Below are 144,179 nucleotides of genomic sequence, written 5' to 3'. Positions count from 1 at the left end.
ACGAGGATCTGCCACAGACGTGGATCTGCTGACTGCGCACGCCGCCTTCAGTCGCTCTGTTTATCCTCCACAACGGGCTTATCTGACGAAGACTCTGCTCCCAATCTTATCTCACCGCGTTCTACCAAACAAACACATTCAAAACAGCACTGCCTCTGCCCATACCTGGGTTTAAGACGACGCCACAAGTGCGTTTAAGACAACGTCACAAGAGCGTTTTACCGTGTTTAACCAGTCGACTAGTAAATAGGCTACAGTTTCTGTGCTACAGTCTATACACACTTTGGGTTGCACTATTGGCAAAAATATCAGCTATTTTGCAGATAAATAATGAGTTTTGATATGAGTAGTACTGTACATGATGAGTACACACAGTTCTGCAGAGGGCATTATATTACCTAAGTCATTGCAGATTCACGATATAGTAGAAATGATGTACATGAAGAAACTAATTACCGTATTTTCTGGAGTAGAAGTCGCACCAGCCGAAAAATACACAATAGAGAAGAAAAAAACAAATATAAGTCGCACTGGAGTATAAGTCGTATTTTTAGTGAAATTAATTTGATAAAATCCAAGACTAAGAACAGACATTTAATCTTGAAATGCACTTTGAAGTATAAGTCACACCTCGGCCAAAACTATGAAAAAAGGTGCAACTTATAGTCCGGAAAATACGGTACTTCATATTCTGAAATGTTCTTGTTATTTATCATCTACTACTGACTTAATTTTCCTTCTTTTATGTCAGGTACGAGCGAAATATTTAGAACATTTGTAGATATTTGTTATTCTCTACACAATCTTTCACGTTTAGTTCAGTTTAGTGCTTTGAGAGACGAACGTTTCATTATTGACTTGATACCGTACTTATCGCTTTACAAAAACCCTCATTTTCCACGGCAGATTCTACCCCCCCCTCGCCCCGTGTCCCCCCCCCCCCCGCTGGGATGGTGCCCGCCGCCTGATCCACCCCCCCATCGGTGTGGTCCTGATAGCCCGGCGAGGAGCGTGAAATCGGGCTTGAATCGGTCGCTGGATCAGAGCGTGTTTGTGTTACAGACGTTAGCGGCTTTGATGGAGTACGGCGCAGGTTTCTTTCAGGTTCTCAGATGACCCACGCCCGCATTTGAAGGCTGGAGGTCTTTGGAACAAGAGGAAAAAAGAAAATGATTTAATGATTCGTCGGTCGGTGAGGATTGATGTTTGATGCAGCGGTTGGTTTAAAAGTACTTTGTTCTTTTCAACGTTTAATCATTGTTTGTCGTTATTATTTTTTTGAACTATTACGGAGTATTTTTGCTCATTTAAGCTATCGATTTGATTAAACTCACAACTTTTAAACTAGCAGCTACTGTCCTCGAGCCCTCTGCCTCTAATGTGTCTCTAAAAGTCAGAAATCAGGGTTTAATCACTTCAAATTGTTTCTTATAATGTTCATTTTTGTACACTGAGTCCTAACATTACAGGACACATCTGAAGCAATAAATAATGATAATATCTTAAGATAAAGAGCGATGTGGTGTTTGTATTTAGGGAGTTTTGCCTGGATGTTCCACAGAAGGCATTCAACTTGAAAATAATCACGTACAAGGCGCTAAAGTACAGCTGTATGGTATATTTCAGCTATAAAAATACACGTCATTGAGTCATTTTTGATGATATACTGTGGAACATAACAGACAAAACATTAGCATCTCACAGGACACATGCAGATGACGGATCCAGAGAATGTACCGACACATTTCAGCCGTCGAAGCTCCATTTTCCCTTCTTTCGCCGCGTCACGTTTTTTTTTTTTTTACCAGTCCTGATTTTGCACTACTTCTGCTCACAAAAGATAATTACGGTGCGAGCGGAGAGACGGCGGACCACAATTATGACTGCGGCGGGTTCCCTCCCTGCAATTATGTCAAACGCACGTCAGAACGGGACAAAGACGGAAGGATTATGTCTTAGAGTTTCCTTGTATTGACCAAGAGCGGCTGAAGAGCTAAACGCCAACGACGCGCTCGCAAAACAAGGGTTTGAATGGATCTTAGGACGACATGTCTTAAATAACGTTCTACTTTTCTGTCGTTCTAGATTTGGCCTTAAATGTTTTTTACCTGTTAAAATGTAGCGAAACCATCATTTAAAAATCAAACATCTGTAAATTGTGAGACTACAAATGTAAGATATTCCGTGCCATACAATAACCACACCTTAATAAAGCAGAAATACAGACTTAAATCACAATAATACAGTATTTATGGTATTCAAACCACCGTTTAAAGGTGAATACATGTTGTTTATGAGGTGTCTATTGAGTGAATTCAAACAATCTTGATTTAACTTCTGCCACAGTGGAAAACTCACTCTTAAAAGATTATATACTTTAGAATTGACGTAGGAGGTATTTTAAAATGATTTGTATGTTTTCTGAGTTGATTTTTATTCAATTTATAATGCACAAATATTGAACCTTATAATTATTTGCTGTATTATTTCCTGAATTATTTGCTGTATTATTTCCTTTATTATTGGTTTGAATATTTGATGGATTATTTGATGGATTATTTGATGGATTATTGGATTGAATATTTGCTGGAATATTTGCCGGTAATTTGCTGGATTATTTCCTGGATTATTCTCCGAAATATTTGCTGGATTATTCGCTGTATTATTTGCTCCATTATTTTCTGTATTTGCCGAATTATTTGTTGGATTATTTGCCGAACATTTGCTCCAAGTCGTTTTTGCTCCAAGTCGTTTCAAGTGAAAACACCACATCTTTGGGACGAATAATTTCCCTGTTGCTCATTTATTCTGACAGAAAAGACGTTGAAATTTGTGCCAGTTTTTGTTGCATATCGATGGGAGATATTATTCATAAACCACATCAACACATTTGCAATCTCACGGTTAAACAACAAAACATAGATTCTGACGTATTGTGAGCGCATCCTGTTGTGTCTATTGACTTTTTGAACATATTTTCCCTTCTCACATGTTCTGCTGCTGGATTTCCTCTTCGTTACACATCCTCTTCCTCATCGCTTCACAAAAAATAATGCATGAATAAAAAAGCTATATTTAGACGAGGTGGACTTGAAGTGAAGCCTGTGTTGGAGCAGAATAAATAAATAAATAAATACATGTTTTCAGTGTTGCTCGGCCACAGTGGCAGAAGCCGTAATTAAGAGTCCCCGTTCGGACTGTTTCCATGGAGAGTTGCTGGGAGACCGTTACCGAGGGCTGGGTAAATAATATGAACAACTACAGGATTAAACAGTCACGGATTCTGATATGTGGTCATCATGACAAAGTGAAGCAACTTTAAATGATTCTTGATTTGAATCTTGAATCTTCGAGGCTAGTGCAAAAGCTCTAGTTTGTTACATTCTAGAATTCCTGTGCATTTTGTTCCAGCTTCCTGTTTACAGCAGGACATATACTGCAATAAGCATTTGATTTTCTACTTAGAAATTCAGCATGTTCGTTGTAAATCTTCCTATTCACAGCTCCAAAGTGACGTGGCACGCTCGTTGCTGCTGCCATCTTGAGGATGAAAACCGCGTGTTCACTGTGGGCTGTGAACAAAACAAAGGATTCCACATCTGTGACATCCCAAAGACCCCGTTTGTCCAGAAATGTGTTACTGTGGTCAAGAGGGACCGATGCACTCCAGACGGAGCTGTTTGTTTCAGGTTGTTAGCGACCGGCTAATGCTAGTTTACATATTATTGCACTGCTATGCTAATAAACGTTAGCCTGCTTGTAGACAGTTTTAACAAGCCTCATGTCAATCTGTCCGGTTGTAATATTTCAGAATGAGACACAAAGTACGTGCTCTTGAAAGCTGTGAGGGCGTGTCTGGTGCAGAGGGCGTGTCCGGTGCAGAGGGCGTGTCCAGTGCAGAGGGCGTGTCCGGTGCAGAGGGCGTGTCCCCGGTGCAGAGGGCGTGTCCCCGGTGCAGAGGGCGTGTCCGGTGCAGAGGGCGTGTCCGGTGAAGAAGGCGTGTCCGGTGCAGAGGGCGTGTCCGGTGCAGAGGGCGTGTCCGGTGCAGAGGGCGTGTCCGGTGCCGAGGGCGTGTCCGGTGCAGAGGGCGTGTCCGGTGCCGAGGGCGTGTCCGGTGCAGAGGGCGTGTCCGGCGCCGAGGGCGTGTCCGGTGCAGAGGGCGTGTCTGGTGCAGAGGGCGTGTCCGGTGCAGAGGGCTTGTCCGGTGCAGAGGGCGTGTCCGGCGCCGAGGGCGTGTCCGGCGCCGAGGGCGTGTCCGGTGCAGAGGGCGTGTCTGGTGCAGAGGGCGTGTCCGGTGCAGAGGGCTTGTCCGGTGCAGAGGGCGTGTCCGGTGCAGAGGGCGTGTGCACGAGGAAAAGCAGACGATGGGTTCGTCGTGGCGAGTCGTCTCTGCGTTTAAGTGTCGGAGACTCAAAGCGCTCGAAGCTCGGAACGTCTGTCTTCTTGAAGTATCAAAACCCTTTTCATTTTCACTTTTATGCACAGTTTTTTGTGGCTTTCAAACATCAGAGCGAGACAACGGCGTGTGCAGAACGTCTTCAGAACGAACACAACAAATAAGTCACGTGACTAAAACACATGGATAGACATTTACATTTGGTCAAACCCTTGTGAAGTCATTGTTCAGTGTGTAAACCATTTTAAACCATTTACTTTGGGATAGTAAATATTTTTGCCCATTCAAGATAAAATGTTTTTAAAAGCCATAAAAAAACCTCTTGCTTTTCCCACACTATTGTCCACGGACTTAAAAATCGCGTCTGATGAACTCTGATTACAAATACTAACGTCCTTGATTAGAGGTGTGTTTTGAATTGTAATCGCTATGGCAACGGCGTCACTGTGAAACCCGATGAGTTTAAACAGAGTTGGAGACAAGGTCAGTCTGGTGGAGTTTGTGTGGTGCTGTTTAGCGTCTATTGCAGATGTTCGGACCTGGTTTATGGTTCACGTCTCTGTAAATACAGGGCCTGTCCACGTGAAACAAACACTGGCACAAAGCCCGACATCTTCTCTTTATCGACATGAACTAAAGTGAGATCGCTTTCTCATAATAACATCAGAAAGTGGCGCCGTTCTTGCACACTAAAGACTGTCGTCAGCTAAAAGGACATTCGATTCTATTTAATTTATTTTTGTAACGCCTAAAATCTCAACAACAGTTTCCTCTGAGGGCGACAGTGAAAAGCAGATTAAACAATGTCTGTGGTGGCGAGGGACGATGTTCCAGAGTCCTCTGTCCTTAGACCCTCCTTCTGTCCTTAGGCCCTCCTTCTGTCCTTAGACCCTCCTTCTGTCCTTAGACCCTCCTTCTGTCCTTAGACCCGCCTTCTGTCCTTAGACCCTCCTTCTGTCCTTAGACCCGCCTTCTGTCCTTAGACCCTCCTTCTGTCCTTAGGCCCTCCTTCTGTCCTTAGACCTGCCTTCTGTCCTTAGACCCTCCTTCCTCCTTCTGTCCTTAGACCCGCCTTCTGTCCTTAGACCCTCCTTCCTCCTTCTGTCCTTAGACCCTCCTTCTGTCGTTAGACCCTTCTTCTGTCCTTAGACCCTCCTTCTGTCCTTAGACCCTCCTTCTGTCCTTAGACCCCTCTTCTGTCCTTAGACCCTCCGTCTGTCCTTAGACCCTCCTTCCCCCTTCTGTCCTTAGACCCTCCTTCTGTCCTTAGACCCTCCTTTTGTCCTTAGACCCTCCTTCTGTCCTTAGACCCTCCTTCCTCCTTCTGTCCTTAGACCCTCCTTCTGTCCTTAGACCCTCCTTCTGTCCTTAGACCCTCCTTCCTCCTTCTGTCCTTAGACCCTCCTTCTGTCCTTAGACCCTCCTTCTGTCCTTAGGCCCTCCTTCTGTCCTTAGACCCTCCTTCTGCCCTTAGACCCTCCTTCTGTCCTTAGACCCTCCTTCTGTCCTTAGACCCTCCTTCTGTCCTTAGACCCTCCTTCTGTCCTTAGACCCTCCTTCTGTCCTTAGACCCTTCTTCTTGGCCAGGAAAAACTACACAAAAAAACTCCTTGCGGAAAAAGTAGAAACCTGGAGGAGTTCCAGAGTGAAGGAGAGATCTGACTCCTACAGACGGACGGAGAGAGACTGGAGCTGGACCCACTCAGGAGGAGAACCAGTTTTTCAGGAGGAGAAGTAGTTTTTCAGGAGGAGAACCAGTTCTTCAGGAGGAGAACCAGTTCTTCAGGAGGAGAAACAGTTCTTCAGGAGGAGAACCAGTTCTTCAGGAGGAGAACCAGTTCATCAAGAGGAGAACCAGTTCTTCAGCAGGAGAACCAGTTCTTCAGCAGGAGAACCAGTTCTTCAGCAGGAGAACCAGTTCTTCCAGACATTAATAACCCTATAAGGTTGTGGAGATTTACATACTATAAGATTTACTTGCACAAATACAACGCAAAAGGACGACAACCCGGTTCATTATTATTTTTTAAACGTTATTATTTTATTTATTCTTTTGAATATGGTTTAGCGTGAAACACATACTAACTACAGTAGGTGTTAATGTAACACCTGGATATCAACCGCCATAAAAAAAAAACAAAGAAGAAGAAGAAGAAGAAGAAGAAGAAGAAGAAGAAGAAGAAGAAGAAGAAGAAGAAGAAGAAGAAGAAGAAGAAGAAGAAGAAGAAGAAGAAGAAGAAGAAGAAGAAGAAGAAGAAGAAGAAGAAGAAGAAGAAGAAAAAGAAAAAGAAAAAGAAAAAGAAGAAGAGGAAGTCGTGTCTTCAGATCTGACCAAATGTTCTCCACTTGTCACAGTCTTACATCCTGAGCTCAGTATTAGCGCTGCACAGCCTGGCACAGTTTCATTTGGCAAAAGGTTCCTCCTCGCGCTTTGGCAAAAGGTTCCTCCTCGCGCTTTGGCAAAAGGTTCCTCCTCTCGTGCACCACAGATCTCGAGCCCGTCCCACTGCTGACAAGAGCCCGTCCCCGCTGGCTCTGCACATTTGCGATATCGGCCGTGCGCTATTGGACACGTTAGAAATAATAACTGCTGAAGGAATAAAAGAATCAACTCTATTATATGCGACGCTCCGTTAATGTCAGGAACTGCACGATCAACCGTTGCGAGCGTTGCGACTCTTGCTGTGTCCTCGGGCAAGACCTTTGTGTTACTGTGATGCTCCGAAAAGCCACAGGCACAAAATGGCACCCGCAATTATAAAAGCTCAAGCAGTTTCTTTCATAATGTCGGTAAATGTCGTCCGTGCAGCTTCACAACAGAGCTTTGGATTTTTTGACACAGAATCGTTAATGAACCTAAAGTTTAACCAGTGTAGTTATGTATTTTAAGATGTTAAATATAAATACTTATGCGGTCTAAGTTAAGCTGCGTTGGGTTTGGTTTGCACTTGGATTGGAGACTTTTGGTAGTACCAGGCGCCACAGTGAGGCAGCAGAGACTCTAGTGCCAACCTCGTGTCCTTGGGCAAGACTCTTCACCCGCGTCTCTGATCGGAGGCGCTTGCTTCTGTCCGTCCGCCCCGGGGCAGCTGTGACTTGTCTTGATCACTTGCCAGTCTCACGGTCCTGGACACAGACCCCAAAGTGTGTCAAACAAACCAAAGTTACATAATCGTTTGTAGCAGATAGAGATGTAAAAATGATTAGGTTCATTGATAATCGTGATTATTCAGGTCACAATATCATCTTGAGAAGCAAAAAATAAGAATCATAAGAATTTTAGAAGCAAAATCAAGCACTTTTTGTTCAATCTATCGTCCAAAACATAGATTTACGTGTAAATAACTTGTTTTCTCTGGCTGATTCAATCATATTTAACTTTATTTTTGAGTACAATTTCATAAATGCCGGTCACAAACTTGAGGAACAGTGACACGTCAGAACCACGGGAAGGAAAGAACCTTCAGGATTTCACTGTCGTTCAGTCACAAAAATCGTTAAATCGTGATGTTTTTTCTCACAATAATCGTCACACTAAATCGTGATATTGTGACATCGCTAGCAGCCGGCACGTATCATTCAGGCCAAAATAAATACATGTAGATTCACAGTTTAGTGTTTTCCTTATTGCTTGTGCAGATATCTGTGCCAGTCCTCTGTGATTGGCTAATGCGCCTGTCCGTCACGCCTAATGGAAATCGGGGAGACAGAATAATGGTTCCAGATCTGAACGTTTTATCTTATTATCGTTACATTTACATTCATTTAAAAGTATTCAGTGTGATAAATGTACAGTATTTATGATCCCCAGCAGCTCATCAGATCATCCACTGCTCTTTTCTTTACTTTTTATCTCATTTTTCCTTCTTTTTTATGATTTTAATGCATGTTTTCCTGTTTGAAGCACTTTAAATTGCCCTGTGTATGAACTGCGCTCTACAAATAAACTCGCCCGGTGCATCTCCATTCACGTTTTATTGCCGACAGCGTTCGGGGTCTGTTCTATTGCCCCGCGGTGCAGATTGTGCCGCGTACATTATTACTGTTTGCAAACTCACTAATGGCTGCGATTACGTCCACTCCCCGTTTGTTGAAAGTCCGAGCCGCGCGCTGAACTTCAGAGACTTCCACCGCTAAAGGTTAGAGTGAAATTCAATCCGCTGCGTAACGATCCCGACGGTCCCGAAATGTGCAAATTAGGGGGTGATGTGATTGACAGCGAATGGGCCGCGCGGAGTGAGTAAAGTTATTTTTGCAGGTATGACTCAAGTGTTTCCACTGTGTAGCACTTCCATTATTCAATCTATATTTGAATCATGCAGGGAACTGACTTTTAGAGAGGTGTCGTGTGCCATAACAGCTATATAACGTATTTCCTGCACTATGAGGCGTTGGTTTTAGAGAAGATGAAAGGCTTTTAAGTGCGCCTTATTTTGCAAAATATACGGTATTTCCCCTAAATGCAACCCAACAGACTAGGACGGACTGCAATTATTTATTAATTTATTGATGTATTGATTTATTGATGTATTGATCTGTTTCAGATGTTTAGGATTCAGATCAGTGGATTGGTTTAGTCCGAAATTGTAGCTAATTAAATGTCTGCGTTGTGTCTTTGTCCCAGTACATTTGACAGGGTTTGGTCCCCTCTAAGTCCTGGTTTAGTCCTGGTTTAGTCCAGGTTTAGTCCAGGTTTAGTTCTGGTTTAGTGCTGGTTTAGTGCTGGTTTAGTGCTGGTTTAGTCCTGGTTTAGTCCTGGTTTAGTCCTGGTTTAGTCCTGGTTTAGCCCTGGTTTAGTCCAGGTTTAGTCCAGGTTTAGTCCTGGTTTCGTCCTGGTTTTGTCCAGGTGTGGTCCAGGTTTAGTCCTGGTTTAGTCCCAGTTCAGCCGTAGTTTCGAGTGTGAACGCTGCCTTTTTGATCAGCCGCAAACTAATTTTCTTCCCAAAAAACTTGAATGAACAGAAAACAAAAAAAGGCAAAGAAAGAGTTTAATTAGTCTGAAAACGACCCTTGAATCCTGTTTGTGGAATTCCCCATGAAGAATTGCATTGACAGAAAGAAAGTAAACTGGAGGCAACACGTCAAAACCGGACTAAACAATCCACAGAAAGTGCAGCTCCAGTGTCGAGTGCTCAGAAAAATCAATGACTTTTCAACAGTTTGGAGACACATCCCGGAGCCCAGTGCAGCGCTGCAGGAGGCGTGATGGACTCTGCCGAGCTCCGCCGGGGCCCGAGCTCCGCCGGGGCCCGAGCTCCGCCGCTCCGCCGGGGCCCGAGCTCCGCCGGGGCCCGAGCTCCGCCGTGCACCACTCAAGTTTTTTGGGAAGAAAATTAGTTTGCGGCTGATCGATGATGTTGCAAAAAAAAGCAGCGTTCATACTCGAAACTGAGACTGAACTGGGACTAAACCAGGACTAAACCAGGACTAAACCAGGACCAAACCAGGACTAAACCAGGACTAAACCAGGACTAAACCAGGACTAAACCAGGACTAAACCAGGACTAACTTAGGGCTAAACCAGGACTAAAACAAGACTAAACCAGGGCTAAACCAGGTCTAAACCAGATCTAAACCAGGACTAAACCAGGTCTAAACCAGGACTAAACCAGGACTAAACCAGGACTAAAACAAGACTAAACCAGGACCAAACCAGGACTAAATTAGGGCTAAACCAGGACTAAAACAAGACTAAACCAGGACTAAACCAGGACTAAACCAGGTCTAAACCAGGACTAAACCAGGACTAAACCAGGATCAAACCAGGACTAAACCAGAACTAAATTAGTGCTAAACCAGGACTAAAACAAGATTAAACCAGGTCTAAACCAGCTCTAAACCAGGGCTAAACCAGGGCTAAACCAGGACTAAACCAGGACTAAACCAGGACTAAACCAGGACCAAACCAGGACTAAACCAGGACTAAACCAGGACTAAATTAGGGCTAAACCAGGACTAAAACAAGACTAAACCAGGACTAAACCAGGACTAAACCAGGGCTAAACCAGGACTAAACCAGGACTAAACCAGGACCAAACCAGGACTAAACCAGGACTAAACCAGGACTAAATTAGGGCTAAACCAGGACTAAAACAAGACTAAACCAGGGCTAAACCAGGTCTAAACCAGATCTAAACCAGGACTAAACCAGGACTAAAACAAGACTAAACCAGGACCAAACCAGGACTAAATTAGGGCTAAACCAGGACTAAAACAAGACTAAACCAGGGCTAAACCAGGACTAAACCAGGTCTAAACCAGGACCAAACCAGGACTAAACCAGGACTGAATTAGGGCTGAACCAGGACTAAAACAAGACTAAACCAGGGCTAAACCAGGACTAAACCAGGTCTAAACCAGGTCTAAACCAGGACCAAACCAGGACTAAACCAGGACTAAATTAGGGCTGAACCAGGACTAAAACAAGACTAAACCAGGGCTAAACCAGGTCTAAACCAGATCTAAACCAGGACTAAACCAGGGCTAAACCAGGACTAAACCAGGACTAAAACAAGACTAAATCAGGACCAAACCAGGACTAAATTAGGGCTAAACCAGGACTAAAACAAGACTAAACCAGGGCTAAACCAGGACTAAACCAGGTCTAAACCAGGTCTAAACCAGATCTAAACCAGGACTAAACCGGGCCGGGCTAAACCAGGACTAAACCTGGGCTAAACCAGGACTAAACCAGGACTAAAACAAGACTAAACCAGGACCAAACCAGGACTAAATTAGGGCTAAACCAGGACTAAAACAAGACTAAACCAGGGCTAAACCAGGACTAAACCAGGTCTAAACCAGGACCAAACCAGGACTAAACCAGGACTGAATTAGGGCTGAACCAGGACTAAAACAAGACTAAACCAGGGCTAAACCAGGACTAAACCAGGTCTAAACCAGGTCTAAACCAGGACCAAACCAGGACTAAACCAGGACTAAACCAGGACTAAATTAGGGCTGAACCAGGACTAAAACAAGACTAAACCAGGGCTAAACCAGGTCTAAACCAGATCTAAACCAGGACTAAACCAGGGCTAAACCAGGACTAAACCAGGACTAAACCAGGACTAAAACAAGACTAAATCAGGACCAAACCAGGACTAAATTAGGGCTAAACCAGGACTAAAACAAGACTAAACCAGGGCTAAACCAGGACTAAACCAGGTCTAAACCAGGTCTAAACCAGATCTAAACCAGGACTAAACCGGGCCGGGCTAAACCAGGACTAAACCAGGACTAAACCAGGACTAAACCAGGGCTAAACCAGGTCTAAACCAGGACTAAACCAGGTCTAAACCAGGTCTAAACCAGGTCTAACCCAAACAAAGAACTCTTTAAATCATCATCTACATTTTTCCAGATCTTAAATTCTGAAAACAGAATATATTTCAGTAATAAATACTTCTCTCATGTGTGTTGTTAGTCACCACATGTTTATGAGGCGAGCTGCACATTCTAGAGACTCATGATTGGCTGTAAAGTTGTTTTGTATGTTTTCCCGCATATCTCAGTATGCAGTACTGCACTGGAGAACTAAACAACAGAAATACTGACTGTATACAACATGTGCTTGTTCACAAACTATAAAAGTACTGCATAATAAGATTTAGTATAGTATATAGGTATAGTATATATGTCTACTAAACATGTTTGACAATAACCTCGACCCATTTAAGCCCAGTGAACACAAACCTTATGTAGTAGAGGTAACATTATGTATACTTTTGAGTGTATTCAGGTAAAATATTGATGGTAGAAAAAGGAGGTGAAATGGGGGAAAACATGTAAACGTGATTATTTCCTCCAGTAAACGTGTTTTTCGAGGTGCACTGTGACTTTTACTGTTGGCCTACATGAGTCAGCTCTGTGGAGAGGTGACCCCGCTCATAGTCAGGGTTGTTTAATGAAGAGGAGGCCAGCAGAAACCTGAAAAGTCCCACAGTGCACCTTTAAGTGATGCTCGAGCTCTTCGTTCGACACTTGTAGCTATGACTCAACAGAACATCGTCACATTTTTAGGCCTCTTGTTTATTTCTGCACTAGAGCCAGAGTCTGTTGCCGTGGGTGATATTTCTGGCCTCTTTGTGGACCGTGACGGAGCTGGTCATAACTGGATTCGGCGCTCAGGTCTAAATGGCCATCACCTGAGCTGAACTCTGCCTCCGTCGCCCCGTTTCTGCTCCAGATTCGCCAGGAATTAGACTGCACCCGTCCAGGAAATACGTTGAACCACATCACTGACTTAATCCTTGAGTTGTTCGTATTCATACATAAAGTGTTGATCATTTTGGATGCTGCTGATGTCATTATCTGTGTTTGCTCTGCTCAGATGCTGTGGAGCTGAGGAACCACACGTGGGGCCGCACTGACATCTTGTGGTGGTTCAGGGAAGCGCACCAATGGAGAGCAATTTATTTAACTATTATACGTGTGGTTTAAATATTCAAGTTTGATATGATAATGAGACTAAAGATGTGTCAACAGATATTTGTTTAGCTATTTTGCATTTTAGACATTATTGATGAGTTCAGTCTTTATATTTTCCACATTAAGCATCATTTTTGGTTTAAACTGTTAGAAAACGTGCTTCTCGCTCGTAAACTGTTTCTGCGTTTTGGATAGATTTTTGTGCGTTGATGGTTGATTGAGGAATATATTTATATCTTCAAATAAAAATATCATTGAGAACTCAGTCGAGTAATCTGACCGGTAAGTACGATTATCAAGTAATAATTGTCTCCGTTATGACTTGTGCTGTGTTGTTTTATGTTCCAAGTCATCTTTTATACATTTTATATATTTATACACACATTTTATTTGGTGAAACCCATGGCAAATGTCCACATCTGAGGACAGTAAAGTTTCCGTACGTTATAAAGCTCCTGTCTCTGTCCTTTTTCCTCAATTTTTCTTCACAAACTGACATTTAACTGCTGTAAAACTATGAAACATTTACCACAAGGGTTCTATCCCACCAAACAAAGTAATCATCACAAATATGTATTAATCTGTAGGTGTATTAACGCTCACCTCCCCACAGATCTGACCTGTAACTTGGCCTGGTTGCGTCGAGATGAGCAGATGAGACGAGGCGTGAGTCGTGCGCGCTCAGTGCTCAGATCTGACCATCACGTTCACCGCCGTCCACAAGATATCCACAGTTCCACAGACGGTTTGTGACGGGTTTATCTCACGGACAAACAAATGTCGGACACAAAATGACTGACTGTGCTGGTTTTGTCTCCTGCGTCCTTCATTATATTTCAAATAAGTAAATGAAATAAAAATGTGATGTGCAGGCTGCTTTAAATATGTTCTTATGGTATGGAGAACATACATAGGTTACAAAATGATAGAAATGTAAAATAGTTAATGTGAGCACTTTGGGATTCATAAAAATATAAATTGAAGGGATAATTACTGTATTTTCCGGACTATAAGTCTAATCTTTTTACATAGTTTTTGGCCGGGTGCAACAGAGCGACTTATATGTGATATTATTCATTATTTTCAACATTGACAACCACAAGAGGGCGCTGTAGGTTCTAAGCGACGCAGAAGAAGAATCTGCACTTCCTCTTCCTCTGGAGTTTGTGGAGTTGTTTAGAAGTGACACAGAGGAAGAAGAATTCAGTGGATTTAGTGATTTGGGGTAAAACTGATGCTTTGGTAAACTTGTTAGCATGTTCTTTATGCTATAGTTATCTGAATAACTGTTCATATGTTACGTTAACATACCAGACATGGGTTTGATTCGTGGACTTAAAACAGTTCCGAAGATCCCAGAGCTCCACCTGTGATGTACCAAGTCCAGGAAATATACTAAACAAGATTCATCAACATGGAGCTAAAGGGAACAATGTTAAATGATTGGTACAAGGGTTAGAAGAGAATAAAAGTAAATAATATGTGTCTTCTTTTTTTCTTAAAGTATTTATAGTCTTACAGAACTGATGAATCAACTTCTCTGTATCAGTGTCACTGTGAGTTTAGCTTCAGTCTGGAGTCGACAAGTATTAAACTTTATTCTAAATACTTTCACTTTTAGGACCTACGGCCATTGTCCCTGTTCTTCCTGTATTTGTTGCATGTGGAAAATATCAACTCCAAGACGGAAAAATAAATCAGTTTTCATAAATAAGTCGGCGAGTATCAGAGGAGGACCTCCCCAGTCTTGTGCTGAGTCAGATCTGAACAGCTGCAGGGTTTTGGACACATCTCAAACTCGCTCAGGGACTCGGCGTCTGCAAGTTTCCAAACACTCGTCTGTTTTGCTTTTTCTCCAGGCAAAAAACTGTCTTTTAAAGCTTATGTTGTACACAAGATAGTGCTACTCTACGCTGACACGTTTTGACTACTCTGTGGAGGCATTCACTAGGTCTAAACGTGGAACTAATTGGCGATCGTGAAGGAAATTTGACCTGGGAAAAAGGTCACGATCGGACGAACGCGAGCAGTTTGCGCTTTTTTTGGGGAATTTTGTTCTGGACCGGCCACTTGTCCAACTCACGACAAGTTTAAACATACAATCCTATCCAAATATTTGAATAGATCCATGGATTAAACCTAAAATTTAGCCGATACTAGACAGGACCAAACCAAGTCTACATCAGGAATTAACAAGATTCAAACCAGGACTAAAGAGGAGCAGGAATGCATCTAGATTAGTTCTTTCTTTGTTCAAACCTCACAAAAAGTAAGTATTTATCTGTTATAAGTGGTGCTCTGAACATGGTCAGAGTCCATATCTGGACGTCGCTGGTTTAGTTAAGAGCTTGTGGCAGTTAGTTTTTCCCTGGATTATCACAAATGCATCGTTTTTCAAGAATTGAAAAACCTTTATGAGATGGCGCACTGGTTTTTTGTGCATTCCAGCCTACTCGGTTCCCTGTGAGAGTGTTTTTTCAAAGGCTGGTGAGGTTGTCAGTAAAAAAGAAGCAGTCTCAAGCCAAGCACATTAGAAAAAATCTTGTCTTTAAATAAAAATGAATAGCCCAGTCCCACCACGTGTCCCCCACAAGCACCATGTCCCCTCGCCACCACTGTTGTACTGAAGGGGAAACCAAATATATTAACTTTACTATATTGTATTACCAACTATACACCTCACTATATTGAATTACCAACTATATTCATTTTACGAGACTGTATTAAACAATATTTTTATATATTATGAAGAATTCCTTACACGCACATGCAAACACATATTCCATTGTTCCTCTAAGACACTCTCTGATAAGACCTGTGCCGGAGGAAGCGGCAGACGAGCACGAGGACATCTGTGTGCGATAGAACGGCGAGTGGAAGAATACTGAGGGAGGCGTCACCCTTCACATTACGTCCTATATCGAAATGTTTTAAATGTACGAGCAGAGCAGGGAAAGCGGTGCGTCCGGAGTGCCCGTTAAGTCGGCGATCACATTCGATAGGGACGGATGGTAAGCGCTCTGTTATTTCTGTATTAGAATTGTACTGACAGGGATTAAACATTTAATTCATTCTAACTATTTTGATTCTTGCCCTTTCTTTCATAAACGAGCACGCCGACAGTACATCCACAAACAACATATGAATGTGATGTTTCTGGATACACTATAAACCATAAACACAGCTATAAATTAGTTGCTGATTATATCTAATAGCGCAAGAACCTTGTGTCAAACATACAAAGTATCTGTACATTAAGGTATGTATACATTCCTAATGCTTCTTTATATTTACACAAGATGATTCAAATTGGAAACACGTCTTTATGATTTTATATCTGAAAGGCTGAATATTAGATTATAGAATAAATGTTCATTAAGGTATTTCTTACAGATCCAACCAAAGAGTAACTCGAGTCACGTGACCAAGAAGTCCCGTTTTGTGGAGATGACGTCATTGCTCCATTTAGAGTGTTGCTTCATTCACACGGTCCAATTATGTCAATGTGTAATGATCCCCTCATATTGTAGGGTTTTTTGCATAATATACACTCATTTTGCAACAGTGATCAATGAGTCAAGTTCTGATACAGACTTTAAACTAAAGCTCCATCAGGATTATCTGAAGCAGCGTCTGGATGAGGAGAACAAGCACAAATGAATTGCCTCATAATCCGTGGCAGTGCCTGGATCTGCGAAAGATCAAAATTAATAATTGTTTTGGGTTGGAGATGGTTTAACGTTAAAAAGTTTGTCAATTTAAATAAAGCTTAATTTCCCTTATCACAACGTTGTGGTCAATGAAATCTTGAAATAGTTAAATACTTTTATAAATCTAAGCAATGCAGATGTGTGGCTGACTCAGTGACGTACCCGCCTTGGGAGCAGGGGTATATGAGATCAAAGCCTGATCAGGCCTAGTTATAGAACCTTGTGGCATCATCTGTTGTTATGGATGAATATGCATCATCGGGTAGATCATTCATGTATTGTGTATTGGCGTTATTTTCTCAATAAAATTGGTTATTATTTAGTCTGTGACACTGTTGTCTATCTTGCATGCATTAATTTTTTTTTACCAGAAGATGGCGTAGTGGAGCGAATGAAACACCTTGGAGGCATCTACTCATGTATCGATACAATTGGCTAAAGCCTCAAATGGTTCATGGAGCTTCATTTGGCCGTCACTATCTGGAGACAGGAACAGAGACAGGAGCAGCCTGAGCTCTCACAGGTGTGGAGAGTTGGCCAGATGAGGAGGCGTGGCCAACCGGCAGAGTGGAGAGACACCAGCAGACAAGAGACGAGCAAACTGTGACACCTGTTATCTAATTTAACCTGTGATCTTTCCACTGCACCAAACCCTGTGTCGACACTTCCTCAAACACAGAAGACGTTTCAGCTCAAGAGGTCGACAAACGAGCGGCTCAGAAAAGACTGGACCCTCACAAATGCAGTGACTGTGGTGAGTACAGCCGTTGTCATGGACACAACATGAATGGGCACAAGAAAGTCACTAAAGTATTTAGAGAAAGGCATGCTGCCCTTTAGTGTAAAACCATGAAATACTAAATCAAACTGCTTTCGGTTTAGTTTAAACCTCCACAAACATGTTCTGAAATGAATCTTGTATTGGGTTAAGACTTCAGTGTCAGGACATTCTCAAACATGCACTGGTACACCAGCGCCCCCTGCAGGTGTCCTCTGTGTAAAGAGCTGTTCCACACTAAACCAGGGCTCAAAGTGAACATGTTAGTCTCAGAGATGGTCTCTCAGTTCAAACGGGAAGCAGGAAGTTGGTCTGAGTCCAGACCTGGAGAAGTGTCCTGTGATTACTGCACCAGTCCCAAACTGAAGGCTCTGAAGTCCTGCCTGGTCTGTCTGTTCTCGTACTGTGGGAAGCACCTTCAGCCTCATCTGAGCGTGCCCGGGCTGAGGAGCCACCAGCTGACCCAGCCTGTGGAGAACATAGAGGAGAGGATGTGTCCCCAACACCACAAACCTCTGGAGCTCTTCTGCTGCACTGACCACAGCTGCGTCTGTACCATGTGCACTGCTTTAGAGCACCAGTCTCATAAGTTTGTGTCTCTGAAGGAAGAGTTCTGCAGCAGACTCAAGAGCAGAGCAGTAACATGGTGGAGCAGAGGAGACTGAAGATCCAGGAGGTCCAGAGCTCAGTGCAGCTCAGTCGGAGAGCAGTCGACACAGAGACAGCCACAGGGCTGCAGGACTTCACCGCTCTGAGAGTCTGTTCAGAGGAGCCGAGAGCGCTTCATGCAAGAGATCCAGGAGAGACAGAGACCGATCCAGAAACAGGCTGAAGCCCTGGTCCTACAGCTGCAGCAGGAGATCTGTGAGCTGGAGCAGAGAAGCACTGAGGCAGAGCAGCGCCAACTCTCTGAAGACCACCTGCACTGCACTAAACTGACGCCCCCTACAGGCCTGAAGGACTGGACCAGTGTGACACTGGAGACAGACGTATGAGGGAACTGCAGCCTGAGCTCTGTCTGAGCTGGAGGAGAGTCTAAAGGAGACTTTAACTACAGCCAAACTGAAGCCCTTCAAACAGTTTGCTGTGGATCTCACTCTGGATCCAGACACTGCTAATATCAATCTTTGTCAAGAGATTTGAAGCAGGTTCATCACATGAATGAGAGAATCTTTACAAACAGTCCTCAGAATTTTTTACGGCAGAGTTTTTCTTCAGGCAAGTTCTATTTTGAGGTTCAAGTTGAAAGGAAGACTATGTGGACTTTAGGAGTGGCCAAAGAGTACGTAGAAAGACCAAAAAAAATCCACAGATCTCATCTCCTTCACTGGCTGCTGCTTCAAAGAGAAACTATTTCCATTCTTGAATCCTTGTTATAACTCTGAAGGTATAAACTCTGCTCCTCTGGTGCTCACCACAGTGGAGACGCTGGTGTTCAGGTATCATCAGTGTTAAGGTTCTTTTAGCAGAATGTTGCTATGAAGTGAAGACTTGAACATTGTTGTAAAGCTGTATGAAAATGCCTTGTGTTTATCAAAAGTTCAATGATGGACTTTAAGCAAGCTGCTTTTGCTCATAATCTCGAATGTGTAATATATATTATACATTTTATTTATTAGTGAAATAAAGTGATTTTTTTTTTGACAAAGTTGTTGGTGCTTGCAGCAATAAAACATAATTGTGTATTATAACTAGTAGTGAATACTTTAATTTGTTAAGTCTCAGTTTTTAAGTTGGATAAAGCAGCCTGTTGGAGCTAGAACCATCAGGAGGAGCGACATGACTAACTGGATGAGCATGAATAAGAATAAAATCTGCAATAATGAACTTAGAAACAGAAAGTGACTCAAGGCCTTCACTTACTTCCTCAAACGCACAAGCTGCTCAGAAAGGACCAAAGCACTCAGGACTGTGGTGAGTTCAGCCCTCATGACCACAATAAGTCTCAAAAGTTGCATTTCTTGATATTCTATTTTTCGACTTTTCAAATGCATGGAACTCAGTCTATAAATGTTAAGTTGTGTTTCATGGTTTATTACTGACGGGGGGGCTTTCCTTTCTTTCTCTTGGATTAGGTCCTGTGACTTTAAGGACCTGGTTTGTTCTGGTTTAGTCTGGTTAGTAGTAACTTGAGTGTAAAGTAACGGTATTAACCGACTGTGACAGAATGAAAATGATTGGACTGTGTAGTAACATGACCTTGTACCATTTCCTCCACAAAGAAAATATTCAGTTTTATTCTGCATAAAAGCTGCTAACCCTTTTATAGTTTAGATCTGCACAAACACGTTCTGAAATGCATGATGCTTGTCTGCCCGAACTCGAATAAAATGGAGGTTGCGAGAACGCCCGTCGCAACAGCGCCGACTAGTTCAAAAAAGAAAAAACATGAAACTCTTAATCTTTGGCCCAGGCACATGAAACTTGGGACAGTGATAGAGCTACCTTTTGACCTTTTGACAAGTAAAACGCACCTGGCAGCATCGCTCAATGATAAACAGGAAGTCAGCCATGTCGAATCAAAGTGGCACTACCACGCTTGACTCTTTTCTTTCATAATTGTACTTATCCTAGGTTTTTGTGTCCGATTGAGCTCAAAACACCTTTTGCATCTAAAGACATTGAAATTTAATAAATATTCAAAAGCATGTTGATATTCTTTACGGTCTTTGCGTAACAAGCCCTCAAAAGGCTTAATTTCCTGTTTTTTCAAGGACGAGTCACGCCTATTGGAAATGATCTACGAGGCTCATTTCACTCACTAATGCGTTTTTATGGTCTGATTGGAAATAAATACCCATGTAACAAATTTACTCTATAGCGCCCCCTACCCATTGTGTGAAAAACTCAACATTGTCTGATTTCATGGATTATATTCTCTTCGAGACGCCATGAAAAAAGTGCATTGCAGATATTTTATTTTCACAATTGGCCAGCAGGGGTGCAATGAATGCCTTCACTTCCTCTTATTTTGATGGGACATTTCCTCTCATGTCTTAGCATTAACATTAGCGTTATAATTATTATTCTTTAGGCTTTATTATTTCTGCCACGACCCCCTGAACATCAATGAAAATTCACGGGTCACCAAGGCTCTCTTTCTCCCTGCTCAGGTCTGCGTTCAGCACAAACTACAATTTGAATCGCAAACTACGCAACTATCAACGGTGAATTACTGAGCTTCATTTGGCAAAACGCAGCAGAAAACATGGCCGGTCGGGAAGGCGGTCGCGCGGGAGGCGAGAGCCATCATCGCCGCTACCGCAGCTTTAATTGTTTTATCTCTATTAAACCAGGTGAACATTTAGACCTGGAGTGAACATTTCCTTCTGACCCCTCGGTTCAGCATCGTTGTCAGATTTGTATTTGCTCAGCAAATACAAAAAATATTAAAACTAAAGCACTGCAATTTTTTCTGTGTTTTAGTTTTAATATTTTCCTGTATTTTTATATCTTTAATCTTCTGTTTACTGGGTTTGTAACGACATAGGAAGCGTTGCATAATTTCCTTATGTGCACATGTATATATGTATGAGCTCATGGCACATGCTTTTGCGTCACGATAAGATCTGTAAATATCACCATATGGGCCACAGTGGGTAACATACTTACCACGAGAGTCCCAAGGTTTGAGTTTAGTTTCAAAAAATCATTCAATAGTAGTTTGTGAAAAGTTTTTTTTTAAATAAAAAGAAAACACTTCGTCATCTTCACAAAAAATGTATTTAAATCCACAAAATGTATGTGAGAAGAACACAATTTTCCAACCGTTTAAAGCTGATGTGCACTACTTTTATCTTTTAGACAATTATTTAGCTTTTTCCCTCAGATTGATGGTAAAAGTGGCACTGACCTGGAAAAAGCAGTTAAAAAATACCATATTAACGCACCAAATTCAATTAGAAATTGGGAAAAGTTCTCTAAAGTATTAATATCATGCAAAAAACGATTTACATATGGAGAAACTGCATCTTTAAAGGTGAAAAGTTCAGTCACTGTCAAAACTCCTGTAAACTCACTCCATTCTCCTTTCTGCCTTTGTAAAAATGCTGATATGAAGAAAATCCAATCAACTAAAAAAATGTGGGCAAATGATGAACTTCACAAAAATGGTCAATATAAACTATAACAAAACTGATCTTGCCTTTCGTAAAATGTGTCAAACGCAGTGTAACGTTAATGAAACATCAAAAAACACAGGTAACAGCGCACACGAAATCTCTTTTATTGCTATCATTCATATTCATACACCAATAAACATGCATAGTGGTACAATGTATTTACACGAGGTCCGTCAAACCAAAAGCCTATGCAATATTAATCGTATTAACATGGTACTACAATTTATAAATACATTTCACATGAAGAGTACTCTATAATCCCGGGAATTGTGAGGCATTACGTACGCACGCGGCCTCGAGTCACCGGTCCTTCCTCCGGTGTCCGAACATTGTGCTCGACCACATCCGGGGTCCGAACATCGTGCTCGACCACATCCGGCGGTCCGAACATCGTGCTCGACCATATCCGGGGTCCGAACATCGTGCTCGACCACATCCGGGGTCTGAACATGGCGCTCGACCACATCCGGGGTCCGAACATTGTGCTTGACCACATCCGGCGGTCCGAACATCGTGCTCGACCACATCCGGGGTCTGAACATCGTGCTCGACCACATCCGGGGTCCGAACATGGCGCTCGACCACATCCGGGGTCCGAACATCGTGCTCGACCGCATCCGGTGTCCGAACATCGTGCTCGACCGCATCCTTGGTCCGAATATCGTGCCCGACCGTGCTTGACCACATACGGGGTCCGAACAAGGCGCTCGACCACATACGGGGTCCGAACATGGCGCTCGACCACATCCGTCCCGGTTCACACATATTGACGCCGATAATGTTCATTTTTCGCGTCAAAACGTTCACAATTCCCATCGAAAAAGCACATCTCGTTTGCTAGCTCTTACACACTAGGAACAATAATATCCACAATACGGCCGCGGTCCTACATTATGAACAAAAAGAATAAAAGTCGGTGCGTGTTCATCGACGTACATCGCTTACTCTGAGGCGAACGCAAAGTCACTCATTCATCCCTGTAAATAAATACTTACAATATCTCAAACGCTCGGCGATGTCGCGTCGAAAACCTAGAGAAACAAAAAGCTACACTTGTAATCATGCACAAGGGTTTGAACTTAGCTCGTAACGTCAGGCAAGAAGAACAATCGGGGAGTGGCGAAGGGTGGAGGTCGGCATTGAAGCGAAACGGCGGCAAATCCACGCTGCAACGATTCGGATGAGCCCAAATGAACGGCGAAATTCGATGCAGCGACACCGGATACGGCGATAAATAAACATGCATTTGCGACGTCGAACTGAACCCCGTGTTCTCTGCGCGGGCGAACAAGATGGCCGCATGCTAGCTGCGAGTGCTAAGTCGGATGATAAACACAATGGAGTTACGTTGCAGAAAATCAAACACTGAAAGGGAGCGGTGTGGGGGTCGAGAGAAGGAGGGAGAAAGAGCAAAATGAAGGTTGTATCTTTGGTTTTTTTCGAAAGAAGCGTAGCCTGCCTTTCCTCCCGTTCGGATCATAAACACATCGCATGACGAAATCCCGATGAAATTTGCCGGCCTCGTGCGATTCGTCTCGTTCGTATTCAAATCACACTGGAACATCTAAAGCCTGTTTACGACTAGAGAAAGCACGGTGGAGACATCAGACCAGCGGCGTTGCAGGACGTAGAAATATGACTAAAATACTGATAAGAAGTACACATACCTGATCATACAAGCCATACCATTTTACAACCTCAAGCGGTGACGGATATTTGAACTCATATCGTCTCATTTCCAAGGCATAATATGTGAGATTTGAGGTGTGTATTTGTTTCAACACCAAATGCGGACGGCTCGTTTGGGATCCAGTGTCGTGTCGAGGCAATGGCTGTGTCTGAATGTCCTGCCTGGCCCGTAACCCCCCCCCGTTCACTACGTAGCCCGACTTGGCAGAAGTGCACTCATTGACAGAGCGGTTCAGACTCTCAAACTCACTACATTCTCTTCCGGCAGGTTTACTCAGTATGTTGTGTGGGAAGTGAAATGCTAAGATAACCAGCTAACGTTAGCAGCTTTACACGGGTTTATTTACGAGCGATTTGTGTGTAATCACGGGTCAGCAGTGCTCTGATGGAACAGCTCTTCCATACGCTTTCATTTTGTCGCATTGTGTTAAGACCTGTTGCTGTCCGCTGTTTTTTGCCGTTGCATTGTGGGGAATTATGAGTGCACTACTTTTTCACCTCCTGGACATTCACTGAAAATGGCATGACCACAATTTAGTGCCCTTTGTAGGGAAAGGTGTACACATTCGGACACAGCCATCTCCCGGAAACCCAGAAAGGTAGGACCTCTCTAGGTTTGGAGTGTGGAGTCTCCTCTGGATACACTTTCGGGTACTCTGGTTTCCCTCATCAACCTAAAATATGACTAAGATATGATTATCTGTGTATATTCTTCACTGTTTCTCCGGTCACCACCCGATCCGCAGTTTGAGCCGTACAATCACCTGTCAATCTCGTGCTCGGGGAGATGAAACCGGAGACCGGACTCGCCGCTCCGTAAAGTACTGGCAAAGTGTGAATTGCTAGCCAGGCAAAGGTAGGAAGGCCTGACCCAAACCTCGCTCGGCATCTGAAGGTCGGCCCTCAGGCGCTGCACTTTGGCCGCTTACTCTTCTACTCTTCCTGACGGTTCAAATGCAGAGGGAAAAACATTTCTACAAAGATAATAACGTAACTCTTTACCGACTGGAATGGTATCAGCGTCCAACGAGTTTGAATCAAATCTCTAGCATTTTACACCTTGGAAATTATACACGGTTTTGCTAATACTGTACCGTTGGCTCTATTCCCAGCTGCTTGGATAGAAGGCCACTACATTTACGATGTCACAGAGTCAGACGTTGGTGCAAAGACATTACACGGTTGAATGAATGAATGTAAAATACTAAAACAGATTTTAGGTGAAGAGATTTCTTAAACACAGCTCTTTATGGCTCTAGTAGTTTGTCTTTTCGCACCTTTTCGTCTCTCTTCTCTCCCCTTAATGTCCGTCCATAATTTTTGTCCCAATCCACTGTAGGCTCGGGACCTGCGGGCATCCAGAAGTAAATGAAGTTGTAAAATATCAATGAACCATTCATCACGGGGCAATATCGAAGAGGAGTGGGCATTTGTTCTGCCCAGACGGTACTAGCGTTTCCTGTCACAGAGCGCCGAATTACCAATCCGTCTTCACCGAAAGAAAAGAGAGCGTCTGTGAAAATAAATACTGTAGGCGTTTTATGTCCCGGAGCCGTGTTTGCCGTCTCGACTTCACACGGAATGAACTGAATCTTTCGCATTAAATTGTTCAGTGTCCTTTCAAGTTCATGTCAAATGTTTGAAGTAGAGCACATTAATATATATTCAACATGATCCTGAAATAACCCAGTGTGCGTATGCAACAATTAAAGCACATGATGGGCCGATCGAAAATATATTAATGTACGGACACGGCCCTTTTTACCTTTTTAAACAGGATCAAAAACATACCTGGAGATGTTTTTTGCTTCGTTCACACCAGATCCTCTCCCTCTAAGCACTCAGAAAACACTGCCGTAACGTTGGAAGACTCCTGTGCAGTTTTAGGTCAGTATTACGTTACTGATTTCAAATCAGTCTCTCTACAACTGCGTATATTAGCATGTCGGTCACATTGCTACATGGCTGCTTAGTCTGTTTTTCATGCCTGTCAGCAGAGGGAGCTCTAACGTAAATCTGAGCGATAGAATCCAGGTCTCTTGCTTTTAATGGGTGTTTATAAAATCTAGGCAATATTTTATGTTCAGAAACATAAAATACAAACGTCAAAGAGACTAATAGCATGCTAATGAGCCATGAAAGCCAAAATGATGCATAATATAGTCACTTTAAGTTATGAAATGCAGTCTAAAGTTGAATCTGGTGCATGTATTAACTACCTACACTAATGTTTTGAATAATAATTGATCAGATAACTTCCTTGGCAGATTTTACGCTTGAGCTGTCTTCACTGTCATGCCCAAGGACAACAAATAGTATAATTACAGGCAAGGATCAAACTATCAACACTCTGGGCAAACGCTTAAGAGCCACGAATAAATTATTGTCTAACTAGAAAAAATCGTATAATCTTATATCAATAGCAACATGTGAAAAGAGCAGTGACTGTTCATGAGTATATTACACCGTGGAACGTTCAGCTTATGCGTTAATGATGTAGTAAGGTCGTACTTGTCCACGCTCCCGAAGAACACTTACTGTACATACATACAGCGTAATACACTGCTGCTCGACAAACCGCGGCGCCCCCTTGTGGAGAACCGGAGAAGCTGCTAAAAGTACAGGTAGTATGTCCAGTAGAGCAGGTTGACCATGACAAACGAGAGCGGGAAAGTGATCCGGGAGTAGTTGTCTATGTGGTGGGGGTTCTCCACGGTGCAGCAGTTTAAGGAGCGGAGGAGTTTGCGGAGGGTCGCCAGGGCGGTGATGCACCAGTGGGTGCGTTTGGGCTGGGCGGGCCCGGGCTTGGGCTCGCTGCCGGAGGGAGACGAGGGCGTGATCGTCAGTTCGGTGGAGGAGGGGGGCGGGGCGGACGCGGCAGCCTGCTCTTTGGCGGCCCGTCGTTTGGCGCGGCTGAGGGCGGCGGAGTGGGTGGAGATGGTGGTGACGATGCCGTTGATCTCGTCGTCCAGGTCATGCAGGTGGTGGCTGTACTGTGAACGCAAAAGAACAGAAAGCAGGCATTAGTAAAAAAAAAAAAAAAAAAAAAAGGTATTCGGCGGTAGCTACTGTATATGATGCAGTATTGTCTTGAATACGATAAACGGTGAACATTGACCAATACAGGAAAACATTCGTATCATACTCGCTACTGACGACTCACCATTGTGTAGATAACCAATAATAACCAATGTCATGCCGAAGAACTCTTTTCATTAGGGATGGGCAGATAAACACAAAATATTGAACTATGATGATAATTTATGGAGACTTGCTTTGCTAAAAATGTGTTGCTAGGCAGAGAGATCCGAGGCACGCTGGTCAGAAGAGTTACAAGTCCTTTATTCTTACAAGAGATGCCGGCGTGTTTCAACCATGACGGTCTTCATAACTTTTCATCATATTTTAATGTTTGTATTGATCTGCTCATCACTAATGAAAAAAGTCCTTTGGCATGACATTGGTTATCTACATAATGATGATTTGTCAGTTGGGAGTATGATACAAATCTTTTCTTTTACGAGACATTTTTAACAAGACTCCATAAATTCTGAGCGTTTGTATTCATCCTCAAGGAGCACAGGGCGGTTTTCACTGCTTTTTTTTGTGGCTCGATAAAGTTTGCAATTTTCATTCGACGCTGCTACTCTTCCAACCACAGCTGTCCTGGGGCGGCTTGATAGAAATGTGGCGGCATATCTTTGCCAACGACCCCTTTGACCACCGCCAACCGCTCAAGCAAAAGTGGGCTGAGAGTTTCCTGTGTCACATCTAAATTCAGTACTTTCTGTGAGTGTTACGAGGACCAGCAAATGAAAAATATACTGGTTCATGAGCTCTGTGGCATTTTGTTGTTGTCTCTTTGATTGATTTGTGTTGTTGCCGTTGGGTTATGACTGTATCATCTCGCCTCACCTTCCGTTCGCCTGCCAATTAAATATGGCATTTACGTCTTCCCAGGACGATGTCAGTCACACGACGCTGTGCAAAAGCCTTACCATGAGCATGTGCGAGTCGGTGCTGGTGAGCGTGCAGAAGTGGGCCACCGCGTACTCGATCAGAGCCCCGAAGATGAAGCTGAAGCAGATGCCCAGGTACACGTCGATGGCCTTTATGAAGCAGTTGGCGTTGGGCAGCGAAGTCCGGGCGCCCATCATAAGAGTGGTCATGGTCAGCACCGTAGTCACACCTTGAAAAAACAGAGGGAAACGGAGGGTTGGGTGGACGTTGCTTTGCGTTGACCATCTCCGTCCTGCTTCCTCTGCTCATCCGACCTAAACCTTTTTGACACTTCTTTCCCTTCCAGGACCAAACGCACCGAACCTCAGGGGCAAAGTCTTCTCCAGCGGCGCCTTCGGGAACTCAGCATGTCTGTGACTACACCGACCTACTGTTTAGAACTGGTTTCGATTGAATGCGTGGTTTTACGTGTAGTTGACGACGTTATTCGTTAACTTGGGTTCGGGAGCAGGACCACGCTTCAGCCCCTTACTTCTCCAGCGACCACACCTCCACTCTTTAACCACGCCTCTAATTACCTAGAAGGCCTATATATGCACAGTCCAATCTCAGCATCTCTTGTCATCTCTGCTCTCTCGACCCCGCCCTCCCTCCCCACGTCTCTATCATCTCCACCATATCACATCACCATCTAAGGAGGGGGGGTTCTGAATCGGCTGGGCTGATTACCCAAGACAGAGCCTCCATCCTGAGTCTGTACCCAGCCAACTCTCGTCGCTCCATCATCGCTCCATCATCAATCCATCATCAATCCTTCATCACTATTATCAATAAACATTCTTTCGTATTCCAATGTTGTGGCGTGGTCCTTGCTAGTGAATGCGTCTTTGAGCGTCTACAACAGTTACCATATTACCACGAAGTTACATAATTATTCTCTAGTCTTATTCTGTAACAAAATGCCCGCCCTGTAGTTTGGACGTGTTCTGAAACGCATGGGATTCTTGTAACAGTTTAGCGGTTTATATTTCAGTCTTCTCTCAAATGTTAATGCTCCTGGAAAGGGTTGAGACGTGAACTATGAACATAATCCTACAATTAAAAACAGCCTAATTTGCACTGGCTAAATCCTTTTAAACAGAGGGGACAACTTTGGAACAGAAGAATTGGTTTAACTGTAGATGCCTAGGGGCTTTGCTTTTGGATTTTCCAGCAGAGATGATGGTCCCTTTATCCCTGTGCTGTTTCTGCTCCATGAAAGCACAAATGCAAGGAGTCATGAGCATTAGGCAGCTACAGCGCACACTCCCAACGATCCCGGTGCAGATTCTGTTGATTTAATGAGCAATGTAATGAGCTAACGCGATTTCTCCGCAGTCTGCCAGAGCGGTTATTCCAAAACATTTTAGTATCTCCACACAACAAGAAAAGCATTAGAGGTGCTTTCTTTTTTTAATGAGGAGTGAAGCAGAAGTAACATGAGAGCTGACATAGTTATCTGAATAACTGTTCATATGTTACGTTAACATACCAGACACTTACCACAGTTCTGTCTGTGCCTCATGTAGCTGAAGGTGTTAGCGTTAGCATACGTCATGTAGCTGAAGGTGTTAGCGTTAGCATACGTCATGTAGCTGAAGGTGTTAGCGTTAGCATACGTACACCTATTCACCATGTTCTCTCATCTGTTATTATTTTAAACTGCATTTCAAGATGAAAAGTCTGTTCTTGGTCTTGGATTTTCTCAAATACATTTCCCTCAAAAATGCGACTTATACTCCAGTGCGACTTATATATGTTTTTTTTCTTCTCTGCATTTTTTGGCTACAGTACATGAATGGAGAAGTCAATCATGTATGAAATATTGAAAATTATTGTAAATGACAATACTGTGCTATGTTCTCCTGCCAGCATTTAAGTACAATATGTATCGTAGAAGTAGAAGTAATCTTTTTCCACGACGGACCATTACGTATCATAGACTTTAAATCTGCCATACGTAGTCTATGGTATCGATATATATGAAGTACCTATACAGATACGCGCCGGGACAGAGGAGAGGGAGATCCAGAAGGAGACCCAGGACAGCACCACCAACAGGCTGGAGGGAACGTAGGTCTCCAGGATGAAGTACAGGATGCTCCTCTTCAGCTCGAAGTGGAAGACCAGCCTTGGATAATTCCCTGGAACAGGAAATCTCACATTAAAACAAATAAAAATCAATTGTCAGCCCCTGGAACTAAGGCGTATAGTTGTGTTGAAGTGGAAAACTACAATGATCCTTTGTTCTGTCAGCTGCAGCACGGTATTTGAACATGACTGATGCAGCGAGCGGCTTCTCGTGTCTGAAACAACCGTGTGGAAAGACGAATCCCGTGGTCATGGAGAAGCAGAAACTAATGTACGAACACTGGAACAAAACAGTTTGACACCGCAGAAGCTTTTTGACAAAATGTAATTGCGAATGTGTACTGTAATTGGAAAATATGTAGCATTTACAGTGAGCGTCCCCCAGAATATTGAAATTTAAATATGTATTCATTGTAGTGCAAAAATGTATGTATAATTCAAAAATATATACTTAGCAATTGCTTGAAAAAACAAATACAGGCTTTTATTTATCAAAATCACTGCATAGTTTTCAATAGCAGGACTCACAATGTGCGTGTTTACTTCTAAAATATTGTTTTATTAAATTTACTCAACTAGAAATGTTGTTTTACTTGAGTTTTTGATTATTTTTCCTCCTGTAAAGCGACTATGACCTAAATTGAGTTCCTTCTTGCACCACTTGATCACTTTTTACACCTACCATCACATTAAAAAGACTTGAATGTTACTTGCCCGTCTCATAAACGGCCTCGGACACAGAGGTGTAGTGGTCTTCCACGGTGTACTGGGCCAGCTGCAGAGTGTCCAGCCCACTCACAGACTCGTTCCCTCTGGTCCAGTAGAACATCACGTCGTTAATGTTGTAGCCCCCTTTGAAAACACAACCGGATACGTCACTATAATAAGATAAGATATTCCTTTATTGTCCCACATGGGTAATGTACAGCCTGTGTATTTCTGCTCAAATATTAAGGCTCAGTGTGTTCAGTCCTTGTTTAGTCCTGGTCCTGTCCTGGTTTGGAACTGGTCTAGTCTAATTTAGCCTGTGGTTTGTGATTTATAGTATTTAGTCCTGGTCCTGTCCTGGTTTGGAACTGGTCTAGTCTAATTTAGCCCGTGGTTTGTGATTTATAGTATTTAGTCCTGGTCCTGTGCTGGTCTACTCAACGTGTTTGTCGTTAATTTGTCCTGGTTTCCTATTTTTCCCGCTTAATTAGTCCCGGTTTTGTTCTGCTTTGCTCGTGATTTAATCCTGGTTTAGTCCTGTTCAAGTCCTCCTGGTTTTGTTACTTATTACTTATGATTTTGCACTGTTCTTTTGCAGGTTTAACATTGATCTAGAACTGATTTGTTTGCAGTTCAGTCGTTGTTTAGACCTGATTTTGACCCGGCATTTTACAGATCTCGTGTTCTCTCAGTCCTGCTCGAGCTCCTCTCCTCCTTTCATCATTACACAGTGACATTCAGTCATGTACAGTACGATGAGCATTTATTGGAATCAAAAGGTCGAATGATTCTTTGTAGGGATTACATCTACCCGTATCATACAGCAGCACAGATTCTAAATGTCATGTCTATATTCTGCACGATTACCAACACTTATACTGTTACATTACATGAGATCCTTTCATATGTAAAGATAATGAGGGAGAAGCTTCATTAAACAGCGATGATATTTTACACATAAAACCAGTAGAGTGCGCTGACTTTTATAGATGAGCAGCAGACTTGAGGTGTTTATGAATATTTGTGAGTAACATTTTGATGCAAAAGTGGAAAAAAAACACAAAAAACGTGATTGGAAAAGTCAGTCTTGAACCCTGCTCTCCGACGTGAATGGAAAACACCAAACAATGAACATTTAGAGGACGTTACTGCAAATAAACGTGTAGCACAACATTTCCAGACTCACTGACTGTCACTTATAGCTGCAGTTTTCCCAGGACAGGAAAAACAAACACATAATCCCATCGTGATAATCAATATATCGACTTATCAATCAATGATCGTTCAATAAATGTTGGACGGAATCCTCTTTTTGGGCTCTATAATTATGGTCTGCGCTCACACTTCAATATACAGTATCATAATTGGGACTGAACCAGGACTCAACACAAAACTAAACCTGGACTAGATCAGGTTTGGATAAGGACTAGATCAGAACCAAACCAAGTCCACATTGGGACTAAAATGGTTGTGACACATCCTTATTTGCACTTATAGGGAACATTATTGTCCTATTTTTTGTTGTATACAATAAGATTTAAGGTCAAATATAGTAACTTCTGCTATTTACTATATATAGAGCAGCTTTTGAAATATATTGTACATTTAAAAAAGGTTTTATTGGGATAATTCTGCTTTAAAATAGCAAAAACTAGCACTTCAAATGTGTTATTGTGACAGGGGGGGTGTTTATGTGAATGATTGTTTTAATTTTTTTTAAATGCAATCTTTAATCAAATATTGACATTGCAAGAACAGTCACAAGTCAAAGTAAAACCACATAAGCTTTGTATCTGCCATAGAACTGCAAGTTTACATGTCCAAAAAGGTGTGATGTTGAATGGATAACAATTAAAAAAGCATATAATTCTAATGATGGTTTTACCGCGACAAATAGTCAAGCTCAAATTCATCTATATTCTTCCATTCACACGTAACACACTGGAAATATCCAAACACTGAAATTACACTGGTCTGTGTAAATACAACTCTGCATAATATCTTTAACGAGGCCATAAATGCTACACAAGTTATTGACCTCTAATGCCTCTTATGCCTCGTAATTGGGATCAAACATCAATATATTTCAAATACTGCTGTTGTTTTCGACGGCGAGGGTAAACATGCAACATTGATTATTGTAGTAAAGCTTCATTTGCTGTTGTAGTGGTTCCGTGAACAGCTGGGAGCACTAAAACGCAGGCTGTTTAAGGCTGCAGCTCATCGTGGGAGGTCAATTATCCCCAATGCACATGTCAATGCAAGAAAACACTGAAAAGAAGACAGACATTTTAAATTCTGCCATAAAATGCAAATGTAAAGGACTGATTTTGTTCACAATTGTCCTGGTTTGAGCCCAGTTTGGTCCAGATGTAGATTTGTTCTGGTTTGTCCTGGTCTAGTCCAGTATTAGTTTCTGATTTAGACCCAGTTAAGTCTGAAATTGGATGTGTTGTGGTGGCAGTTCATGCAGTGCACAAAGAGCAAGCTTCAAGTTGGCGTGTAAAATTAAAAAAATGTAGATTGTAGTTTCATTTCACTGCTCACAGAAACACTGAACTAATTTATTCATTATGGCCATTGCTGTCTGCGTTAGCTTATTTAAGAAAGTGAAAAGAGCACTTAATATACCAAACTGCAGCAAAAATATAACGGTTCATTGCCTTTAAATTAGGGCTTCACAAAATGTATGCATCAAAATACTGACTAACGCTACAGTGATACTGCAACTAAATATATCACAGTAACAAACTTTTTTTATAGGGGAAAAAAAGGTTATTCAGCCTGGATTTAGTCTTTGTTTTGTCTCATTTAAGCTTAAAATCAGTACATTTTTATATGACTGTGTTAAACGTAGATTCAAGTATTTCCCAATATCCTTTAGCCCTAATTTGAATACACATTCACTTCGATCAATTTATCAGTATTTGAAATGAGGGTCGTTGAAATAAAATACAGATAATAATGACATTCAGTCAGCTAAATTGTGTCACCAAAGAAAAGGGAAAGGAAACGTATCCATTGGGCAAAGTCTGCAGCACGACAGAATAATCCTGCATATTGCACCGGCCCTGAGAGAGGCAGTAACCCAAATATCACCAGGACAAACAGCCCAGCAAATGTGTCAAAATGTGTTATTGTGGCTCACAGAGAACGTGCTGCTGCGAAGAAACCTATAAATACACACCTAAATACACATACACACCTAAATACACACCTAAATACACATACACACCTACAAACACACTTAAATACACGTACACACCTACAAATACACACCTAAATACACATACACACCTACAAATACACACCTAAATACACATACACACCTACAAACACACTTAAATACACGTACACACCTACAAATACACACCTAAATACACATACACACCTACAGATACACACCTAAATACAAATACACACCTAAATACACGGCTAAATACACATACACACCTACAAATACACACCTAAATACACATACACACCTACAAATACACACCTAAATACAAATACACACCTAAATACACGGCTAAATACACGTACACACCTACAAATACACACCTAAATACAAATACACACCTAAACACACGGCTAAATACACGTACACACATACATACCTAAAGACACCTACACCTACACACCTAAATACACGTACACACCTACACATACACACCTAAATACACCTATACATACACATACACCTACACCTACACCTACACATACACATACACACACGTATAGTATCTGGACTTTCAAGTATTTGAGGAAAATGCTTTCTTAATATAATTGATTTTAAGATATGTTAAACGTTTACTAGAAGAATTTGACTAGTTATATAAAAGTAGTAGTGATTAGTATTATATGGGCAATACCTGTTTTTTTATTTATGTATTTAGTTTTTCATCTGGTACCAAGTAATATTATGGAGTAATAAAAGTATTGCAATATTGGTCTGACCCATGAGTTTCATATTAAAGTTTCATTGGAACTACTTTAAAGAAAATGACCTTGGCCATCATTGTTTTCTCTTCACCGCAGCTTAAACTAATATCATAAATATATATAGCTACAAAAAACATAAAACATAAACAATGCATTACAAAAACGAACTAAAACTATCAAAAACTTCTGTCAGTATCAGTATTTGGTATCAATCCACTCATCTCTTGTGTTTTTCTCTAGAACTATTTGTGCAAACACATTGGAAACGTCCTAAAATTCATGTGGCGCTTTTTATTTGTGATAAGTGTGTGTATGTGTATTGTGTTACAGCTCCGGGTGGCGCTATAACCCAAGACAAAATGTATTTCAAGAACAATAGACTTTATCAACTTAACTTAGTAGAAGAAGTAGTTGTACTAAAACTGCACTCGTTTGCACGTTTTGTTATTGTCGCAGAAGTATCAGCTGTAGAAGTACTTTTTTTTCTCACCACTCTTAATGCTCTTTTCAATTACTGTGCCATACTTTAACTTCAATACTCGTGTCTAAAAGCAGCAGATATAATGAGCAAACGCTGCAATAACAAAGCAAATTGCTGCATTTAGCCGAGTCATCTGCAGGGGGAGCAAGAGAACCAGGGAAGTGTGTGAAATGTAAGAGTGGGATATACCTCTGTAATTTGTCTGTTTAATTTGATCATCCCCGTCGACCCCGTAATGACCCAAGACCGGTGGTGAGTTTGAGCATTTCAAACGGGAAAGACTCATTCAAATAGACGACTTTACAGCTCCAAAACAGCACTGGACAATGGAAGAGGGACAACACGGACACTAATCCACTCAACATTAACCAAAGCTAAATCAGGACGACAACACGGTTTAGCAGGTTCTAACACTCCTCGACAGGGACTAAGAGTCACTATTTATCCTTTTGTTTAGTCCTATTTTGATTCAGGTTCAGCCCAAGGTTTAGTCTCACTTTAGTCTCAGTTTTGATGTGATGAATGTGGAAGTGAGAACCTAAATTAGATCATAACCAGGTCAAAACTAGGTCTGAACCAGGTCTCAACCAGGTCTCAAACTAGGTCTCAACCAGGTCTCAAACTAGGTCTCAACTAGGTCTGAACCAGGTCTCAAACTAGGTCTCAACTAGGTCTCAAACTAGGTCCCAACCAGGTCTCAAACTAGGTCTCAACTAGGTCTCAAACTAGGTCCCAACCAGGTCTCAAACTAGGTCTCAACCAGGTCTGAACCAGGTCTCAAACTAGGTCTCAACCAGGTCTGAACCAGGTCTCAAATTAGGTCGCAACCAGGTCTGAACCAGGTCTCAAACTAGGTCTCAACCAGGTCTCAAACTAGGTTTCAACTAGGTCTCAAACTAGGTCTCAACCAGGACTCAAACTAGGTCTCAACTAGGTCTCAAACTAGGTCCCAACCAGGTCTGAACCAGGTCTGAACCAGGTCTCAAACTAGGTCTCAACCAGGTCTGAACCAGGTCTCAAACTAGGTCTCAACCAGGTCTGAACCAGGTCTCAAATTAGGTCGCAATCAGGTCTGAACCAGGTCTCAAACTATGTCTCAACCAGGTCTGAACTAGGTCTCAAACTAGGTCTCAACCAGGTCTGAACCAGGTCTCAAACTAGGTCTCAACCAGGTCTCAAACTAGGTCTCAACTAGGTCTGAACCAGGTCTCAAACTAGGTCTCAACTAGGTCTCAAACTAGGTCCCAACCAGGTCTCAAACTAGGTCTCAACCAGGTCTGAACCAGGTCTCAAACTAGGTCTAAACCAGGTCTGAACCAAGTCTCAAATTAGGTCGCAACCAGGTCTGAACCAGGTCTCAAACTAGGTCTCAACCAGGTCTCAAACTAGGTTTCAACTAGGTCTCAACTAGGTCTGAACCAGGTCTCAAACTAGGTCTCAACTAGGTCTCAAACTAGGTCCCAACCAGGTCTGAACCAGGTCTCAAACTAGGTCTCAACCAGGTCTGAACCAGGTCTCAAACTAGGTCGCAACCAGGTCTGAACCAGGTCTCAAACTATGTCTCAACCAGGTCTGAACTAGGTCTCAAACTAGGTCTCAACCAGGTCTGAACCAGGTCTCAAACTAGGTCTCAACCAGGTCTGAACCAGGTCTCAAATTAGGTCGCAATCAGGTCTGAACCAGGTCTCAAACTATGTCTCAACCAGGTCTGAACTAGGTCTCAAACTAGGTCTCAACCAGGTCTGAACCAGGTCTCAAACTAGGTCTCAACCAGGTCTCAAACTAGGTCTCAACTAGGTCTGAACCAGGTCTCAAACTAGGTCTCAACTAGGTCTCAAACTAGGTCCCAACCAGGTCTCAAACTAGGTCTCAACCAGGTCTGAACCAGGTCTCAAACTAGGTCTCAACCAGGTCTGAACCAAGTCTCAAATTAGGTCGCAACCAGGTCTGAACCAGGTCTCAAACTAGGTCTCAACCAGGTCTCAAACTACGTTTCAACTAGGTCTCAACTAGGTCTGAACCAGGTCTCAAACTAGGTCTCAACTAGGTCTCAAACTAGGTCCCAACCAGGTCTGAACCAGGTCTCAAACTAGGTCTCAACCAGGTCTGAACCAGGTCTCAAACTAGGTCGCAACCAGGTCTGAACCAGGTCTCAAACTATGTCTCAACCAGGTCTGAACTAGGTCTCAAACTAGGTCTCAACCAGGTCCGAACCAGGTCTCAAAGAAGGTTTCAAACTAGGTCTCAAACAGGATTACATTGCAGACTTAAAAAGGCGGTATGGACGATTTTTCGGCGATTTGAGAACGCAGGCGGAAGTGCACATGCCACTCCCCCGTGCGGACTGATACAACACACACGTGCGTTTGTTTATTAGCGCAACGGAGCGCATCGCATCTCTCGTCTACCGTAGATTTCTGTCCACTTCTGCGTCAGCTCGAACTGTCTTTCTCCGTCTTCATTTTGCCCCGTACACTGAGGGAACTATATTATGATAGATCCATGCGCTTAGGCACGCGGAAACGTGGGGACGAGCCTGACGCGGCTGGAGGTGAGCGGTAGGTGCGTTTTATGATTGATACGTGGCAGGACAAATGATTTATCCACGCCACGAGGAAATATGATGAAAAAATTTGCTGAAAAAAATCATCCATACCACCTTTAACTTGCACCAAGATCGAAACCAGCGGTGGACGGAAACTGGACCAAACCAGTATAGGGTGTACCACAAGTGAAAGCCGCTGCATCACAGTTTGAGAAACACTACAGTTGGTTTCTCTCTAGGTGACACGGTTGCTATATCATGAAAACTCCTGGAGCCCCTTTAAAGCCTGTAGGAATGAGAGTGACACGATCTGTAACAACACAAAGATCATTCGGATCATCCTGCGGGAAACGTTTGACTTTTCTCTGACATAAAAAAAAGACTCACAACAAACATAACATGAGCCAGTAGCTTTAGTACAAAAGGGAAGTTTTACACTTGCGTCTTTATCGTTATTGCACAAAGTTACAAAACATTACATGATAGGATTTTTTTTTTTCATTTTTTCACTTCCAACTGAGCTGAACGTTTCAAGCAGCAGCAGTTATAGCTGGTAGTAGTAGTACAAGTACATGCAGTAGTTTAGTGGTGTTTCTGTGTTTTTAACGTGAACGTACATGATACACACGCTGTAAACACGCTGGACGGTTGCCATGGGCCCCAGTGGTCCTCCATCCAAATACTAACCAGGCCCATCCCTGATTAGCTTTTGAGATCTGACACGATCGGGCACGACACACTCGGCTTGCGATCTCCTGGTCTTACGAGTCGGCTCTGCTTTGGACCGGCCCGGTGATGAGGAGCTGGGACATATAGACTACAGAGGCTACAGAGGCTACAGAGGCTAGAGAGGCTAGAGAGGCTAGAGAGGCTAGAGAGGCTAGAGAGGCTAGAGAGGCTAGAGAGGCTAGAGAGGCTAGAGAGGCTAGAGAGGCTAGAGAGGCTAGAGAGGCTAGAGAGGCTACAGAGGCTACAGAGGCTACAGAGGCTAGAGAGGCTAGAGAGGCTACAGATGCTACAGAGGCTACAGAGGCTACAGAGGCTACAGAGGCTACAAAGGCTACAGACACTACAGAGGCTACAGAGGCTACAGCTAATGGGTCTAGGCTCAGTGAAGGAGGTGGGGGACAGAAGGGTCCTGGCTAAACTCACATCTATGCTGGACCATGAGTGTCGCCCCCTGCAGGACACTCTGTCCACTCTGGAGAGCAGCTTCAGTGAGAGACTGATCCACCCTCGCTGTGTGAACGAAAGGTTTCACAGGTCTTTCCTCCTGCTGCTGTCAGACTTTATAACAAACACTGTCAGCCCTGAACACGTGTAACTGTCATACCCATGTGCAATACTGAAATAATCATGTGCAATACTGTCATACCCATGTGCAATACTAAAATAAGCATGTGCAATGCTGAAATAAGCATATGCAATACTAAAATAAGCATGTGCAATACTAAAATAAGCATGTGCAATACTGTCATACCCATGTGCAATACTAAAATAAGCATGAGCAATACTGAAATAAGCATGTGCAATACTGTGACATACTATCAATCATCCCTGATGCAAAATGTTCTGTCCATATAACAGCTGTAAATAAGAGTGTTGTTATTATTATTATTAAGATTATAAGAGTGTTTTCCAAGTTATCTGTTTTTATTATTATATTTCTGTTCCTAATTGGGGTTGCAACACTGGAATTTCCCCCATTGTGGCAGGTTATATTATCTTATCTTATCCACCTGAGCCTGAGGTGCAGTGCAAACTAAGGAAACTAAGGAAAGGCTGAGGCTGCATGACGGGGCAGTTGAAATGTGGAAGGTGCGTCGTGTTGCCCGGTCTCCTTCCCCTGCCGCCGCCCCCCAAGCAAAACCCACCACCCGGAAGGAAATCCCCGACAGGAAATAACTGACCCTCCAACGTTTTGGGGATCGAGGTTTAGGGCTAACGACGAAAACGGCAACGATTATACTATTTTCAACAGTGAAAGACGGCAGAGAGTGACTTGGCTGTTGTCCTCCAGGAGTAACTTTGTGCTATTTGTAGTTTAAAAACCACCTTGCATGTCTTTCCTGCTCACACTGTCCTGTCCAATAAAACTTAAAATAAAATAACATAAAGAAATACAAAGGACTACAGATGTAAATGACAAAACACTTAATTTATGCCAATTTCTTTCAACTTTGAACAAAGACGTCTCATGGTCATGGAGGACAGAGAAAAGTACTTTGGAAACGTGACTAAACTGACTAAACAATAAACTCTCGTTTTTGATTGATAGTTAGATAGAATTTCTTGTTTTCAGCTTCGACATTGTATCTCACTATAATTATACGCCCGCAGTGTACGAAATAAACTCTCAAAGGCCTCATAACTATCCGCACTGTCAGAACTCACTGAATATTTCACATCGACAGATCGAGGCGGCCGGGCTTTCCATAAACAACCGTCGTCAGCGTTCACTTTTGCATTAAAAAGAAGATGACTCGCTGCACTTACTGTACAAGTTTATACTTAAGGGGTGAAGAACGGGTCAGACCTGCCGCAGTGGACAAAGCGGTGTCAAAAGCTGCAGCATTAACAGGTTTTCATATCTTAACGTTGAGCTGGTGGAGAGGAATCTGTTTTTTAGCTGTCAAAATGCTGATGTTTTAATCTGGTTCATGGTTAAATTCGCTGTTATTTCTCCCCAAGTTCTGTCAACATAAAACAACTTTGCATAAACAGTTTTTTTTACATTATTCAGACTCACAGGCATTAGTATAGTTATGAAATCCTAAAGCCACAAAATGGTGGAAAATTTGAGACTGTACGGTAACTGGAGCCACAATATATATCGAATTTTGGATCATATTTTGAATGTTGTTTTGAAGATATGCAAAATGTGGTAGATTGTTTATAGTTTAAGAATAATATGAATAGATGATAGTAAATATGTGTAAGCTAATTTGGTCTTTGGTCTTCCTCTAGGCCATATTTACTTACTTCTTCTATACGTCTCCAAAACATCCAGCACTTGGACAGCTCCGCTCAAAGGCAGAACATTCGATCAAACAGTGGCGTAGAAGAAATCAAACTTTTTCTGAATCTAGTTGAGCGAAAAGCACATACTGTACATCTGTCCTCTCCGCGAACGTATAAAGCACTTCCGACAGCTCTTTAAAGAAACAAACACGTCTACATTTCTGCTAAAATAAGCCTGTACGTTCGTTTACACCGCCATGTTCGTTTTGGCTTATTTGGCGTCACTTTTTGGCAGGAGGGGGGCGCTACACGAGGCGGATTCTTGCGAGTTTCAGTACCGATTGAAGCCTCCTCGTACGTCTGACACGCTTTAATTGGTTCCTTTGGTTCTCCACGCGGCCGACATCACTCCATTAGCTGTTTTTCATCGCGTCGAACAAGGTCACGCTTCTGATGTCGCAACGCTTCGCAGCGACTCAAACCACCACAGGCTCTCTCAGCTAATGATCCAGAAATGATACGACACACAACAACACGAACAACACCACCCCAGACGCCGACAGCATCCAATCAGCTGGCAGCATCTCGTATAGAAGCACATGTATAGCAGCGGCATGATCGCAGGCTTCAGTTGTACACGATTAACCAAAGATAACAAGGTCAGCGAGCTAAAAAAACAAGGGGCTTATGATCTTAAATGGTTCTCAGACTTGCACAGCTAATTCAGTTTTCCAATGACGACGCAGCGATGGCCTAATTGTTTTTAAGTGTCTATTTGCGCAGCAGCGGTAAACACATTGAAATTAAGCGAATTAAGGAAACACAAACCCTCGGGTTCAATAAGTGGCTCGTGTCCTTCTGCGTTCTGCCTAATCTTCCTTGAATGTCAATATAGTTTTAAGTACTGAAAGAGTTGAATCAAAGTCAATACTGTGTAAAAAAATTATATTGAAAATAATAATTGTTGAGAGAAAAGGAAGGGCATCTGTTTTAAATCCTGTAAAAATAAAAATAATTAGATTTGATTTGCTTTGTCTTTTATTTTTTATTAGTTTATTTATGTTATATTGTTTTATGTGTTTGTAGACTTTGTGTTGGTAAAATGTGCTATACAAATCAAGTTGGATTGGATTATTGACCATATTTATAATAATTACTGTATTTTCCGGATTAATAGTCACACCTTTTTACATAGTTTTGGCCGGGGTGCGACTTATACTTATATTTATACTTATATACTTATACTCTGGAGCGACTTATATGTGATATTATTTTTTGTATTCACACTTGCAGCTGCATTTCATACTCCAGTGCGACTTATATATGTTTTTTTTCTTCTCTATTATGCATTTTTTGGCTGGTGCGACTTATACTTCAGAAAATACGGTAAACCGGAAATATCCCCCTTTTTGCCCAATGATGCAAATACATCAGCTGTCCATGTTTCGCTTCAGAATGAACTGAAATAACCCTGTTATCTCTGCGCCACTGTCTGCTCAGAAACAATCTGTGTGTTTGCAGAAAGCCCAGTCCCTCGTGAGCGCATAAATGCAGGTTTAGTTCTGTGGTTGCAGGAGACTCCGGTCTATGAGCGTCCAAGTCTGTTCAGGTGCAGATGATTATAGAGCAAAAAGAACCAGCTGATGCCAAACTAAACCAGACCAAATCAGAATCAGCCCAGTTCCATTCAGCTCCTCTCGCCAAGATACAATTATCCACCATAAAGACCCCCCAGACCTTCATTTACTTTCAACCCCTGTTCTCTAAGTGTGTGATCAGCTTTATGGAATTAAACTTTCTCAACTTAGGCAACTTATGTAATGACCTAGGTAATCGTGATGATCAATTAACATCAAAATCTTAAAATCCAATTCCAGAAAATTGCCACATGCACCTGCCCACTTCATATTTTACAAGTTCCATACAGTATGTTAAAAAAGCAGTCTGCGTATTTAAAATGTTAAGCAAAATTGAAAATATATTTATCTTAACTGTATTTTAGTTCAATGAGTCGTCCGACCTGTAGGAGGCACTATAACAAACACGACACCACTCGAGGATTAGTCCCTGTTCGTCTGTTTTCCGCGACCCAACGCTGCAAACTCACTCTTCTGTCTCTCTTCGCACTGAGATACATTTGATTGTCTGGTTTGATCAACTACATTTGAAATCAGAGCCAGGACAAGCGCTAGCCACACGTCGCTACATCTCAAAGCTGAGATGTAGCAGCTCCGTTTAGCGCCACGTCAGGCGCCACGTCAGGCGCCACGTCAGGCGTCACGTCAGGCGTCACGTCCGGCGTCACGTCCGGCGTCACGTCCGGCGTCACGTCCGGCGTCACGTGATGCGTCACGTCAGGCACGTCATGCGTCACGTCAGGCGTCACGTCAGGCATCACGTCCGGCGTCACGTCAGGGGTCACGTGATGCGTCACGTCAGGCACGTCAGGCGTCACGTCAGGCGCCACGTCAGGCGTCACGTGATGCGTCACGTCAGGCGTCACGTCAGGCGCCACGTCAGGCGCCATGTCAGGCGTCACGTCCGGCGTCACGTCCGGCGTCACGTCAGGCGTCACGTGATGCGTCACGTCAGGCACGTCATGCGTCACGTCAGGCGTCACGTCAGGCGTCACGTCAGGCGTCACGTCAGGCGTCACGTCATGCGTCACGTGATGCGTCACGTGATGCGTCACGTCAGGCGTCACGTCAGGCGTCACGTCATGTGTCACGTCATGCTTTACGTCAGGCGTCACGTCATGCGTCACGTGATGCGTCACGTCAGGCTTCACGTCATGCTTCACGTGATGCGTCACGTCAGGCGTCACGTCAGGCGTCGCGTCACGTCAGGCGTCACGTCAGGCGTCATGTGTCACGTCAGGTGTCACGTCATGCGTCACGTCAGGCGTCACGTCAGGCGTCAGCGTGTAACTCACAGCTCTCCAGTTGCAGCGTGCACGTCTGCTTGTCCATGGGATACTTGGTCAGGTCCATGTTACAGGCCACTGTGGTGGTGATCCTGGAAGAGAGAGACGTTTGGATTAAGTTACGTGAAATTTTGAGATTATACTCAAGAGAAAACTGGTCAAATTTAAATTCAAATTGTGTTTTAAAGGACACGTATTGTGCATTATTTGTATCGTTATTGGCCTTTAAACATGCTATTGAGTACCTTGGTTTTGGCAACTTAACTCAAATCATCTGGATCTGTGTTAGCGCTCTATCTACCAGCAGCAAAGGGAATTATCGTGGTGTAATAAACAAAAGCTAGCATACCTGAAATGTTAAAACATGGTTAAAAGCTCAAAAAAGTCAAACAAACACATCTCAGAGAATTATACATATTGTGATTGTGAGAAACATTTGACAAATCCTTGGAGTATTTCTGAGCAATAAAAACAAATCAATATACATCTTATGACAGGTATTACTATGTTAAATGCTATACTGTGGAACATTCGAGGCCAAAACATCTCAAACATGATGACAAGCTGGTGGTGAAAACATACACACTGCTGCACCATTTAATTCCCTACACAACACAGAATATGTAAAAAGTGGGTACAGATCATGACCCACGTTGTCACTACAGTACAGTATCACCCAATTAGAATAGTTTATTTTTCTCTCTCGCTCGCTCATAAAAGTTTTGTCCTGAGTCAATTATTATTTGGAACCGTCTGCCGTCTTATTATTATTGACTGGTTTACTCCTGTTCTGAATCCATGAAAAGCGATTTGTGCTCATTACTTTAGGCTTTTTAAAGGATCTCAATGTTAAGTGAAAAATTGTTTGCTCAACTTGGTGCTCATCCATCATGAGCCGACAGCATGGAGATGGAGCCATTTGAGGTCGCATTACCCCCATAAAAAAGCACGGATACTTCATAAAGTATAAAGGTGTACTATGTAACTTTTCTGGTGAATCTGTTGCCTTGCTTGGAATGGCTACTATGAGTATTGCTTGCACAATACATAACCCCAAGTGTTTTGATCAAAGTTTCTGACATTGTACCTTGTGGCGTGTGGTCAGGGCAATAAATGCAATAAAATCTAAAATTACCATGAGACACAACAACTATACATAAATTGTTTTGAAATACTGTATATCCAAATAAGACCATTTTCTCTTCACTTTTGCTGCTGAAGCTTGGCTGAAGTCACAGTGTCTTATAGTGACCTCTAGAGGCCGCTGGGTAATACTGCGGGAAGCATGATTCTTATTTTCCTGCAGCTAAGCTAAGGCTTTGTTCATGTTTCCAATGATTAGATGTTAGTTAGAAATACAGGCAGTCATTTAACAACATGGAGCACATGTGTGTTGTGAATTGGTCGGTGAAGTCAGTTTATGTAATCTATTTCGGTACAGAAGTTTAGTTCAGTAGGATAGGCATTTGCCCTTAACTTAGATTTTTTTTTTTTCACTTTTTGTTACACTTAAAAATGAAGGATCCTGTCTTCTTGCCCATCCATAAAAGTCAGTTTAAAGTTGCTAGCGTTAGCCTCTTGCCTCATCTTGAACTGTTAAAAGAGCTATAAATCTCTGGCAAAAAGTTAAATAATCTGATCAGTTTGGATCGCTTTAGAACATTATCGTCCAAACAGAGCTCTTCACTCTCAAAATACTGGCCTTCTGGTGGTCTCAGAGTCTCTAAAAGCGCAGTAGGAGGTAGAGCCTTCTGGTGGTCTCAGAGTCTCTAAAAGCACAGTAGGAGGTAGAGCCTTCTGGTGGTCCCAAGAGTCTCTAAAGGCGCAGTAGGAGGTAGAGCCTTCTGGTGGTCTCAGAGTCTCTAAAAGCACAGTAGGAGGTAGAGCTCCTGTGTTATGGAATCAGCTCCTGTCCATGTTAAAGAGGCCGACACAGTCTCTTCATTTAAGACCAGGCTTAAAACGTTCCTCTTTGAAAAGGCTCATGGTCAGGCCAGTTAGGAACAGAAATATAAACCTACAGTTTCCCAGTTACTCTGCCCTAGGAGCAACTATGCTGGGGAAGTATGGCAGCTTGAGCACTATCCTCTGCTAAAGACTACTTTTACTAACAATATTTAATTTCCCTTGCAAACTGTTCTTCGCTGTTCACAAATTTTTCTTCAGGCACAAAGATGACCAGTGGATCCGTCTGCTCCTCAACTGCCAGGAAAAACAGTCTCTACTCCGGATGACCGGTTCTTTATCTGCCTCGAAGAACTGGTTTCTCCTCCTGTCGCCCCTTGGAGAAAACCGCTGTTGTGATTTCGGGCGTTACAAAAACAAATTGAAATTTAACGTGAGATCCATCCATATACCTCTAAAAACACACATTTGCATAATTTAAAGTCTAGACGGTAACTTTATGCAGCCAGAACCATTTGTTGTAAACGCCGTCCTATCATCAAGTTTTTAGCTTGAGAGAAGCTAATGTTGGCATTTTGACCCTGCTGTAATTGCATTGATGTCCCTCTCTTTTGTTTTGATTCGTTGAACTTTATCTACCCCAAGAACTTGAACACCAATTAAAAACGTTGTCGACGGCGGCTCCTTTGACGATGCACCTTGATTAAAGCGATTTGGAAAGCATGACCTCAAAATTAGCCTGTAATTTTACACCTCACTTGTATGTTTTATGACTTAACCAGAGACGATAATGAGGGAATAAAACAGCTTGAGCTACATTCACCTCTGAGGCCGTGTTTTGACCTCCGTCCCGTCAAATTACCACAACGAGTTCTCACACTTTAATTTAATGCTCAGTTCTAATTGCCCAACCTTGAGTTAGCTTCGCCGCCACGTTGTTTTGGCAGCGCAATAAGACATCAGTACGGTAACTGTCTGTCTGCTTTTTCTGTCTGAATTCCCAGAGGAGGCCATCTCTCCCGTGAATATCAACTTCGATTTTCATCCCTCACGACTCTCTTCCTCTCTAATCCTCCTTCTGCCCATCCCGCTCCCTCCGTCGTCAGTAGTCCTGCGCCGTCTGTGCCCCCATCGAATTCTCCTCTGTCGCGGTAAAGTCTTTAAAAATGGGGACTTGTCTGAACCGTAAAAAGAGGTCAAGATTGAAGTGATGCAGAGCAGAGAAAATATGGCTCAGGGTGTTCGCAGTGGGATGCGCTGACTCGCAAACATAATGTGTGTCAAAGTTATTCTAAAAAAGCTTCACACTCATTGCAAATCATATTTTCTGGATGGAAAATATGATAGATGGATTTACATTTTGCCTCTAGGAATCAGTAAACATGGTCTAGTTTTTAGCTGAAGAGAAGGGAAATGTACTCTTCTGGGGCATTAAAGATATATGATACAGGACATATGCTAAATTCACATATTTAGTGTTCCCTCATTAAAACATACATGGCACAACGGTGAAACACATCTGAAAGTCCGGCACCGGCTGATAGATGCTAATCAGGTACTCGTCAGTGATGAGGGAGCTGCAGTCGGCCCATTGCAGGGCTGTTAGGAAACAGATGAACAGAACAGGAGTTCTCAGACTTGATCCACAGATTGAGAATGACTCTTGTTGTCAGTATCATTTGGCTAGTTATTTGAGAATATTATCTTTCTTTTTTTCTCCAGGTGGGTGGGGAGTCCTTGCCCCAAGTGGAGGAGTTCAAGTATCTCGGGGTCTTGTTCACGAGTGAGGGAAGAATGGAGCGTGAGATGGACAGTTGGATCGGACTGTTGTGGTAAAGAAGGAGCTGAGTCGAAAGACAAAGCTCCGGATTTACCGGTCGTCTACGTTCTGCCCTCACCTATGGTCATGAGCTTTGGGTAATGACCCAAAGGACAAGATCGCGGAGAGATAGGGTGAGGAGATTGAGTAGAGCCGCTGCTCCTCCAGCTGAGGTGGCTCGGGCATCTGTTCCGGAGCCTCCTGGGCTCCTCCCTCGGGAGGTGTTCCGGGCATTTCCCACCAGGAAGAGTCCCCGGGGAAGACCCAATACACGCTGGAGAGACTATGTCTCTCGGCTGGCCTGGGAATGCCTCGGGAACCCCCCGGAGGAGTTAGAGGAAGTGTCTGGGGAGAAGAAGTCTGGGAGTCCCTGGTTAGACTGCTGCCCCCGCAACCCGGCCCCGGATAAAGTGGTAGAAGATGGATGGATGGATGGATCTTTCTTTTTTAACTCCATAATTTGTTCCAGGAAGTTTTGATGATAATTTTGCCACTCGGCTGTGTGTCCACAACAAATGCATGGCTCTATTTGCATGAAGGGTGTGTTTCTAAATGTGTGCTGATGGCAAATGATGTAAAGGAAGGCACTGTTATAATAATAGTTATGTATTCTCCAGCCACAGGGATTCATTTAAGTTCTGAAATCTAAATGACATCCTTTTCTGAATTGCTCCTTAGGGAAAAATAAAGTTTTCTAAACCGAGCTGCTCTCTCATAAGTTGTGTTCACTGGTTTGAATCTCTATTATGGAGGGCAAAAAAATAATGTTCGGGTAGAATTAGCTGTGAGATTACAGATTTGTTGACCTGGGCTATGGTTTATATCTCTGTAATTACTACACCAATCCAGTTGTAACAAAAACTGGCACAAAGTTCAAACTCCTTTCTTTAAGCACAAAGAAAACACAAAAAATCATTTTTTCACAGTCACCTACAGAAGTGGTGCAACAATTCAACTCTTAAGAGGAATTTCTGTCATTTGGACTTTAAAACATGAGATTATAATAAAACTGAATGTCTCCACACAACATACTATAGCTAAAACCGAGCCCCAAACATGCCTTTCATTTACTAATTTAATTCTGTAAAAGTTTTGCTCAGATTATTCCATGTAAATGATGTCACAAATCCACATAATTCTGCGATAACACATTTCACAGATATCGTTGCCCTCGCCGCTGTATCTCCCGCTGGGACGGCACTGGCGCTGGAACAGTCACATGTCTGCGAAGCTGCCACCGGTGAAAGCAATTTCTTTTTTTCAATTTTAAACCCAAAGTTGTTACCCAGAGACGAGCTGCCGACCCACCTCTCCAATCCCCGACGGAGGCTGTGCCCGTCACGACGAGCTTAAAAGAGCAGAACTAATTCACCCACGGATCATCTGCACCTCGCCGAACCCAGCGCCCTCGTTTTAATCAGAGCGCGTGATGTTCCGGACGCTCGGGCCCCCGTTAAGCCCTCGAACGGAGGACAATCGGAGCCAAAAACGAGACTAAAGAGCGGTTCCCGCACGTTGGCGTCTCACAATCCAGCGCAATCCAATACAAACTAATGGGATCTCTGCTGTTACGTTATCTAGAATCCAGCCCACGCTTCCTCCCTCAAACAATTTCTCCTCCACCTCTCAAAGCCACTATTCATTGTTTGTCGAGGCAGGAAGGTAAACGCGATTACGGGAATATTGAACTTGCAGCTATAGCGGGATGACAAGGCTAAACAGATTACACAGGTGAGCGACGAGGGGGGGGTTAAGTGAAGTTTCAAATGGAAAATGACGCACAGGTTCTATCGGGATGTGGTACAAGAAAGTGCAAGAACGTCACACTAATAACCAGCAGAAGATACGAGTTTGTTATTCAGAGTACAAGGACAAAGTATTTAGGGAGAAACTGTCTGGACATAACATCTGATTTATAGTTTGAGTTTAATGTAAGTGGAAGAACAAGACTTTAAATAATGCATTTTTAGAGAATAGACCACAAAAATAAACCAGGAATCCTTCACTCAACATCAACTATGTATTGCACAATTAACACTTAATTTAAGATCATCCCCTAAGATTATAATTAAGATTATGTTAACTCTTACCAAGTTCAACGTACAATTGACCAGGTCGAATTGTTTTGTCTGTGATAATTTATTCACAATTTACACAACGTATTAGACAGTTTAAAAAGAGGCAGGTCTGTTTTTATTATCAAGCCGTTTTAGAACAATGTTGTAATTTACAATGTAAAAAACTACTTGTGTTATAGTTCTATACAAAGTACCTGAAAAAGCATAATGTGCCTCCTTCAATTCTAAATATTCTACTATAATGTAATATTCTCATATATTGTCTTGTCTTTTTTAATACAACCTCTCCATCTGTGTCTGAATAAGTACAGTCTGTATGTATATATGTAGTATAATTCTAAAGTACAGCCTGTAGTATAATTCTAAACCAGTAGAGGCACCGTGTCTTACCTCAGTGCGTACAGGACGGTCCCATTGGGGAATATCCGGATCAGCCTGTTCTCCACGGTGATGTCGTGGAGGAAGGACTTCTTGGAGTCCACGATGAAGGTGTCGGGCACCCAGAGCAGCTCCACCAGACGCCCGTCCAGACTCAGGCTCTTGTTACCCTCGAACACGAGCCGCTCGTCGGTCCAGCGCTGGCGCAGGAAGATGGTGGCGGTGTAGTCCTGCAAACGCCCGCCACAAGGTCAGGGAAGACACCACATGATTACGGGCACGTTGTTCATCCGAAAGTCATGTTCCTGATCGGGTCGGCCACTTGCTCCGTCGCCGTGGAAATACATATATATCTCCATGGAGACGATCAGGTGATGCCAGCTCACGTTAGAATGGATTTCAGAATAAAAACACCTTTCATTGAACGAGTACAAAGAAAAGGAAAAAGGTTTAATGCATCAATTTTTATTTACAGAAAAACTCCAGCAATTTTAAAACTAAACGTTTATCAGTTGCAAATGATAAAGAAATACAAGTATACTAACATCACTGTTGAGTTTGGTTCATTCTTTCTCATTTACTGGTTTCTCTTTTGAGCTGGTGAGGTGCTTTTAGCCACAGCTGCCCTGGGGCATAAGCAGGCCTGGGAATCCAGAACCACTTGAATGCGTCTCCTCCCTTAACTGTTCCTCTTATTGATGCCACTATGAGCCATGCAGCGCTTTCTACTTTCTCTTTCTCTACAAGCAAAAGTATCGGCTCTTGTGAAGCCTACGACTCGCGCTTCGCGTCTCGCCGGGTCCGGGTGGATTCTTTTTTGCACGAGGCAAAAGAGAATCTAAAAATTGGGACGCGCACAGAGTACACGTGTGCTCCGACGCCCATGAGGCTGACGGGTACATCCCCCTTTAATGAGAACTATAATAGGACACTTGTGAGGATAAAAGGATTAACTGAAAAGCCCTGACGATGTGCACGAGGCAAACCTGTCGTATCCCTCCACGTGTTTGTCTAACGCAGTTTAATCAGCCATATAGTTTGAAATTGAGCTTCAAAAGTAGCTCTATGTTAATCACAATGTTTTACACTGTAGTCTAAATTGTCCCCTTTTTGTTAAAATTAGACTACACATTTACACAACACAAGCTTTATAAAGCAAGATATATACGACTGATTACCGCACTTTCCCTTCTATGAGTCTTTTATCATAGTTTTGGCCGGGGTGAGACTTATATGTGATATTATTTGTTATTTTCACACTGACAACCACAAGAGGGCGCTCTAGGCTCTAAGCGACGCAGAAGAAGAATCTGCACTTCCTCTACCTCTGGAGTTTGTGGAGTTGTTTAGAAGTGACACAGAGGAAGAAGAATTCAATGGATTTAGTGATTTGGGGTAAAACTGATGCTTTGCTAAACTTGTTAGCATGTTCTTTATGCTATAGTTATCTGAATAACTGTTCATATGTTACGTTAACATACCAGACACTTACCACAGTTCTGTCTGTGCCTCATGTAGCTGAAGGTGTTAGCGTTAGCATACGTCATGTAGCTGAAGGTGTTAGCGTTAGCATGCGTACACCTATTCACCATGTTCTCTCATCTGTTATTATTTTAAACTGCATTTACAGATGAAATGTCTGTTCTTGGTCTTGGATTTTATCAAATACATTTCCACCAAAAAATGCAACTTGCAAATGTTTTTTTCTTCTCTATTATGCCTTTTTTGGCTGGTGCGACTTATACGGTATTTGTTATTGATTATGACTCTTCTTATCCGTCACTCCAGAACATTTATAAAGCGAGGCAAAAGTGGCTTGGGAAATCAGCAAATCAACTTTAGGAGTATATTTCAAAAGGCATCACTAAAATGCTGACAGACACGTGTTGGCTTTTGTCTGTGCTGCTTTTACGTGTACTATTCCTGTGTGTGTGTGTATTTTTACATTGTTGGATATTGATAGCGTCAGGACTCCGCGCTAAGGAAAACTAATCCGGGCGAAATGCTTCACGTCAGCACGTCCTCCGCGCTTCGTTTCAAGTCCACGCTTCACGGTTCTTTTTATTCGTAAATGTCCGTCAGTTGCGTCACGCGCGGCGGTTTTCGAGGGCGTGTAATGGATTTGCACCTATTGTGGAAACACGCTGTGAGCGCGCTCCAGGGGGCTTCGCCGAGACTTTCTGCAGCGTGCGCAGAAACCCCACGCGGTCGCCCGGGGGGGGGGGTTGGTGGAGGGCGGGGGGGTTCGGGAGAGGGCGGGGCTCGTACCATATTGATCTCCGAGATGGTGTCGATGCTGGCGATGTCCAGGCTCATCCCGACCGTCACGGGGCCGTCTGCGAAACAAACCAGAAAAGACATTTGTGTGAAAGAGGCTGATTGGATTGTTGCGTATCCATGGTGAGGAGAAATGGCACGGTTGCAATTCGAGCTCGGTCAAAAGGTTAAACAATATTGTCAGATGTGCTCAAAGTGCTGCATGTAAACTGGTGGTAGTGGTGTCTATTGTACAGAGACATATTTGTGGCAAGAATAATGCACTTCAAGTTGAATACACCAAGAAACAGACAAAAGTGACACGTTATTTACACCTTATTTTCTTTGATTACCGTTTCTATGATGTTTTAGTGGATGATTTCAACAACGAATGAGTGTAAAGTTATTATAAGTTTGTGTAAATCCACTGGAGAGCAGAGTTTTCCCGACCAAGGATGATTAAAGTCCATCTCTATCTGTTTATTGACCAAAAGAGGACCAGATGTGATTAAATCTGTTTGTTTGTTTGTTCAGATTTGTGTGTGTTTGAAATGTAGCAATAGCTCAGTTGCTGGAGACAATTGCACTTTTATTCTGCATTTTTAAATATATTTTTAATTTTAATTGTTATTAAACTAGGAAAGTCCTATTGAGATGATTGCAGTGATGAAGAGATTAGTCATAACATAGTCACACCTCTAGTTTCAGGACTTTTTATCAATTATTCCAGGTGGAGATGCAGAATATTGAAACTTCACCAGAGAAAGTGACACCGAGTCTTGATATGTCTGTCCAGTTTGGAAAGGGAAATGATTCCTTGATGTGCTTTAAATTCCCGACAGATTTCAAAAGTCTTGGTTTGTAATCGATAAAGTCTGCTGATCCTGAAGGGAAATCATTTTGTAAGCCCCGTTTCAATTTGTTTGTCGCCTCCAGAAGCTTCACCAAAGTGTTGTTTTAATCAAATCTTTAATTATCTTATGAACATTTGTAATGAGAGAACGTTGGCATAGATTTGTATTACAATAAGGTGCATTTATTGAGTACAACTTTTTGATCTTTGGCTGCGGCTTGTGTAAGTAAAGCACATATTAGAGCCAAACTATTGTATGCAGTGCTTAGATATGCCACTTTCTGTTTAAAATCATACAAATGCTGTACTATATTGCCAATGTAAGAGAAACGAGGCTTACATAACCACAGGCTTATGCAAATGAGCACTCTGCAACTGATTGAAAAAGAAATGTAGAATTGTTTGCAAAGGGAAAAAGCCCAGGAACAGGATTATAACATGGTATAACATTCATGTGGATGGGACGATAAACACCGAACACGCTTTCATTTCTTTTTCATCGGAACGAGCTTGAAAGGTTGTTGCTGTCTCATACATCAAATTTCTCTAAAGGTTCAATTTCCGATTGAAATGTCATGTAGAATATTAAACCTTCTCCGATTTTATTTTTTATTCATTTTCCAGGTAATACATTGCACCTTTTTTCATAGTTTTGGTCGTTATTTTCACATGACAACCACAAGAGGGCGCGCTAGGCTCTAAGCGACGCAGAAGAAGAATCTGCACTTCCTCTACCTCTGGAGTTTGTGGAGTTGTTTAGAAGTGACACAGAGGAAGAAGAATTCAATGGATTTAGTGATTTGGGGTAAAACTGATGCTTTGCTAAACTTGTTAGCATGTTCTTTATGCTATAGTTATCTGAATAACTGTTCATATGTTACGTTAACATACCAGACACTTACCACAGTTCTGTCTGTGCCTCATGTAGCTGAAGGTGTTAGCGTTAGCATACGTCATGTAGCTGAAGGTGTTAGCGTTAGCATACGTACACCTATTCACCATAGCCACAGCAGTTTTTGTTTGTCTGACTTAATTCCTCTTAAAAGTGTCTGAACGTCTTTGTCCTGTTTTAATTCTGCCTCTTCATTTTGTGCTTGACGGGTTCTGTGTCTTTCCCCTTTGGCCTTTCACATACTTCTTATACAACGTCGCTCCGAGCCTGGATTTGTGTGCGTTTTTGTCCAAGCCCATTGGCAGATAATTAAATTTGGTCAGAGGCAAACTTTTTAAGCAAGAAAGCGACGTCTAACACAGAATAAATCCAGCACAAAATGACATGACAGTCTTATTTTGTGATTCTCCATTTACACCTTTTAATAAGAACCCGTTTGAACTTCTTTAACAAATGTCGCTTGTCTTTTGTAGAAGGTGTTTTGTAGAGGAGAAGTGCTGTTTCCGATGACTAGACTGTAAAATAATGATCTGTGCACGTGATTCTGAGTCTTGTACAGAAAGTGTTCCATTATGTCAGGTTATTGTGGGATGTTTTGCGACACTGAGACAGACCCCACAATGACCAGCAGGAGGCGGCAGAGTTCGAGCCTCCTTCTATGACTGAGTGAGTTTCTCTTGATAAACCGCAAAAGGAGGAAAACTTTGGTACTTTCCCTTTGGATCCCGTCTTCCCCACTCCCACTTATCAATCCTCATTCCAAACGTGATGGATGGGAACGCTGTCATGGCGCCGCTGTTAATACGGGCGCTTGAGTTAATGAAGTGGAAACGGCCGGTCGAATGTGGCGACGTCAGCACAGTTTATTTAGTGTTCAAAAGCATCAAAACGGACAAAGAACTGGCATTTTTTTTCTCTCATTACCAACTTTACAATCAAAAGTGTCGTCAATCATTGTTAAATATGCACCTTCTGACTTTTCTTTTCTTTTCTTGAGGTTGCACCAACTGCTTTTCTACGCGTTTGGTTTACCCGTAATGTTCTCCCTGGAGATAAGCAGGTAACGGCACCAGGCCAAGTTACATGTCAGGTCTGGGGAGAGGGGAGCGCAAGGTATCTTAAAAGCTATAAAACACCTGTAATTAAATAAATAGTTAGTTATGTCTTTGGTGGAACTTTCCCGGCAACTATAACGAGAACCTTTAAAATAACTAAGGATTGTGTAGATTTTGAAAGGATTTTGATGGACAGGAAAATTCTTAAACATTTTGTGTGTTTTTGTGTTCAAACTTTGTGTTGAAACTTTATTTTAAAATGAAAGCAATTCAACTGTTTGCGCTTGTCTGTGGAAAGTCAAATAAATCTGGAGGAAATCAAGATGGCGTAGTATCTAAGTACTTCAAAACGATCTTACACAAATACAAGTACAAAGTAATGGCACACCAACGCTAGAAGATCATTGTTGACCATTTCGGGATTGGGATTGACCCAAAACCTCCTTTTATTGCTCAACGACAGCTGACCTAACCACTTTTGAGCCCACGTTTTAACCAATAAATCCGCAGTTGACTTTATACTTGGTTTTAAATGTCACGCTATATTGGGTTCATGTACAGACGGCGCTTTCTCACTCGTTTTCCCTGCGGTCGACAGAAAACAATACATTCTACAGCTACGGCTATTTCTGGGTGGAGTGTCTTGCCCAAGGACGCGGCGACGACTCAAGGACACGACGACAATCAAGTACGTGAATGTTTCTTGCAATTCAGTTCAGCTCCTGCGACTTAGTACTTAAACTCAAAATGAGAAAACACAATTAAAATGCAAAGTAAGAAGTTCCGAGACGAACAGATTGAAACTTAAAGTCTTTCTCGTTGATCACGTCTTCAGGCTTCGCGACTAAAACAGAGGAGCCGAGGGAACCGGCGTTTTTTTTGGGGGGCTTGGTCGACTCTGAGTTGTCGCTGCAAATGAAACGGTGAGTAAATAAACGGAACAATATTGGCAGCGGCGTGTGGTTTTGGTGCTGTAATGTCTTTTTTCGGTGGCTTTTCATCAGCGTCGGGAAAGAGCGTCGCCGTCTGATAAAACGTGAGATCTGAGGTCACCGAGGTCCGGCGGCGAGACTAAGAGACGGCGAGCGGGCGTTTGTCGATGGACTTTCGAATGGATCGCTGTGATTAAAAACGTTTACAGAGCATTAGATTCAGACAAAGAGACGGTCGCGGTGAAAACGAGGCCCGCAGTCCGCTCAGTCGAGGAAAGACGTCCCCGGTGAATGAACGAATTGACTAAAATGTCTGGGCACCGCACGACGTAATCCTTCTTCCGATTGGGCTGCCGTGCCGACCTCGGGAGATAATAAGTTCTACGCGGACTAAAAAGCCGCTTTTAGACCGCGCAGCGAATCATAGGGTGCATTGTTGACTTGTTGGTCACGTGAACATTGGACATTTTACTCAAAGCGATCTACTTTAGAGCATATTTTAGACTTTTCCCTCGTACTTGGAGTTCCCTCTCGACAGGAAGTGAGATTACAACGGGCAGGATAAGGTCAATAGAGAACAGGATCCTTATACTGTGAGTGAAGACGGATAAACTGCCCAGTCACTCCCAAAGCGTATTTATATCTATATTGCCCATCGGTCGACAAAGAGACTATGGAGCAATCAATCAATTACAGGATTAAAACTCTAGTGAAAACAATATTTACTCTTTGCCCTTCAGAATAAAAGCTTGCTCACACCTTTCTCGCAATTTTGTTAAAACATATACTGTATTTTGCGGAGTATAAGTCGCACCAGCCAAAAAATGCATAATAGAGAAGAAAAAACATAAATAAGTTGCACTGGAGTATGAAATGCGATGTGAAAATAACAAATAATATCACATATAAGTCGCTCCGGAGTGTAAGTATATAAGTATAAATATAAGTATTGGTCGCACCCCGGCCAAAACTATGAAAAAAGGTGCAACTTATAATCCATAAAATACGGTATACAGTTTGTCTGGCACTAAACAAATATATCTTGCATTCATTGAAGTACATTTTAAGTTTTCATCACTGCAATAAAAACACAATTTTGTTTTGTTTATATCCTCATAAAACATGCGTGACCTACACTCCACCAGAAGAGCAACATAGTGCACCTTTATAATTCTTTAATATGGTTAAATCAGATTCATACTTTTTATTTTTGGATCATGTCTTAGCGGCTAAGTCCATGTCGGTGTACAGGAACCATACACGTTTTCCATACACGTTTTCCCGCTCAACTCATGCATGTGATTCAGCACTTTAACCTTAATCCTCTTGTGCTCTTTTACTGTGACTGTGACTTGTCGTGACGCTTGCATCTTGTAGCTTTTAACTGTAAAGTCGTACAGTGAGGCCAAGTCAAGTGGCGATCAAGTACAGTATGGCACTCCCCCCAAAAACGTTCTGCAAGTTTGAACTGTGCTCTATCGTTATTATTATGTTTGCATCCTCATCCTCCAGTACTTCAGTAAACCTTCGCATGCACCAATATCCTTCATACTGCGCGGAATCTCTCACGCCCGTGTGCGGTAACGGTTCAAAGCACGTCCATCGCGTCGGCAGATATTGCTTACTGTCAAAGAAGGGCCGCAGGTACTTGTTGTATCCTTTCATCAGTCGCTGGATGGTGGGAGGCAGGATCTCGCCGTCTTTCACTTCGGCGTTCAGCATGGAGCTCTCCAGCAACCTGGCAACGCACAAGAGACACGGGGTTATGGTCAGGGCTTTTACGTGCGGGTTTGTAAAGAGGGACAAAAGACGACCGAGGACCGTCGTTATTGTGGGATATGTGAGAAGATGGATGAGCGGGTTTCAGATGACATCGCTCTAATGTTAAATCCAATGCAGTTTCAGTGCAGAGTTTGTCGAATGTCACACCAAGCGTCACTTTTTTCAATAGTTGCACTAGTTTCGTTGACAAAAAACACATTTGTTGCACACAAACCAATCTGCTTTATATTGTTCTTGACGTTCCCGCTCGACCGGAAGTGCCGATCCGTGGCGAAAAGTGGAAAAAAGTGGCAACAAGAATAGGGTCAACAGGAATAAGGTCAATTAAGCGCAATTGAGGCCGCGCCACAATGAGCAGATCGATACGAAAAATACACCAACTGACAAGGAATTGAAAACGATCCAACCCCATCTAACATCTTTAAAGGCGTTTTGTGACTTTTCTGGTGTTGCCATGGAGATATTACCGCTTTGCCTAGAATGTGCGGATGTAACGTAAAGACCGTTGTTGTTGTGTGATGTGCTAGAAGATGGATGACTGGGTTTCAGGCGACATCGCTCTCGGCCATGGGAGAGTTAACATGAGCCGCCAAACATCACAAACGATGTAAAACCAGGGCCGTTTTGACGCCCGACAACCGCTCGACCGCGAGTAACACCTGAGTCTGGTCACTAACGAGGCTCTGGCGTCGTCTCGAGTCGTTAGACCACATTATCACGAGGGTACATAATATTTCTTCAATGTAATAAATGTTAAATGTTGTTTTTGTTTTCAAAGTTCACAAATAATACATTAATTAGGTAAGTTTAGAAATTAGTGCTGGAAATGTATGGTTTCCAGATGAATTGAATCTTCTCTGGACAAATGAGGGATTACACAGACTTAATTATTGATTTACTGTATTGTATTTCATTGTATTCTGCTGTATTGTTTATACTCGTTGGCAAATACAGTGAGTATATGTTATGTTTTTATTTGCTGTCTCATTAAAATGAATGGGGTAGAACGTTTACATCAGAACCAGGAAGTGTGTGCAACTAAACACATCACTCTTGAAAGGGTTAGTTTCAACCGTTCTGCAATAAACGAACAACAAACACACAAACAAACAAACAAACAAACAAACAAACAAACAAGAGATAACAGGGAACTCTTCGACCACTTGGTAAGTCAGTCCAACTCCACAGGAAACCAAACAAACCGCTCTGAGCTGGAGAGAAGGATTTTCTAGGATTCACTTGAAAACAGCTTGAGGAAAAACAAAATACGCTTCATTTTTTAGATTAGTTTGAATTGAGCGAAAAAAGCAAACTGTAGCTCAAATTCTAATACAGTTTTTTGATTTGTCAAATTTCATATTCAATTCAAACTCTATTATTTACAATTAACCAACACTGACCTGAAATGGAAACAGTTATTTAAGTTATAACGACTGAAAAACAGTATATTTCACACAGGATCAGGCAGAATTGGGCTTAATACCGAATTAATTATGCTGCTGCAGTAACTAATACATTTCCCAACAATATAATAATAAGCTACATTCGCGTTCTAATGCTGCAGAAACTTATGATACGCAAATGTTGAAATGTATAACTATTTGTTTGGGATCGGCAGCTCAAACTTGCAATACATGCCTTAAATTAATTTAAAGTATTTCTCTTTTTCTTTATTTACATCGACAGAGACATTGAACGTAATGAAACTTTATATTCAGGTTGAAACATCTGCATTTTGTTAAAGTGGACTTACTACAGTATACTTTCTTGTAGCATTAATTTCCTTTTAAACCCAGGATTTAGTATTTAACATTAACTATTTGTATATCTAAAAAACTGATAATGCTTTATAAAACATACTGTACTTCACAAGCTACACACTGTTTCTAATGAGGTCTTTAGAGAGTGGAAATGGAGAGAAAACAAATCAATAATAAAGAAATAAATAATTGCCATACTTTGTTGTTAAAACCTGCTCAGGAAAAGTCTGTATTTTTACGTGTTTAGGTGTTAGAAAGTGGAAATGAGAGTGGAGCCTGTAAAGCAACAATCAAGGGAGTATTAGGTAGTCAAGATCAACCCTTATTAATTATCAAACCAAGCGTTAATGAAGCAAAATACAAGTTGAGCTCATTGTGAAGCTACAGAGACCGACGTGAAATATTGTAATAATCGGGTTTAATGTGAGTTCTGTTTTGGTAACTAGGTGACTCGCTCTGCTTCTTCTGTCCTCTCCCGCTCCTCTCGGCCTGTTGCCTTCAAACCCACACTCTTAACGACAGATCAAAATGGTGGGGGATGATTGTATCGCCGCGGTTACTTCAGGGAATAGAGAACCATCATTGCCGCTCGCTCTCCCCAGTGGTCTGTGTAAATCAGCCCGAGCGTATGAGAGAGGAGAGAGAGAGAGAGAGAGGCTGGAGAGAAGGAAGAGAAAGAAGAGAGAGGAGAGACAGGAGAGGATTAGAGGACGGCGAGGGAGAATGATCGAACGAGAGAGAAAGAAGAGTAATTGGAGGGGAAGAGGGTGGGTGGGGGGAGAAAAGGAAGGACAAGGAGAGAGAGAAGAGAGAATCGGGAGACAGGGAAGGGAGAGGAGAAGAGATTAGAGCGGAGAATGGAGGGAAGAGAGAAAGTGGGAAAATGAGAGGAGAAAAGGAAGAGGAGGGAGAGAGGGAGGAGAGGGGTACAAAAAGGAAAAGAGTGAGAGATGATTGCAGAGAGGGCGAGAGAATGGGAGTGAAGAGAGAGAGAGGGACAGTAGGAGAGGAGAAAAAGAAGAAGAGGGAGAGAGTGAGCACAGGGGGACAAAATGAGGGAGAAATTATAGGAGAGAAGGCGAGAGAATGGGAGAGAAGAGATTGGGGGGACGAGTACAGAGAAGAGAGGCAGGGAGAGACAGAGAGAGAGAGAGATAAATAGAGAGAGAAGGAGAGAAAAGAGAGAGGCCAGGGGCAGGTGCCTGATGTAAGTGGGACTGAAGGAAGCTGGAGTGGGCCGTGTGCAGAGGTCACATCCACACAACACGGAGCGCAGAGAGGAAGAGAGGAAGAGAGGGAGAGAGAGAGAGAGAGAGAGAGAGAGAGAGAGAGAGAGAGAGAGAGAGAGAGAGAGAGAGAGAGAGAGAGAGAGAGAGAGAGAGAGAGAGAGGGAGAGAGGGGGAGAGAGGGGGAGAGAGAGGGAGAGAGAGGGAGAGAGAGGAGAGAGAGAGAGAGAGAGAGGGAGAGAGAGAGAGAGAGAGAGAGAGAGAGAGAGAGAGAGAGAGAGAGAGAGAGCGAGGAAGAGAGAGAGCGAGAGCGAGGAAGAGAGAGAGCGAGAGCGAGGAAGAGAGAGAGAGAGAGCGAGGAAGAGAGAGAGAGCGAGGAAGAGAGAGAGAGAGAGAGAGCGAGGAAGAGAGAGAGAGAGAGAGAGCGAGGAAGAGAGAGAGCGAGGAAGAGAGAGAGCGAGGAAGAGAGAGAGCGAGGAAGAGAGAGAGCGAGGAAGAGAGAGAGCGAGAGAGCGAGGAAGAGAGAGAGCGAGGAAGAGAGAGAGCGAGGAAGAGAGAGAGAGAGAGAGCGAGGAAGAGAGAGAGCGAGGAAGAGAGAGAGAGAGAGAGCGAGGAAGAGAGAGAGCGAGGAAGAGAGAGAGAGAGAGAGCGAGGAAGAGAGAGAGCGAGGAAGAGAGAGAGAGAGAGAGCGAGGAAGAGAGAGGGAGAGAGAGAGAGCGAGGAAGAGAGAGAGAGAGAGAGAGAGAGAGAGAGAGAGAGAGAGAGAGAGAGAGAGAGAGAGAGAGAGAGAGAGAGAGAGAAGAGAATAGTCACTGGAAATCCACTTTAAATGATTTATTATCATAAAGTGGACACAATGAGGGAATAAATATGTTTTTGAAGCTTTGAAATATTTATGGCATTGATGAAAATAATTTGGTGGCAATAACCTCACATATGGAGTGATTAATACATAAGAATTGCTGTTGTAAATAAAAAGATGTATAGGAGATGAGGCTTCAGGCTTTAAAACCGGACCACCTCCGACTCCTGACTGCGCCTCGAAATTCTGTCCATAAAAACAACAGAACCGGTGACAAAGTACAGCCCTGAGCAAAGGGCCCCGGACCCCGTACTCCCGGAGCACCCCCCAAAGGTCCCCCGAGCCCGAGGGACACGGTCGAAAGCCTTCTCCAGATCCACAAAGCACATGTGGACTGGTTGGGCCAGTCCACTCCCATGAACCCTCCAGCACCCGATGGAGGGTATAGAGCTGGTCCAGTGTTCCACGACCGGGATGAAAACCACTCTGCTCCTCCTGAATCCGAGGTTCGACTATCGGTCGGATTCTCCTCTTCAGTACCTGGAATAGACCTTACCCGGGAGGCTGAGGAGTGTGATCCCTCTGTAGTCGGAACACACCCTCCGGCCCCTCTTCTTGAACAGAGGAACCACCACCCCAGTATGGTATTCATATGTATCCATAATACAATGGGAGTTGTGATTTATTCATGGTAAATGCAACACAGAGGCCATTATAGTTTGTTTTTGCAGATGTCACTTCCTTTCATATAACTGGGATATACGGCCTGTAACACGCTTATGAATGCTAAATGGATCGCATTCATCCAGTGCTTCTGAAACTAGCTCCTTTCAAAGTGCTTTACATCAACACTACTGTTGGACCAGAAGCATAAGGCATTCATGAATGTACTTTACGCACCGGGAATACTGAGTGCAGAGACGGTTGTCTTGCCTGAGGACATGTGAGCAGCTAAAGTGGAGGGCACTGAACCACCAACCAGTGGTTAACTGGGGCACCTTATGGTCTGCGTCCATCTAAAACAGCATCATAATAGTTTATGGTATGGCAAAGAAAAAGCATTATTATGTTTGGCATGAAATGGATTCACATTCCAAGGGCTTTCCTTAAAACCTCTACAATATATTATGATAATCACACAGTGCTTTCCATGAACTGAGTTGATCAGATAAAATACAAACCAGTGGTTGATACAATGACCAGTGTTACATAGTGATACAGTGTTACTTATTTCTACTTATTTCTGCCATCAAATGACAGCTGTATGCATACATTAGCATGTCAGGCCAAGAAATGTATCTCTCCATAGTTTTTCCCTATAGTAACACCATTCCTTTACTGGTTGAAAGTCAGGCCTCACATACACTGACTCTGGTTCCCACAAGACTCAGAAAGTGATTCAAATGCACGTGCCCTGTTACACTGAGCTCGGAGAAAAGCAGGCGCAGGTCCAGGAGCCGCTCAGGTCAGCAGAAAGAATCTGCAGAAAGAATCTGCAGAAAGAATCAGCAAGAACTCTGGTACGGGTTTCAAATCATAAACAAGTGTTCTCGCACGAAACCACCTGAACCTGCATGATGTGCCTCAATAACGAACCTCAGTGGGCCGGAGTTGGTGGAACAGGCAATCTGCAAGTAAACGGCGCTGGTCCCGAGCCGCACCAGCGCTGGCGCCAGTGCACACCCGGCGTAAAGGTACTCAAGACCTTGTCGGCCGATAACAATAAATAATGCATAATATGTGCCCTTAAACATTTACCAATCCCTAAATGAATTATATAATGGAATAACTGCCTGAGAGAAAAGCAGAAAGCCGCAGAGATGTGAACACGATCTAGTTTTTTTTCCCAAATAGGGGTCGAGCCGTCGCTCACAGCACCAAGACCATGTCCCGAGCCTGAGATAGCTTTAGAACCGTCTTAGCCGAGGGATTTTAGCCTCTTGTGCATCATTCTCCACCTGTAGTTACATTCTCACACTGACTGACACAAAAGCAACGTGTATTTCATGTTTTACTGTTCTGTTTCAACTCGCTTTACCAAGTATATAACTCTAAGCACCACACAGCAGCAACAATCCTGCTCCATTAGGTCTTTTGTTACAAGTTTTTAAAAAAAAAGACTATTCTGATCACAGGCTCATATTCAGGCATCGACTTTGAAGCAAAGAAAACCAGCGGAAAAATGCCTTATTTTGACACCGCTTGTCACAACACAGTCCTCTCCGCTGCCTATTTTTAGATCAAAACTCGTACCCAAACGCAGTGAGAATTGAAATGACACAAATAAAACGCCTGATTTCTCCTGCATACTTAAACGTCCGCACATGGCAGTAAAAGAACATTACATTCCTCCATATATTTGCCGTATGGTTGACATCCCCCGCAGCAGCGAGGAGGCAGACGGCAGCTTGACAGAAGGGAGCACAATCCAGGCGAGGAGAGCAGAACCTGTCTCACCTGACTGTGTCGGATCAGCTTAGACAGAGCTCCACTGTTGCCATGGTGCAGCAGAGCGCCATGTTGTTTCAGTGGTCAGTTTTGTGGATCGATTGGACATAAATAAGTAAGTGAATATAATAGTATTTTTTAAAGGTGCACTATGTAACTTAACACCACCTGCTTGTCTCCGTGAAGTCATTTCACACAATGAACTTGCTTTTATTGATTTACAGGGTCATTTATTCAGTGTCCACACTATTGCAGGGGGAACAAATGTGGCCCTGAGGACCAATTTTTCGGTCCCAGGCTTAATTGGCCCACATCATCTTGAAAGTACCTTTTACTGCACATTTATAACCTCAATAACTAATATTCTGGTGTAAGACAGACCTGGTATTAAAGTTCTGAGACTGAATGAAGATATGTTAACACTTTGAAACCGCAGGTAAAGGCAATTAGTGTAAAAGTAGTTAGTTTGATCAAATTGTTCGCTGAAATGAGGGAAATTACTCCAACATGCAATAGAAAGCACTGCTTCACCAGCGTTTCAATCTGCAGCTCTCGATGAGAAACATTTAGACATCACTGGTTTATCGCCTTGAAAGACAAAATGAAAAGTGAAAAGGACTTTTATATGGATTCCGCTTGGATATATTTGCTTTATTAAAAGTTCCAAAAACTCATTTTTAGTGAATTTACTTCCAGCTTGTAAAAGAGAATTGTCAAAACCCAAATGAAGCTCATTTTAGTGTCAATCAGACGATCCTCCAACACCAGCTTCACTCATTCATTTATTTAACAAAGAAAATCTAGATGGAATTTAAAATCTGCAGAGCTCGTTTCTACTCATGATTCGAGTCAAACAGACTTCAGAGTCCAAAACTTCAACATCGAGTTGCCTCACCTGAACTTTATTTAGAGCTTTGGAAGTGAGAGCACGGGGGGGAAGAAAGAGAGAGAAGAGGGAGATGGAAGGAAAGACTGAGAGGAGAAAGAGAGCCATGAAAGAGAACCTAGGGGAGAACGAAAGAGAAGGAGAAGAGAGGGGGACAAAGAGGGAGAAATAGAGGATGAAGAGGAGAGGAGAGAGAGAAAAGAGATTGTGAGGGAGAAATGGGGAGAAGAGAGGAAAGAGGAGCAATAGTGTGTGGGGGGTGAGAGAGAATCAAATCAAATCAAATCAATTTATTTTTGTAAGGCCCAAAATCACAACAACAGTTGCCTCTGAGGGCCACAGAATGGACAAAGAGGGAGAGAGAGAGAAATAAAGCACAGAGGGAAGAGAGGGATTGAGGAGAAGAGAGAATGAAAGGAAAGAGAATGGGAGAGGGCAAAGATAGAGAGAGAAGACGAAGGCTTGGGGGTAAATGGGGAGAGCAGAGAAAGAGGGAGCAAAGAGAAGAGAGAGATAGAGAGATAAAGGAAAGACAGAGAAAGAAGGTAGAATTGTGGAGGACAGAGAGAGGGGGAGAGAGTGAGGAGAGAAGAGAAGAGCGTAGGGGGATGGGGAGAACAGAGATAAATAAAGAGATGGAGACTGAGGGTGAGAGTGAAAGGAAAGAGGAAGAGGGAGCAAAAAGAAATGGAAAATTGGGGAGAACAAATGAAAGAGGGAGAGTGGGAACGAGAAGGAGAAGAGAATGAGAGGGCGGGAGGGATGAAACGTTCGGGGAGGTTGGGAGAGAGGGAGTAATGGAGCGAAAAAGGAAGGAAAAGCAGAGCGAGAGTAGAGAGAAGGAGTCAGGGGAAACATTGGGAGAGCAGAGAGAACGAGAGGGAGGCACAGGGGAAGGAGAGAGGAGAGAGGGAGGAGAGAGAGAGAGAGAGAGAGAGAGAGAGAGAGAGAGAGAGAGAGAGAGAGAGAGAGATGGGGGGATCACCGGGGGAGACCTCAGCCAAAGCCGCAAAATCCCCTTTACATAACAGTTTCAGCTTATTTTTGGTCCGAGGCTAAACGCACTTTTTTGTGATACTTTAACGTGCAGCGGCAGAAAGTAGCTCGTCAACGCAAACGCGAGCTAACGATCAAATACTTTTCACGTGTTCTGGGGGCGAACATAAAATATAATCGGCATCCAAGCGTGCGGTAATTGGCCCGTTAAGTTGTCATAGATTTGTGTCAGAACCCCTGCCTCGCTCAATTATATTTTTTCATTTGTGTATTCTGCTTAAAGTGATGTATGATAGGATTTTACAATGTTCTAATTTTGACTTTATTATGTGTATTTATACGTGTTGTACGTATACATTATAGTTTTACACCAATCGAGCAGGTATGTGTGGAGAAAATGTAGAAAATGACAGGAAGTGACATCACACCAGGGACATTCCAGACAAAGTTTATGCAGAATTTACACAAAGAAACAACTTTTTTGATTCTTTAAACATGAATTCAACAAATTCACTAGCAAGGACCACGCCACAACAATGAAATACGAAAGAGCGTTTATTGATAAGTCATGATGGGTCGATGAGAGCTCGATGAGATGAGAGAGAGCTCGATAAGATGAGAGCGAGAGCTTGATGAGATGAGAGAGAGAGATATCGAGGGAGCGAGAGAGCGAGAGAGCGAGAGAGCGAGATATCGAGAGAGAGCGAGAGAGCGAGAGAGCGAGAGAGAGCGAGAGAGAGCGAGAGAGCGAGAGAGAGCGAGAGAGAGCGAGATATCGAGAGAGAGCGAGAGAGCGAGAAAGCGAGAGCGAGCGAGAGCGATCGATGAGATAGAGAGAGAGAGATCGAGAAAGCAAGAGCGAGAGCGAGAGCGAGCGATGAGATAGAGAGAGAGAGAGAGATCGATGAGATGGCTGGGTAGAGACTCAGGATGGGGGCTCTGTCTCGGGTAATCAGCCCAGCCGATTCAGAACCCCCAAAATGATTTAAATGAAGGAAGTTGATCTGGATCTTGACGTAAGCCTGGCTGAAAATAATGTTACGAGTGGCACGGGGGAAGAGGAGCTGGATGAAATCGAAAGCAGTCCGTCCGTTACTGAGACGAGGGTTAATTCTGGTACATTTGAATAGTGTTTTAGCGTTTGTGGTCGTCGACGGAAGCAGATGGAGAATGAGATGCAAGAGTGATAGGATTGAACGGACAGTCGATAGAACTGGATTTATGGTGGAGTCTCCATGCTCCGGAGTGGAGAGCGAGATGTTTGCATGGATTTAGGAGTTGACGAGCTGCGGGTAGCAAAGAAGTCAATATGAGCGATGAACGAGGGAACTTAATTGAGATGAATGAGATTGAGAATGAGAGGAATGAAAGATATGAGGGTAGTAGTATTGAGGAGTAGGAATTGAAGTGATCGTAGAGCGTCGGATTTGGGACAGTGCATCGAGAGTAGGAGTTGGTCAATTACGGTGACTTGAGTATGAGCAATGCAGGAGACGGATTGATAGAGGGGAATAGAGTATTATGAGTTGCGCATAATAAGATATCCCTTATTGATCTACTAGAGAGGTGTAGAATAAGCCTTCCGACTGATCAAACCCCCAAAATGTCCAGAACGATAGTGGGGTATAATTCTGGCATTATGTGAATGCCTGGTAGAGGAGACTAAGCGCCTGAGGACCGTGTAGTACGCACGGCCCTGGAATGGGTTGGAAGGGGCCGGAGCGCTCTGAGCGGTCTCCAATGCACCGACCGATGCGCGGTGGATAAGGTGCACGTTGAGAGATGTTTCTTCTGAAAAGAAGGAGGGAATGTGAGATGGATGAGCATCCCGGTGCCCGGTGACTGTTCTGGAGAGAGACTGCTTCCCGGTGCCCGATGAGACCCTGGTGAGGACGCAGAAAAGCTTGAGTGGGATGTGGGATGAATGGGGAAGGGGTCGAATGGTTTGGATGAATGGGGAAGGGGAGGGGGGGGGAATAGAGCGGGATGAGTGATTAAGGGAGGGATGAATGAAGAGTCGAAAGATCGAGTGGAGAACGGACTCTGTACGAGCAGAGGGTCGAAGGAGAGACTGTTGAGAACCAGAGGGGCGTATCCCGGTGGCTCTGTGGTAGACGTCCCTGTGCCCGGTGGCTCAGAGATAGGCTCTGGGAAATGAATACATGGATTGGGGCGAGCATGAGGATGCTGCCGTGGGTCGGGGCGAGCGCGTGGGCGCGGCTGCTGATGAGATTCGTGCTTGGAGTGAACATGTTGCCGGCGGAGCTCTTAGCGAGCGTGTGGCTGCGGGGCGGGGCTCTGAGCGAGCGTGTGGCTGCGGGTGGGGCTCTGAGGATGCGGAAAAGCTTGAGTGGGATGTGGGATGAATGGGGAAGGGGTCGAATGGTTTGGATGAATGGGGAAGGGGAGGGGGGGGGAATAGAGCGGGATGAGGGATGAATGGAGGGATGAATGGCTGCTCTGGGGCGAGCGTGGCTGCTCTGCTCTGGGGCGAGCGAGGATGCTCTGGGGCGAGCGTGGCTGCGACGCTCTGGGGCGAGCGAGGATGCTCTGGGGCGAGCGAGGATGCTCTGGGGCGAGCGAGGATGCTCTGGATGCTCTGGGGCGAGCGTAGATGCTCTGGATGCTCTGGGGCGAGCGTAGATGCTCTGGATGCTCTGGGGCGAGCGTAGATGCTCTGGATGCTCTGGGGCGAGCGTAGATGCTCTGGATGCTCTGGGGCGAGCGTAGATGCTCTGGATGCTCTGGGGCCAGCGTAGATGCTCTGGATGCTCTGGGGCCAGCGTAGATGCTCTGGATGCTCTGGGGCCAGCGTAGATGCTCTGGATGCTCTGGGGCCAGCGTAGATGCTCTGGATGCTCTGGGGCCAGCGTAGATGCTCTGGATGCTCTGGGGCCAGCGTAGATGCTCTGGATGCTCTGGGGCCAGCGTAGATGCTCTGGATGCTCTGGGGCCAGCGTAGATGCTCTGGATGCTCTGGGGCCAGCGTAGATGCTCTGGATGCTCTGGGGCCAGCGTAGATGCTCTGGATGCTCTGGGGCCAGCGTAGATGCTCTGGATGCTCTGGGGCCAGCGTAGATGCTCTGGATGCTCTGGATGCTCTGGGGCCAGCGTAGATGCTCTGGGGCGAGCGTAGATGCTCTGGGGCGAGCGTGGATGCTCTGGGGCGAGCGTGGATGCTCTGGGGCGAGCGTGGCTGCGACGCTCTGGGGCGAGCGAGGATGCTCTGGGGCGAGCGAGGATGCTCTGGGGCGAGCGAGGATGCTCTGGATGCTCTGGGGCGAGCGTAGATGCTCTGGATGCTCTGGGGCGAGCGTAGATGCTCTGGATGCTCTGGGGCGAGCGTAGATGCTCTGGATGCTCTGGGGCGAGCGTAGATGCTCTGGATGCTCTGGGGCCAGCGTAGATGCTCTGGATGCTCTGGGGCCAGCGTAGATGCTCTGGATGCTCTGGGGCCAGCGTAGATGCTCTGGATGCTCTGGGGCCAGCGTAGATGCTCTGGATGCTCTGGGGCCAGCGTAGATGCTCTGGATGCTCTGGGGCCAGCGTAGATGCTCTGGATGCTCTGGGGCCAGCGTAGATGCTCTGGATGCTCTGGGGCCAGCGTAGATGCTCTGGATGCTCTGGGGCCAGCGTAGATGCTCTGGATGCTCTGGGGCCAGCGTAGATGCTCTGGATGCTCTGGGGCCAGCGTAGATGCTCTGGATGCTCTGGGGCCAGCGTAGATGCTCTGGATGCTGTGGATGCTCTGGGGCGAGCGTGGATGCTCTGGGGCGAGCGTGGATGCTCTGGGGCGAGCGTGGATGCTCTGGGGCGAGCGTGGATGCTCTGGGGCGAGCGTGGATGCTCTGGGGCGAGCGTGGATGCTCTGGGGCGAGCGTGGATGCTCTGGGGCGAGCGTGGATGCTCTGGGGCGAGCGTGGATGCTCTGGGGCGAGCGTGGATGCTCTGGGGCGAGCGTGGATGCTCTGGGGCGAGCGTGGATGCTCTGGGGCGAGCGTGGATGCTCTGGGGCGAGCGTGGATGCTCTGGGGCGAGCGTGGATGCTCTGGGGCGAGCGTGGATGCTCTGGGGCAAGCGTGCTGCTGGCGGGGTCTGAGTGAGCTGTAGTTGTAACTGAGCTGTAAGTTGTGACATGTGGGTTGGCTGAGGGCTGTAGCTGAGAGTAGTAGCTCGGAGCTGTAACTGAGCTGTTGAGCTATTGAGCTGTAGCTGTAAGTTGAGCTATTGAGCTGTAGCTGTAAGTTGAGCTATTTAGCTGTAGCTGTAAGTTGAGCTATTGAGCTGTGAGCTGAGCTATTGAGCTGTGAGCTGAGCTATTGAGCTGTGGGCTGAGCTATTGAGCTGTGGGCTGAGCTATTGAGCTGTGGGCTGAGCTATTGAGCTGTGGGCTGAGCTATTGAGCTGTGAGCTGAGCTATTGAGCTGTGAGCTGAGCTATTGAGCTGTGAGCTGAGCTATTGAGCTGTGAGCTGAGCTATTGAGCTGTGAGCTGAGCTATTGAGCTGTGAGCTGAGCTATTGAGCTGTGAGCTGAGCTATTGAGCTGTGAGCTGAGCTATTGAGCTGTGAGCGGAGCTATTGAGCTGTGCTATTGAGCTGTGAGCTGAGCTGTGAGCTGAGCTATTGAGCTGTGAGCGGAGCTATTGAGCTGTGCTATTGAGCTGTGAGCTGAGCTGTGCTATTGAGCTGTGAGCTGAGCTATTGAGCTGTGAGCTGAGCTGTGAGCTGTAGCTGTGAATTGAGCTATTGAGCTGTAGCTGTGAATTGAGCTATTGAGCTGTGAGCTGTGCGTTGAGCTATTGAGCTGTGCGTTGAGCTGAGAGATGAGAGTTGCGTTGAGCCTGCGCGTTGAGCCTGCGCGAGCCTGCGCAAGCCTGCGCGTTGAACCTGCACGAGCCTGCGCGAGCCAGCGCGTTGAGCTGCGAGGCGAACATGGTAAGATGAGGTAGCATGAAAAGCCAGAGCTGGGGAATTTTTTTTTTTTACTTAAGGTAGTATGCGAATGAGAAGATGAGAACCTGCCGCAAAGCTAGAAATAGAATCTTTGAAGATACCTGTGGCTAACATGTGGCGGCGAAGCCAGACAGCTGAATGTGACATGAAAGTAATTTAGTGGAAGCATGAATTGTGAGCCTACGAGGTGTGAAGGTTGCATGAGAAAAGAAAAAGGAAGCTTGAGAGTTCACGTGAGAAGAGTAGGAACGATGAACAGCATGAACAGAGGGCGAAAGAAAGATTAGCTTAAGCCAGAATGATAGTGGATGGTAAAGAGTCAGCGCAGAGAAGATGGTACGTTGATGGTACGTGCAGTAAAATGTAGGTACAGAGGAGGGATAGAGGAAAGCATGTTGAGGGAGTCGATTGCAGCTGCAGCAAAGGTGATAAGAATTGATGAGAAAGTTTGAGAAAAGAGGGAGCATTTGAACTCAACATTGTTAAGACAAGCTGGGACATTGCAGAGTCCCTATGAACGTTGTTTAATCTGGCTTTAAATTGAGTTGTACAACCTGGCTCCCGCCACCAGGGGGAGCTGAGAGGTCGCACTGCGGCCCGTGGAGCAATGGTGACGTCATCAACTGCGCACCTCCGGACGGACGTGGAACCAGGAAGTGAGGCTGACGAAAACATGGATATTTATTGACGTAGCGTCTGAAAGAAATGTCCACCGGCTTCGGCCCGGTGCGCCCGCTGCGGTACGGTCTCTGATGTCCACCTGAGTGGAGACGCGCTCCGTGTGCTGCGCCAGGCGCGGGAGCCGTGCCCCGCTCCGGAAGCTCGGATAGCGCCCGGTTAAAATGAGGGGCAGAGAGCGAGAAGCAGCGCGCGTGGGTCCAGGCCGTTGCTGTGGAGTGGAGGTCGGTGTTCTGTGTGGACGCCCGGAGGTGGGGTCCGTGAGAGACGCAGGTGCGGAGGAGCTGATGGTGTTTGGAGCTGTGGAATCACGCTGGGTGAGTCCTGGGGGGAACTGACCGACTGAATGTGTCAGACTGAATTGCTCAGATTGGGAACGGATCAGAATCTGAGGAAATGGCTCATGGTTGGTTTGAATGAACGCGCTGTACTGAGTGTCTCTCTGTCGAGAGAGCAGAGACAACAAGAGATGCTGGGATTGGCCTTTGCATATATAGGCCTTCTGGGTAATAAGAGGCGTGGTTAAAGAGTGGAGGTGTGGTTGCTGGGGAGGTAAGAGGTTGAGGCGTGGTCCTGCTCCCGAATCTAAGTTAGCGATTACATCTCCAACTACACATAAAGTCGCTCTCATATGAGTTGAGTTGATGAGTTTTTGCCCAGTGTTTGCTGGGTAATTTCCTAGTGTGATGTCATCAATTACAATCATCAAAAAAACAGGAAGTGGAATTTTAAACCTAAAAAAATTGCTATTCTGAGATAACATTTTTGTAATTTAATATTTTTATAACCCTAACCAAAATTCAAACTACATTTATCTTATTTTTTAGTTCAACGAGTCATTCGACCTCGTATCTTCAACAACTTGATAATAAACGTGATAATAACATTAAAGTGGCTTTATTTTTGTCCATGTTGGTGAGCAATATTCATCCTTTAGACTGCTGCAAAATGCTTTTAATGAACTAGTTTTGTGTTTTATATTTTTTCACATGGTAAAAACCTCAATACTGCATCATGGACAAGTTTTGGACAAACATTTATTTTTGTAGAACCTGACCATGCCCTTTGACTGTAAATGAATCTATGCATTTGAAAATGTTGCTGTTTATCTATCATTTGACTCAATCTAAACGTGCACAATCCTCATAAATAAGTATGACTGTGCCAGATAAATATACAATTCATCTTTTGAATGATTTTGAAAAGCCTTCAAAACATAGCATAAAACAGGAAATTGATACTCATGAAAAGGCCAAAATCCTCCAGCTACAATGACCAAGCTCCAAATCTGGAAATGAGTAACCGCTGCTCCTGACAGACTGAACTCCTGCAGCACAGAAGGATGGCTCAAAACAAACTTCTCTACTGGGACAATACATTTTACCCTAATCCCAACAACAACAATGACAATCGTAAAGCTGGAGCACCTGATTTTAACACCGTGAAAGGAGGAATCACGTATTCAAATCTAACTAACTCTCACAAACCCTGATATTTTGGTAAACGCACAGCTTTAGAATCACTTATGTTCAGACAGCAACGTGAAACTGTGACGACCACATGGGGCAAGAGAGTAGCTCTGATTTTGCAGCGCAGGATCTGGACACGGCACAGCGATCAGGACCAAGGACAGCGCTCATTGTTTGCCTGGAGTACGGTGTACATTTTAGGACATTGTCATTCCTCGTTGTCACTTTTTAGTCATTTGTCAGTTGTCATTTTCTTTCGACTTTTTACTTTGTCATTTCTCATCTTCGTTCGGCTCTTTTTACTTTGTCATTTCTAGTCTTCGTTGGACGAGGATGAGAAATGACAAACTTTTTACTTTGTCATTTCTCATCCTCCTTCGACTATTCACACTGCCATTTTGTCTCTAAAACTCTTCGATTCTTGTCCTTCTCACACATCGTCCGTCCGCGGTACTTGGCCCCCTAGTGGCCGATAGTGGCAAGTGCCGTTCTGGCGGTCTCCCATCCGGCCAGGCGCCAGGCCCTTCCCTGCTTAGCTTCCCTGGGTTGACAAGAGCAGGCATAATCAAAAGCCCTAAACTACCTAGAACAAATCAGAATTTCGGGCGTATATATAGGATTGACCTGGCCCAAAATTACATCAAATGGGAGCTCACGAAAATCTCCGTTGCAACTTGATTCGACTGAAATAACTAACAATAGAATAAAAAAGAAGGAAATGAGACAAACAAGGAAGCCATGTTGGATTGAACAGCCACTTTTTTCCGCCCAAAAACGTACTTGTCCTAGGTTTTACGTCACCTTCTAATATATATATATATATTCCTTATAGTGAGTGTCTGCATGGGACAGCGTTGAAACATGTCTTTGTTTCCTTTTTCTTGTTGACATACTGAGGGTTTTTATGGCTCGATTGTAAATTATTAATACCCATATAACAAAATTACTCTATAGCGCCCCCTACCTATTACATGAACAGTCAACATTGTCTGATTTGTCTGTAATTCAGGGGTTGAATTCTCCACAGGACGCCATGAAAGACATGCATTACAGATAGTGTATTGTTCCACTATTGGCCAGCAGAGGTGCAATTCATGCTCACATTAAAATCATTTTTCAGCCAACACGCTTCATCTGATTGGGTAGAAATTGTAATGAGTACATCTCCTTACACTGATTACAATAATGTGTCAAACATTAGGATTTGTGCTCTAGCGCCATCTAAACATGCATACCCAGGACTTTTACTTGTATTAGTTGAATTCTGCAGAGCATTCCTTGCTGTGCCCTTGATCCCAAAAGTCAGACCTATGCCCCATTTTGTACAGTTTTGCCTCTAGGGCCCCCTACGACAAATAAGACAAAACAGGCTTAAAGACACATTAAGCGTTAGCACAGATGCACCAAAGTTATCTAATTGAACTAAATGAATTAAAATGTCAACTATAATTTAAAGGCTGCTCAAATAAAAGCTGTACAGCGACCTCTAGAAAAAAAACCAGAAAATAAACCAGACATAAGTGAAAATATCAAATCACTTTGACACTAGTTTTTAAGACCAGACTTAAGTTCCTCTGCTCTGACACTTAAACACTTACAAAAGAAAGGCCTGTGTTTTAAAGCAGCTTTATTTGATAAGGTCTGACATATCATTTAATGTTATACAAATAACAAATACAGACAAACAGAGCTATAGTCGCAACTATGTTTGCTTACAAATTTTGATATGACATGTGCATATGTACATAAAACAGATTTATGACACAACTCCTTTGGATAATTTACACTATTAAGCTAGATAATCTATCCAATCTAATTAGTACAGCCCATTTTACCAACACAAAGTCTCCAAAATGCTTCACAGGGTACAAAATAAGACAAATAAATTGATGAATAAATACGTACAAACCAAATAAAAACTAATTACGAAATATATAAAATATACACATTTAAAAGACGGTCAGAGGACCACACAATTCTCATGCAGGGTTACTCATGCAGGGTTAACCCTTGTATGGTGTTCGGGTCTGTGGGACCCGTTTTCAGTTTTCATCAAAAGAAAAATAATACAATGCAATATTTTTTCAAACTCAGACTCCTTGGCCTTGGCTCATTTTTTGAAGAACATATATCAGACCAAATTTTCATCGACCGCACATCGTAACCCTGCCCCCTACACATTTATATTACATACATGGTGTTCGGGACATTTTGGCGTGTCCTCACTTTGCTAAAGAAAAGAAAGCATGATGGGGGGTTCCTGGACGTGCCCTGATGCTGCCCAGTGAAAATCCTCAGAATGATAGAAAACTCAGAATTTTTCACCAGAATTTTACACACATTTTGCTCTGTCTCTGGTAGAAGTTGGTACTGGAGGCCAAATGCTCAGGCGCGCCAGAGTGGACAATACAAGTACTGCAATACATCGGGGTGGGCACTGCCTCTTAAACACATATGGTGATGTTTATGTTGCAAAAAGGAGCAGAACTCTAAAGACATTTATATACCTCAAATATTAATTTAATACTTATGATTTCTACGCTTCTATAAAGTTAAAGTTCATGATTATAAATGTGTATTAATCTCGTAAAGTCAGTTAATTTATTGATTATTTATATTGATGAATTGTTTATGTGGAAGTACCTTATTCAAATATTCACTGCTTCTGTGCAAGCAGAAGGACAGTATTTTTACACTGGAAATGGGGCATTCCTTATAAAAGTGCACATGTTGATATTTGCTATATGGCAATTTTTTGGGTTTGTGTTAGTTCTGACGTGTCTCTAAAAACATCTGTGATTGGCCACTCCTATTTAAACCTCTGTCCCATCCTCAGTTACCCATTTGCAGTGACGTGCGGTGAGGTTCAGGGCGAGTGAGGCACCAAAAAAAAAGTGGGAGTTGAACACACTTTCGCTTGTGTTCAAAACTGTGTGGCTTACTATTATGCTATTTCACCCTGGAGAGACTCAGACACAAAAGCAGAAAATATGTTTTAGCGAACTTTATTGCAAAGTTTATTTGGCGCTCAGACCCCGGTGGAAGGCGTAGCGATCATGGGCACTCCATGATTTGATTGAATTAGATACCTTCCCCCGGAGCCTGGAGACTGGTGGTGGTAGATGTGGAGAGAATAATAGATGCAGAGGAGGAGCTGGGGAGGTGGTGGGTCGCAGATACGGTTTGAAGCGACTGAGCCATCAGCCTGAGCGCTTAAATGCTGCCGCCTGTGCGTTGATTGGAGCGGGGAGGAGTGACTGAGAGCGTTGATTGGGGATGAGGAGCAGGTGTAGGGGCCATGACGCAGACGTCCCCCGTCCTTTTACCAATCCTTCTTGGTCGGGAAAAACTGCATAACCTCTTTGGGATGAGCGCAGAAACCTGGAAGAGTCCATGGTGAAGTGAGGGATCTGACTCTCACAGACGGACAGGCCACGCCCGCTTGAGTGCTATGATGGCGCTGGGGAGAGAGGTCCTTCCATGGAGGCCTTGATGTAGATTTAGGTTAGGTCTTCCAGGTGAACTTACGCAGGCTTCATGTGTTCAATGAGTGATGTCAGCGTTTTTAGATATATAGCTCCGTCTAAAGCAACCCGTTCAACTCCGGTGTAGGTTTTTCTTTAGTTATAACCTCTTGCTTTGCTTGAAAATCCAGATTTGTGAAACGTTTTAACTTGGAAATGTAATCGTCCAGATTCTACAAATACAATAATAACAAAGAAGATAGTGAAACCTGTCCACATACGGCCGGGCTCAGGAGCATGCGCATTACATGCGCCTTCCATGAGGCGCATGTAATGAAGCCTCTCTGAGTGAACTTTTACTGCGGTTTTATCATGAATCATGAATCATTTTGCATTGCACCAGCTCAGTTTGTGAGGAGTGTGTGCGTGTGCTCCAGAGGCTGAGCAGCTTCAGCCTCCTCCCTGTATCTGAACGGGATCTGAACATTTTGACATTCTTATTTGACATAATATTGTTCGATATTGGATTCAAACGGAAAGTGGGTTTATAATACATACCAGATAACAAAATATTAATATTTTTTTATATTTTATTTAATTTTTCATTTTAATTTTTTCCCCAAGATTGACAGGTGAGGCCCTGCCTCCCCTGCCGCCCCTGAATGCACGTCCCTGCCCATTTGCCTGACGAAGGCCCAGTTGCAGAAACGTTGCCTCTTTATTAATAAACTTTTATTTTGCAAGTAAGACAGTGTGTGGGATTTCTTTCCCCATTACAGGATTGTTTAGCCACTTTTTTTTATTTTAGCCAAAATTATAATTGTCAAGATCAGGAAAATACTTTTTAAAATAAGTCTGATTATATATCATTATTATATAAACTGAGCTTTAACAGGACAACAGTACCAGGGGGACAGGACCAGGGGGACAAGAGGACGAAAGGACCAGAGGGACAGGACCAGAACAGGATGAGTGGAACAGGGGGACAAGAAGAGGACGACAAGAACAGGATGAGTGGAACAGGGGGACAAGAAGAGGACGACAAGAACAGGATGAGTGGAACAGGGGGACAAGAAGAGGACGACAAGAACAGGATGAGTGGAACAGGGGGACAAGAAGAGGACGACAAGAACAGGATGAGTGGAACAGGGGGACAAGAAGAGGACGACAAGAACAGGGTGAGAGGAACAGGGGGACAAGAAGAGGACGACAGGACCAGAGGATCAGGACCAGGGGGACAAGAAGAGGACGAAAGGACCAGAGGGACATTATGTTGCACCTTAAAGGCGATATGGACGATTTTTCGGCGGTTTGAGAACGCAGGTGGAAGTGCGCATGCGCACTCCCCCGTGCGGACTGATACAACACACAAATGCGTTTTTTTATTAGCGCGACGGATCGCATCGCATTTCTCGTCTCCTGTAGATTTCCGTCTCCTCTGAGCCAGCTCGAACAGTCTTTCTCCGTCTTTATTTTGCCCCGTACACTGAGGGAACTATATTATGATAGATCCATGCGCTTAGACACGCGGAAACGTGGGGACGAGCCGAAAGCGGCTGCAGGTGAGCGATAGGTGTGTTTTATGATTGATACGTGGCAGGACTAATCGGCAGTCCACGCCACGAGGAAATAAGACTCAGATTTGGGCCAAAAAAATCGTCCATCTAACCTTTAATATCAAATCAAGTTCGTAGTTTGTGACTTGTGTTGTTCACTGACAGAGTCTACTCCTCTCACTCACTTAATATCACAGCTTACAAACTACAGGGAAATATATAACATTTACTGGAAAATCTTCTCATTTCAATACATATACAATCTTTCTTAAATAATTCTTATCTGATCATTTCAAAATAATAGTATTTTTAGATTAAACTACAGGCATTATTACATGTTATTTTCAGTTCTTTATCAGGCAACTTTGCTCATGTAAAAATGTTTAAATAATATCTGTGAGTTTAGCATTGAAAGTGTTTTTGACTAATGTTGTGAGCCACAGTTTTCTTATAAGTTAAGAAAAAACACTGTCCAGGTGGACTCGACCAATCACATCACTTTATGCGTTTCCCGGTAATTATCCAATCATAGCGCAGCGTGAGCGGTGTTGTTTACACGTGTCGGAGATCGGACGGGTCGGACTGATGAAGAGATGGCAAAATGTCTTCTGAGAATCAGACCATTAAAAGGTTTAAAAGAAGAGTTCAAACTTTGAGAAGTCATCACAAGAAATGCGAGGAGCGAGCCTCAACTCACGTAAGTGTTAAACATCTGTGTGTGACGTCACGTTACACGTTGTTCTGTGTCCTTTAGCAATATAAGAGTTTATGCAACTGCATTTAGAGTTATTTTATTACTTGGTTTGCGGATTTTTAAATGCAATATATTGATCACGCGGGCGAAATATAAGTATAAATATAATTTCAATTTCAAAAAATAATTTCTTCAGGGTTTGCCCAAAAAGGACCACGGGAGGGGGGGAGGAGGAGGAGGAGGGGGGGACGCGGCGCGCAGGATCGTGTAAACAGTAGATTTAGCGTGTTTTGCATTGGTAGAATTGACGCCTCTAAGTGTGCACTCTTAGTCACGGCAAAACGGGCTGAAGAAAATGTGGTAAACGGGTTTAACATGTGTATTTGCGATATAAGGAGTTGGCGCTGCGCCTCACAGTCCCGGAAACGGGCGCGCGCGTCTTCACATGCTCTCCCGGGACCGCGCACATCGGCGACTCCCGCAGGATTTTGACGAAAATTGCTTCACGTGCTCTTATCTTTGACTTAATACCACTTTATATTTCATTTAAAGCTATTTTGCGTTGACGGCGGTACTTTATAAAAAAACTGACAAAAAATAATTTTATTTATATTGTATAAATCAATCAAAGTGTAGCAGATCGGTAAACCAAGTAATAAAATAACTAAGGCCTTAGCAGGTTAAAAAAAATGCATACATTATTTAAAAACATGAGCTTTCAGTTTAGTCCAGGCCTCACAAAAAACAATTGTAGATAACGTTCTGTAAATCAACAATGATGTACAAATGTATTTAATGCTAATGTTATAACAGACATTAATTTATATATTTCGTGTATGTGTGTATAATATATATATATATATATATATATATCATTTTTACTGACTAGTCAGTATCAGTTGCAAACAAACACTATCCAATTAATAAACACTATCCCCAGCACTGCATGTGTCTTTTTTTTATATTTGATGACTTGTCCTGAGAACTTGTGGCTGCACAGTGCATGTGCGCTGCACACTTCTGATCTTATTATAGTCAAACATTAATTTGTAACTGCTTTGAGAAAAGCGCTAATACGTTAAAATTCATATGTTGCAGGTTAAAACCCTGGAGAGGGATCCACCTGATTCCACAGTGAGTTCACCTCATCAAGAGGCTCCTTCAGACAAGCTGTAGTGACGACGAGTACAAGCCTCCAGCAAGTCCAAGCTCTTCATCCTGCAGCAATGTCTCAAACTGCTCCAGCCTGTCGCGTGAGTCAAAACCAAAGCCAACACAGTCGATCAGTCTTCAAAAACGTATTCAAAAAATCACCTTGTGCGCAATACAGAGATCACTGAAATGAGACAGAAAAGCTGCCAAACGGAACATGGTAAAAGAGTGTGGAACAAAGCTCATTACCGTGTTTACTGCAAGAAGTCAAATTTAAAAATGGCCCGGCATCTGCAGATGAAGCACATGGATGAAACTGATGCATTCAGCTTCCCAACTGGCTCCAAAGAAAGGAAGAAACTCCTAGAGACTCTGAGAAATAAGGGAGATTGGCAACATAACCAGGAAGTGCTTAAGGGTGGTAAATAAGAGATTGTAACATGGAAACAGCCCTCTGCAAATGCATCTGTTGATGACTATTTGCCATGTCAACACTGCTTTGCCATGTTTTAAAAAAGGAGACTTATGGAGGCATGATAAAAATGACAACTCTGACGTAGGAACACAAAGAAAATGAGTCCAGGCTGTCTCTTCCAATGCAAAAATCATCTAAGGGAGTCCAGAATGTCATTCAAAACATGTAACAAGACCGTATCACCGCTCGGGTTCGAAGTGATGAGATAATATGTAAATTTGGAGATTCATTGTATACTCGAAGGACGTGAACAATCTCCGCATCATTATATTGCACACAAGCTGAGGGAACTTGGCTGTTTTGTGTTGGCAGCTAAACAAATTGACAAAAAATTGGTGGACTCAAAGCCGTATCCAACCAACTTTAATTTAGCAATAGCAGCAGCTAGAAAAGTGTCACACTTCAATGAAGACAAGACGGTATGGAAAACCTTCAACCGCTGTGAAAATAGGTTTTTCTCAAAGCAGAAACTGTAGCTTGGATTGGTCATTGCATCATGGTGTCGGATGCTTCTACTGAAAAAAAGACAAACGTTTTTAAAGAGGTTCTTGACAAAATGTGGTCAGACTATGTTTCTGCAAATGCCCACAGTTCCATGGAACAAAACAAATGGAACAAAGATGACAGTGTTCCGTTAACCAAAGACATTGCTGCCCTGCAGAATCATCTGTTACAGTTTGTCTTAGATCAGCTATGGCTTCTTCCTCAGTAGTCCTCAGTGTCGGCCCACAAACCACTTAGTGAAAGCCTTCTGGCTCAAGTCATAGTTTTCAACAAGAAACGTGAAGGAGAATCATCACGGATAACTCTAGAGATGTTTCTGAAAGCTGACACAGGCCAAATGAACCAGGACATTTATGAGACTCTGTCACCTGTGGAGAAAATGTTGCGCCACAGGCTCACTAGACTGGTAACGAGAGGAAAGAGAGGGCGAAAAGTACCTGTTCAGCGCACTAAAGCGTCCATCGCAAGCCTTGAAATAATTATTTTTACGTCCCTGTCAACATGACGGGTACCGATCATTTGGAACCTGTCATGGCTAATTCTGAATCGGTCACAAGGAAAGGAAAACAGAATAACATAATTAATGAAAAAATAACTTTTAACAGGTCTCTTTATCATTTACAGGCTGAGAAATAGATTTTCAAAGTTAGGGGCCAGGGGGGCCCCCTACCTAAAAAAGTTAGGGGCCCCCCAGCAATTTCAGGGGCCCACAAGCGCGCGCGGCATCGCGCCGTCATAAGAACAAGATAAATGTGTTGTTTTAAACCTGGTTATTAGCATGTAAAACAATTTAAAGTACTTGTATCTGTTATTTGATATGAAGAGCACAAATACTAAATCATATAAACCAGAGATCATGATCTTTAATACTGTTTAATTTAATATAATGTTTCTTAGATACAAAATAAATACTGTTTACAGCATTTGACACAAGGAGATCTTGTGGAATATATAAAATCACAGCCTACAAAATAAACTACTAACATATATACATTGCCCCGATGCTAACAACTCCAAAGGGGGCGGGGCCCTTGGATACTTCCACATTGACATTGTCCCTAATTTGCAAAATTACAGCTTTTGTTGCAAACAACTTTAAAAAGACTGAATTGCGAACTGAGGAGAGATTGACGCCCGCCAACCTCGATATCACTTGTGGCGCAAAATTAGACCGGACATTTCCGAGTACAACCGAACGCAGCGGCCAATCAGATGCCCGCTTTCATCGACATTAGATCACGGACAATGCTCGGCCAATGAGAAGCGAGAAGACTGCGAAGTGGCATGTCAGTCAAAACGAAACTTGAGCGATGGAAATGCCCGCGCACATGCTCCGCTGTATAACTACAGCAATAATCGTGGTCTTTAGTATAGCGCGCCCGAGCTTGTGCAGAGGAATCACTTTGGGCATGTTCACCGCGCTGTTTTTGCCCATTAAAAATGTATATTACGGCGAAAAATTTGCGTCGGTCATTGTGTCCGGAGCCTTGATTTTGGAGTCGGTCAAAACTGATTTTTGCGCCGGTCATTGACCGTGTCCGGCCCGTTATTTCGAGGCTTGCATCGATTTTATGATTTCACTCAGGGACAAAGTTGGTTTGTCAGGACAATCCATTTTTGTTTGCAAAAATCGGCACAACAACAAATCCGTGGCTGTGACTGTTTGAGGAAATTTTCCATTGAATGTAAAGCAGACGATCAAGAACTGCTCAGATCCACTAAATAACGAAAGCATGTGGCAACATTGTGCCAGATCCTGGACCTGTCCGACCAAGAGCTTGAGCAGGTAGCAAAGTTTATGGGCCATGACACCAGAGTACACTGTAACTACTACAGGCAGACTGAGGAAAAACCTTCCAAGTAGCTACAGTTGGAAAGCTTTTATTTGCCATGGAAGGTGGAGCTGAGGCCCTTAAAGGAAACATTCTTCAGATCCTGGATTCAGCAGTCTCTGGTTTATACTGTCAAAATTAAAATGTCTATACATATCCTATGACTTCTAACTTCTCTTTTCTACAGATGGTGTTGAAACGCCCTGACGGTACTTTTTTAAATTGTGTTAAGTTTACACCCTTGAGGGATGTTTTTAGTACAGCTGGAGGTCAGAAAACATGAGCGTCACGAGATTTCAAGATGTAATTGAAAAAATTACACTATTAAATCTCCATTTAAAAACTTTTTAGTGAATTTGGGTCACATGACACAATCCACTAAATAAACCTAATTTTATTTAATTTTAAGGGTTTACTACTACTGAGGTAGGTTGGATGGTTAGTTTGGGGGGTCTGGCCTGAATAGATGGAGAAATCCTGATTTTGGAAAATGTTTTATTCCATAATTTAGCTCTTGGGTAAAATAATGCTGAAAGAAATGTACAAAAACATTTAAAAAAGTTGCTTATGTGATTTGTGATCAGAGAGGAAACTGTCCTGGGCCAGCCGTCCATGAAAGCACCCAGAAAGAGACGCCAAAAGAAGCGTCCTGATGGTGACTAGTTTTAAGTTCTTAATTTTTGGGTGAAGGAATGCGCAAATTGACAAATATTTAAAAGAAATGATGTTATTTGTGTTTTAGAGTCTGAACTGTCGGATGGAGATGGGACAGGAGGCTGTAAACCAGCCAGAAAGAGACGCTTGAACACGTGCACTGACGGTGAGATGAACAGTGACAGCTGACAATAGGATAAGTTCTTGGCCTGACAAGAAGAAATTCTCACACATTTAATAACTTAAGCCAATAATGTTATACTACATCAAACTGACTTTAAAAGATTTTTTAAACTCATTAAATTATATATTTTTCTCTAAAATGTTAGATGACCTATGATTTAACTTCATATTATCTGTTACAGCTAATGTATATGCATTTCCCTCAGATGGAAAATACATATTTTGATTGGTTTGAATCCCTCCTCCCAGTGTGCACCTGTGATGGCAGGGATTCAAACCAATCAGACCTGAGTTCAGTTAAATAAATCAAAAACTTTTTTTGAACCATAAACTTTAGACCGACAGCTGAATGTGAAATGAGGATGAGAGAGAAGGGAGGACATGCAGTAAATTGTCAATGGCATGTGTGCCTTAACCACTCTACCACCAAACAATTTAAACCTTGGACATTGTTCCATGTTGCTACAATTATAACATGGCATTTTAGGCCCAGAGCAGCCATAATTGTAACCTGTAGTTGCTTAAATGTCACATTTATGCAAAATTACCATTCATAAATTTGTATCAACTCTTATCCCCATCAGACGCACAGAAGAACTCACAGAGGCCATGAAGTGAGGAGGAAAAGGATGGCCAAGTTTATTGCTCTACAACGAGTGCCTGGGACAGAAGCATGCATGTTGTGCATAACACAGGAGTCTCCTACACTGAAAAAAACGTACCTGGGAGGGTGTGAAGTACTTTGTGTACAATGAAATGATTGGAGTCAAGAAAAAGCTGTTTAAATTGTTTTGAGGTAGGTTTGTTCAGTGTCGAGCACTGACTGTGTTAAGCACTTTGGCACAGCTGTTGGTAAATTGAAAAAAAAAAATGCCTTTTTTATGTTCAGCTTCAGAAGATTGTTGTAAACTTAATATTGTATTTGTTAATGTCAGTTTTACAAAAATATAAAAGCAAATGTGCTTAAACCTTTGGTCTGGTTCTTCCAATGTAATAATTGTCTTGGTTGTAAATTACACATTTCACCCCCCCTTAGAATAAAAAGGTTCTGACATTTTTGTCAATAGTTATTAATGTTCCTGGGACATGTCTGTACACTATATCCTTGTTTATAGAGTGCAATTTGATGATTTAATGAACAATGAATGGACAGTTGTTAAATTAGCATATTCTGCTATAACACTTAAAACATGGCATCTGGTTCGTCCAATGCTATGCCCATATTAAATAAATAAACAAGCAATTTCAAATGCTTGCCGTTATAAGGTTCTAGCTGTATAAATGTATCCTTTTCTTTTGTGCTTAAAGTGTTCAAAACTTGACTTAAACAAAACTTAACTTTTTTTTACTTTTTGTCCTCACTTGGATGGCAAAAAACTCTTAAATCTTGCTTCTAAAATGTTTTCAATAGTGTATAGTCCACACAACCAAACTGTCACTCATGTGTTCAATTGGGCTCTAGACTGACATGGTCACTGTATGTGGTCATCCCTAAAACCCAGCGCGGTGGAGCGCCCAACCAGAGATTATGCTCTAGTGACGTGCTACGCGGAAAAAGGCCCAAAACAAGAGGCCGCTCCATGGCCAGCACTAGCTCCTTTACGGAATCGAGACGGAAGTTATAGAATCCAATATGGCAGCCCTCGTGGCGGCCATAATCACTTGCGGTTAGAGACAAGGCGTGCTCACATTATTGTAATCAGTGTAAGGAGATGTACTCATTACAATTTCTACCCAATCAGATGAAGCGTGTTGGCTGAAAAATGATTTTAATGTGAGCATGAATTGCACCTCTGCTGGCCAATAGTGGAACAATACACTATCTGTAATGCATGTCTTTCATGGCGTCCTGTGGAGAATTCAACCCCTGAATTACAGACAAATCAGACAATGTTGACTGTTCATGTAATAGGTAGGGGGCGCTATAGAGTAATTTTGTTATATGGGTATTAATAATTTACAATTGAGCCATAAAAACCCTCAGTATGTCAACAAGAAAAAGGAAACAAAGACATGTTTCAACGCTGTCCCATGCAGACACTCACTATAAGGAATATATATATATATATTAGAAGGTGTTGTTTTGAGCTCAGTCAGACGTAAAACCTAGGACAAGTACGTTTTTGGGCGGAAAAAAGTGGCTGTTCAATCCAACATGGCTTCCTTGTTTGTCTCATTTCCTTCTTTTTTATTCTATTGTTAGTTATTTCAGTCGAATCAAGTTGCAACGGAGATTTTCGTGAGCTCCCATTTGATGTAATTTTGGGCCAGGTCAATCCTATATATACGCCCGAAATTCTGATTTGTTCTAGGTAGTTTAGGGCTTTTGATTATGCCTGCTCTTGTCAACCCAGGGAAGCTAAGCAGGGAAGGGCCTGGCGCCTGGCCGGATGGGAGACCGCCAGAACGGCACTTGCCACTATCGGCCACTAGGGGGCCAAGTACCGCGGACGGACGATGTGTGAGAAGGACAAGAATCGAAGAGTTTTAGAGACAAAATGGCAGTGTGAACAGTCGAAGGAGGATGAGAAATGACAAAGTAAAAAGTTTGTCATTTCTCATCCTCGTCCAACGAAGACTAGAAATGACAAAGTAAAAAGAGCCGAACGAAGATGAGAAATGACAAAGTAAAAAGTCGAAAGAAAATGACAACTGACAAATGACTAAAAAACGACAAGTGACAACGAGGAATGACAATGTCCTAAAATGTACACCGTACTGGAGCCATTCGCCGGCGGATTATTTTTTTTGTAGAACGGAATGGTTGGAAGAAAAGGCAACAAAGCATGTAGTCTTTTCTATTCATACGTCCACAGGGACAAGCACAGACGGGTGTACTTATGCTCAAGAAGTTCCAAAATGGAGCTTTAAAGTAACGTGACACATCATAAAACATGTCAAACGAAAGTATTATTAGTAGTGGTTTTCATGTGTCTCTCAAGAAAGGGTTTGGTTCATGGTATGACACTTAATATTATGTATGACTTTATAATTTGACTAAAAATGACTGATTCTGAAAGACGTTCTGGCAGTCATTTGAGCTCCACTGACAGAGAACACGTTGTTACCAGGGAACAAAGTCATATCATTTGTTGAGCGGATATAATACGTCTCAAAGATAAAAGAGAAAAGTTGTGAGCACAATCCAAGCATCTCTCCGCAAAAAAACATTGATTTATGAACACGGACAGTGACACGACGATCCATCTTGAGTCTCATCTGCAGAACCAGCCTCGTTTGTCTCCTGAACTCCCCCGACTAACTTTGTGGAGAGGTCCACAGTTCAACCTGACAATCAGCTGCTCCCCAGTCGGCCCTGACAGTGAGGGACGGACTGAGATCAGATGGGTGCAAACAAAAGGTAGGAAAAAAGAACGAGGCGTCAAAGAGTCTGACGTTTTTGAAATAATAGTTGCAAGTGGCAGCGTCGGGCGATGAAGTATCACAGTTCAATTCCAAATCTCATAAAGAACACATACATTATTATCCTTGACGTGATATGTCTGCAGTGATGCGGTCGCTGCATCGGACTGAGTCCAAAGACAGAGCTCTTGATTTATTAATGGTCAACCTATATCTTCCTTACCTCACCTATGGTCACGAGCTTTGGGTGATGACCGAAAGAACAAGATCGCGGATACAAGCGGTCGTGGCTGGGCGCTTCCTTAGAGATAGGGTGAGGAGCTCTGTCACACGGGAGGAGCATGGAGTAGAGCCGCTGCACCTCCACGTGGAGAGGAGCAGCTGAGGTGGCTCGGGCTTCTGTTCCGGAGCCTCCTGGACGCCTCCCTGCTTAGAAAGAGAAGTCTGGGAGTCCCTGCTCAGAGCGCTGCCTGTGACCCGGCCCTGGATAAGCAGAAGTGGATGGATGGACTTGTAGTTTTGGTAAATATTTTGTATATTTTGGTAATATTGATCCAAACTGATTTATTTGACTTCTGGATTATGAGAGAATAAAGAATGGGATGAGAATGATGCCTGGCCTTTTCTGGATTCAGCAAAGGTTTCATCTTGTTATACTTTTGTGACGCTTCTGCCAATAAGCTTGATGTATTCAACTGGACATTTCACATTTTCACAATCGCTTTCCTCAAGAGCAATTCCAAAATGTGTCGAGATTGTTGCCAAGACACCACTTTTAGGTGTTAACATCCTAGACGTCCTCACATGTGTTCACTCCCCAGGCTGTTATGTAAGAGCTGCCACCTGGCCCGGATGCACATGGGCACAGACAGCCCCGGCTCGGGCCCGCGGACGTCCCGGCTCGGTCTCAACGTGGTCCCTGTGGCTGGATGTGAGCAGGTCTGTGGGTGCCCGGTGTTTGTTTGAATCCAGTCTGACAGAGCGTCGCACCTGTCCTCCACCTGCCACTCACTGAAGACTCCACCGCTCAGACGAGGCCGCTCAGTGTTGTCAGTGTGTAGGCTCCGCACCCGGACTCTTGTACTGAGCAAATCTGACAAGGGTGGGATTTATTTTGGCTGGCAGACTGCTGGAATTGAGTTAAGAATTATTGTGTGGGCTGGGTTTTAGTTGAAGGGCAGAAGGCGTAAAATAAACCACTTAAAATCCTCCATTGCACCAACACTGGAATGTGAGTACTTTGCAAAAATGATAGATCGTTATTTGTAGTATAAGACGTTTGCACTCTACATTTGATGTTGCTAAAAGTGGCGGTCGATGGAGGAAACACCCTGAGAAAAGCGCCCGGACACATTTAAGATCTTAACACTTTTTGTTAAGTGTTCACACAGACAGAGACAAACATCACAGTCCAACCTCAAGAGCAGAGACAAACATCACAGTCCGTCCTCAAGAGAACCCGCCAACACTCATTCTTGGCCTCCTGCGGCCTCTGCAGACTGGCCTTTTCGTAATTAGTCCTGACACAGACCGCGTACAACGAAGTACAAATACAATTCAAACAATATCTACTCCACATTATCAGTACGAGAGCCAGACTCAAGCCTAAGAGCATTCAACATCCTTATATATCCTTATAAATCCTCATAATCTGGTTGTCTTCAAGCAATTACAACGTCTACCTTTTACTTTAAGCGGTGGCAGTAGATAGAACTGTGCAAAAATATTTAATTAGAATTCAATTGTTTCTAATCGTCAGTGGTAAGATTGAGGTTTAGCTATGAGTCAAATTCTAAAAAAGTATGTAGTTTGTTGCAAAGTTCAAAGTTTTGGAAGAATAAATGTTAAATGACGTCGAGTAAACTAAAAACTTAAAAACCGACTCTCAAACATCACGATCAGTCACTGGTTCATTTTTAATCACGTCGTCCTGCCCCTGTTTTGACGTTGTAGACAAGGCTCGTTACATAATTCACGTCTCTTCATTGTAAATCCAGGCTAATTGGCTGAAACGAATCAACTTTGAGTCATAGATCGTGGCATCGAGAGAACTCCACATCAAGTCAGCGTGGATGATAAAACGTGTCAGACATAAATTACACCGTTATAACCGTCTTTCTCTTCACGTATCCGAACGCTGATCTGAAGACGCGTCCTCCGGTGACACGTGAGGGCCCCCGAGAGCGCACCTGAATCCCTCCGGCCGGCGTTGGGATCGCGGAGCCGATCGTCGAAGCGAGCGGCGGATCGGCGTGACATAAAAGGATGTTGATCGCCTTGATGTGTCATTGCACTCGGAGAGGATACGAACTCGGATCCGACAGCTGACACAGCGCATCTACCGACACCTCAAGAGGCGGCGCTAATTGGACAGTCGGAGTGAACGACGATGTGAAAGCGGCGCCGAAGAAAGTAGCTCGAATGTACTTGAATGTACTTGAATGTACTTGAATGTACTTGAATGAACTTGAATGTACTTGAATGTACTTGAATGAACTTGAATGTACTTGAATGTACGTGAATGAACTTGAATGTACTTGAATGTACTTGCATGTACTTGAATGAACTTGAATGTACTTGAATGTACTTGAATGAACTTGAATGTACTTGAATGTACTTGAATGAACTTGAATGTACTTGAGTGTACTTGAGTGTACTTGAGTGTACTTGAATGAACTTGAATGTACTTGAATGTACTTGAATGTACTTGAATGTACTTGAATGCACTTGAATGCACTTGAATGCACTTGAATGTACTTGAATGTACTTGAATGTACTTGAATGTACTTGAATGTACTTGAATGAACTTGAATGTACTTGAATGTACTTGAATGAACTTGAATGTACTTGAATGTACTTGAATATACTTGAATGAACTTGAATGTACTTGAATGTACTTGAATGTACTTGAATGTACTTGAATGAACTTGAATGTACTTGAATGTACTTGAATGTACTTGAATGAACTTGAATGAACTTGAATGAGCTTGAATGTACTTGAATGTACTTGAATGAACTTGAATGTACTTGAATGAACTTGAATGAACTTGAATGTACTTGAATGTACTTGAATGTACTTGAATGAACTTGAATGTACTTGAATGTACTTGAATGAACTTGAATGTACTTGAGTGTACTTGAGTGTACTTGAGTGTACTTGAATGAACTTGAATGTACTTGAATGTACTTGAATGTACTTGAATGTACTTGAATGCACTTGAATGCACTTGAATGCACTTGAATGTACTTGAATGTACTTGAATGTACTTGAATGTACTTGAATGAACTTGAATGTACTTGAATGTACTTGAATGAACTTGAATGTACTTGAATGTACTTGAATATACTTGAATGAACTTGAATGTACTTGAATGTACTTGAATGTACTTGAATGTACTTGAAAGAACTTGAATGTACTTGAATGTACTTGAATGTACTTGAATGTACTTGAATGAACTTGAATGAACTTGAATGAACTTGAATGTACTTGAATGTACTTGAATGAACTTGAATGTACTTGAATGAACTTGAATGAACTTGAATGTACTTGAATGTACTTGAATGAACTTGAATGTACTTGAGTGTACTTGAATGTACTTGAATGAACTTGAATGAACTTGAATGTACTTGAATGTACTTGAATGAACTTGAATGTACTTGAATGAACTTGAATGAACTTGAATGTACTTGAATGTACTTGAATGAACTTGAATGTACTTGAATGAACTTGAATGAACTTGAATGTACTTGAATGAACTTGAATGAACTTGAATGAACTTGAATGTACTTGAATGTACTTGAATGTACTTGAATGAACTTGAATGTACTTGAATGTACTTGAATGTACTTGAATGAACTTGAATGTACTTGAATGTACGTGAATGAACTTGAATGTACTTGAATGTACTTGAATGAACTTGAATGTACTTGAATGAACTTGAATGTACTTGAATGAACTTGAATGTACTTGAATGTACTTGAATGTACGTGAATGAACTTGAATGTACTTGAATGTACTTGAATGTACTTGAATGAACTTGAATGTACTTGAATTAACTTGAATGTACTTGAATGCACTTGAATGTACTTGAATGTACTTGAATGTACTTGAATGTACTTGAATGTACTTGAATGTACTTGAATGTACTTGAATGTACTGTACATAAACACACTCAACACACTAGCTTTAATTGGCTTGGTTCAACAATGCTGTATTTTTACGCCTTTAAATTGATTCAAAGCGTATTATATTTTCTCGATAAATAGTTCAGTTGTGTTTTTAGATAAATATATATTTTAATTGTATTTTCCCCCAATTGTTATGCCTATTATGGGACAAATAAACCTTATCTTTATATATTTATCTTTATATTGTGGGACAAATAAACCTTATCTTTATATATTTATCTTTATATTGTTGGACAAATAAACCTCATCTTTATATATTTATCTTTATATCGTGGGACGAATAAAACATATCTTATTTTATACCTTATAATTCATTTCTAGGTATTAAAAAAAGTAAAAATTGTTCAGAAGAAGGACATCACTTTAACAGATCCTGAACAAAGCTGTCTATGTTTTTGAGTGTTTTATAAAGTTCATTTAGTGTCAAATTGTATTATGATTATCAATTATGAAAAAACGTTTGGATCAATATTTCAGTTTGCAATAATCAAAATGTAAAATAATGATGAGCATGTTATATTTCAATGTTAGAATACTGTTCAAAAGTAGAATATATTTTCTTTACTTTCACTGGATCTGTAAGTGTCACGTCTCTGATTGCACTTTCCTGATTCACTCCCCAATATTTCCACTAACGGCTGATTTCATTATTTGGAGTTATAGAAGCGGCAAAATATCATTGGGAAAACCGTCCAGGGTTATTCCAGAGAGGTGGAAAATAATAACACAAAATATCTAAATGTAAATGCTCCGTTGAGATAAGAACGATAAAGGCAATAACCAAAAATTGGAACATAAATCTCACATACTGTACACAATTTCCGCATATTTAAATAAGTACCTGCATTTTCCCATGTGGAGAAATAGTTCTGCATTTGACAGGGAGCGTCTATTCTCTCTGTGGAGGGGCTTAGGGAGCTGCTGGGGACGCATGAAAGGAAGAAACTGCTGCTTTTATCCATAAAGCCGAGACGTGGACTCAAAGACATTTTTTCTCTCTCTTTTTCGGCGACGGTTGCACAGCCTTTGCATTGTGGGTACGGTGGCTGAGGGGAACCGGGGCCGAGGGGTCGGAGGGAGCCGCGTGTTCCTGATGAATAATCTGAGCACGTGAGAGCGGCAGCCGCTCGCCTCAAATCCCATTTCACAGCCTCGAAATAAACAAATATTTGCCGCAACGGAAGAAAAGAAGAGGTTTAAAACAAGGTGACAGGCGTGCAGCAGAGCGCACCTGGAGGTTTGGAGTCAGCAAAACACACCAAAGGAGGACCAAAAATGTGTTCAGAAGTTACACCAGATGCAGAGGTGTGGGCGGAGAAGCCAAACGTTACACTGCGGGTAAAAGTTCACCGTTACCGTATTTTCCAGATTACAAATTGCACATTTTTTCATAGTTAGGCCGGGGTGCGACTTATACTCCAGAGTGACTTGTGTGTGATATTATTTGTTATTTTCACACCGGCAACCGCATTTCACATGTTGATTATTTTCACACTGGCCACCACAAGAGGGCGCTCTAGGCTCTAAGCGACGCAGAAGAAGAATCTGCACTTCCTCTACCTCTGGAGTTTGTGGAGTTGTTTAGAAGTGACACAGAGGAAGAAGAATTCAGTGGATTTAGTGATTTGGGGTAAAACTGATGCTTTGGTAAACTTGTTAGCATGTTCTTTATGCTATAGTTATCTGAATAACTGTTCATATGTTACGTTAACATACCAGACACTTACCACAGTTCTGTCTGTGCCTCATGTAGCTGAAGCTGTTAGCGTTAGCATACGTCATGTAGCTGAAGGTGTTAGCGTTAGCATACGTACACCTATTCACCATGTTCTCTCATCTGTTATTATTTTAAACTGCATTTCAAGATGAAATGTCTGTTCTTGGTCTTGGATTCTATCACATACATTATCCCAAAAATGCGATTTATACTCCAGTGCGACATATAATCCAGAAAATACAGTACTTTAAAAATAATCTTACTCCAGTAGAAGTAAAAGGTTGTGATCTGAATAATTACTCGAATAACATTACAATGATGAAAAGCAGGTGCCAGACGAGCCATTGGAACTGGTTTAAACCCGGAGCGACTCAAATGAAGCCGTGATGAGATGGAATTATATACAATTAAGACCTATATAATGATGTATATATAACGATACATATATTAGGTTTGCTGCTTAGCGATGCACAGGGGCAGTATTGAAGACTGGAACGTCGCTATAGCTTCTCTATTATGCAATATGAATATGATTTTTGTTTGTAAGTTTGTTTGTAAGAGGAAGAGTAAACGTGAGCTAAGCGTCAGGCAGGATGCTACTGTTAATTACTCAAAAATGTAAATGATCCACAGAAATATTTTACAAAATGAAGAGATCAAAATAACTAAAATATTTGTTCAGGGTAATTCATGATATTTCGTGCGTCTGTATCGCCTCGAACACGTCAGTTTTTCTTCTGATGCGCTGTTGGCCACCATTAGACTTCACGTGAACGGGAATTAGCCTCATTCGTGTTAATTCAAGGTCACCTCTGCCAGGGACACATTTCACAGCACTCTCCGCAGCCGTGACATTCGTACAGTTAAGAGCAAGTGGGATTAATGTCCCGTATTTCAAGTTAAATTCAAATGAAGAACTGAAGGTTGTAATGATATGTTATATGTCCCCGGGCTACGACAATGAACAGAAATGAACCATTTTCTATGGACTGGACAAGCCATATTCATCATGTTTTATCCCATAATGTGCTTGTGGGAAAATATATCCTGTATAAATTACTGCTGTTGCCAGAAGAGAGAGTCGGGACAAGCCCTTTGCTGGTGCAACCTCGCAATCAATTTCACAGCCTGTAACTGCAGCCGTCCCTTCTTTATGTTCGAGTCGTCCTCCACAGATGTACTCCTCCGACACCCCCACAGTAACGCAGGGCACTTTTAATGAATAATACAGTTACAGCGATCTCAAATCTGATCCGGCATGTGTATTTCCAGGCTCGTATTAACATGTTATACTTCTGTCTTGTCGTCCTGCGTCTCCCCAGAGTATTTCCAGCCCGCTCCGTTGTCAGACCTGTTACAGTGAGTCGTGGGCTGCGAGAGGAGAAGCCATCACCAGCTTGGGCCCCAGGGGGGAGAAGACCTGACGTGATGGAGGAGAGGGATGAGAGAGAGAGAGAGAGAGAGAACGGTCTTTGGAAGAGCATGCATGAGGACAAGACCTCTGCGGGGCTTACGCTCCATCGAATTAAACCTCATTTGATTTTCCGCCTAAAGGAAATGAGAACTTGTGGTATGGATGTAACCGGTGGCGATGTGTGGGCAATTTCAGATTAGATTTAGTTTACGTTCAGTTGTTAAGGTGATATTATGAAGCTAAAACTGACTTTTCTTTTCTTGTTTTTTGGCTTTTTACCGTGTTGTATTGGTTTTCCCTCATCTTTAGCTTACTCAGATTTGTATTTCAAGGTTTTGTGGAGTTAACCATTGATTTAAAAGTTTAAATCAATGGTTCCATTTATATTATTAAAATTGTGGTTTAAAATCAACAGTAAAACACTGAATACCTGATTAATCTTGGGGATCGAGATTTGTGCTGTTGTTGGTTGAGTCTTGAGACCTGTTAGTTCTGTTTGTGACCTAGTTTTGGTTCTATTAGACTTGATTCTATTGGACATGGTTCTATTAGACATGGTTATATTAGACATGGTTATATTAAACATGGTTCTATTGGATATGGTTCTATTGGACATGGTTCTATTGGACATGGTTCTCTGGGTGGTTCTCTGTGTGAGGTCAGCAGGTTCTCGCTCTCATGGTTCTTCGGTTTCATCTCAAACTAAAACATGCACCGCACGTCAGGCCAATCCTCCAGCTCCAGGTTCTCAAGAAGTCAAGAGAGAGTCTGAGGAATAAAGTCTAAAGTCTAAAGTCTAAGACGTAGAACTACAGTAGGCGGCGGTAATGTAACACTTGGATACCAACCGCCATAAAACACCAAAGAAGAAGAAGAAGAAGAAGAAGAACTTAAATTCCTACACTGAGCCAATACTAAATTATGGGCGTGGTAAAAAGTCAGAAATCTATAATATATATATATATATATATATATATATATATATATATATATATATATATATATATATATATATATATAATATATCACAAGGAGAGAGAGAGTTTAATCAAATGAAATGAAAACTCCCAATTGTTTAGAATGTATTTTAAAAAAAGAGAAAACGTTTGGTCAAGATCTTGAAATCCTCATTACACCGTTCACAATCGCCCTCACATTACATTTTGTTACTGAAACTCACATCTACAAATACAACAAATGCAGCAAAAAGTGCACAAAGACAAAAGATCATGCCACGGAGTATGGCTGTAATTAAAAGATTCATCGGAATAATAATGAATAATATTTTTTTTATTATTATTGTAGACTAATCAAATAATTGTTCATTATTTTCTGGACTTTACAGACTCTAAAGCACATGTTAAAACACATCTTATTACAAAAATACTTGCATTATCTAAAATCAAAAATCAAAATTCAATTCTTCTTTATCTAGAAACCTTCAGTGATTATATATTTATATTTATTTATCTTTGCGAGACTTCTACTCTGACAATGTTCAAATCCAAGCTAAAAACAGTTGTTTAGCTGTGCATGTGACTGAAAGGATTTTATTTACACTCTTCTCTTTGATGTCTTAAACAGTTTTTTTTATGATTTTAATGGATGTTTCCCTGTGTGTGAAGCACTTTGAATGCCTTGTGTGTGAAATGTGCTCTACAAATAAACTTGCCTTGCCTTTTATAGGGTTAAAAATGCATTAAAAAAATTGATTAAATCTGTCATACGGAAACAACATCAAACTAATCGACCGTGAACGTAATCGTTAGCTGCCGCCCACAGTAAAAGCAGGTAAAGTTGGAGAAGATTGCGCTTGGAGAGACTTGCGAAAGGAGCGGCGAGCGTGGGGGGATGAGCGGGGGGGCGAGATGCGAGGTCCGTGGAGAGACGGCGTCGGCCCAAACAGGATCTGAAAAGCCGCTCCTCCCCACGGGCCTCGAGCTGTGCATTCGGAGTCATCTCTGCCCCGTCTCTGCGCGTCCCAGCAACACGGACGACATCAGAACTCGGCTCGCATTAGCATCGCCGCTAGCGCCCTCCGCGTGCACGGGCTGCATGTGGCGCGGCCCGCTGCGCCCGAGCGGACCGTGGCCAAATCTAACGGGGGGGGGGGCACGGCCTACTGTGCGACATTCGTATTCAGTCCGCTGCAGAGTGAAGCGGGCGGGAGTTTAGAATGAGCTGCGGTTGTGATGACGAGATGGAATTACGTTTGAGAAATATGCAGCCGTATGAGATATGAGAATAAAACGCTACAAAAGTAACGAATTGCAGTAACACGTTGCAGTTTTCAGACACTTAAATTGGTGACACTCAATATTCATAGTGTTTTTTAAGCTCATATGAAGCCCATAAACCAGGCATGTCCAAACTAGGGCCCGGGGGCCAAATGTGGACCTCAGACCAATTTTTGTTGGCCCTCCAGTGTCCTGCTATGTCGGCCCAAAAAACAAAAACTAGTACTTTTTACTGTGAAATTGGGAAAATATTGATGTTATACCAACCTAATATTAATGTTCTAGATCTAATTAAAGGTTATGGAGGCTCATCGCAATTACGTCCAATGCAACATTTTGAATTATTCACTTTGTCATTCAACAAATTCGACATTTTCAAGTTGTTTGTGGCCCTCTGCCCTGTTTAAGTTTCAAAATGCGGCCCTTGGTGAAAAATGTTTTGGACACCCCTGCCATAAACAAATGAATATGGACAGTTTTATATATATATATATATATATATAGTCATAGTAAGTATCCAATTTCTTGATGACAATAAAAGAATAGGAAGGAAAATTGGGAAATACAAATTTAATTAATTTGTAACTCATTTTGTCATATTGTGATACAAATATATTGTGTAACTGGTAATATATAATGTACTACAATTTCAGAGTAACTTGCTCAACACTGAGATATGTTTCATGTATCGTATGTTTAAAAGAGGCTTATACATGAGCAATTACCCACCATAGCTCTGTGATATTTGCTCTTTAGTACGTTTTACTTGACAAGCTTGTGTTTTACTGTTATTACTATCAACTGTTACTATCAATACTCCACCTCAGTAAGTATATTGTACTTGTACAGCACCTTTCATGTAGAGAAGTCACAAAATGCTTAAAAAAAAAAAAGAGACAGAATAAAAAGGTAAAAACACAAAACTTACCGTGAGCAATACACAACAATATACAGTCAAATCAATCCCGAGAGCAACTGCAATTAAAACATACTATTACTTAACATACATTTACATGACTTAACACACATTTACATTACTTAGCATACATTTACTTGCTTAGAACATTCAACATATTTAAGGTCAAGTGTCTCGCCCAAGTACACAACAGCACTAGATCAGAGCCGGGATCCATTTTAATTACGATGCATTATTAAACACGTGTACGTTTACTCGTCGTACGGAGCTAATTCCATTCTCCCGCCTCCCCCTTTTCGCAGCAGCGCGTCCGTCACCGGGAAACACCGAAAGAGGCAGGGTAACATTTGTCAAAGCCGCGCCCGGTCCCATCACCTCGGCACAATTACTCTGAGGGATGGCTTTCTCTGCGCCGCCCGGCCTCCCCTGCCCCCGAACGGCCCCGCGACATTCAATTACAGCAATCACCGCTAGGGTCCACGGCGTTTGAATTTCAATGCGCGCTCGTATGGAAGGGAATCCCCCAAACACCGTGAGCGTTTATTGCTCCGAATAACGACGTTGTGGATGTGTCACTTTTGCAACGGAAGCGAAAAGCGATCAGACCGAGCCTCCGAAACCAAATCCACGTTCAGCTAAAGCAACTCATTTGATCTGGAGTGGATTCTATCGTGACATTGGCTCTTTATATTGTTGGTATTGTTTGCCATATTAGTTCTCAAACCTGTCATATTTGAGGCAGGACAAACACTGGAGTGCAGAGTGTCAGATGTTACAAAAGGAAAGACTAAAGTTGGGTTCACACTTGGGATGAACAAATACCCGAAATATTGTGACATCATTTTGTCAAAGGTTTAATTGTCGGCTGTCACAATATAATGCATTAAAAGCTCCTTTGATAAAATGTTTTTTTGGGAACCACATAAACTACGACCCTTTTTTCACTTTCAGAGCAGATAAAATTACCGTGTTTACCAGACTATAAGTTGCACCAGCCAAAAAAATGCATGACAGAGAAGAAAAAAACATATATAAGTCGCACTGGAGTATAAGTCGCATTTTTTGGGGACATTTATTTGATAAATTCCAAGACCAAGAACAGACATTTCATCTTGAAATGCAGTTTAAAATAATAACAGATGAGAGAACATGGTGAATAGGTGTGCGTATGCTAACGCTAACACCTTCAGCTACATGACGTATGCTAACGCTAACAGCTTCAGCTACATGAGGCACAGACAGAACTGTGGTAAGTGTCTGGTATGTTAACGTAACAAATGAACAGTTATTCAGATAACTATAGCATAAAGAACATGCTAACAAGTTTACCAAAGCATCAGTTTTACCCCAAATCACTAAATCCATTGAATTCTTCTTCCTCTGTGTCACTTCTAAACAACTCCACAAACTCCAGAGGTAGAGGAAGTGCAGATTCTTCTTCTGCGTCGCTTAGAGCCTAGAGCGCCCTCTTGTGGTTGTCAGTGTGAAAATAATGAATAATATCACATATAAGTCGCTCCGGAGTATAAGTATATAAGTATAAATATAAGTAGAAGTCGCACCCAGGCCAAACTATGTAAAAAGTTGCGATTTATAGTCCGGATAATACGGTACTTTTATATTTTAGGTCTGTTTTCATACCATTATTATTATACCAGAGAATTCTTCATACCAAAAAAGAAAGCCGCTTTTAACCACTTACCACTTAATCACACATGCATTTCCTGTGAACCACTAAAGCATTACCATCTATTTGTGCGTCAACTGTGCTTTTATGAAACACCATTAAACTAAGACCATTATCCAACGACTGCCGCCACTATTCGTGCATTAGTGGACCGCTGCTGACACCGTGGCCTCAAACTGAGAGGAAAATCCCCCCGTATGGCACAAGCGGACCGCCACTCAACAAAACAAAACACAATTGTTCTTCGGTGAGGGGTTTAGCCGTGCGTTTTATGGTCCTGCTGTGAGACAAACTGCAGCTCGCCTCCTTTTGAGCGCTCGTGACAGCTCGACATGAAGTAGTAGTCAGTTATATTTGCTAGACTAATCTCAGGGGCGTTTTCTGACAGTACTTTTACTTCTGTCACTTTAAATTAGGTAAATCAGGTGTTAGATACAAAATGTTACTCAGTGCTCGAGCAGTATTGAATATGTTTTACTTGGGTTATTATTTGGGTGAGCACAGTTTTTGGATGCCTTACCATCTGCTGCTGGCCGTGAGAGTAACCGTTCTGCCCAGGTTCAAGTCTCCAGAGTGGGCTTAGCGGCGCTGGGATATGGGTTCATGTCCAGGGCTTGAGACTATAATGGAATAATGAGCAAGACTAAGGAGAAAACATGTTCAGTGAGGCAAGACCATTATGTTTTTACTGTGTAATGTTGGGCGATGTCTGTGAGTGATGGCACAGGCTGCAATCCACGATGACTACTAAGTCTGTTCAGTGATTGTGTCCATTCCCCAGACACTTTGTCTTTGAGGTTGAAAAATGAAATCAATATAATGTATGTATGGACGTGAATACATTTATTACGTTTAAGTAAAGTAAAGTAATTTACCATCACCAGGTACCGGTTCTAAACATGACCTAAACCACAAGTACGTTCTCGTCTCATAAGAAGCCTGAGCTAACAACAGTTTGGAATGTAATTTGGTGTAAAAGCTCTAAAACTCAAATTTTCCTTGAGATTGGTCTTGAGGACTTGGCAGAAGTTATAACGTTTTTTGTGTGGTTTTAATCATTTAAGCAATCCACTTGACCATTTAATGTCAGTTCAAACCCAAGGCCAGGTGCCATGGGACAGACATCGCTTAAAGAACGTCCCACCAAGAGAAGCTATTTCGACCAATTAGTGCGCTTCATTCGTCTCGTCTTATCTCTTACTTGTAATACACGATTGCACCACCAGAGAGCATGCAAGTGCCCACACACAACCGTTCAGATCAAGTGACAAAACCTTTCCTGAACCACAGAAGTAATGGATTTAACTCACAAAAACAGAGCAAATCTCTGTGACAATTGTGTAAAAATGTCCTGTAACTTTAACAAATCTCACTTCAAATCTGCTTTTTTATTGTTTGCAGTGTTTATGGACAAATATGACTCATACAAGGTTAATTATACTTGAATCCCTCGTTAGTGAAGTACGACAGCCCCAAGTGGTAAACTATCAATCTTTTACCTGCTCAAGCGGTAAGAGTCAAACGTAAGCGATTTTACACCGTGATTCTTAATAAAGTGTGTCTTTTTTCCCCAATAAGGACTAAACAGTGTGTCTAAACAGCACTTTTTTCTGCTTTTACTCTACTACTTTGTCAATGCGTCACTGAGGATCCGTCCAGTGGGGGAAAGAAAACAATGTGTTACCGTGATCAGTTTATCGCAGACAAAATGTAACTCGTGCATCCCTAGCTACCACAGAAAACGGTTGAACATTCTCCATTGGGCAAAAGAAACGCTGTATTTACCACAAAAGAGGTGCAAAACCCGTCTGTTCGGTGAAAAGTGGTTTGACATGAGCCGTGTCCGTCCTCGTCATTCATCTTCCCGCGCAGACGACCGCTTTAATTAGACTGAGTGACATTCTCAAGATGGCTGCCCTTGACTTGAAGATGGATTCACGTGTTTCCAGTCATTAACATTTCCAATTTGCACTTTTACACGCTCTAAAACGCCGGCTCCTTGACTATATGCTTGATTTATAAAAAAGAAAAAAAGAAACATGTGACATTTAGTAGATGACATGTGTTTTATGCTTAACAGCGGAGATGTCAAGGTTAATCGATTTTAGAACAAAGACATAAGGGTAAGTGGAGGGTACGAATGTGACAACAAAACCAAATCTGAAGTCACTGATACTCTTAAATCACAATATACATGACATAAAAGGTCCAATATATACTGTAACTTTCTGCTGGTAGATCCTGATTTAAAGTTTACTTATTTACGTCATAAGGCGTTATTTAAAGGCGTCATTTAAAGTTTACTTATTTACGTCATAAGGCGCTGGTACAGCTGGCAGCCTGGTGTAAACGCTCTCTCTTCTTTCTCACACTTATTGTGCTTTATCTCCTATATTTTGTAAATATAGTTAGTATATTTTTTTCTATTTTACTGTACGATAGGGACACGCGCTGGAATAGTTTTTTAATTCAACTGTTTTTGACTTTTTTCGGCTGGATTTGAGCGTTTTTCGTTGCGTTCGTTGTGTTGTTGTGACGTGAGCTAGCTCCGAGAGAGCCCACCAGCCCCCCCCCCGCGCCCTCCGGCCGCGCTAAAGTACGGCGTGTCGTCGGTACACGTTTATATACACGTTTATATGAAAGAGGAACTTCACGAACGATCGGGACACGCACTGGAATCGCTTTAAATTAACTTGTTTTGACTTTATTCGGCTGGATTGAGTGTTTTCGTCGTGTCGTTGCGATGTGTTTTGGCTCTGAGTCCCCCGGCTCCGGCCCCGCCCCCCGGCCGGCGCCGTACCGCGTTTATACAAAGGAGGAACTCATGAAACTGCGGAGAACAGTCGTCTTACCCGGAGATCGTCACGTTATCCCGTCGCAATACTGACCTAACCTAATACTGATATGCAATTCTGTCATATGTGCAATAACTGTGAAATTCATGTGCAATCTATGTGCTGTCGTGACACATATTCACGTGCAATTACTGTCGGGATCACATGCAATGGTATTTATGTATTTATTTGTCTATGGGAGTTTTTATTTATTTATAGGAGATCTTCTACTGAAAGTGTTTTTCAGACTTCCTATAAGTGATCTGTTCTTCTGTATCTATCTCTGTATCTACCTGCGTTGCACCAATGAAATTTCCCCATGTGGGACAATAAAGGAATATCTTATCTTATCTTATCTTAAAGTTACCTTGTTAAGATTATAAATGGTGCACACTACACATTATACTGAATATTTGGACAGTTTTTCCTCTAATTGGCCCAGACTTTCTTCTCATTGACCCAAAACTGCCGACTGACCTGAACATTCGCACAAGATAATGCAGAGTGAAATATATGATGTAAATTAATCGATAAATAAAACAATTTAACATGTTTACAGCTAAATTAAACAGGGGCGAAAAGCGCAGAAAATCCTGGCACTGCTCACGTCTCTTTCGTCCGTGTTTGTGATCGATCAAATACATTAATATAGATGCAGACAGGGCACAGCAGTCTGATTTGACACAAAGCACTGATACAAGTCGGGCACATCTGCATGTTCAGGGTGCGTTCACACTGGTCCTCAGTTTACTCCGGATGTGAACTCGGTTTGGTCCTGTCCTGGTCCTTGTTCGGTCCAGTCTAATCCAGGTTTAGTTTTGGGTCTAATCATGGTTTAATCCTAATTTCACCTACAATTTTGATAATGATAGAATTTGCGTTATTTCTTCATCCTATAGCCACACATATAGGATGTTTAAGTCGAACTGTGGTAAGTGTCTGGTATGTTAACGTAACATATGAACAGTTATTCAGATAACTATAGCATAAAGAACATGCTAACAAGTTTAGCAAAGCATCAGTTTTACCCCAAATCACTAAATCCATTGAATTCTTCTTCCTCTGTGTCACTTCTAAACAACTCCACAAACTCCAGAGGAAGAGGAAGTGCAGATTCTTCTTCTGCGTCGCTTAGAACCTACAGCGCCCCCTTGTGGTTGTCAGTGTGAAAATAATCAGCATGTGATATACGGTTGCCAGTGTAAGAATAACAAATAAAATCACATATAAGTCGCTCTGGAGTATAAGTCGCACCCCGGCCAAAACTATGAAAAAAGGTGTGACTTATAGTACAAAATACGGTATGCACGGACATCATTAAGCGTACACCAGTTTATGTTCTCGCTGCCTTTGTGCACGTTTCCTGATTACATTTTAATTGCCGAGGATTGGAGCATTTAATTGCACGAGCGGCTTTCCTCCCGCGCAGACGGCCTCGTAAACCACTCCACTGCTTTTACAGGTGTCGTCCATTAGCACATCATTACGTCCACATACAGTAATGGCTGCTCAAGAAGCCGGCTCACAATATGGCAAAGACATACTGTTCATCACATGACTGGAGATAGTTTATGGAGTCGCTTATTTCCCATAGTATTGTAGATTGTACTGAAAGATATTGTGGACAAAGGAGGTGCAAAGGTGGCATATTTACAGAAGTGTTTGTATGTTAGTATGCACTGTCCCTGAAATAAATAAATAAATGAACGAATGAAAGAACACATAAATAAAACAATAAATAAATGAAAAAATAAATTAATGACTAAATAAAAGATTAAATAAACTAATAAATGAATAAAATAATAAATAAGATAATATATAATTAAATAAATAAATAAAAATAAGCAACACAAGAATGAATAAATTAATAATTTATTTTCCTAAACTAAAGCAAGACTAAAGCGGAACTAAAGCGGAACTAAAGCGGGACTAAAGCGGGACTAAAGCGGGACTAAAGCAGGACTAAAGCAGGTCTAAAGCAGGACAAAACCAGGTCTAAAGCAGGATTAAACCAGGACTAAACCAGGTCTAAACCAGGACCAAAGCAGGACTAAACCAGCTCTAAAGCAGGACTAAACCAGCTCAAAAGCAGGACTACACCAGGACTAAACCAGGTCTAAACCAGGTCTAAAGAAGGACAAATGAAGGACTAAACCAGGACTATCCAGGTCTTAGATAAAACCACTCATCTCTGCTAGTTGTAGTCACTTGCTCTTTGATTATACGATGAGCTTCAAATATCGCTGCTACTTTCAAAGCACCAGAAACACCTCCCGTGCAGCCACCTTCTCATTAGGACAATCGTTACACATGCACTTTACGGTTTGTGGGCAATGCGTAATAACTCTTAGTTTCTCTTATTCTGCCCATCGCGCGGATACATTCATAGCTGGAGAAAACTGATTAGTCACGAAGGCAAATGAATCCATCCAGACAAATCCAATCAGTGGGATAATTAACTGCATTTTCCTTATTATGCAGACTCCTACCAAACATGTGAGCAAGTCAGTTATTATATTTGGACCTCAAAAACAATTTGTTAAATGGCATTCTGAATGATACGATGGAGAGTTTAATGTATTATGCAAACATTTAATTCAGTTCAACACCCAAACAATATAGAAAAAAATGGTCTATACTTGTCCACAAATATAGGAGAACATCTTTCCATATCCTGCTGTATGTATGGAAAACTTACCTCTGTCCAATAGTGTTTGATTTGATCTTAAATACGCTAAAAAATACACTTTATGTGCCAAAAAACCTATATTAAAAACATTTGTCGCAGGTTGTTGAGCTCCAAAAAATGATCAACAATTCAGTGATAAATCCAGGATTCTGAAGCTCATTTTTTCCTATAAATGTAAATGTGTTATTCATAGTAATATGCATTGTCCTTTTCTTTCAATTCACATATATCATTTTGAGCAGTTTATGTCTGTCCTGTGACTCGTGTCTGATTAGATCTGTCCTTAAATGTTAAATTCAGAAAAGTGAATAGTACAATACAGGAAACCAAGGACTGTAGATCTGTCAATTTAGTAGTTTTATTTTCCCAAAATGTAAAAACAGCATTTAAAATGAGACCACTGCTCGCTGTCTGCATCCCACAGTAAAATATACTATTAACTGCAATGCAAATATGAAAATACTAGCCTGATTTGCTGCTAATGTTTGTTTCATTTATTTTACCATGTTCAAATTCAATAAATGCACTATAATTGATAACACAGGATAACATTATTTCGCCGCAGAGAAAAGTAGTTGACGGAACAATGATAAAGTGTGACAGTTTACGTTGAATACTTGCATCTGGTCATTTGGCATTAACATCAACTAAAATGAGAGGTTTGACAGTGTCTCGTAAACGCCGTTCCTCTCGATATTAAAGCGCGGTCAGTGTTTGTTTTGATGGATTCAGCTCGGCGTGAATAAAAGTTCTCTCCTCGCTCCGTTAGGTCCAAACTGCTCAGAGCACAATCCTGAAACATGGAGCATTAATAAAGTGTCAAAACCTTCTGAAAGGAGACATGCCATTCTTTTGCCTCTGCAGTTTCCTTTGTCTAAGCTCTTACTGAAGTGTATTTTTATGTCATGAGAGATGTTTGCTTATGTAATATGTGGGTATGTTTTTATTTATTTTATTTATTTTATTTATTTTATTTATTTTATTTATTTTATTTATTTTATTTATTTTATTTATTTTATTTATTTTATTATTATTCTTAATTGTATTTATTGTATTTAATTAATATATTGATTTTATTCATTTATTTATCCCCTTTAATGAGCGTTATTTTTCTTTTTCTTTTTAAAAAACATACGCAAAAAATAATAATTAATGTAAAGAAATTTAAAAAGACAGTAGACAAAGACAGCGATCAAAACTAAAGCATCCGAGACACTAAAAAATACTGTATTTCTGACAAATATGATGCTTTATTTATACAGTTATTAGTTTTTAAACTTGCTCTTGAGGACCTTTACTTTGGCATTCTGTGTTTTAGAACAAGAACATTTATTTAGCAAAAAACAATATCACTTTGCCACAGCCTTGGGAAACGCCAGTGTAACTGCACTTTGGCTCCATCCCCTGGCTACAGAGGAAATTACAACTGTTTGTTACCGCAGTTACTTGCCGACTTCCAGGTTTGAGCGCGGTTGGAATGATCGTGATTTGACGGCAGCGAGTATTTAGAAATAATATTCTTGGAGTCACAGGTCGAGAAAACTTCAGTTATCAAAGTGATTCAGAAAGGAGTGTTTTTGTCGCTCGGAGGGGAGAGGACTTTCTTTTAATTACAACTTCCAAACGACAAACGAGCCCGAGCGGAGCCAAAAGAAGACGGATCATCTGACTCGTGCAGGTATTGACCGCCTCGCTAATGCCTCTATTACGCTCGTGTACTTCTGAGCGGCGTCCTGGGATTAGTTTCAGCCTTAAGTCTTCAAAAACTATTTCGTGAAGAACGCATGAGAAGCAGCGTTCCCTTCTTGACCTCGGCGAGTCGTGCAACAAAAGAAGAACCGCTTGTAATCTTCAGTCATGTCCGGAGGGATGTGTTATCAGCCGCAATAGAAGTATCTGCGATGTCTTTATTGAATCACATTTTACACACGCGAGCGAGATTTCCACGGCTCAAAGCGAGGCCTAAATAAGATCTCGGGTAAGTATTAATTAAAATGACAGTACAAAGCATTATCGTCCAGGCAATAAAAGCAGTATCCGCGGAGAGTCTTCTCTGGAGTCTGGAGCTTGAGCGGAGGCGAGCGCTGCCGGAGTCGCTTCTGTTGAAACATGGAATTTTTCACCACTGCAAACTTTTGTCACGTTATTGTTGATAAAGAGGAAACACTGAAGGCGAGAAAGGCTGGAGGGTGCGCAGAGATTTGTTTTTCCTGTGATAACGCACATTTTGTATTAAAAAGGGAGTTTGCTTGACTTGCTGTCTATTTTTTTTAACTATTATTTCATCATATTTTTAAGCTTGATGAGGAGAAAACATTGATTAATTTGTTTTAAATATTTTATTAGTTATTTCCTTGCATGTGAGATTATAACATACAATAGATCAGAAATACCATATTAATCTTTTTTCATAGTTGTGGACGGGGTGCGACTTATACTTATATTTATATTCATATACTTGTACTCCGGAGCGACTTATATGTGATATTATTTGTTATTTTCACACTTGCAACCGCATTTCATACTCCAGTGCGACTTATATATGTTGTTTTTCTTCTCTATTATGCATTTTTTGGCTGCTGCGACTTATACTCCGGTGCAACTTATAGTCCGGAAACTACGGTAGCCTTTAAAAAATGTAATCCCATGTGAAAAACAGATAATCAGGCCGTCCTTGTGCAGTAGCAGCTGGTTTAAAACACGTAAAACATCATTACTGTCAGGTTTGTTTTATTGCGTTTGATGCAGATACTGTTAGTTCCATATTTTACATAAATGTGTATTACGTGGTCATTTACGGTGCTTACGTTATGGACTGACACGTGTTCTGGGGTTTTGTTGCCAACGTTATTACATCTAAAAGGAAAAAACTGCCCTAAACGAACTCAACTTTATTTATTGAGTAAATTGTGTCAAGAATGTGGACAAACTCAGCCTGTTATTTTTGTGCTAAAGGGTTTGTGCGAGTTCAGTAAATCTAAATTCCTATCTCTTCTTTCACTGTTTGAAAAGTGGGCGTTTTAACTTTAAAACTGATTTATAAAATGACCTTTAAATGTGTGCACTGTCCGAGCTCTGTTGTTCCAAACGGACACGGATCAATAGACAAGCTTTTGTTCTAACATCTCTTATCGTGCACCTTTTCATATGTACTTTCCATCGTAAATCAATACCGTGAGACAGATGTACTTCAGATGTACCTTAAACGTACCTTCAGATGTACTTCAGATGTACCTACTGATGTACCTTAAATGTACCTTCAGATGTACCTTCAGATGTACCTTAAATGCAGTCCAGAGTGTCCATAAACTTAATGAACAAGAGGACGATAGTTCAGAGTCATGAGAGATGAATTGCAAAAGACAAATACATTCAGCACTCTCAATAATGAAAACGTCTTTGTATTTTGCCTTGTAGTTTGTCTTTCTCTTTAATTTATCGTTCAAAGCAGGGTCAGTTCAAAACATCACAATGCTTTTATTACTCCATCTTCACGGAATATGATATAATTCACGTAACAATCAAGCTCCTGCGCTTTTAAAACATAAAAGAAAGCTATAACCCACATTCTGCATTCAAATCAGTGCAACAAATAAGCCTTTTATATGTATTGTGTCTGGAGATTACTTTTAAACTCTATTACAAACTCCTGAATCTCATTTTAGTGGTAAATGCTGTAAGTTTGAGCACAGAAGAACTCCCAATCATAAGTCCAGTCCTCACAACAAAAAAGAAAGAAGCTCGGCCTGATTTGAAAAATGGTTTTCCTTTGAGCAGCGCTTGTTTCAGCTTAGTCAGTGTAAATCAGTTTAAATCAGAGTAAATCAGTGTAAATGGGAGTAAATCGGAGTAAAACGGAATAAATGGGAGTAAATCAGTGTAAATCAGTTTCAGGGAAAATCAAATCCCCAAACTTTTAAATACACGTGTAGTTAAATTCCTTTGGTTTTGGGTTGTAGAATATTTAAAGGTCCTATAACATGCAAAATCGACTTTTCAGAGCTTTTAACCTTCTTACATTGCTATTTGTGCTTCATATATGTACCCAGAGTGTTTTTTTGATTGATTCCCGCAGTGTTTAGCTATAGTACAGACTATCTCCTTTCCTCCAATCTCCAAACTGACGGGCGGTGGGGCAAGACCGCATCATAAGGGCAAGCACGCGTCATTATCTCATGTTGATCTGAAGTTCTATCGTTTCTCACTCAGTCGCGCGGAGCTGCGCAGCTGTGAGGGACACACTACGTCACGGGTGGGCGGGGCACACATGTGCTCTGAGACTACGTCACGGGTTGGGCGGGGGAGCCAGATCGCTCTTCGCAAGGGTGGGCGCGAATATCAAACTAAGCCGTCTGCATTTCCGGGTTGGTGAGGGGGTCCAAGGTCTGGGCGATATTTCTTAACTATTATGTTAAGGGTGTTGCACAACCCTTATTATTATCAATTATACACTTAGGATGGACTACGAAACGTGAAAAAAAGCATGTTATGGCACCTTTAAAGATGTAAATGTAACTTGTCTCCCTGGCCATGTATTTATTTGTCTTTAAGTGCATTACACACATCTAACGGAGCACTACTTCTCCCCTCCCACATTAGTTCTATCTTCATGAGGCTTTTCTCCACAGCTAAAATAATCACTAGCACATGATTACGCACAGTTTACTCACAGGAACGCATGTTTTTATCAGTAAAAACACCTGTAACTGTACATTAAACCAAATCCATATCCATTACAAATAACTGGCATTGTATATATCATACTCTTTATGCTTTAAACCCGTCCAGTGCTTGTACACGCCTGTATAATAAAAGCGTGTACTTCATATACTTTCATTTGTCGACTCCAATGTATTTTAAATATGAAAGTTAGCGTTCGCCTCAAAACATCAGAAACATTAGAGCTAAAATAATCCATATCAAATGATTACGCAGAGTCCACTCACAGTAATGTGTGTTTTTCAAGGTGTTTTTATCAGTAAAAACACCTGTAACTGTAACAATAAATCCAAGATACTTCATATACTTTGTTTCTTCTATATCTGACAATGTGATGTAATTACTTAGACATCCAATATATATATATATATATATATATATATATATATATATATATATATATATATATATTGTCTGATATTGACATGATATGAAGATTCATATTCTTAACTGAGCCGAATATACACCTTTTATGAGTTAGTTAGTTAGTATGTATATAATGCACCTGTAAGAAATATTAGAGTCAACCAAATAAGCTGCTTCTTGGAGATAGGAACAGAATAAAACAGAATATATTCATTGTCACAACAATTTAGACATTATAGTAAAACTCTACAGTAAAAAATAATTATATATTAATAAAATCATTTAATTTCGGCGGCTCACGTCTTGCTGTTCACTCACACTTTTAAATCCTTGAAATGGAACTACCTGAAGGGCTCCGGGCCGTTTAATCAAGCTGTCACAACCAATACTCTTCACTGGAACGGGGCCCTTGTTTTTTCTGCAAGTGTAAGTGGAAAATGAAACTATATTGAAAACAATCACTCCAGAACGACATCCCACACGCCGGACGATACAGCAAAACAAAACTCCCAAAATGCCACGTTAGATCAGCTCTGGCGCCCAACGGCCCCGTCCGGCCTCGCTGGGACAGAGCCTGAAATGGGCCCCTGTGTCTGGGACAGAGCCTGAAATGGGCCCCTGTGTCTGGGACAGAACCTGAAATGGGCCCCTGTGTCTGGGACAGAGCCTGAAATGGGCCCCTGTGTCTGGGACAGAACCTGAAATGGGCCCCTGTGTCTGGGATACTGAGTTCTGGGTTCCTCTTTAACACGAGCGGGCAGTTCAAGCGTTTCTGTGTCGAGTGATGTCAAAGGTCACTCGTTCAACTCAGCGTGCCTGGGAGCGCGGGCCTGGGAGCGCGGGCCAGGGAGTGCGGGCCTGGGAGCGCGGGCCTGGGAGCATGGGCCTGGGAGCGCGGGCCAGGGAGTGCGGGCCTGGGAGCGCGGGCCTGGGAGCATGGGCCTGGGAGCGCGGGCCAGGGAGTGCGGGCCTGGGAGCGCGGGCCTGGGAGCATGGGCCTGGGAGCGCGGGCCAGGGAGTGCGGGCCTGGGAGCGCGGGCCTGGGAGCGTGGGCCTGGGAGCGCAGGCCTGAAAACTTAGAACTGAATGTACTTTTGAATTAAATTTATACATAGTTTTAATGAGACAAATGGGGGAAAGTAAGATTGTACGACATTGAGCATGAAGTGCTCAATGACATTAAAACTGATTAAATCGATTAGCAGAGTTCAACACTTCTATTCATACGGAGAGAAAAATAATTAAAAAAAACAGGTGAAATATTTGGTTTATACTTGTGTAATAAAATGTCAATGGTTATAAATCATCTTAAAATGTTGTAAAAAGTAATATCTAATAATGAGTGAATCTGAAATACAACATTTTCATCTTGATTCTGTCTTTTTATTGGTTAATTCAAATTACAATATTGTCTCTTTTGAATAGACTCTAAAACTAAAGAGAGGAAAAGACCTAACCCTGCCAGACGGATCCAATCAACAAAAACACGAATACTCCCTTGTACTTTCTGCACACCGTACATTGGATCATATTTTATGTAAGCAATCACATGTATTTGCACCGGTTCAATTTGTGGAGAAATTGATTTGTTTTACAACATTCTGGTTCCAGCGTTTCCCTGAAGAATATTCCATTTATTGCATTGAAATCAAATGAGATGTTGTAAACTACACAATCAGGGCCAGCGTGTATTATTATGATTCGTGTGTCCATAATTACAGTAGAAGTTGCAGCCATTGTTCCATTTTAATTTATTTATGAACCTTTATTTAACAAGGTGAGAACACACTGAGATTGAGACCTCTTTTTCTGGTAGTTAGAGTAAAAGTAGTTGTAAAATTATGGTATTTTCCGGACTATAAGTTGCATCTTTTTTAATAGTTTTGGCTGGGGTGCGACTTATACTTATATTTCTACTTATATACTTATATTCCGGAGCGACTTGATATTATTTGTTATTTTCACACTTGCAACTGCATTTCATACTCCAGTGCAACTTATATATGTTTTTTTCTTCTCTATTGTGCATTTTTTTGGCTGGTGCGACTTATACTCGGAAAATACGGTACTGTAGTTGAGGCAGTAGTTGAACTGGTAGTAGCAGCATGCAATTATAATTTAGGGGTGTCTGCATTTTGAAACTTAAATGGAGCAGAGGGCCACAAACAACCCGACAATGTTGAATTTGGAAAGTGAAAACTTAAATTTTTTTGCATTTGGCATTGTTCGATGAGCCGCTACACCTTTAATAATACTTGTGACATCAATAATAGGTTGTTATCACATAAAAATGCTTGAATTCTTCCAATTTTACAGTAAAAAGTACTACTTTTTGTTGTTTGGACCAACTTAGCAGGAAGCCGAAGGACCAACAAAAATTGGTCTGCGGACCGCATTTGGCCCCCGGGCCATAGTTTGGACATGCCTGATTTAGCTGCTCAGATTATATATATATTTAAAGGTTATTTGAACATTTAGATTAAACACTTTTAAGTTTGGCGTTCTCCTCTCCATAATCATCCAATGACTGAATGACTTGTTTTCAGTGTGTATGTGTTTAACAATAATACAAATACATATTGTAGTTGACCTAAAAGCAAATCCATAACTGACAGACTAAACCGTTACAAATAAATAGCATTATATATGTCGTACCCTTTATACTTTAGACCCTTCCAGTGCTTGTACACGCCTGTATTCTAAAAGCGTGTACTCGTTTCTTTAGTTTACTCCAATGCATTTTAAATATATATAGAGAGTTTGCCTCCAAATATCAGACTTGAAAAAATCCAGGGCTGTTAATAAAAAACAATAATAAGAAATATATCTTAAAATCTAACTTTACGCTGGACAGAAACGTACCAAAAATGCAGCGCGCCACAACAAGGACATTTTTGTGTAGAAAATCGAGCTAGAATTTAGATACTGACTCTTTTTTTCTTATTGGCAAACGAAACAAACACACAGCAAAGCCTCAGAATGTTTTATATTGTCCGTCCTGTTAAAATGACTGGGATAGAACGTGTATATCAGTGCCAGGCTGTGTGCCAGGCTGTGTGCCCAACCATCCTGGCAGGGTCTGTACAAACACACGGTAGCGTAAACAGTGTATGTTCATAGCGTGTTCAGGCCGCAGCCGTTTAAGCCACCGACAAAACAAAAGCTCTTTATGAAGCGCTGCTAATCTTCTGCTTGCCATCAATACAAAACGCTGACAGTTTTAACAGTATCTCACCAGTTAAAGAAGCAAAAGCATATAGTTTAAGCCCTTAATCTGCTGTAATACGCCTCGCCTCAGCCACGCTTCCTTTAACGGCACTTGTGGATCCGTTCATTCCCGCGTGCAGAATGATAGCATTTTACCCCATTTTAAAAAAGTAGTAATGCAGATTAAATGCGAAATCGGGGCTTTTATGGCGCTGCCTCTTTTTTCATAAGGCGTGTATCGCTTAACGACTAACGGGACGAGGCAGCTCGGTTTGGGACGAATATGATGAATGCTCCGCGCAAAGAGGCGGCGCCAGCGTTTAAAAAAGCTATAATATGTTACACAGTCAAATATGCAAAGTGCGTCGCTTGAGTGGGAGGAGATCTCAAGCACAGAGACTCAAATGCATTATGTGTATGTTGCAGAGTTATGTAACTGTAAATGTAAGAAGTTGCAGTAACCTGTTCTCATTTTAAAGAGCATATACCGGATTATAAATCGCACCAGCCAAAAAATGCATAATAGAGAAGGAAAAAACACATATAAGTCGCACTGGAGTATAAGTTGCATTTTTGGGGGGCAATTGATTTGATAAAATCCAAGACCAAGAACAGACATTTCATCTTGAAATGCAAAGCCGTATTCATGTGCATATAACTGATGTAAATAAGAGTGTTTACTTTACCATTATTATTAGTATTATTTAATCTTATGCTAGCTATTTTTACTTTACTTTATTATTATTATTTTATTTTTATTTTTTTTATCTTTATCATTTTTTAAAATTTATTTATTTATTTATTATTTTCCTCCATTACCTATTAAGATATGAGAGGAGTTTTGTTAATAAGAGTTTTTGTTTTGTTTATAAGAGTTCTTCTATTAAGTGTTTTTTTTAAACTTCCTATAAGTTATCTGTCCTTTTCCTCTGTATCTACTGCGTTGCAACATCAAAATTTCCCAATGTGTGGACAATAAAGGAATATCTTATCTTATCTTAATTTAAAATAATAACAGATGAGAGAACATGGTGAATAGGTGTACGTATGCTAACGCTAACACCTTCAGCTACATGACGTATGCTAACGCTAACACCTTCAGCTACATGAGGCACAGACAGAACTGTGGTAAGTGTCTGGTATGTTAACGTAACATATGAACAGTTATTCAGATAACTATAGCATAAAGAACATGCTAACAAGTTTACCAAAGCATCAGTTTTACCCCAAATCACTAAATCCATTGAATTCTTCTTCCTCTGTGTCACTTCTAAACAACTCCACAAACTCCAGAGGAAGAGGAAGTGCAGATTCTTCTTCTGCGTCGCTTAGAGCCTAGAGCGCCCTCTTGTGGTTGTGAAAATAACAAATAATATCACGTATAAGTCGCACCCCGGCCAAAGCTATGAAAAAAGACTCGTCCGGAAAATACGGTATTACAATTTAGTCATGTCATTTTGTTTGGCTGTCAAATATTTGCCATTATTTCACCACAACGGCAAAATGTTCTGCTTGTTGGGGATTTATTAATTGCCACAAACTAATTTTTAATGCGATTTTGTTACAGATTAATCCAGGAAGGAGGAATTTCCCTTTTAAGTTTTATTCTGAATGCTTTAGGACAGTGGTTCTCAAACTGTGGAACGTGAACTCCTTCAGGGATTTCTTCACAGTTCTAAATGTGTAAAATGATGATCGGACCTGAAACGCTGTCCTAGATTGGAACCAACGGAAGGAGTTTTGAGCCCGATTTTGGAACTCTTTGAACGTCGGCTTCGAAACCATAATATCACATACTCTTAGCTCTCTCCTTTCATCGGCGTGATCACCAGAGGGAACAGCTTTACGTTTTCTTAAGTTAAGTACTTGGAGTGAAAGGTTTGAGCGCTTAAACTTTAACTTCAATATTACACAATACCAAATTTGATCGATATGAATCAGGATAAACTTCAGAGAACACATTATAACCACAAACACACACGATAAACTCAAGAAGAACATTCATTCCAGAGCAGGTTTTTAGAGGTTAAAACAGGGTTAACAGGTTTTATACACGACCCCATGGGGACGGGACACTTATTTATCGGCAGAGGACAATATTACCTAAATAAAAGTGCCATTTGAGATTTGTTACCATTCAAATACAGTAAAATACAGTATATCTTTTATGGATGAGATTGGGTGGGTTTATTGTATTGGTAGTAAACGAAACCAAACCAATTCCATCAGTCTGTGGAAGGTACAAAAGGTTATTAAAAGCAGTGACGCATGTTTCCATTCGATTAAATTAAGTGAAAAATCGAGCGACGCGGAGGGGCCCAACCAGCAACAAAGAAAGTAAAAACACAACCATTTTTTTTACAACGTCGTATAGCTTATATCGCATACCATACGTTTGATTAAACTGCCGCGCAATCGGATCTCTGGGCATATCGTGGGCATAGGGATATCCGATATCGAAAGAAACGCTTCATTTTACAAGCCGTACGTCCGTATTTCCCTAAAGAACGGCCACTTCTTTCAAATTGATTCTGGTTTGGATTGGTTTCCATTCCCCCCCGGTTTCAGCGGATGAATAACCAGATATCGTGCGGCATTGTATTTGGACAGCCCCGTAAACATCACGGGCGCTGTTGACAAATGCGACCGGACAATATTTGGGAAACTGGACACGGTTTTGAAAAGCCCAACGCCGGTGGTCTCGGGCTCGTGTTCTTTCCTTGTTCCGCGGATGAGAAGCTGCAGACGCAATACTTTGATGCTGCAATGGTTGGTGTGTGAGAGAGAGAGAGAGAGAGAGGGATAAATCCAAGAATTAAAGCCTCCAGTTTGACATGTTGAGAGGCTGACGCACGCCTCATTCATATTCCTGTGTCGTGGTACGAGCCCTACACTGGGTTTCAGATGCTGCTTTACATTCTGAGTCAGGCTCTCCCTGTTGTAAAGGTGAGGCGTCTTGTGTCTATTTTGTCGTGTCTATTTCGGGCCTTAGTAAGTCGCCCGCCAATCCTACTTCCTGTTTGAATGCAGGAGAGTTTAGAACACAGACGTTTATATGAAGAACTTTGTATCAGTCAGAACGGAATGTATAACTTATTGTAATTAGGATAAATCTGTTATTTCAAGTCAGGGATTAGAACCACATAATGAAGCTTCCAGACCACACGCATCGTTCTTCATGTCTCCGCGCCCCACCATCCTGCCTGCTCTCAGATGGGAGGTAACGAGACCCCAAAACACAAACCATTGTTTAAGTTTATTTTGCGTTCCTCTTGTTAGAAAAGTCTTATTTTTAATCATGAAATATTGCTGCATATGATTTATGCGTCACTCTTTTAGGCACTCAAAGACACTTCACATTGCATTATTCATTCACTCTATACTCGAGGGTAAGCTACTACTGTAGCCACATTTCCCCTGGGGCAGACTGACAGAAACAAGCCTGTCAATCTGCAACATCGGCCCCTGCGACCCAAACCAAGCATTCACACAGAATCATAAAAAGGTTTGTTTGCCAGAGTCAGTGAATGAAATTCACAATCTAAGGACTTTCTTTGGCTGTAAAGGTAGAACATACCACAATCAAATCATCAAATCAATTTATTTTTGTAAGGCCCAAAATCACAACAACAGTTGCCTCTGAGGGCCACAGGGAGAAATGAACAATAATAATAGAAATCAAATATGGCATGCATAAAATCAAGAATTTACTATTAAAATAAAATTAGACTTGGTCTAAGTATATATTTAAAAGATTTGAATTAGTGCAAAATGTGAACATTGCAATGAATAGTTATTCAGGGAGAAGAGGGAAAAGAGCAGAGGAGAAAGAACACAGCCCTGTGGAGCTCCTGTGCTGATAAAGTGTCTAAGACATGTGGTGGCAAAAATCTCTTGTTAAGACAAAGAAGCAAGTTGTCTCGTTTCAAAAGTAAACTGTTTAATCTTGTGGCTGAATCAGAAAGAAACTCGTGTGGACTCGGCCATTCTCATAGAAGGCCGAGTCCACGCGTCTGTCTCTTGCCTGCTTCCCAAACTGTGTGTCTCCCAAATCCCTCCGTCCCACGTCTGTCCCCTGCCTTAAATCACAGTTGGTCACATGACCACACACACACAGAAGGAGCAAATGGGACATCAAAGAAACAGTGGTTTCAGGAAGGAGACAGTACATAACATTTGCATTAATTCAATTCACATGTCTTGCCTAGTGTGAAACATAACGTGGGACTTCCAAGCCACTCCAGGGAGTCCGGACATGTAAATTTCCAGGCCAAAAGGGGTTGTCAGGCTGTTAGAACTAAATCTGATTAGAAATAGGATTGAAAGTTAAAAAGTAAAGGGACAGATTATATTTTTTCCACAACAGACATTCTTCCCACTTCCTCATACTTCCTCTGGTTCATACTTCCTCTGGTTCGTCCACCTGCAGGAGGAGACTGGCACGTTGACCTGATGTGGGTGTAGTGTCTTTTAGTCCAGGAACTCCTCCGCTGCACTTTGAGGAGTGATTGTGTTTTCCTTTGATATAGATTGATCGTAGACACAGTGAAAGGAGGGCTCACTTTGCAACCAAGAATCTTAAGTATCAAATAAGTAAGACAGTTCTAAGTTTAATCTCTGTCCCTGTCTCACTCTGACACCCACAACCTACGATTTTGAGCCGCGACTCAGAAATCTTTTGTCTCAGACGGTCAAACCCCTGCAGTGGAGTCCTGGCTCTAGAGCGTCTGAACTGCAGGCCCTGCAGCACCACTGTCGACCTCCCATCAATGCACAAACCAGGCCCCGCCTTGCTTAGCTTCTGACATTCTGACATTGACAAGCATGTATGATCAAATGTGGAGCTTGTGATCCTTTTTAGTGAACAGGATTTAGAGCTTTGCACATTGATTCTGCAGAAGTTTATGGCGTTGTTATGTGTTTGTTCTTTTACACTCATAAGCTGAAATAACAGGTCACCAATGCATTATTCAGTATTATTACATCTTAGTTTGTTTTTTTGATGAAGGAGGAACTTTACAATAAAAAGTCAGTGTATTATAATAGAGACATTTTAAGTTCAAACCCATTTAAATGTACTTTTCTTGATGACACAACTACAAAGATAAGATAAGATGAGATAACCTTTATATCTATGCAAAACCTATGCAAAAATGTCCACGCTGCTGATCCACGTTCAACCTCCCGAAGCCTCTGCACCTCCAGGAGACAGGCTTGTATAATCCATTATAATATGGCCCAGTCCATTCATCTTTCCACTACAGGCCATTCATGTCCCTCGTAGTGCCCCATAGGTGATAAATCTCGACCATATTGACCTTTTATGAGCTCGCGTTGCCTCGACCCGCAGCCCCTCACAAAGTGCCTCCGTCAAGTAATGCACGGCCAATTACCCCAAGGCCTAAAGTCACATTTATAAAAGACAAAGGGTAAAACTGTACAGAGCCTGAGGTGGGCTGTTCTTCTGTTCGCGTTATATATTTCTTTGTTAAAGTTTTTGTTGAAACTGCACATCAGAGAGTAGCTTTGGTTTTCCATCTTTTTACCAGTGCGTAACTCTTGTACTGTATACTTCTGAAGAAAAGTTGTGGTTACATTTCCACGGTGAGAATGTCTTACATTAGCATTTTATCAACCCCTTATTCCTACACAGGCTTTAAGTATTTCTCAACAGCGCGTTAAGTTCTTATTGAGAATTGAAAAGCAGTCGCGTACGACCAGGGAGATTTGTACAATATTCACATTGGTTATTGGGGTTGCAATGTTTTAATTTGTCCCTTCTTTGTGGTTCATCTCTTAGAAAAATCAGATTCTGGGCATTATTCAAAGTGCACAAGGTGAACTTTACTCCACCATCTGCTTGTCTCCTGCTTGTCTCCATTGAGATATTTGGGCTTTGCCTCAAATGTTCCGGGGTCAGCCCTATGTTGTCCCCGGTGCCTATGTTCCCCGGTACCTATGTTGTCCCCGGTACCTATGTTGTCCCCGTGACCTATGTTGTCCCCGGTGCCTCTGTTCCCCGGTACCTATGTTGTCCCCGGTACCTATGTTGTCCCCGTGACCTATGTTGTCCCCGGTGCCTCTGTTGTCCCCAGTGCCTCTGTTGTCCCCGGTACCTATGTTGTCCCCGGTGCCTATGTTCCCCGGTGCCTATGTTCCCCGGTGCCTATGTTCCCCGGTACCTATGTTGTCCCTGGTGCCTATGTTCCCCGGTGCCTATGTTCCCCGGTACCTATGTTGTCCCTGGTGCCTATGTTCCCCGGTGCCTATGTTCCCCGGTACCTATGTTGTCCCTGGTGCCTATGTTCCCCGGTGCCTATGTTCCCCGGTACCTATGTACCTGGGTTAGTGTTTGTGTTATATGCTGCTATATTTTATGTTGTAAACCCTATATTTATGCACAATTATTGGGGATGTGGAACCTGAACCAGTAGCCTATGCTAGCATTAGCGTAGTTCCCCCGTTCATAGAAAAGGTACCGGGGGAACATAGTACCGGGGGAACATAGGTACCGGGGGACATAGGTATCGGAGGAACATAGTACCGGGGGAACATAGGTACCGGGGGACATAGGTACCGGAGGAACATAGTACCGGGGGAACATAGGTACCGGAGGAACATAGTACCGGGGGAACATAGTACCGGGGGAACATAGGTACCGGAGGAACATAGTACCGGGGGAACATAGGTACCGGGGAACAGAGGTACCGGAGGAACATAGTACTGGGGGAACATAGTACCGGGGAACAGAGGTACCGGAGGAACATAGTACTGGGGGAACATAGTACCGGGGAACAGAGGTACCGGGGAACATAGTACCGGGGAACATAGGTCACGGGGAACATAGGGCTGACCCTGGAACATTTGAGGCAAAGCCCAAATATCTTATAATAGGTACACACCCAAATGTTCCACAGTAGTGGATGCAAGGTCAAGTTCAATGCTATTCCCTGGAACGTTTCAGGCAGACAAGATCTCCATGGAGACAAGCAGGTGCCTGACCAGAATATTCACATAGTGCAGCTTAAATGACTGCACTCAGGTAATCAGATCAGAGACAGTTACAATTATCCAGACTTGAGTTTTCCCCCATCCAAGCGCTGCATTCGTATTCTTCAGACCGAGCCACAGAAAGCAGTTGTTGCCTAAGTCCAATGCTATCAAGGTGTCAGAGCCCGGAGCGTAATTCAAAGAGATTGCTTTCGAGTTAAAGCTGGATCAACTGCGCTTCTGCCCAATGTCAGCGAGGTCACAGAGCGTACGGGCGCGGTTATCTGAGGGCAATCGTTTTGGAAGCAGTTTGAAGATTTAGTGAGAAAGAAGAGGATTTCACATTCTGCGTCGTTGGCGTAATGTTGTGTCAGCCATCTGCGAGAATAGCTTAAAGAGACTAATAATAAACACTTTATTTTTTTTCTTTACGACAATCTGTGTTGTGCTCATTATCTTGCTGTAATGACAAATGCAATACTACACTTTCTTGAAAATAATAAATACTCTTTTCAACAAAACACAAGTGAATATTAAATCAAATTCCTGGCCTTTACACCTTTTTAACTTTTAACCTTCTACACCTACTCAGCGTTGCAATTATTTGTTAATTCAGGAGAAATCAAACAAGGAAAACATTTTAAAATGTCAAAAAAAGGCAAATTTTGCTCAATATGTTCAGTATTTTTTCTATTTTGTTCACGTTTTACAGATTTATTAAGAATTGTAGATTGACTAATTTCTTGTAGTGTATATGCTTTAATATTAAATCCTGGCCTTTCCATATTTTTAACGTTTAACCTTCTAAACCTAAAAAAAGCCAATTTTGCCCAATATGTTCATTCATTTTTTTTTTACATTTTACAAATTTATTTACAATTGTAGTGTGACTAATTTCCGCACTCACATAAGGGGTGTGTTCATATAACAATTGGGCAAGGTTAAAATAACAATGTGGTCACTCCGTACATCTGAGAGCTCTGAAATTTCACTATGATCCGTTAAATCCACCTGTCACTCATGGCTTGTGTCTGTGTTTAAGCGACAGACTAAAAAAATCTGAGAAATTGCCACATCACCCGCTCCTGACACACAAACTCCCACAGGATTTGGTTGGCATTATCAGGCTCTTTTTGGATTGGCACTCGCTTCACTTCATGCCCGAGGTAGTTCTACATCTTCTGTATAACCTACATTTGATGACACTTTTCAGATATTACCCGGAGTCGCTATTTATCAGAGAAGTTCCTCCAACAGGCACCGGCGACTACGAGATGAGGAAAATAATTGAAATCTGACTCGGTTTTGGTAATATCGACCCTGGGCAAAGTGCAGTCTATCAAACTCTACGCTCCAAACCTCTGTCTAAAACATGCTGAATTTAGCTTTACCTTATGGGACCACTCCGATGTATATTGTGCGTGTGTTATCATTACTGAATCACACATTATTTGTCCATTTGTGAAATCATTTTAGCCAGTTCATTGAAGCATTTATTTTGAAAAGAGCCCTGTGAAGGAGTATTATCATTTGCTGACCTTTGACACGTGCAAAGGCCAAACAAATGACTTCACCTATACATTTATTTCGGCTACTTCTTTTCACCTGAACCATAGTTGAACAGTGAGCTATAAGCACACAGAAACTTGATAGGTTTGTAGATCTTTGTGTCCTTAAACAGCTTGCAATTGGAGAAAGTTTGAACTCCTTCACAATCATCTCTATCTAAAAGCCATAAATCACAGGTTGGCATTGTAAACCGGGAGACAGGACTGTTTGAAAGTGGCGGCGATGAGGATTTTTTTTTTGTTTAAGACAGAAAACCCTGAGACGCAACCTCCCCTCCCTCAGTCTATAACAGCCTCACAATAACAGGCAAACATGAGGGATTTAACATCAGCCAGGCCCACGGGACGCTAAGTACTCTTCCGTGCACTCAGGGGTGAGGTACAGGACCACAACAGTCACGGGGCTTCGTTTGTACTGGTGAAACTTTCCAAAGTAATGTCTCACGGGAGAGAACGAGAACGATAAGGTTCTGACAGAAAGCAAAACAGGCCAATGCTAATGAGGTACTTAAGAGGTCTGAAGCGCCGAGGGGGAGGCGACCAGCCCTTAATAGGCCTTAACGACGCCGGCTTTGTATGTGAAATTGGCAAACTAGTAAATCCAGGGCAGGGCAAGCGTCCGTTATGCTAAACCTTTGGGCAGAACCAAGTTTAGCTCAGGAAAGTCATCTTCTAGCTGTTCTAACCATTTAAATTGGACCGAAAATGACTTTAAGATGGAAGTCAAACATCTTGATTTCTCAAACAATGTCAAATAAAAACGTGAAACCTTTTGAAATGTTTATTATAAAGTTTTCTATGCATGACTCGCCAAAGGTTATAAAGGAGAACGGTCGATGCGTTTGTGCTGCAGGTCCACAATACTTTTAATATGGAACACTAGCGTAGCATTTCTATTCACTATAAATAGCAAATCTATTGATAAATATTGCACATGACCCGTGCACTGAACTCGAATGTGTAAAGAACAAATCCATGTTTTTGAGTTTGTCCATCTCAACGTTGCTTCTCTCTCATGGCTCATTCTCTTTTTGAATAATATGCACCGCAAAACGCCATGAATAATACAACAACGCTGTCATTTCTTCCTCTCGACTTGAAATATCGGCGCAAAACGCAGTGCGGCCGCGTAGGAGAGCACAAACCATGACTTCATAGAAATGTTAATACGCCATATGTTCTCATGCGCTTGAATCCTGCTCCATTGATGTTTTGATGAGCAAGATTTACGGCAACGCAACAAGAATCAATCAAACTCATTTCTTTTCAGAAGTGAGTGAAGTGCGACATTAAATTAGATGATTTCAAGCCCGACGACCCAGTGGCCTTTGGAGTTTAGGTTCGTAAAGACGTTTGGAAACCATGGTATAGCTCTACGGTTTAAATTAGATATTAATACACAGAGGCTTAATGTTTTCTTACAGTTATTTAAATCACGAATACAAGTTTTAATGCTGGTGGAGACGTACTTAAGCTTAGTTTAGTCACAGTTTTATTTCTGGCTTAACGTATGTTCCGGACGATAAGTCGCACTGGAGTATAAATCGCATTTTTGGACCAAGAACAGACATTTCATCTATAAATGCAGTTTAAAATAATAACAGATGAGAGAACATGGTGAATAGGTGTACGTATGCTAACGCTAACACCTTCAGCTACATGAGGCACAGACAGAACTGTGGTAAGTGTCTGGTATGTTAACGTAACATATGAACAGTTATTCAGATAACTATAGCATAAAGAACATGCTAACAAGTTTACCAAAGCATCAGTTTTACCCCAAATCACTAAATCCATTGAATTCTTCTTCCTCTGTGTCACTTCTAAACAACTCCACAAACTCCAGAGGTAGAGGAAGTGCAGATTCTTCTTCTGCGTCGCTTAGAGCCTAGAGCGCCCTCTTGTGGTTGTCATGTGAAAATAATGAATAATATCACATATAAGTCGCTGAAGGCCAAAACTATGAAAAAAGGTGCAACTTATAGTCCGGAAAAATACGGTAGTTCTTATTCGTCTTTGTTTATTTCAGATATGGTCCTCTTTCAGTCCCGGTTTGAGTCTCGATTCATAGCTCCAGCTAGGTACTCCTTCCTGACCATGAATCTGCAGCTCAAGATCTGAAGCAGGATCCTTCTCGCTCCCGACAGGATTCTCCATCAGCGTTGAAGTATAGATGACACACACCGACAACATAAAAGGCCGTCTGCGTTTAATAATCCGAGCCAAACGGTACCGAGGGGCCCTTGTGACTGCCTCTCCGTGTGGTGTCAAGTGAAATGTACGGCAAAATCTCCATAAAACAATCCATACGTCCCCCATAAACCCTTGTTTTTATGAACAACAGGCGCGTTTAACAAGACAATAATCTCAGGTGATGAATAATTGACTCTGGTCTGGCGTTTCAAGGTGGCTCTTTATCTTCACTTTTTCCCCCAGACACTTCTTTGAGAGAGAGAGAGCGAGCCAAGGAATCAACTCAGGAACGACTCGGGAACGCTTCACTATCTCTCACTCCACCACACATTAAAGAGGACATATTCTGTTTTATTTCTGGTATTTAGTTATAAACAATTACATACGGTACCTTGATTTTAAATTGTATTCATTGTACACAGTATTATCGATCTAAGACGGCTTAAAGATAGAAAAAGGTCCAATTATGCCCCTAAGATTTCCTTTTACGCGTGTTTTTATTATTTGAAAAATGCTAAAGTTACATTTTTAAACATTTCTTAATGATCCTGGGTCTGAACCTTTTATAGTTCTCAGTTCCAGGCCTATTCGATGCCCATTCACACGGAGGGACTGGAGACACCCTTTTTAGCTTGTGATGGAAATGTGCCAATGTTTATTGGACTGTCTAACCTCTGTCTTCAAGTGTGAAAGTGAATTAACATGTGACTGTGAAGCTTTGTATGAAGCTTTGTACTTTATGTATAAAGTACTTCATGGCTCGGGTGTGTCCATAACTCTTGCAACACAGAATAAACCTAATTCTACTTACATCACCAAGGCTCAGAAATCATCAGTATTATCAGTATATTTCAGGGGCAGGTACTTTCAAACAGTCCAAGAACCTTTTGTAACATGTAAATGTACAAACCTAACTTTATTGGGAAATGGGGACTTTCTTATTAATTTTCAGACTTAGACAAACATTCTTGATCCACAAGAGAAATGACATAGACACAGCAATTCAATACAATACAATTCTGAATGAGGAAATTGTGTTTTGTCAGTTTAATTGAAGTGGAAAATCAGAATTGTATGAGCAGATTTATAGTGCAAAAAAGAAGTAGTAGGGAAAAACAAGACTTTCGTTTTCTTAATCCCACTAAATTAAATATAAAGTCAGTTAAACTAATACATTTTGCTGTGTGAACACAAGCAACGGGAACTGGGTAGTTACTCCCAACTATGCACTATAGGGACTTGGTTCTTGGGATTGTCATGTGTGGAATACCTTTAATAACAAGTAAGTACAGGGCTGTCTGGGCGGGGATAAGGGGTTGGTGAAAACAGGATTTTTCTGAGCTTAGAATCTTTCTAAACATAAGGTTGAGTGAGCTAATGATGAAGGAAAAGTAGCTTGAAAGGATGATAAAAACAAAAAACTTAACACATAACACTGACAATGTTTTCTGTTCCGTCTCAACTGAACAAAACACGCCTAAATATTCTGCTTAATCCTCAAACAACAATGTTCCACACCCTAATTGTTCAAAATAGTTCAAACAACGCTGTGTTTTTGCTTGCTCTTACCTGCAGAAGAGGAGGATGGTGAGGACGGAGCCTCCGGACAGAAACAGGGCCATGGCAAGGACCGGGACAGGAAACGGCAGCAGGAGGAGGATTTATCTGCCGACAGACGCACAGAGGACAATAACGTGTCATTTACCAGTGATTGATTCGCCCTGACAACGGCGCTTCTGTGCATCTCAATGAGCAACGGCCACAACGCGACGCAGATGCCGACTTCCTCGCAGAACGTGACGGAGAAAATGAGTATAAATGTGGTCGAACGGCACTTTTATAATCACACTTCCACTGAGTTTTGCTTTGATTGTGTCATGTATAAGTCGTTAGACGGCCAAAAGTAAGAAGAAGTTCAGAATTAGGCCTGTTATGTTTCAAGTACTGTACATAGAACTGCTCTCGATGCCGTTATGTGTTCAGACGATACTTTTATTTATCTTGTATTGGGAGAATTATGTGCAAAAGTTTTATTCTTGACGTAGGCAGGGACTGAGATAACACAATTCGGCAGATAAGCACATCCATGCAATGATTGATTTAAATAATATTCATATCACATTGTCTGGACTATACAAACTCACATACGCATCTGATTTTCATACATAATACACTTTGTTTCTAGAAGGTTTCAGTCAGCATATTTCAACCTTTATGTGGTTTAAAATGTGTATGTTAAAGTTTCACTGTGCAGTATGACCCTTTGACTGGTCCAATGCTAAAATAATCAGTGTTTTCAGATGTACAATTTATCGTTTAACGTGCAGCTGTTTAAGAAGAGGAAGAAGAAGAAGAAGAAGAAGAAGAAGAAGAAGGAGATGAAGGAGAAGAGAGAGAAGAAAAAGACAAAGAAGAAGGAGAAGAAAATGAAGAAGGAGAAGAAGAAAAGGAAGGAGGAGAAGAAGAAGATGAAGGAGAAGAGGAAGAAGAAGATGAAGAAGAAAGAGAAGAAGAAGAAGAAGAAGAAGAAGAAGAAGAAGAAGAAGAAGAAGAAGAAGAAGAAGAAGAAGAAGAAGAAGAAGAAGAAGAAGAAGAAGAAGAAGAAGAAGAAGAAGAAGAAGAAGAAGAAGAAGAAGAAGAAGAAGAAGAAGAAGAAGAAGAAGAAGAAGAAGAAGAAGAAGAAGAAGAAGAAGAAGAAGAAGAAGAAGAAGAAGAAGAAGAAGAAGAAGAAGAAGAAGAAGAAGAAGAAGCAGAATCATAGATGGTAAAACATAAAACATAGCGCTTCAGACATTTTATTTTGGCGTCTAAAGCCAGACAGGGTTTTGGGGACTAAATCGTTCCATTTTTAGAGGCGAGTCAGACAGTCGCTGCTCGCGGGCTTCACAAATTCTCTCCTCCGTCTATTTGGAATCTTTACAGTTTGTTTTTCTGCAACAGCAAAAATATCCATCTGCCCTGATCCATTACCGAGCTCTGCAGCCGACCACAGCGGAGTCGTTTATGCTAAACAAAGAACGCCAAACAGGCAAAGTGGGTACGGTCTTGTAATAGCACGTATCAATAGCACCACTGTGGGATAGCAGTAGTAGTAGTAGTAGTAGTAGTAGTAGTAGTAGTAGTAGTAGTAGTAGTAGTAGTAGTGGTAGTAGTAGTAGTAGTGGTAGTAGTAGTAGTAGCACCACAGTTGAGTAGTAGTAGTAGTAGAGTAGTAGTAGTAGCACCACAGTTGAGTAGTAGTGATAGCAGTAGTAGTAGTAGCACCACAGTTGAGTAGTAGTGATAGCAGTAGTAGTAGTAGCACCACAGTTGAGTAGTAGTAGTAGTGGTAGTAGTGGTAGTAGTAGTGGTAGCACCACAGTTGAGTAGTAGTGATAGCAGTAGTAGTAGTAGCACCACAGTTGAGTAGTAGTAGTAGTGGTAGTAGTGGTAGTAGTAGTGGTAGCACCACAGTTGAGTAGTAGTGATAGCAGTAGTAGTAGCACCACAGTTGAGTAGTAGTAGTAGTAGTAGTAGCAGTAGTAGTGGTAGTAGTAGTGGTAGCACCACAGTTGAGTAGTAGAAGTAGTAGTAGTAGTAGTGGTAGTAGGACTTGAAGTAAATCTCCCTCTTCTCCACTTGTTCCTGGGAGTATTGGGAGTCAGAGCAGCGCGTTGCCTCGGGGACTCTCTCAGTGGGATAACGACCTCTCGTCAATGACTCGGCTGCCGGTCCGTCTCACATTAGTCTTCGCATCGAGCCGAAACTAATAAAAAGCGTGGAGTTTCTCTTGTTCCTGCACCGTCTGCCCTCACGAGTCACTCCTCGGCCCGTGCGTGCGTGAGATAAAGACGACAGAAATCCCTCAGAGACTCACGATTTAACAAGCGAAACGCAAGCTGTGGACCGCGGGCAGGGCTGCAAATGCTAATGCCGAGCTGAAAGTAAGATTTGACTGCGCCATAAAAAGTACAGATGATGACGCATATATTCAGCTGTGTAGAATGCAGGGCTATGATTTTTACACACGCCAATGCCGTATTGGACATGGGAACACGCCAGATTGAGAATAGAGTCCTTTACATCCATCTGGGCCGGCGCTTTCTGAAACGATTGGGACGTTTTAATGGCAAATAAAGTAAAGTCCTGTGATATAAGCTCATCTGTTCAACACGGGCAAGAGCTGCAAAGTGCTGCTCTGCTTGTGTTTATAAAGTCACAGCAGATCGTTCATAGTGATCTCGGGAGCTTGTGTACTTCGTTTACATTTCAGGGCGTGATCGTTATGCGTCTACATGACAAAGGTGCATTTTAAGACAAACTTTGACATTACAACACCTGGTATAGTTATATGGATGCAAAAGGATTCAATTAAATGATTAAACATCTTTAGAAGCGAGTTGGACAATGTTTCCACGTGAAGCCTAAATGTCCAGAGAGCAAACTGACCCGTCTCGCCTTAAAAACACCTCATGTAATCAGAGCGTCGAGCAGATCAATGACTAGCTTTTCATTTGAGGTTTTTACTTGAAATAGTCAGCTGTAACTTTGAAATAAATGCCATCTTTCAGCTGAAGTGACTCCAAATACACCGCCTCTCAAACCTGGTCTTCTAAAAACAAGATGTAGCTCTTAATGAAAAGATGTCGAACGTCAAAGAGAGTCTCAACGGCACTCGACCGAAATATACACTCTTCAGGTTTACAAGACAAGCGGGAAATTGAAATATTGCCTCCAGACAAACTAGTGTCTCCAATGGAACTAAAACACACACTTGGTTCATGTGCGAATGTAGAACTACAAATAGGACCCTGGTAATGATGCTGTGCGGGATTCACGAGCAAAGTCTGATGGAACTGGCTCAGTAAAGGTCGGTTTTTACGTGTTGGCTCGTGGATTCATTGTTAAAAACACTTCTCAGGACAGATCATAAACTCTACAGAAGACAATACATTTCATTCCTTTCCTGGGGTCGCTCGAAGGGATTAGTTTTACCTGTGGGCTGATGGATGATTTGAAATAATAGGTTTTGTTCAAGTGACATCACAACATTCTATAATCCCTATAGTTCAACTGAGGTCAGGATTCTATGGTAGAGTTCGTTATGTAACTGTGAGATGGCAGATTTCTTGAATGGTTTGTATCTCTATGATTGCAGATTGATCCTCGTGAAACAAAAACTGCAACAAAGATCAACGTCTTCTCTGTCAGCACGAATAAACAAAAGCGACATTATTTTTTCACAACAGCCTCAGAAAGTCGTGCAGGGTTAGGGTTAGGGTTAGTGTAACTCCAAAGACTTCAAGAATTGAGATTAATCTTGCAGGTTTGTGGAGCCAATCCCAAAACATGTCACGAAATTGTTCATCGTTTGGGGATTTTGATTTGGAAGATTTCTCTCAAAAACGCCCTCCATCTGAGATTATGTCATCATCAATTTCTAGAAAGTGAACGCGAACCAATCACAAATGCCATGTTTCTCGTCCCATGTCTCTCGTCCGTGTCTGTGCACATGGATGTTAAAATCCCCCAAATATTATCTACTGCGTTTCAGCTAAACCAAAAGCTATTTTCATCCCGTGTGAATGTTCATGTCAGTGATTTGAAGTGGGGTTTAGATCGGGCCCAGAGTTTGGATCGGGCCCAAATAGTCCAGCCCAACCTGCCCACGTACTGCCCAAAACTCATAGAACCTGGGTTACATTAACGATGCATTTCTTGTTGAGTTTCATGGACAAAAAAGTAAAACACAAAAGTTATTTTTTGAAGAACCATGAACACACGGATGTGGTTCAGATCGCCGTTCACAACAGCGTGATGAGGAATGACGTTTGACGCTACAGAACAGGTGATCGAAGCTACAAACAAGCCTAAAAAAGAAGCAACTCAACTTATGAAGGTATGATATTACGACGTCACAAAGGCGCCGGTCCAGCTGGCAGCCCGGTGCAACGCTCCGCTCTTTTTTCACACTTTTTTCACACTTATGTGCTTTATCTTTTGTATTTTGTAAATATTTTTTCTACTTTAGTTGTACGATCGGGACACGCGCTGGAATCGCTTAATTCAACTTGTTTCGACTTTATTGAGTGTTTTTCGTTGTGTCGTCGTGATGTGCGCTAGCTCTGAGCTAGCCCCCCCGGCCCCACCGCGCTCCTCGGCCACAGCCGCCGTATGGATCGGCGCCGGTGCGTTTATACAAAGGAGGAACTCATGAAACTGCGGAAAACCATCGTCTTACCCGGAGATCGTCACGTTATCCCGGCGGACATCCTAATTTTTCCCCTCCATCCCTTGTTGGGAAATGGGAGGTTTTGTCTATAGGAGTTTTTGTTTATAAGAGTTCTTCTATTGAGAGTATTTTCTAAACTTCCTATATTCTGTTATCTGTCCTTTTCCTCTGTATCTACCTGCGTTGTATCAATGAAATTTCCCCATGTGTGGACAATAAAGGATTATCTTATCTTATCTTACATAAAAGATTGTTTCAACTAGTCCGTTTCCAGAAGTGTCCGGGAAAACACTGACACTGCAGAGACATCGTGTGGTACTTTAAATCATACAGACGTCCCGATGTAATACTATTTCAATCCGAATTGAGGGCTAAAGTCTCCACATCGTTCAAAACACTAAACACGTGATACAAAATATATGACTTCTATAAGAGTCCAAGAAACCATGAATTGGCCGGTTTGATAAAAGATCTGATTCAGTTTCTATTCTGAGTTAAAACACAATTTAATCATCATTAAAGCACAACACTTGACAATTATCACAGCTGGATTTTGGCCCAAACACCTTAGTCATTGTGCGTTGACATGAATTTAATCTCACCGTGTCAAAGCCAAGACTTGTTCTTGTGCCCAGACACTTGACTTACTTTGATCTTGACGCTCCTCCTCCGAGATCGCTGCTATTTAAACGCGGTTTGTGCCAAATTTAACGCACAGCCAAATTGTCTGGAATCGAGTATTATGTAAGAGCGCGGAGCAGAGCCAATGGCTAAACCCACCGCGCACTTCTGCTACACTTCTGGTTCTCTTCCCAGGAATTATCCCGAGCATTTTGTCCAACTTGAAGCATTTAGTACGGTTATGTTTTTAGTTTAGAGCCAACAGCAAACGAACAGATGGAGGGTGTAATTTATGTTATATTTTTGCATCTTATTAGTAATAGTGTAATTTTATAATTTTTTAAGTGCTTTTTCCAGTACCTTTTCCAAGATTACTAAATACAAACTGGATACTTTTTAGTTGTATCGTATTTTCTGGACTATTAGTCGCACCAGCCAAAAAATGCATAATCGAGAATTAAAATATATATATATATGCAGCACTGGAGAATGAAATGCGGTTGCAAGTGTGAAAATAACAAATAATATCACATAAAAGTCGCTCCAGAGTATAAATATAAGTATAAGTCGCACCCCGGCCAAAACTATGAAAAAAGGTGTGACTTATAGTCCGGAAAATATGGTATTTATTTTGGGCAATGTGACTGAAGTGTTTTATACCTTTGGCTACAACGGCGCTATTTGCATGGATGGGAATGGAACTGGCGACCCTCCGGTTGTTAGATGGATAAATATACATGAATACAATACTGCCACCCTAATACCTGCTGCGTTTTGCAAGTGCGAGCATAGACATGATCTCGCTTTATCTATGGCTGCTCTTGTGGCCGACTGGCTCAATCTCAAACTCAATTTCAAAACATATTCTGGGATTTTGACCAAGTGCGAAGTGCAAATTGTGGAGGTTGGAGGCGGTTTGGCTTGTGTGATTTTAGCTGCTCTGGATACATGGCGAGTGTTTACGCCAAATGCGGCCGGAGACTCTCTGAAGAAACACTTTCAGAGAGCTGAAACGAAACGACAGAGCGAGTGAGAGTGTTCACCTGCGGCCCCTGGACACCGTGAGGCCCGGGGCCAAACGGCACAGAGGATGGACCCCTTTGTCTCTTCAAACTGCCCTGGCACGAGTCCTCTCGTTGAGCTGCACTGGCTCATTGTGCTTGGATTTCCCCTCGGGTAATTCTTGGGTTTTGGCTTCCTGTTATATGCAACAAAGGACTTTTTCCTATCCAAAAAATTAAATAGTTTGTTTTGACATGACATTTCTTTGACAATGGTCTCGATTTTTGTATATTCTCAAAACATTTCAGAGCCCCGCGTTAATCTGCGTTAGCCAAGCCTGCGTTTGTAAAAGTTCTACACCCGACAGTTAATATACCGATAATACGTGTTAATTCATCTTTAGTTGCTCTTTAGTGCCCTGTGCTGTCAGTGAATCTGCACCCGCGCTGCCGCTGAGGAGCCTCTGCAGTTAGAAACGCATTGTCGTGCTAATGATGCTAACGTCTACGCGGAGCTAACGTCAACAAAAGCAAAAATTTACTTTCAAATGTCGACGTATAACTTAAAGATGTAAAAACACTGTCCGGGATGATAAATTAACTTCATTGAATCCATATTTTGGGTTGATTTGAGCACTTTCTTGGGTTTTATTAGTCCAAACTCTGAAAACGTCTCCCTGAGTTCCGAGGATGTCTGGAACGCAGCATTGGAGAGGAGAATGAAGAGAAATATTTAAATTGATGATGAATTGTTGTTATGTAGATAATAAATCAGAATGTTGAGTATAATATCTAACAAAAATAATCCTGAAAATAAATGCTAAACAGGCTGATTAAAAGTAAAAATAACACAAACTTGCAGTGTAATATTCCAAAGAAGGGAATCAAGTGATGTTTTGGCATTTTTAAATTTGTATATTTAATTGTGCAATAATGAAACCTCGATCAAGACAATTCTAGGCACGTTTTAGCACATTTCCTGTCCAATCCGCTTCATTTATAAAGCACAGTGAACATATAAACATCTGCATTTTGCTTTGGGTACAATCGCAGAGACATCCATTCATTTGAAACAATCCAAGATGAGCACGTTCCCGTTCTTTCTCATTCATAAAATTCAAAAACATACCATAATAATAGCTTTCATATGGTACGCACTTAGGCTCAGAGTGTGAATAATACAAGATTAAACACCATTCATAATCAATGTAACCCAGAAGAATGTGTTAAAGGACGTTACATGTAATTAAAGTGCGTTGTTGCCGCTAACTCCCCGGTTACGTTACGGCTAATGTCAAATACTGGCCTGTGATTGGCTGCGCATTCAAAGCCACACGCCTCAGTGGGAATAACTGAGACGGCAACGCGTGTGAGAATAACGAGCTACGGTTTAAAATATGCAGCGGAAAGTCCATAATGCCATTACATGCAGTAGGTTGCAATTAAAGAGAATTAGCGCATTAGTGTTGGAGTCACTTCATTATTATTTACTCCTTTATTCATGAGTGTTTCCCAGCAGACTGCGAGCGCGTGCGGAGCGTGCTTATGTCAGCACGAACACGTACATATTACATTAAATTACATTAAATACAGTCAAACGTTTGCATATGCAGCATATGCAAACGTTTGACAGTGTTTAATACAACATAAAAATCCACCGGGAGCAGCTCAAGCATTAAATCAAACTGTAATTCTGCAAAACATACAACGACAGCAACTTTATGATTAAGCATCTACAAATATGGACTTATTCCTTTCCAGCAAATGTTTTTATGTCGAATAACTTTACAAGTATTTTAACTGGTAATAGTGATGGGACTTTAGTTTTTTTGGGGGTCCAGACAGTTTGGATCCGATGATAATGTTGGCTCGTTTTTGTGTATTTAGGCCGCAGTTATTTTATTACTTGGTTTACGGATTTTTAAATTAAATATATTGCACAGGTGGACAAAATATAAATATAATTTCAATTTCAAAAGATGTTTTCTTCCGGGTTTGCCCAAAACGCACTACGGGCGGAGAGGGGGGGGAGACGCGGCGTGCAGGAGCGTGTAACAGTAGATTTAGCGTGTTTTAGACGGACAGAACTAACGCTTAAGATTGCACCCTCCCCCACCCACCTAGTCACGGCAAAACGCGCTGAAGAAAATGTGGTAAACGGGTTTAAAATGTGTATTTGCGATATAAAGGCGCGCATTGATAAATTGAAAATAATTTATTTTATTTATATTGTAGAAATCAATAATCTAAGTGCGGCGGATCCGTAAACCAAGTAATAAAATAACTAAGGCCTGATGTATTTATACGACAGAAGCTAAAGTCATGAGTCATTTTTATCCAAGAATTAACCACAGATATAAACGATCAAGGCTTGATTAAAAGGGTGTCGTCCAAATAAACCATTGCACTGCGGTAAAAACAGACTTTTATTATAAAGATAAATATTTTAATACTTTGCTTCTGTGCCGTTTCTTGTGTTGGTCCAACATAAAGCAGTCTCAAATTAGAAAAAAACATTTCAGAGATGAAGATATGCCTCTTTTGAACAATGAGATCCTGTTCAAATGGTTCACGTCAAGGAGCCGTTCAAACGAGCGAGCGTCTCTCAAATTAAATCAATAGAGAATACATTAACTTAATGTAGTGTACTGCCCGGTAGTTTATAGTTTAAGATCCGACAAATGTACTGCACCGAGCTCGGGGAGTGAGCTCTGGAGCACTTTGAGCATCTTGAACTCATAAACATGTCCCGTCCCTTCCAAATGAGCATTCTCAGTGATTATCGTCGCATGCTGCTTGGAAACACATTAAAAAAAGACTAAGTTGAGTCATAAACGGCGACACCGCGCTTCACTGGGGACGAACGATCAGAGAGGACTCATTTTATATTTAAAGAAGGCATTATAATGAGCATTAGCATTAGCATAGCAGACGACAGAACAGCTGCAAGTTTGATTCTTCGTGATGAGCGATAACACTGACTATTTATTTCATAGGCAAATGTTATTGTTGTACTAAATGCATTAAACGTCTCGACTATGAACAATTTGACTTTGTTGTTTTCTTTTAACCTCAGCCTGAACTTTTAAATCAAAAAGATAAACCATGTATTACACACATTTGAACAAAATAAGAGACATTATCATTATTTCGAAGTATCAATACTTTTCAGTACCTCTGTCAGTATCTATACATTTATATTTGGTATCAATCCGGCCATCACTATTGATTATGTCTCGTATAATCTACTGCTGCTGCTGCTGCTGCTATACATTTATCACTGAAATAAGTTAATTATTGCACCTCGCATTATTGTCAATATCATAAATCAATCCAAAATGTCAAAGTCAAGTGCCTGGCGAGCGCAAAAACCATTAAACTAACGCCGCTTATCGTTATTGCTTTGCCTGAATTGTTCCACACTGTGCCTTTAAACACCACAGCGCCGGGTTACACGTCAGATCTGTGAAAAGGCAAGGCTGGACATAAGCAACTCTGTGTGATCCCTCATTCGTCCAGCAGTGGTCCATTGTTGTGATCATCTGGACAGTTTGACTTGTAACTTCTCGTTTTGGAACCCTAACGACCCTTTAATGGGCCGTCCACATCCTCGAGTGCCCGATTAGCTTCTGAATGACCAGACAATAGTGTTGTGAAGCCGTGGTAACGCCCTGGTCATTCAGACGCAGTGTAATAACGTCTCCATGAAAACTATCAGGTGACCCTCCCCAGGAAAGTGACACAGTGCACCTTTAAGTCAGTCACTTTTCTACCAAAAATAAAAGGAGAGGGAGGTAAACATTGAGTACTTCATCATATTTACTTTACTTACATCTATATTTTCCTGACATTATTGACACTTCACATATGTACTCGGCTGCAGTGAGTAACACATTTGTAATACCGTATTTTCCGGACTATAAGTCGCACCAGCCAAAAAATGCTTAATAGAGAAGAAAAAACATATATAAGTAGCACTGGAGTATGAAATGCGGTTGCAAGTGTGAAAATAACAAATAATATCACATATAAGTCGCTCCGGAGTATAAGTATATAAGTATAAATATAAGTCGCACCGCGGTCAAAACTATGAAAAAAGGTGCGACTTATAGTCCGGAAAATACGGTATTTATCTTCATGTGTGAGGAAGTTACAGATTTGGCCGTATCTTTTCTTATTTTCCTTATGCGTTCTTGCTCAGAATGTTCCACAGTATGGCATTAAACCTATGTATCGACAGAGACAAGAAGATGGGGCTGCCTGAAGTTACAGGTCAGATCAGTACAAAGGCGAACGCACTTACACTAAGAATTAGGGGTATTTGGGCGATATTTAGTCAATCCAAAATAAAAGTGTCAAAATGTGTAATCAAACTCATGAATTCAGGTTTAATTGATCACAAAAGTACATAAATATCACTGTATATCTTTATTTAAGAGTTTACAGCATATTTTTTTCCACTTTTTGTTTTAACTGGCTCTTTTTGTAGCGTTTTTGACTATCATTTAAAGTACCGTATTTTCCACACTATAAGTCGCACATTTTTTCATAGTTTTGGCCGGGGTACGACATATACTTATATTTATACTTATATACTTATACTCGGGAGCGACTTATATGTGCTATTATTTGTTATTTTCACACTGAAAACTGCATTTCATACTCCAGTGCGACTTATGATTTTTTCTTCTCTATTATGTATTTTTTGGCTGGTGCACATTCATCTATATTTGTCGCCCCATTTTGAAAGGAGTCGTTCGAAAATGTCTGCACAATAAAATGGTGAAATTACATTCTGAAATCTGACTTGTAGAAGGTATAACAATACATTTGATTTAGATTTTTTTAATTCATCAGATTACTCTAAAATGTGGGTTAATTTTTAATGATATCTTATCGTTATTCTTATCCAATAGTAGATTTAAATTATTCCTCTTTTGACTTGTTCATCGTTTTATATTGCACTGAATCCAAAGACATTGACAATAATTCCTTTCTGAACGAGGGATCACACCGACTTGTCCAAAGCGAGACAGACTTATGCGTTTATGATATTCACGGTACTTTACCTTTAGTTTTCAGGCATTTTGGTGCTGTTGACCTTTTTATATCCAAATATGTTCCAACTGTGCCAAACTGGTTTACTCTATGACCATAAAAAATAAATGTGGATGTTTGGGAAGCATTTTTAGCAGTGTAACCATACATTTCCTAACAGAACCTTGAATAAGAGACGAAACAAACAACAAATTCAATAACTCGCACTGTTTTTATTCAGATAAAAAAAAAAAAAAAAAAAATAATGCAAAACTTTGAACTGTTCACAAAAACACCCACCCACAAACCCACGTTAGGGCGCACAATGATAATATACTAGTGCAAAAGCAAATTATCTGTTGAAAAAAATGCCGTCGTGCCGCGGGCTGTAACAGTTTCGATGGGGCTTTAAGCACAGCGGGACGTCACACCCCCTGCAGCCAACGGTGGTCTCCCTGTGACACAGTCGGCACGGTCTTTGATCCCCAGCGCCGGCGGCCAGACTGTTCGGGGCGTCGGAAAAGAAGAATGGCCAATGTCCGTTCGATGCCGGGCCCGGAGCGCCGTTTGTGGCGGCGGAGCGACTTCCTGCCTCTGAAAGTTCAGTCGCCAGTTTTGCCCTGAACTCATGCTGGGCGTCGTCCGAGTGCGCCTCTTTGTACAGAACGAAGGCGTTGACGACGGCGATGTCGAGGAAGTGGTCAAAAAAAGTCCGATACCACTTGCGGGTGAGGCGAAGAATGCAGTTACTGGGGATGGAGTCAGAGAGATCGATGTCCTCAATGAGTTCGTCGTAATCCGTTATGGCCGCCGGTAACGACAATGCGCCGCCGCGTTCTCTCTGTCCGCCGGACGCAGCGTGGACGGTGGAACACATCACGAGGTTCCGCGTGCCTTTCCGCTTGAGGAAGAGAAGGTCGGAATCGCGCATCCACCTGATGCTCCCTCGCGCCTCGTTCTTGGCGAAATTGTTTGCGGTCGTTCTCGGAAGTCCGTCTCGGTTCAGGTGGACGGGGCCGCAGGCGCCGACGCGTAGGGCCAACAGGTCCTTGAATAGGCGAGGGCTGGCGAAGAAACTGTCCAGGTAAAGGTGATACCCGGTCCCCAGTTCTTCTACGTCCACGAGAGACATTACAGAATCGTAACTCAACCCGTACCAGAAGCCTTGCCCTCGTAGACAAAAAAGTTCCAAACGTAGCCTGTGTGTGAGTCCAAGAGAACAAAAAGTTTATAGCCCGATTTGGGATCAGATTCATTATTCATTATTTTTGAGGTCATAATTCGCCCATCAATGGAAATGTTCAAACCAGGATGATAATTTTCTTTGCATACGGCGCTCAGTTGTTGATAAAAAGGCTTTATCTTTCCCAGGCGGTCATAGGCTGGAGTGCCCCTCACCGCTTGGTTTCGCTCATCGTCCTCCAATGAGCAAAGCTGCAACGCCCGGCGCATGGTTAAGAACTTACTCATGGACATGACAGATGAAGGGAACGAGACAGCGTATATGCTGGACTTGTTCCAGTACAGCTCTAGTTCAGGCACCTTTACAAGTCCCATGTAAATGAGAACGGCAAAAAAAAGAGTACAAGTCGTCAACGGTCAAAGCGGTCCACGTTTCCCCTCGGCCGGACCCGAACGCATTCATATTGTCCACTAGTGTTGCTACGATCGTTTCTGTGAAGAACAACTTGAAATAACCAAGTGGAGAAAGGGCAGACCTGCCCCCTGCTTGTGGGCCCGGTGTCCTCTTCATCACAACAGCTCCATCTTTTCATGTTTGGATGAGGAGGAGTCACGCCGGACCCTGCCATTCGACTCCCTCTTCCTACTGGGGTGGAAGACGTGGAAGCGACGGGGGCTGGAGAAGTAGGTACAGTGGTCATAGATGCAGCAGGTACTGGGGGTGGGGCGGTCATAGATGCAGCAGGTACTGGGGGTGGGGTGTCGGATGCAGCAGGTACTGGGGGTAGGGTGTCGGATGCAGCAGGTACTGGGGGTGGGGTGTCGGATGCAGCAGGTACTGGGGGTGGGGCGGTCGTAGGTGCAGCAGGTACGGGGGGTGGGGTGTCGGATGCAGCAGGTACTGGGGGTGGGGTGTCGGATGCAGCAGGTACTGGGGGTGGGGTGTCGGATGCAGCAGGTACTGGGGGTGGGGTGTCGGATGCAGCAGGTACTGGGGGTGGGGTGTCGGATGCAGCAGGTACTGGGGGTGGGGTGTCGGATGCAGCAGACGGGCAGGACCTCTTTGTCAGTGGTTCCAAATCCACATCACTCCGACCTGTTCCACAGTTCCTATGAACACAATTGCCATGTAAGTAAACAGTTTCACAAACAAGGATGACACAGAGCAAATATGCACTGAGATATATTATACGTAATATACTGGAGTGTGATATATTATACGTAATATACTGGACTGTTTATGGCAAAACACTGTAGAGACAACATCACTGCCATTTATTAAAATAAATACATTTCATATATATCAGTTCTAAAAACACCCACTGTCAAATACTTTACTTTTCAACTAATCAATGATCATCATTATTCTTACGCACAAAAACGTAACGAACTCTTCTTTTTATCTTTTGTAATAGTTTCTGTAGCAATTAATAAAGCTATTGGCTAACATGCAGTCACTTAAATATAAAACAGATACACATGATACAAGTACATAGAGTGCCAAGTTGAGTGTTTTTATAAAGGATTAGTCCAGTTTGTGGTGCTTTTTTAACATTGAAACAGTTATTGTATGTGATCCACGTTTGTACTCTGAATACTTCCATAATAGTACTCTGAATACCTCGGTCATTGTACTCGGAATACGTCCATGATAGTACTCTGAATACTCCCATGATAGTACTCTGAATACCTCAGTCACTGTACTCTGAATACTCTGAATACCTCGGTCACTGTACTATGAATACCTCGGTCACTGTACTCTGAATACCTCGGTCACTGTACTCTGAATACTTCCATGATAGTACTCTGAATACCTCGGTCACTGTACTCTGAATACTTCCATGATAGTACTCTGAATACCTCGGTCACTGTACTATGAATACCTCGGTCACTGTACTATGAATACCTCGGTCACTGTACTCTGAATACCTCGGTCACTGTACTCTGAATACTTCCATGATAGTACTCTGAATACCTCGGTCATTGTACTCGGAATACTTCCATGATAGTACTCTGAATACTTCCATAATAGTACTCTGAATACCTCGGTCATTGTACTCACCGGTTCAGCAGCGGATCCATGCAGTCTTCAATAAATGCTTCGTGTTCAGAATCATACTCGCTGTCGTCCGACGTCAGATCCATTGTCGTTTCTTTCTGCTTTGCAAGTCACGAAAAGCACGTCCAAAAGACTCAAAAAGGAGCAGAAATCTGTGCATAAAGTCCTTAAGTCTCGCCGCTGAACAAAACAAACTGCGGCTCCGCTTCCGCGTCAGAGGGAAGTCCCCCCCCGCGCGTGACGTCCTTAAACCCCGCCCACGGCTTGAAAGCTTCTCTCATTGGCTAGAGTCAGATGACAATCAAAGCGTACCGCGTCACAGGCTGCGTCAGGTAAAAAGAAGAAGAAGAAGAAGAAGAAGAAGAAGAAGAAGAAGAAGAAGAAGAAGAAGAAGAAGAAGAAGAAGAAGAAGAAGAAGAAGAAGAAGAAGAAGAAGAAGAAGAAGAAGAAGAAGAAGAAGAAGAAGACAGGACTAAAGAATAAAGTCTAAAGAATAAAGTCTAAAGAATAAAGTCTGGCGGTAATGTAACACCAAAGAAGAAGAAGACTGGGCAGTGGATCTTCTGGAAAGAATAAAGTCTAAAGAATAAAACGTAGAACTGCAGTAGTTAATGTAACACTTGGATACCAACCACCATAAAACACCAAAGAAGACTGGGAGGACAAGGAAAGAATAAATAAACATTTTTAATTGAGTGCCATCCGCCATCAAAACAACAACAACAACAACAACAAAGAGGACAAGAAGACCGTCTCGTTCGCGTTCGAATAAACCGATAGATCATGGGAGGACACGAGACAGGAAGCCACCCTCAGTTTACCGGGCTGGCCAAGTACTTCAACGCATACACCATCACTGGAAGGAGGAATTGTGTGTTGGCAACATATGCTACACTTTTAGGAATTGGCCTCTTTTTCAAACTCAAGCCCAAGAAGAATGCAGTTGTGGAAAAGTAGGATGAAGACCCCGTTTTATCATTTCCGCGTGCTGGTCGTGCTTGTGACAAATGATCAATGTTTGGTTTCCTTGTTGATAAAGAGCACTTTGCTGTTCTCTTGGTGCGATGGCAGAGCAAGTGGAGAACGTGGCTTTGGTGTATTTACTTTACAAAGTCCAAACTTCAAGAAGGTCACAATCGTCACCACTGGGACTCTGGGTTTCTTCTGCTTCCTCTGCACCACCATCAAGACCTCCAGTGGGACAATCAGCTCCTTATTTCCTCCATCACTGTATAGTCTCTACCAGGCACAGACACAGCATTGGGCGCTCTGCTGAGAGGGGTGACCTCTGACCTGGACCTCCTCACCCTGGACACAGACTTTACCCGCTCCCTCAGGAGGGTACTGTCCCGTCAGACCAGAACCTTTCCCCACAAGAGCAGTGTTTTCACCTCTGTCGTTGGACTCTAGGTAAAACATGACCCTGCATTTGCACAGCTCGTTCTGAACCGTCCCTCTGCCCATTATGTCATTATTGTTGTTACAGTGACTTTGAGTGAGACTCATTCACATTCTTCATCATATGGACTGATGCACAGTGAGTCATTAGCTTATTCCTGTCCCTACACAGAGACATAGATGTAATTTGACAATAATCTGTACATTTTGTTACATGTTATGTATGAAAAGTGGTTACTACATGTGTGACTTTATTTTAAAAGGCCCATTGTACAATTACAACCTGAATGTTTGATGCATTGGAGAAAACCTCATTTCCATCTGTACTTTTCAAGTCCAGTTTTATACTGTGCGCCACCTGGTGGTTCTGAAGGGGTTAATAAAGAAAGCACTTTAAAGTACTTTGTGTTTGGAAATGTCAGTCTATTGTCTAAAACTTTAAGAGCATTTTTCAATTATGATTGTGATTTGTGACAACACAGAGGAGTCAAGTCAAAGACAATAAAGAAAGACAATAATAACAGCTAGATTCAAAGTTGTAAAAACGCAGAGGAGCATTTCCTGGTTTACCACCTAATGATATCACAAGATCCAAGTGTTTTGCACGAGTAAAGTTCCCGTCACGATAAATACTATAGCGACTTATCCACTCAACGGTACTGGAACAATCATTTTTGGGGTTAGTAATTAGTCTGCGTACTTAAATGTGGGACTTTTTGTTACTTTTCTGTACTACATTAAGATTTGAGCTGTGGACGGTGGAATAAATTACTTGTATGACGCATTACACACACACAGACAACTTACTATTTATTTATAGTAGCTTTTTAATGAGATTTAACTGGATAATCCTGCTTTAGGGTTATTGAGTCAGGGTCATAAATGTGTTTCTATATTATCATTTATTGTCTGTATTTTCTTCAGCAACACAGCACACTGCAAACTGTATTATTGTGATGATTAAAACGTCATTAAAAGCAATTTGCCAAGAAAAAGCTCGAGGGAAATTTGACCTTTTATACAACAAATCAATTTGAATTATTAACTAGATTAAACAGGACGATCCCGTATTTTCTTCAGCAATACAGCAAAATGTATTATTGTGGCAGATGTAAATGTCTCAAGGACACAACAAATATCACATGATCAAAAATCTATTTACCAACAAAAAGCTGCATAGAAATGTGACCTTTAATACAAAAACAAATGCAGCAAAGAGCATCACCCGATCTCGTCCCTCACGCCACTGCACCCACTTTCACCCAGGAAACTCCCACTTTCACTCATGAAAAACCCACTTTCACCCACTTTCACCTACAAAACACCCACTTTCATCCACGAAATACCCATTTTCACTCACGAAAAACCCACTTTCACCCACTTTCACCTACAAAACACCCACTTTCATCCACGAAATACCCATTTTCACTCACGAAAAACCCACTTTCACCCACTTTCACCTACAAAACACCCACTTTCATCCACGAAATACCCACGAAACACCCACTTTCACTCACAAAATACCCACTTTCATCCACGAAATACCCATTTTCACCCACAAAACACCCACTTTCACCCACAAAACACCCACTTTCACCCACAAAATCTACAAAACACACACTTTCATGCGATTGACCACGGCCCTTAGTTACACACTCAACCTTTCTCAGTTACCCATCTTCCCAGCGCACGCCCACTGTCCCCCATCCCCCCCTCCGCTGCGTCGCTCCGCCCTCCGCTGCGTCGCTCCGCCCTCCGCTGCGTCGCTCCGCCCACTGCTGCGTCGCTCCGCCCTCCGCTGCGTCGCTCCGCCCACTGCTGCGTCGCTCCGCCCTCCGCTGCGTCGCTCCGCCCACTGCTGCGTCGCTCCGCCCTCCGCTGAGTCGCTCCGCCCTCCGCTGCGTCGCTCCGCCCACCGCTGCGTCGCTCCGCCCTCGCACCACCGCTCAACCTCCTGACGCTAAGTCGACGTGAAAAGGGCACTGGCGTATATAAAGAGAACCGTCAGAGGTGAATCACGGGGGTCGCTCTACGTTTGTCCCACTCGGAGGTATTTATCCCGGGCCATGTGGAGTGAGTCAGCGCAGTGATGTGCCAGCTGCGTATCCATGGCCACTTTCTCCCGTTTTACTCTCCAGTGAAAAAAGGTCATATGTGGTTTTTATGAGGTTGTTGTTGTTGTTGTTGTTTTATGGCGGTTGGCATCCGAGTGTTGCATTACCGCCAGACTTTATTCCTCAGACGTTTCGTAGTCCTCAGACTCTGTCATAGTCCGTAAAAGTACTCCTCCCATTGCTTTGGCGTACAAAGCCCATGAGGTCATGATGTGTTTTTGTGACTAGAATAGTTGTTGTGTCAGAGACCAACCGGCTTTATTCCAGGGAGACTCTTCTTCACCTTCCTCGCCCTCTTTGACGTTCGGTTAGAAGTCCTTCTTTCATCACTTTGGCGTTTCTAGGCCCACGAAGTCCAAGCGCGTTAGAACATCCTCTTGCTCCTCATCCTCGGCTCAGTCTCCAACACCCCCCACCTCTATAAACGTTTACCCAGCCCTGTGCTACATAAGTAAGCAACCACAGCCTGACACAAACCCTGTGATTGGATCGCCAGAACGTTCCGCAGATTGAACTCCCGCCCATTATTCCGAAACCACAAGGCCAACCCGGCCCTTTCCCTATCATAAGCCTCACAGCAAATCAGCACATGCTCGACAGTCTCTGGCACCTGACAGTGACCACACAGACCGGTCGGATGTTTGCCTATCCTACTCAGTGACCAATTGAGTCCAGTATGGCCAATCCTCATGCGGGCGAAGGCCCTTTCCTCCCACGCGTTCCTGCCCATAGACCCGCAAGGACCCACACTACCCTGTGAGGTTAAACTAGGGAATACATGTCGTTTTTATTTGCCTTCCAGGCTTTGAAGTACTACAAAGCAGCTGTGGTTCGGGGCTAGAGGTGACTAATACATCAATGTATAATGAGTCAATTTGAAGTTGGGGTTATGTCAATCCAACCGAAATGTCTTTAAACGTGTCTTTAAACGTGTCTTTAAACGTGTCTTTAATCGTGTCTTTAAACGTGTCTTTAAACGTGTCTTTAATCGTGTCTTTAAACGTGTCTTTAAACGTGTCTTTAAACGTGTCTTCAAACGTGTCTTTAAACGTGTCTTTAATCATGTCTTTAAATGTATTATTAGAGGTTGGATCATCAGACAAATATGAAATGTCACTAAAATTAATCAGAAATGTGCAGAAATATCACCATCTACCTTTATTTGAAAGTTTACAACATACCTTATTTAATTTGGATGTTTGAACAGCTCTTTTTGTTGCATGTTTTACTATAAATTGAATACTCAATATTCAACAACAACAAAAACACGCCTAAATCTCAAAATGCAGAAGAAAAGAGTTCATCTACAATGAAAATGGAATAAACCGACGATGTAATCTTTCAAATAAGGATATCATGTGATTTTTGCATTTTTCTGACACTTAAACAGCCTCAGCAAATTCATTTAAACAGCCTGATCGATCTAAAATTTTGATTAGATCTTTTTCTCGTCACAAAACAAGTAAAAATTGATTTTGTGATCATAAACGACTTTTAACCATCGCCATTTGACCCAAACATAGCCCAACTTCTTCCTCCAAAGTCTGAACTCGCATGCTTTTTACCCCTTGATTAAAAAAATATCACTAACAATTACATACAACACAGCTTTGTAAGAGCTTTGTGAATACTGCAGATAAGATATATTAAGAGTACATTAAAATACATCTAAGGCTAAGGGTAAAGGTTGTGTGAATGTCCGTCGCATCCTTTAATTCTGCTATACGTGCTCAATATGTTCAGTATTATTATTATTATATCACAGTTCAGCACCAAATATTGACTAGGATTTATGACCAGAAACTAACGCAGGCACAGGGAGAACACGCAAACCACAAGGGCCAGTGTCTGGTCCAAAGCGCGAGATCCTTTTTTGCCCTGAAACTCTCTAAAGTGACACTAAAATGACCCTGAATGGTTTGTGCCGGAGGCGGAGTCACAGTCGGGAGGATGGAGGATGGATTCTGCACGCTGCCTGTCGCTTCCCCGGTGAAGGTGACGCCCGCGGGCA

The 144,179-nt window shown here is 42.2% G+C and overlaps 1 protein-coding gene across 1 annotated transcript; it reads right to left on the bottom strand.

Annotated features, from left to right (window-relative positions):
- Positions 1 to 25,456: 25,456 nt before the first annotated feature.
- Positions 25,457 to 124,165, bottom strand: LOC140351366 (gamma-aminobutyric acid receptor subunit pi). Its single transcript, XM_072437176.1, has 9 exons — positions 124,115 to 124,165; positions 56,568 to 56,680; positions 51,223 to 51,290; positions 48,967 to 49,184; positions 42,784 to 42,866; positions 29,929 to 30,066; positions 29,115 to 29,267; positions 27,123 to 27,313; positions 25,457 to 26,117 (listed from the first exon to the last, which is right to left on the bottom strand). Exons 2-9 carry the CDS (start codon positions 56,662 to 56,664, stop codon positions 25,737 to 25,739), a joined length of 1,329 nt encoding a protein of 442 aa, XP_072293277.1. The 5' UTR covers positions 56,665 to 56,680; positions 124,115 to 124,165; the 3' UTR covers positions 25,457 to 25,736.
- Between the last annotated feature and the right edge of the window lie 20,014 nt (positions 124,166 to 144,179).

Source organism: Eucyclogobius newberryi, unplaced genomic scaffold, assembly GCF_026437365.1.
Source record: "Eucyclogobius newberryi isolate DKJ021-1_F unplaced genomic scaffold, fEucNew1.0.hap1 SCAF_8, whole genome shotgun sequence".
NCBI classification, from domain to species: Eukaryota; Metazoa; Chordata; class Actinopteri; order Gobiiformes; family Gobiidae; genus Eucyclogobius; species Eucyclogobius newberryi.
Note: the sequence above shows the minus strand (reverse complement) of the source record. Positions and strands in the feature narration are given on the sequence as shown.

What these genes read in the sequence shown, in the direction of transcription:
- LOC140351366 (XM_072437176.1), bottom strand. Translation starts at nt 56,664, where the DNA reads ATGCTGAACGCCGAAGTGAAAGACGGCGAGATCCTGCCTCCCACCATC. An exon ending in CGAGGCCGTTTATGAGACGG is followed by an intron (nt 29,268 to 29,928) that starts GCAAGTAACATT and finishes TTCCTGTTCCAG; the next exon opens with GGAATTATCCAAGGCTGGTC. An exon ending in CCGACTCGCACATGCTCATG is followed by an intron (nt 26,118 to 27,122) that starts GTAAGGCTTTTG and finishes TTGCGTTCACAG; the next exon opens with TACAGCCACCACCTGCATGA.